At 46.2% G+C, this 144,179-nt stretch overlaps 1 protein-coding gene and 1 pseudogene across 2 annotated transcripts; both read left to right on the top strand.

Moving 5' to 3' along the window:
• Positions 1-33,910: 33,910 nt before the first annotated feature.
• LOC147700408 (general transcription factor II-I repeat domain-containing protein 2A-like) lies at positions 33,911-93,296 on the top strand. Of its 2 annotated transcripts, none has more exons than XM_086935818.1 (5): positions 33,911-34,156; positions 62,991-63,101; positions 68,430-68,540; positions 75,710-75,817; positions 90,779-93,296. In XM_086935818.1, exons 2-5 carry the CDS (start codon positions 63,011-63,013, stop codon positions 92,662-92,664), a joined length of 2,196 nt encoding a protein of 731 aa, XP_086791944.1. In that variant the 5' UTR covers positions 33,911-34,156; positions 62,991-63,010; the 3' UTR covers positions 92,665-93,296. The 2 variants fall into 2 exon arrangements, with proteins under 2 accessions (XP_086791944.1, XP_086791945.1); XM_086935819.1 differs by lacking the exon at positions 33,911-34,156 and adding an exon at positions 50,430-50,522.
• A 15,155-nt stretch (positions 93,297-108,451) lies between these two features.
• LOC147700407 (uncharacterized) lies at positions 108,452-120,834 on the top strand (annotated as a pseudogene).
• Positions 120,835-144,179: the final 23,345 nt, after the last annotated feature.

Genomic DNA, 144,179 nt, shown 5'->3' with positions numbered 1-144,179 from the left:
TGAACTACAGTCCTCCTGCAGTCCATTGGGAGACAGTAGAGGAATTTCCTCAAGGCTCGCAGTTTCCAGAAGCATGAGGAGGAGACCTGACACTTCTGGGTGTTATAAGAAAGAGCATTATCGAATTTGAATCCCAGGTTTCTAGCCGAATCCACTGGAACCGGAGGGGGATACATCTCTGATGGCACACAAAGCTTAGAGCAGGGGTACTCATAGTACGGCCACCGGGCCGCTGGCGGCCCGGCAAGCCTTCCCTGGCGGCCCGTGGACCTTGCAGATATCGTACCAGAGTTTGTTTGGTTTTTTTAAAGTGTGTCTGCAACCAGAGCGCCACTCGGCAACTCTGCTGCTCGGTGGGGGCCGGGGGATTCCCGCCATAGTCCTAGTGGGGCTGCAGGGGCGCTGAGAGGTGATCAAAGCCTCATTAACATGCCAATGGTCTATTAAAGATCTGTCAAGAGCTCGGGTGCAGCTGTGTGTGTGTGGGCCTGCGCTTGGAAGCTGTCACAGCCTGGGCACACACAGCGAGGGTGAGGAGACAGAGGGAGGGGGAGGGAGGGTGGGAGAGAAAGAGAGGCAGACAGAGGGTGGGAGAGCGAGTGGGAGGGAAAGGGAGGGAGAAGGACTTACTCTCTTGTAGGATTCATTGACTCTGAATAATGTGCGTTTTATCTAAAGCGCTCTGTGACCCTACATTAGAATGGGCATCGCAATAATAACAATTCATTGCGAGAGGGTGGCTATAAAGAAATGAGGGGAAGCACTGAAAGGAAATAGTGAAGGCATCCTTAGAGAAGGCGGGAAGGGGGGCAACAAAGGCTCTCGCACTGGGAGGCTACTAACGCTAAAGCCGACCCTGCCCAATGCTATTTCAGCATTTTTAGTAATGTGGTGCCACTGTCCCACCTGGGACAGAGTAAGGCCCGTGACCAATGTTTGACCTCTGTGTCCCTGGGGGAATCTGCGGTGTGATGGATGGCTGTCTATGGGGACAGCTCGCCCTTTGCGTTTGGTGTAATTACAATTCATTCCTTTTAATTCTCGGGGAGAGCTGTTCGCAGAGATGAAGCTCTGAACCTTACTCCTGAAAAATAAGAGCAGTTGTTGAAACATCTGTTGGAGCGAGAGAGTACTGTTGTTGCCCTTGGGTATTTTTGCATCATACTCAACCACCAGTTCGTTAACTAGTGCTTGCCTAATCTGATGCTTAAGGATGTTTTAGCATTTAAATTCAGCTTACAAGCAAAGTAACCTTTTTGACTAGCGTTCAGCTACGTCTATAACCCACAAAATTGGGGTTTAGGTACGCAAATAGATTTTCTCTCATACACATTGAAGTACCTCAGCCTGCCAGCCGTAACGCAACACCACTCACCATTGGCTGAAGTTGTGCACCCTCTGTGCACTGGTTAATGTAGACCCACTGCAGTACCCTAAAAGAAGTGAGTGTATTCCTGCAAAAGGTCAGTGGTTCTACTTGGTGCTATCTTTGTGTCAGGGCCCACTTTCCGATCCCATCAGGCAGCATTTTCACGAGCACATTTAATGTTGAATAATAACTCACCAGCCGCATTTCAGAACCTGCACTTTATTTATGATGAGCAGATTTCAGGGGGGGGATGGGAGGGGGAGGGGTGGATTTTAATGCGCACGCTCATTTTGTACAACATTAGTATAACATGCAATCAATCAATCACGGCATTTGTAAAGTGCGCTACTCACCCGGGAGGGTCTCAAGGCGCTGGGGGAGAGGGGTATGTTACTGCTTGAACAGCCAGGTCTTGAGCAGCTTCCTGAAGGTGAGGTGGTCTTGGGTTCGCCGAAGGTGGGTGGGGAGGGAGTTCCAAGTCTTGGCTGCCAGGTAGGAGAAGGATCTTCCTCCGGCGGTGGCTCTGCGGATGCGTGGTACGGTGGCGAGGGCGTGGCTGGTCGATCGTAGTTGGCGGGTGGGCGTGTAGAAGGTCATGCGGTCATTGAGGTACTTGGGGCCCAGGTTGTGGAGAGCCTTGTGTGCGTGGGTGAGGAGTCTGAACGTGATTCTCTTGCTGACGGGGAGCCAGTGCAGGTCTCTCAGGTGTCCGGTGATGTGGCTTTGTCGGGGGATGTCCAGGATGAGTCGTGCGGAGGCGTTCTGAATGCATTGGAGTATTTTTTTAAGTTTGGCTGTGGTTCCGGCGTAGAGGGTGTTCCCGTAGTCCAGTCGGCTGGTGACGAGTGCCTGGGTCACGGTCTTCCTGGTTTCTGTGGGGATCCATCTGAAGATCTTGCGGAGCATGCGCAGGGTGTTGAAGCATGATGAGGAAACGGCGTTGACTTGTCTAGTCATCGAGAGGGAGGAGTCCAGGATGAAGCCCAGGTTGCGTGCGTGGTCCGTTGGCTTGGGAGCGGTGCCCAGGGCAGGGGGCCACCAGAAGTCGTCCCAGGCGGAGGGTGATGATCCCAGGATGAGGACTTCCATCTTGTCTGAGTTCAGTTTCAGGCGGCTGTTCTTCATCCAGTCGGCGACGTCTTTCAGCCCTCCGTGTAGGCTGGCTCTGGCGGTGGCGGGGTCATTGGGGAGGGAGAGGATCAGTTGGGTGTCGTCGGCGTAGGAGATGATGTTGAGGTTGTGTTGGCGTGCGATGGCTGCAAGGGGGCTCAAGTAGACGTTGAAGAGGGTTGGGCTGAGTGAAGATCCCTGTAGTACGCCGCAGATGACTTCGGTGGCCTCGGATCTGAACGGGGGAGGCGGACTCTCTGGGTTCTTCCGGCGAGGAACGAGATGATCCACTCCACTGCTTTATCTTGGATTCCGATGTTGCTGAGGTGCTGCACTAGGGTGCGGTGGCAGACAGTGTCGAACGCCGCGGAGAGGTCCAGGAAGATGAGGGCCGCTGTTTCCCCGTTGTCGATCAGGGCTCTGATGTCGTCGGTGGCTGCAATCAGGGCGGTCTCTGTGCTGTGGTTGGCCCGAAACCCGGACTGTGAGGGGTCGAGGGATCCGTTCGTCTCGAGGAAGGCGTCTGTTGACGGTCTTCTCGATGACTTTGGCAGGAAAAGGAAGGAGCGAGATGGGACGGTAGTTCTTGCGGTCGGTGGGGTCCGCCGTTAGTTTAGTTAGGTGGCGGTGTGGAAGGAGGTGTTGATGATGTCTCGGAGATGGGGTGCGATGATGGCATCGGCTTTGTTGAAGACGTGGTGTGGGCAGGGGTCGGTTGGTGATCCGGAGTGGATGGCGTTCATCGTGCGGGTGGTGTCTTCGGTGCTGATCGGGGTCCAGTTGCAGAGGGTGGTGGTGGCGGACATTGGTTCGGTGGTAGGGTGCGTGGTCCGTGCGTCAAAGCTGTTGTGTATGTCGGCGATCTTGCGGTGGAAGAACGAGGCAAGTGAGTTGCAGAGGTCTTGGGAGGGAGGGATGTCGTTGTTTCCGGCGCTGGGGTTGGATAACTCTTTGACGATGCTGAAGAGTTCCTTGCTGTCGTGGGCGTTGTTGTCCAGTCGTTCTTTGAGTGCCGTCTTCTTGGTGGCGCGGATCACCTGATGGTGTTTGCGGGTGGCGCGCTTGAGGGCGGTTCTGTTGTCTGTGGTCTGGTCGAGCCGCCAGGCTTTCTCGAGGGTGCAGCAGTTCTTCTTGGAGTCCTTGAGTTCGTCGGTGAACCAGGGGGTTTTCTTGCTGCCGGGTTGCTGGGAGGGTTCTTTAGTGGTGCGAGGTCATCGGCGCAGGCGGTCAGCCACTTGGTGAGGTTGCTGGCTGCTTCGTTGGGGTCCTTTGTGCTGGTGGGAGTGTTCTCGCTGAGGGAGGCGGTGAGCTGCTCGGCGGTGATCTTGCTCCAGCTCTGGCGGGGAACCTGTTGGGGATGGTGGTGGTGGGTCGTAGTTTTTCTGAAGCTGAAGTGGACGCAGCTGTGGTCGGTCCAGTGGAGTCCGGTGGAGTGGCTGAAGGAGATGTGCTTGCTGGATGAGAAGACGGGGTCAAGCGTGTGGCCGGCGTAGTTGGTGGAGGTGTTCACCAGTTGCTTGAGACCGAGGTTGGCGAGGTTGTCCAGCAGGGTGGTGGTGTTTCTGTCATTGTTGTTCTCCAGGTGGAAGTTGAGGTCCCCTAGGAGGATGTAGTCGACGAAGGGAAGGGCGTGCGGGCTGATGAAGTCTGCGATGTCTTTGCTGAATTGTGTGCGTGGTCCCGGGGGTCTGTAGATGAGGGTGCCTCGGAGGGTGGTCTTGGGGTCGGTGTGCATCTGAAAATGGAGGTGTTCGGCGGCGGTGAAGGTTTCGTCGGAGTTGGTCGAGATGCGGATGGTGTTCTTGTGTACGATGACGAAGCCTACACCAGTCTGGTTGACGCGGTCCCTCCGGGTGATCTTGTATCCGTCTGGGATGGATATGGCGATGTCGGGTGCTGAGGAGGCGTTCATCCAGGTTTCAGTGAGGAAGGCGACGTCTGGTGCTGTCGCGTCGAGCAGGTTCCAGAGTTCCATGGCGTGCCTGTGGACGGAGCGGGTGTTGAGCAGGATGCACTTGAGGTGGTTGTTGCTGGTGTCTGGCTTGGCGGGGGCGGTGCAGGTCCCGAGGCAGGTGAATTGGCAGGCTTGGCAGGCGAAGGGTCGGGGTGGCTCGGTAGCAGGCGGGGTTCCGGCCAGCGTTGAGTGCGTTGAGGGTGGTGGGGTCGTAAGTCCGTTGTGTGGGCTGGCGTTCTCGGGGGCCCGGGGTCCTGGCACTGGGTGCGGTCCAGGCGCGGACGGGCGCAGACGGGCTTGCCTTTGGCGCACCTTCGGCCCATAATTGGCGCGCCCGCTGCGTGTCAACGCTGCGCGTACGTATGCACTCTACCATAAATGGAGAGTGGGGGGAGGGGTGAGGGAGGCACAGCTGGGAGGCGGGAGCAGGGTGGTGGGAGGAGGGGCAGCGGTGCGGTGATGCTGGAGGGAGCGTGGGTGGGGCCGCGGGGGAGCAGGGAGCGGGGTGGGGCAGGGGACAAGCGGTGACAACGGGGCACAATTAAGCGACGACGGCGAGGGGTACAGTAACAAACACAAAATCAAGTACAATACAATATTCAACAAGGCACAAGGCGGAACGAGTGAAAAGCAAAAGCGGCAGAAAGGGCGGCGATACCAGTTTACCCAGCATGAGCAGGCACAGAGGGCAGGCAGGGTCAAGGGGCCAACCAGCAGGGGCAGAGCTCAGAAGGCAGCAGGAGGAGGCCGGGCACACTCGGGGCAGGCCACGCGGCGGGAGGAGCGACCGGGTCTGACCAGGTCAGATCAGGTCACAGCTCCTCGCCCGTGAGCCGCGCCTTATGAACCCTAGTGGGAGGGAGGAGCAGCTGGGAGGCGGGAGCGGGGTGGCGGGAGGGGGGCAGCGGTGCGGTGATGCTGGAGGGAGCGTGGGTGGGGCCGCAGGAAGCAGGGGAAGGGAGCGGGGTGGGGCAGGGGACAAGCGTTGACAACGGGGCACAATTAAGCAATGACGGCGAGAGGTACAGTAACAAACACAAAATCAAGTACAATACAATATTCAACAAGGCACAAGGACGGCGGAAAGAGTGAAAAGCAAAAGCGGCAGAAAGGGCGGCGATACCAGTTTACCCAGCACGAGCAGGCACAGAGGGCAGGTAGGGTCAGGGGGCCAACCAGCAGGGGCAGAGCTCAGAAGGCAGCAGGAGGAGGCCGGGCCCACTCGGGCGGGCCACGCGGCGGGAGGAGCGCCGGGTCTGACCAGGTCAGATCAGGTCACCACATTAAAGGGCGTTGATAATATAGGAGAGACTGGAATCCCTTTATTAAAGCGTGTCTCTGATTTCCATATGGTAGGCGACTTGTGACATCTCTAGTCGCCTGTGAAAAAGAACTGACATAGCTGATCAACTGTAATGCCTTATTACAGCTGAGCTCTGACATCATCTTGCCTGCTGCCAGAGCCAGTGGCAAAGGTGAAAGGGATGACATGGAGCATCATTAAATCTGAAATTTAAACATGCAAAAACGAAACCACGCATTTTCTGAATGAACGATGATCTGTAGAACGGAGACATTTATGGCAACATATATATATTTTTTTCTGTCCATGCATATTGTAGTGTCTTCCAGTCAAAGGAAATAATAAATCAGGAACAAATATACTTGAAGAGAATGCTTTAATTAAAACCTCTTAAGTGTACATTGCCTCTGACACCATAGATCTCGCAAATTATTTGTTTTCAAAGTCCTATTTATTGACAATGACTGCTTAAATACTTTTAGCACATTATTTTACGAATCGTTCAAAGAGGTACACATTGGGTGTAAACAAATCGTTTGTGATTATCTCCTTATATCATAAAGCACATTCAACATATATTACAACAAATAACTTGCTGACATCAAAGTAAATCAACGTGAGACAAATAAACAATACACAGTGATGAAATTAATAAGTTCGTATATCAACATTATCTTTACAAATTGATATATCAGGGTCCTACTAGGAATCTAGGAAAGATTTTATGAGTATCCTAGGGGTATGGTATCAGTTTTTCCCTCAAAGGAGTAATTAATTGTCCAGTATCTGGCCAGGGAAAGTCACTTGTTTCAAAAAGAGTTTTATGCCTTAGTGTGAGATACGTCTCTCACTGTATGTCCTATTATTTAACTGGATCATAGGGCATGCATTTCTCCTGGCTCGGAGGTTGAGCCTACGCGTTTCGACCTTTATAATCTTGACAGGAGAAGTTGTTTGGACAGGTCTTCATCAGGGCTCGCTGTAGGTGCTGTAGGACATCATGTTACACCTGGGGAAGGGTTGTAAGGGGCATGTTTTAGTACTTAGATCTGGAATATAGGACCATGAGCAGTGCTTTTTTTGGTATTTTCAGGTGCTGGTTAGTACATATTAAGATCACGTACCCAATTTCAGTGGAGGCGATTCTGCATGTCGTGTTTACATGTTAGTCGCAGAAGGCGGTGTGGTGATGGATCCCACGGTGGCGTTGTACCACCCTATATACCAAAGAGACAGACCGGAACACCTTCCTACACTTCTCCAGCTTCCACCAACGCAATCTCCGTGAAAATCTACCACTAAGTCAATTTATGAGATTGCGTAGGAATTGTACAAAGAAAACTGACTACTTTTACCATGCCCAGGAGCTGATCCAGAAGTTGAGCGAGAGAGGATATCCTAAGAAGTTACTGAAGAGAACCATGAAGAGAACTTGGTACATCCCTAGAGACACCCTCTTGACTCCCAAAGAAAAGAACAAGGAAGACACCCCAATTGTATGCGTGACAACCTTTTCTGGAGCAACCACAGAAATCAAGAAAATAGTCTCCAAAAATTGGAACACAGTACGGAGCCTGAAACCCTTTGATGCCCCACCTATCTTCGCGCTGAAAAAGAATGAGAGTGTTAGAAATAAACTGGTCCGAGCAGATACATCACTGCCAAGGCAAGAAAGTTCCATTCAGTCACTTCTGAACCTTCCACCTGTCAGAGGACACCACAAATGTGGAAACTGCATTTCCTGCGACAGCATTATAGAAGGATCAATATTCTCATATGGCCAGAAACAAATCAAACACGACGTGTTCACAAACTGTAACACTTGTAACGTTATCTATTGCGTCATATGCCCCTGTGGACTTGCGTACGTTGGCAAAACGAGCCAACCCATAAAAACAAGAATATCCCAACACCGCCCCAGGATTCGATGTAAGAAAGAAAATGCACCTTTGGTCCCCCACTGTATTGAAAAAAACCATGGACCTGACGACTTCAAATGGACAGTGTTAAAACATGTTAAAGGTAAAAATGTGGCCAACAACTTGTCAAAGCAAGAAGCGAAAACCATCATGTATCTTGACACTGTAAATCATGGACTAAATGAATTAGCGGAAATATCCAGCTTCACGTGTTAACCATAACACAAAGCCTCAAAAATCCAGTGCAATAACCTGAGTCTTCATTTATGTCGATCGTAAAAAGCGTCCCGATCTCATAGCAACGAGATCACTCGCCCATGACGCGAAGACATTGACCAATCAGGAGCGCTCATGCACACAAGCCGGCGAGTCCACCAATGAGAACGCGTCTATCTCTCAAACCCCCGGTGAAAGATTCCACGCCGGACGCGCGCTGTTTAAACCTAACACAGCGAGAGCAGGCAGAGCAGTGACACGCTTTGCGAGGAGACGCTGAAGTCAAAGAAGGGCATTCACCCTCGGGCCTCAACCCCGCGGATAGACTGCTCCGCGAGAGGACGCCGTGCCGATCCTAAAGAAGAAGGAAAAGCGGACACCCCCAGGTACGCGATGCCCATGGCGGGCCCCAGCCTCACTAAGTATCTTTGAGAATCAGACTCATTAACTAAGTGAAACCTCTCCACGCATTTAAAGACATTAAAAACAGGCACTTTCGCTTTTCCCCACGAACTATGCATTAGGCTCCCCAATGCAACATGACATATGTCTACAGGACGCCATTGACACACCATGATATTGAATTCCTTTCCTCCCTTTTTTCGCAGTACATTCTGACTGCGGGTCCACAGTTCCACAACGCCACCGTGGGATCCATCACCACACCGCCTTCTGCGACTAACATGTAAACACGACATGCAGAATCGCCTCCACTGAAATTGGGTACGTGATCTTAATATGTACTAACCAGCACCTGAAAATACCAAAAAAAGCACTGCTCATGGTCCTATATTCCAGATCTAAGTACTAAAACATGCCCCTTACAACCCTTCCCCAGGTGTAACATGATGTCCTACAGCACCTACAGCGAGCCCTGATGAAGACCTGTCCAAACAACTTCTCCTGTCAAGATTATAAAGGTCGAAACACGTAGGCTCAACCTCCGAGCCAGGAGAAATGCATGCCCTATGATCCAGTTAAATAATAGGACATACAGTGAGAGACGTATCTCACACTAAGGCATAAAACTCTTTTTGAAACAAGTGACTTTCCCTGGCCAGATACAGGACAATTAATTACTCCTTTGAGGGAAAAACTGATACCATACCCCTAGGATACTCATAAAATATTTCCTAGATTCCTAGTAGGACCCTGATATATCAATTTGTAAAGATAATGTTGATATACGAACTTATTAATTTCATCACTGTGTATTGTTTATTTGTCTCACGTTGATTTACTTTGATGTCAGCAAGTTATTTGTTGTAATATATGTTGAATGTGCTTTATGATATAAGGAGATAATCACAAACGATTTGTTTACACCCAATGTGTACCTCTTTGAACGATTCGTAAAATAATGTGCTAAAAGTATTTAAGCAGTCATTGTCAATAAATAGGACTTTGAAAACAAATAATTTGCGAGATCTATGGTGTCAGAGGCAATGTACACTTAATAGTATTTACCTTGATTCCAGCCTCTGATCACCTTAACAGAATCAATCCCCTGTGATTTTTGCTTAATTAAAACCTCAGCCACAGGATCAATCATCAACTGACAGGAAGAACCTTCATATATTCCAGAATCTCACATGAGACTAGAATACATGGAGAAGGAAGTTCCAACAAATTAAAGGTACATAACAGGTAGAGATAGCATCATCACACATCTCCCTTCTTAAGGAAAAGCATTAAGCAATGAATTTTTAACAAACGAAAATGTAGAGAAAAGAACAATTAATGAATAATTTCACAAATAAACAGAAGATCAAGAAAAGACTTATAGAGAATAATCCCTCAAATAAATAGGAGGCCTACGTACTCTTTGACTCCTAAGGGAAGAAGAAGATAAATTAGTACAATTGAAAGTTGGATGATGTAACCCTACTCTTCCCCCGAAACATCTTGAGAAGGAAATCTTGACTTAACTACAACTACTCTACTCTTATTCCATATTCTTCCATCCTCTGTTTTAATTGCATTCTTAAAAACTTTCACCACTGCTCTCACATTGGTATACTTTGACCAGGTTCTGCAACCAACAGGAGCTTTTATCCGAACAAAATCACCCACAAAAGAAAACGGCCACGTCCGCCTCTGGCGACATATCAGACAATTAAGCCATACTGACCAAAGTAAAGAAAACGGCGTGGCAGCCACGGAATGGGTCAAGCACGCAAAACAACTGTACACAACAGAGCAGGTAATGAGGGTCACGCAAGAACAACTAAATCCATCAGATAATGAAGAAGTGGTTGAGAGCTTGCTCATAAATTCAAGAGAGATAATTAAGTTGATCAAGAAAATGAGGACAGATAGCGCACCGGGCCCCAACGGTATCCCGGCGGCGGTGTTCAAAGAGGCCCACAGATTCTGGGCAGAACAGCTAACCCCACTTTTCAAGCATGCCTTTGAAACGGCCTCCATTCCATCATCGTGGAAAGGCTCAGTACTCTGCCCCATATATAAAAAGGGAGATCGCACAAAACCAGAAAACTACCGGCTCGTGGCCTTGCTAGATATCGAAGCAAAGGCATTCGCTAGAGTGCTGCTGAAGGAATTAGAAAGCTGGGCGGAGGAGCACAACATCTTGCCTTTCTTTCAAACTGGATTCAGACCACAATGTTCCACAGTAGACAACATCATAGCTCTGGGATACCTGTCCAAACGTGCGACTCAGCCCGCTCAACCTCCCTTGTTTTGCTGCTTTGTGGACTATAGCGCAGCATTTGACCGCGTAGACCGTGGCATACTATGGAGTAAACTCACCAACTGGGGCATTCCCGAAAAGTTGCTTAAGGCAATAAGGTCTCTACACGAAGGGACCTAGGTAAGGATTAAGACCAGCCAATCATCAATGACCAATAAGTTCCCAACAAATAACGGCCTTAAACAGGGGTGTGTTCTTGCACCACTTTTGTTTAACATCTATACATCCGATTTAGGCCAAGCACTGGAGGGGGCAAACCTAGCCGTTCCAAAGCTGGGGAACAAGCGGCTCCAAATACTTCAATATGCCGACGACCTTGTAATTTTGGACCACACCAGGATAGGCCTACAGAAAGCCCTAGATGCGCTAAACAGGTTTAATCAAAAGAACAACTTACTGGTCAACCAGGAGAAGACTAAGATTCTCATCATTGGGAAGTATCATCGAAAGCACATAGCCCAATGGCGCCTGGGTGATCAGCACATTAGAACTTGCAAAAACTATAATTACCTGGGCCTCAGGCTAACGGAGGGGGCTAAGACAACAGCTCATCTGAAGCACTTAAGAAACAAAGGGGCAGGAATCATCTGCAGTCTGGGAAACCTCAATCGAAAATTACATTGTCCATCCACGGACCCAATCTTGAAAGTTCTAAAAGCAAAAATATTGCCCTCAGTTAATTATGGCCATTTAATTTTCCCAGGAGCCCTTACCAACTTCTATATGAGTTTTCAAATTGCTGCATACAAGAAAGTGCTGGGCATCCCACGACAGGCAAGGAGAGCTAGAGTAAGGCTGGAGCTGGGACTTTCTCGACCCGACATCTCTTGCCTGGGAGACACAATAAAATATTACATTAGCACCCTGCGAGCACCAGCAATGGCTTTGAAAGCGCAAATTAAAACAATCTTCAAAGAAAGCGGATCGCCATGGCAAGCGCAACTGGCAGTAGCCAATCAACTGCTGGAAATAGAGGTGCAAAACCTGGCCAACACAAATATCTCAACTGCAGTATGGAAAAGAGCAGTAAACCGACAGGTAAAGCAAATATAATTTGCAAGAGACATCGCTAGTCTGCATCATCACCCAAATCTCTCCGCACTGGATGCCTCTTATAAAGTGGGTAAAGCACAGCCCTACTTTGAACAAGCTCTTTCCGTTCAAACTCGAAAAAAGATCACTCACATGAGGCTCCTGGTACTACCTATAGTGGAGTTCAACCCAAGCTGGGCCCGACCGGATAAATCAGTAGCATGCAGACTCTGTGACTATCACCAGGAATCCTGGTATCACTTGCTGTGTTGCTGCCCAAAGTTAGCCAGAGAGAGACAACGTTTGGTCATTCCAATTTGCAGAGCTCAGGGCCGCAATCAATGCTGCGAAATTTCGGACTTGTGTTTTACGTCTACAGCAAGTCAAACAGTAGCACGGCTGGGGAAATTTACAGACCTAAGTCGTGCGGGACTGTCCGCAAACGCCGAGCTGCAAAAAGGAAACTGTAGGTCGGGGCGGAGGAGAGAGGTGGACACACCCCCAATTTAAAAACATTTAAACGCACACTGTTTTTAAACTGCATAGTCAGAATATGACATTTTATGAAGGTTTTACGTTTAATTGACTGGAGGAAAAAGCCCAGGGAATACAACTTATGTTTCTTTTTTAGATAACTATTTTTACTCAGTTAGTATATTGTAATGAATTTAAATAATTGAACAATAAAAGCTTTTTCACTTTCACCCACAAAAATCTTCTGAGCAACCACACACTTTCTTTTATCAAAATACTGCTTTCTTTCATCTAGTTTTCTTTCTTCCTTCCAACGCCACTCACCAATTCCATTATCAACCAAACCTTTGTTGAGATCCATCCACCCAGGACACAACCATGTGTTGGGAGCCCTCCCTTTAAACAATTCAAAAGGTGATCTCCCAGTTGTTGAATGAGGTGCAAAACGGTAGGCATTAATTCTTTCTTGAAGAATAGTTTTCCAATTTAATCCTGATGATCTAGCTAGCTGTATAGCCTCTTTCAAAGTTTTATTGACTCTTTCAACTGCACCATTCGTTTCGGGATGATATAATGAACATTTCTTATGTACTATTCCACACTTATTCATATACTCCTCAAATTGCCTTGAACAAAATTGAGGCCCATTATCTGAAAGAAGACTACAGGAAAACTCTCCTTCTTAAAAATGGCATCTAGAAATTTGATTACTTCCTCCGAAGTAATCTCCCTAACAGCACAAACCTCAATCCACCTAGAATATAAATCCATTAACACCAAAAGATAAGGCGTATCACTTACACCTGATAAGGGACCAACTATGTCTATAGCCAACTCATCTCAAGGATGTTTTGGTAGTAATCTCTTCACCATGGGCATCTGTTTCGTCTTCAATATTTTATCACTAGCAAAACACTCAGGACAATCTCTCACCAGTCTCTCAATCTCTAGATCCATCCCTGGCCACCAAAACTGCATACGTAAAATCTCTTTAGTTTTGACAATACCAAGATGTCCTGAATGTGCATGAGATAATAACTTCTTTCTAATACCCAAAGTTGGAACTAGCTTTGTACCACGAGTTAAAAATCCAGAACTCATTGAAAGCTCATCTGAAACTAACGCCCAAGGTTTGTCTAAGCGAGAGTTACTACTTAGAGAAAGCATAACTTTTTTAATTTCATCATCTTTTTCCAACTCTCCCTCTGTTATCTCACAAACACTTAAGGAATCATCAGACACACCAAAATCATCTTCCTCATCAAAATGTTCCTTATCCACCATTCTCGACAAACAATCAGCTGACTTGTTTGAAATGCCCGGAATATAATCAACAACAAAGTCAAACTCTTGTAAGGAAACAATCCATCTCCTGATTCTCGAGGAAATAGCATCTAAGCCTTTTTTATCAAAAATTTCTTTCAAAGGTTTATGATCTGAATAGATAACTACCTTCGTGCCCCAAATTACATTCTTCAACTTCCTCAATGCCCAATATATAGCAAGAGATTCCTTTTCTATTACAGAATAATTGAATTCAGAACCTCTTAAACACCTTGAATAACAACAAACTAAAAAATATTTTCCATTCCTCCTCTGAACCAGAACAGCACCAAGTCCTCTTTCACTCGCATCTGTAAATAAAATTGTAGGTAAACCTGGCACAAATGCTTGTAGAGAGGGTGCTTTATTCAACTCACTCTTAATACCATCAAATTCCTTTTTACACTCATCTGTCCATTTATACTCAACACTTCTTGACGTCAACCTTCTCAAAGATTGGGTTTTATCTGCAAAATTTCAAATAAATTTGCCATAAAACTCGCCCATACCAAGAAAGGAAATTAATTCCTCCTTGTTCTCTGGTTCCTTTACCTTGTTAATGGTGTCTACAAGCTCCTTTTTCGGAAAAATTCCTTGACCAGTTATTCTATGACCCAAGTAATTTACTTCTTTTACTCCAAACTTACACTTACTTTTGTTAAGTGTCATGCCTGCATCTTCCGAACGTTTCAAAACTGCACACACACAAATATAATGTTCTTGAACACTGTTCCCATAAATCAATAAATCATCCTGATAACATCTCACTCCAGATAATCCTTTCAGAATTTTTGCCATTATCCACTGAAATACAGAAGCTGCAGACACAAGACCAAAAGGCATTCTCTTATATCTATATGTACCCATGGGAGTGATAAATGCTGTTAGGTCCTGAGAGGATTCATCTAACACCACTTGATGGTACGCTGAAGCAAGATCTAAAGTGGTGAAAAATCTAGCTCCCTCCAACGTACTCACCATTTCATCAATATTTGGTAGAGGAAACTTGTCAACTACTACCTCTTTGTTTAATGATCTGAGATCAATACAAAGCCTAATCTCACCAGTTGGTTTCTCAACAACCACTACAGGAGCCAACCATTCAGTAGCCTCTACCTGCTCAATCACACCATTTTTCAATAACTTGTCTATTTCTTCTTTCACTTTTTCTTGCTCCATTAAAGGTATCCTTCTTACTTTCGCTACAACCGGTACAGCATTCTCCTTTAATCTAATATGATGTTTATAACCTTTCAAGCAACCCAAACCTTCCTTGAACACATTTGGAAATTTACTTGCTAGATCTCCACCCAAGTCTATTTCATTCTCTTTCATTCCATTCATATTCACTTCTTGAATTTGAACTTGAGGATTGGCATTTGGATTTAAAGTCACACCAAGTTGACCCTGATGTACCCAACCTAATAAAGTATCACCCTTCTTAGCAACATAGATCTTTCCTACAATTATTCTATTCCAAGTTCTATCTCAGCCATAAAACAACCAAGCATCTTAATTGGTTTATCACCATATCCAAGTGGTCTTAAGTCAGATCTCATCAGTTTTACTTTCCCAACAAAGTGTGTATTAAACAACTCTTCATCAATCAATGTAATGCGAGAACATGAATCAAATTTAAAATTAATCATCACATTTTCCACTTTTACCAAATGTGTAGGATGATCAGCCACTTCACATTTTATTTCAAACGTAATGGTTCTAACTTGTGGCTGTGACTGACTCCATCTTTTTTTAGTCATGTCAGGCTTAAATACTTTTGTTCTACAAAATTTGGCATAGTGACCCTTCTTCCCACACGAGTTACATAGAATTCTCAAAGCTGGGCACATTGGTGAATTCGCTAAATGACCTATCTGTCCACATCTAAAACAGGCAAATTTGTTATTTACACTTGTAAATAAGTTCTGACTTGTAAAATTTGTCCCTGTATTTTCCTTATCAAAATTACTTTGTGTATCAATTTTTCCATTTTTCTTCACTTGACAAACAACTTCTTCAATCTTTGTTTCTTCCTTTTTTCATTAAGAGATCCTTTTTTTTCCTTTCTTCAACTCTCCAACACACTTTGTCATATGTTCTACTTGTTTTGCTATCCCCAAAACCTCCTCAAGAGGTGGTTCATCTTTTAACCACAGTTCTTTCCTGATCTCACCATGTGCACACCTAAGTACAAATTGATCTCTTATTCGTTCATCTAGAGTCAGACCAAAATTGCATGAAGATGCCAATTTCCTCAATGAAGAAACATATTCTTCCACTGTCTCATCCTTTTTCTGTTCTCTTAGTCCAAAATGATTACGTTCCATAATGGTACTGACTCTTGGGAGATAATGTTTGTCAAGTTGTGCAATAGCAATTTTATTCTCATTCAAATTACGTTGTTCTCCAGCAGATAAATCCGGAAGATGTTCTAAGACGTCTTGGCCTTCTCCCCCTAAGCAATGAAGAAGAAGAGCAAGCTTCCTTTCTGCACTTAGATTAGTTCTACATACCCTTGCATAGTTTGCAAATATTTTTTTCCATTTCTTCCATTTTATATTTGGTTCTCCTGGGGTATTTAAAAAGAAAGCGGGTTGTGTAACATTCTGCATTTTATTTCCCTTTGTTTATATTCTCTTAAAATTGAACTAGTTTTAAGATTCCTTCCTTGTCCTTTTAAGTATAAATATATTTCTTTATGATGTCACTTCTTTTTTTATTTATTTATTCTGACCTCATAATCTTCCTCTTTGTAGTCTGGTAAACTTGCCTACTTGCTTAAAAATTATAGAGTTCAATATTCTGCTTTGTACTGAAATAATGAACCAGGGCAGTGCTTTATGATGAAATAATAGGCTTTAAGTGCAGCGTTTTTATTCTATTTCAGAACGCAGCATTTGTATTTTTATTCTGAAACAGAACGAAGTATTATTTCAAGCATTCTTCATCACGTTCAGCGTTTTTATTCTATTTCAGAGCGTAGCGAAGTATTATTCCAAGCGTTCTTCATCGCATACAGATGTCAGATGTTCACGTGTCAGTTCACGCGTCTGCTTTCTTTCAACAGTGCGCGAAGAACTCAGCGCGATCTCAGCGCGAGTCAGCTGTCAGTTGTTTACATTTGTTTTCTCTTCTCGAGACAAGGCACGAGAGTCAGACAGCGCGCGAGCCAAACAGTGCGAGAGTCAAACGTTAATTAAACTTGCTCTAATTATTAATAATTTTAGTCATCTCCGCCCACCAAACTCCTCACCGCATGTTTCTCTTTTTTAAAACACTGCCGCTGGGAAGATTTCACTTCCTTTCATTAGAATTCAGCCGCTGGAGGAGCAGGAGAGTCGTTCTTCTCTTCTTTTTCTTTCCTGTGTTGAGGTATAGTTCAGAGTTCACCCGATCGTCGCCAAACAATGTAGTGTCTTCCAGTCAAAGGAAATAATAAATCAGGAACAAATATACTTGATGAGAAGGCTTTAATTAAAACCTCAGCCACAGGATCAATCATCAACTGACAAGAAGAACCTTCATAAATTCCAGAATCTCACATGAGACTAGAATACATGGAGAAGGAAGTTCTAACAAATTAAAGGTACATAACCGGTAGAGATAGCATCATCACACATATTGCTTCTGCATTCTGCACTACAACATTTTTAAAAAATCATGTATTAAACTGATTCCAATATCTTTTTGCAAAAAAGTCTAACTGCCCTTTGGTGTGTTTAATTTTGTGGTACAGGTCCGACTTTTATTCATCAGGTCAGCAAACATACTATCGATTTCATATGAAAGTGCAACAACCTAAGGAATTTGAGCAGTGTGTGGGAAGGGTGATGGAGTCACCATGTATTATAAGAAATAAAGTACCCTGTGATTTGCATTAAAAGGATATTGCAAGGCACCCCAGAGTACCAAAACCATATGAAGGGAGGGAGAGGGAGGAAGGGAAAGGGAGGCAGACGGCGGGAGGGAGACAAAGGTAGGGAGAGCAAGAAGGAGGGAGGGAAAGGCAGGGATAGGGAGGGAGAGCACGGGTGAGAGGGAAAGGGAGAGCAAGGGTGAGAGGGAAAGGGAGGGAGACCGAGGGAGAGAAAGGCAGGGAGACAGAGGGAGGGGGAGAGGGAGACAGAGGGAGAGGGAGGGAGGGAGAGGGAGGGGGGAGAGAGGCAGGGAGAGGGAGAGAGGAAGGCAGAAAGAGGGAGGCAAAGAAAGGGAGACCTCAGAGAGAGGGAGACCTCGGAGAGAGGGAGACCTCCGAGTGAGGGAGAGGGAAGGAGAGAGAGAGAGACAGAGGGAATGAGGGGGAGGGAAGGAGAGAGAGAGAGACAGAGTGAGGGAGAGAGAAATAGAGTGAGGGAGATAGAAATAGAGGGAGGGAGAGGGAAATAGAGTGAGGGAGAGGGAAACAGAGTGAGGGAGGGAGACAGAGAGAGTGAGACAGTCAGAGTGAGACAGAGGAAGAGAGGGAGAGAGACAGTCAGAGTGAGTGAGACAGAGGGAGAGATGGAGAGTGGGAGTGAGAGGAAGTGAGAGGGAGTAAGAGAGTCAGAGTGAGTGAGACAGAGGAAGACAGAGACAGAGAGGGAGAGAGGGAGGGAGAGAGAGAGAGAAGAGAGAGAGGGAGAGGGAGAAAGAGAGGGAGGGAGACAGAGAGGGAGGGAGACAGAGAGAGAGATGTGTGTATGCCGGGTCTGGTGGCTCAGTGGATGAAGGCGTCCGCTGCAGGGTTCTGTGATCAACCTCATGGTCGCAGTTTTTTTTGTTGCTCTAGCCCCGCCCCCTTCCCCACTGACCCCGCCCCCACCGGTGCGGCCCTTGGACACAAACCACACTGTAAATTTGGCCCCAGAGAGAAAGTTTGTGGGTACCCATGGCTTAGAGGGTGGCGGGACCGGTTGGTTGAAAAAAAGCACCTCAGTTTTCTCTGAATTCAACTTTAGACAGTTTTGAGACATCCAGGCAGAGATGTTACTCAGGCATCGTCTTAAATTGATAAAAGCCCTGAGCAGTGTGGACAGACTATCGCCAACTCGGGGAGCCCTGATCCTGACACATAATGATTTGATTTGATTTGTAAATTTATAGAGCGCAACGATTGCCCATGGGCGTCTTGGCGCTAAGATAAATCCTTTCCAGCTCTATGGCAGTGTCTGATGTTTATTCATAAAAAAGCCATGTTTTTACTTCTTTTCTAAAGGTTTCTAGACATGGACAGGTTTTTATGTTCAAAGGTAGTTGGTTCCAAGTACGTGCTGCATGTATCAGGAAACTTCTCCCTCCCCAGTTAGCTCTTTTAAATCTGGGAACAGCAATTAGTTTCATCTGTCCCGATCTCAAAGGTCTCATGGATTCATACTGTTTCAAGTGGTCCCTTAGAAATTGTGAACCTTTTCCCTGAAGTGCCTTGTAGGTTAGACAGAGTGATTTACATTTCACCCTCTTTTCAATTGGCAGCCAATGTAGATTTTTCAGTCTATGTCTAATTGGCTCAAACCTGGGTACGTCTAAAACCAGTCTAGCTGCTGTATTTTGTAGGCGTTGTAGTTTGTCTATGATCTTTTTCCTGGCTACGGCATATAGACCATTTCCATAGTCCAGTCTTGCTAGTGCTAATGCTGTAACTACCGTTTTACGAGAATCTTGTGGTAGATATGGAAATAGTTTTTTTAATCATTTTTAAGATGTACCAGAGTGATGATGACAGTTTGTTGGCTTGAGCTTCAAATTATAAATTCATATCAATGGTGAAACCCAGATTCTTCACTTTTTCTGATGACCCAGGGCATCTGCCCATGTCCTTGGGCCACCAGGCGGGAGACCAGATGTTTGTGTCACCCCCTATTATCATCACTTCACTCTTGTCTCCATTGAGCTTCAGGCAATTCCTTTCCATCCATCGGCTGACCTGTATCATACAATGTTGGAATTTTTCTGCTGTTTCGTCTATATCTTTGTTGATGGTCACTACAATCTGAGTGTCATCAGCATATGATATTGGGGTAAAACCACAGTTTCTTATTATCTCTGCAAGTGGGGCAACATAAAGGTTAAAAAGGGTGGGACTTAATGATGATCCCTGCAGATCTCCGCATGGTAGAGAAAAGGCTTTAGATTTTGATCCTTCTACTTCTACTGTAAAAGTTCTGTTGGCAAGATAGGATTCGAAGAGAGTACACGTTGAGTCATGTATTTCTGCTGTTTTTAATCGTTGTAAAAGAATTTCATGACTGACCGTGTCTAAGGCCGCCGATAAGTCAAGTAATATCAAGGCGGCCTTCGCTCCATTGTCCATCACTTTTCGGACTTCTTCTACTGCTGTAATTAGAGCAGTTTCCGTTCCGTGTGCTTCCCGGAAGCCAAACTGAGAGTCATCCAGCCAGTTGCCGTCAATCAGGTAGCGGGATAGTTGTTTATTCGGGAGTTTTTCCAATATTTTGGCAGCAAAAGGAATTCTGGCTATGGGTCTATAACTGCTTTTTTCGACTCTATCCAGATTGTGCTTTTTTAGTAGTTGTCTAATGGAAATCTTTTTCCAGTCATCCGGAAAGGTGTTGGTATTAATTATTTGGCCAAATAATTTTGCTAATACAATGCTCATTTGTTCTGAACAAATGTGCATTATATTGGGCAGACATGGGTCTGTTGGACTTCCTGAATTAATGTTAATCTTGAGGATAGCCAGGCGGTGGGAGGAGTCGGTAGGGTTGTAGAGCCCCCTATAAGTCAAACACGTATCTTCCCTGGACCCGCACACCCTACTATACCAACAACAGAGCTAGCGGTGGCCCGTCCCACAATGATTGGGTCTTGGAATGTGGCTGGGTTGGGGACAAAGCTACAAAATCTCGAATGCGGGGTTGGTGGATACTTTTGACCTTTGTCTCTTCCAAGAGACTTGGCTTTTGTCTCCTCCTGCTAGGGTAGGCTTTGCATCATATCACGAAGTGGCATCCCAGGGGCCAAGGGGAAGACGCTCGGGAGGGCTGTGCACGTGGGTGGTGGTGCACATGGGGTGCACAGTTAAGGTAGTAGACACCAAATGCCTAATCATCTTGTGCATCACACTTTCATTTGGTGAGGGGTTGGTTTTGGCGGTGCTAAATATTTATCTGCGCCCTGCCCCAATCCAGAAGGCCTCATCTACCCTGGAGGCCCTGGAGGTGCTATTATCTTCCTTCCCCCCCTCTCATCACATTATTATTGGGGCAGATTTTAACTGTCATTTTAAGCCATTAACTGGGATCCCTCCTTTTACTTCTGAAGAGGATGAGGCTTGCTCCATCCCCGAGTGCACTATGTACGCTGCAAAGCACCTGACGCCGCTGGCTCTCGCCATCAATAAGCTGGTCGTTACTTTCTCCCTAAGGGCCTGCAATGCTAGACTTTCCCCTGATGTACCAGGTGCTTGTACTTTTAACAGGCCAGGGAAAAGCACTACCATTGATTATATCCTAGTAGACGTGGGCTTTTCGGCACGTCTCAAAGAATTTACTATTGTACCTAGGGTCGATAGCGACCACAACCTACTTTCACTCGAACTAGTGAACCCCTTGGGGAATCACTTGCGGTCAGAAGATGCTGGGACCTCACCTGCTCCTAACCTCACCCAGGCCTCGGGAGGCAGGCGAGTCAGGTGGGAGAAGGTTGCCCAAGCCCCGGATAGGGTAGCCGAGATCTATAATCACGTAGCAGGGGCACTAGAGGCGGTTAGCAAGCTTGGGGGATGTGACTATGAGCCCTCTTACTTCTTGGCTCTGCAGGCCGCCCATACCTCCCTATTTAACCTATTGGCTGACTTTTTTGTAGCATCCCATAGTGGCAGGGGGAAGGCAGCTAAGCACTCCCACTGGTTTATTCAAAGTTGTAGGGAGGCCAAATCCACCTTGATTAAGGAGGTGAAGCATGGCACCCCGATGTCCGTTAGAAACGCTCGGCTCGCCTATAAAAGACTAACCTGTGCGGCCAAGGCTGAATGGGAAGCCGACAATTGGGAGAAAATTAGAGAAGCCCTTGAGGCCCGCGACTTCAGGCTATTTTGGAACCTTGTCCGTGGTGGCTTGGCCTCAGGTGCGTCTGCCATCGCCCCTAATCTTAGCGAGGAGGTGTGGCTTGCCCACTTCAAGCCCCTCTACGCACTAAACTCTCTGAAGGCTCTGGCGCCTCCATGTGTGGCCGTAATTTCTGATCCAGCCTTCGTGTTGGGTAGGGCCCTCGATGGCTATCCCTTCACGACCTTGGAAATCAAGACAGCAATTAGGAGTCTGATACCGGGAAAGGTTCCGGAGCTGGATAGAATCCCTGCAGACCTGTATCGGACCGAGGATGGGGTATGGGCACCATACATCTGCACTTTTTTTAATGCCATCTTGCAGGGTATGACTATTCCGCCGACCTGGCTCGGCGCCGAAATCATCCCCATATTCAAGAAAGCTTCTCCCCTGGACCCGGCCAACTATCGACCGATAATCCTGATTGACGTCCTCCAGAAGCTTTTTTCCAGAGTCCTCCTGACCAGGTTGCAGAGTTGGATGGACGATAACAACGTCCTGTCCTCTCTGCAGGCCGGATTCAGAGTGGGGGTGTCGACGATAGACAGCTTTTTAGACTCCAGCTGGTCCATTGGAAGTCTGTTACTCTGGGGGGCGGCAGTCTGTACTTGATATTTGTGGACCTTCGGTCGGCTTTCGACCTAGTTCAGAGGGACAAGCTCTGGGTCATCCTAACCGAGATGGGCGCTCCGGCTTACCTGTGCGAGCTTTTTAAGCGGCTGCATATGGACATGTACGCAAGGGTGAGCTTTGGGAAGGGGGGGGCACCGACTTCCCCTTTCCCAGTGGAAAGGGGAGTCGGGCAAGGATGTGTACTAGCGCCCACGCTCTTCTCCTTATTCCTCAACGGCCTCATTGCCCATTTACTGGGAGGGAACAATCTGGACTCCCCTACACTAGCTGGTAGGAAAATCCCAGTGTTAATGTTCGCTGACGATACCCTCCTACTGTCCAAAACACTGGGGGGTATCCAGCGCACATTGGAAGCATTCTCCAGCTTCTGTAAATTGAGGAACTTGGAAATCAATTTCGCCAAAACAAAATACATAGTGTATAATTCGATCCATCTGAATTGTCCCCACCCACATCTGGATGGAACGGCTCTTGATAGAGTCTCAACCTTTGATTATCTAGGGGTCACCCTTAATGATAAAAATGAACTGGGGTTCGCAGATTGCTAAAGCCAACCTTAAACTCGCCCAGTCATCAGGCGGGATCTTAAAGGTCCATAGTGAATCTTCCCTCAAACTCACTGGTCCCCCTGTAGAAATCTATAAGGCACAGGCAAGAGGTGGCGCACTCTATGGTGCAGAACCCTGGGGGCATGTAAGTGTGGCCCCTCTTTCCCTTACTGAGAACAGTTTTATAAGACGCCTTTTGTGTCTTCCCAAGAGCACTCCCCTCGTCCCCTTGAGGTTGGACTTAGGTCTGGTGCCAATATACGAGGTCGTTTCAAATCGCCCCCTGCTATATTGGAGACGCCTATGGGCTACCCCGGAACTTGAGAGCTATAGGGACGACTTGCGGGACTTGCTAGCCAGAGGGGGTGTGGGTAGGATCCCATGGCTGAAGTACATTTGAAGCCTCGTACAGAATCTGGGCAGGGGGGTCCTGTGGTCCTCCCCTGAGGAGGCTTGCGCCTCGCTCTCTAGAAAAGCTTTGATCATAGCGCTGAAATAGCATGGTAGGGCTCTCCTATCCTCAAACCCGTCCCTGGGCAGGCTCACCAATACCTTCCTAGAGATTAAGACCCTCCCTTCTTTTGAAAGATTCCTAGACCAAATTCAGCCACCTTTGGCTAAGAAACTTTACCTCCAATTTAGGCATGGCACACTTCCCTTAAGGGAAGCCACCGACAAGTGGTCAAAAACACCACTCCCTGCAAGTACTTGCCCAGGATGTGAGGCTAGCAGAGAGACAAATCTTCACGTTCTGCTCTTCTGCCCCTCTTACTCTAGGGCAAGAACCACATGGTTAGTCCAGTGTTGTCGGTCTAGAGGCATAAGGGACTACAGAGAGGCCTTTAGACTCTTCAAATCAGACACTTCGTTTATGTTTGTTCTTGTCACTTCAAAATGTCTTCTGTCGATGTGGTTCAGAAGGTGTGCAACCCTAAAGGGTTTTAAAAAGATATAACATGGGTGGCCCCCTTTTCACTTACTTTGCGTGGTGGGTCAGACTGTAATTTGTCTAAGAGTGAGAGACACCAATGCTTGTTTATAAACTCAAGTACGCTGCTTTTTGAGGTCTTTTATGAACTTTTTTTATAATTATTAACTTATTTGTATATAGTATTGTTGTATATGATGTGATATTCATGTCTTTTGTATGGTTTTTAACCGATAATAAAAGCTTTTGACTGACTGACTGACTGACAATTGACAAAAGCAACCTAGGATTGTTCTTTGGAAGAGAACATCAGCTGGGTGTCATCAGCGTAGGAGATTACTTTCACCCTGAGATTCTCAGCCAATGGAGTGAGGTATACATTGAAGAGTAGAGGACTCAGAGCCGATCCCTGAGGAACCCTGCATACAAGAGGCTTCTGGGAAGAGACAAAGGGGTGCAAAAAAACGTGTTGTGAGCAATTCTCCAGGAAAGACTGGAGCCAGGACAGAATGGCACCCAGCTCTCCCAGATGTTTAAGTCTTTCCAGGAGAATCGGATGGGCCACAGTATCAAACGCTGCGGATAGGTCAAGCAGCACTAGCATTGCTGGGTTGCCCTGGTCTATAGTTTCGTGGACGCTCTCCGCAACTTCCAGGAGTGCGGTCTCCGTGCTATATCCTGCTCTAAAACTCGATTGGGAGTCATGGAATCAATTGTTTGATTCTAGGAATTCACAGAGATGACTCTGAACTACCTGCTCAAGAATTTTAGCCGGTGCAGGCAGAAGAGAGATGGGTCTAAAGTTTTTATGTTCTGCAGGGTCAGCATCCGGCTTCTTGAGGATTGGCAGTAGGAATGCTAGTTTCCATGCCGCTGGGTAGATACATGAACTCAAAGACGAGTTCCAAATCTGGTTCAGGGGGGCATTAAGATAAGGGGCCAGTATTTTAAAGAACTGAGACCGGGAATACAGATTTACATTTATACAGTTCCTTGAGGGACACGTCAAGAGGAAGTGAGCAGAATTCGGACCAAGTCTCAAGACAATCAGGAATTGGATTTTGCTCAAGCAAAGACATGTTGGACGGGAAAGGGGAGTAGATTAATTGGATCTTATCCTGAAAGAAGTCAGACAGGCCAGAACAAAGGGTAGGGGAGGAAATCACTGTACTATCAAAAGCGGCTGGTTTGGTAAAACATTGAACAATTTTGAATTGTGCTTTAGCTTTAGTTTTGTTAGAAAAGTATTACGCTTACGCTTGTCTATGGAACTTTTTTAGACCTTTTCTGTAAGAGCTCTGGGCCATGTGGTCGTATGAGTGTTTCCAAGAGTGCTCCAGTGTTTTACATAGACTTTTCTCGGGAAACATCCTTTACGACGCAACGTTTACCACGCAGTGCCTTTACAATGCAGGTTTTTCAACGCAAGTCATTACAACGAATTGCACTGGGGGGTGCTGTAGGATAGGTAATAGTTTAATTTACTATCCAACACATACCCTACTATCCACGGGGACTGGAGTTGGAATAGTAAATTAAACTATTCACTATCCAGCACCCCCCAACGCAAGTCCTTTACGACGCAACGTTTACCACGCAGTGCCTTTACAATGCAGGTTTTTCAACGCAAGTCATTACAACGAATTGCACTGGGGGGTGCTGTAGGATAGGTAATAGTTTAATTTACTATCCAACACATACCCTACTATCCACGGGGACTGGAGTTGGAATAGTAAATTAAACTATTCACTATCCAGCACCCCCCAACGCAAGTCGTTGTAACGACTTGCGTTGAAAAACCTGCGTTGTAAAGGCATGTTTGGTAAAAGCATGCGTTGTAACAACGTACATCCGCTTTTCTCTGCCCGTAGATTCATAGAGAACCATGGGGCTGACGTTTTTTCCTGGAGGATGTCACTGATCTAGTGATGGGTTGTCCTATGCATCAAGATCTGTTATTCTTTGGCAAAAAAGGAACCTCCAGTAGGAGTGCGCACCTACTCTACCAGGGCAACGGCAGCAACTACTGCTTTGGGATGTGAAGTTCCGCTGGTCGAACTTGCCAGGCAGCCATGTGGGCATCCCTGCACGCGTTCACAAAACATTACTGCCTGGACAGCCATGTCCGGAGACACAGCTTCTTTGACCATTGTAGTCTCTAGGACTTCCTGTGTGAACTTAGTTTGCAGACCCACCGCCGGGGTTGGCATTGCTGGGGTATCTATTCTAAGGTAAGGAATCTATAACTAGTCTCTTTCAGATGAACAAGTTACTTTCCTTCAGTAACGATGTATCTGTAAGAGACATATGTAGTTATAGATTCCTTACCGCCTCGCCCATCCTCCCCGTTCTGCGAACTAACTTCTAGGGCTAGGGCCTCCCTTCCAGGGCCCTAGTTTGGTGCACCAGTGGTCAGTGCTTTGCATGGCTCTGCGCTTCTGACATGGAAAGTCGTGTCAGAACAGATATCAGCACGCAGAGGCAGCGTTTAAGTAGACACCGCAACGTCATCCTGGTGACCACAAATCCGGACGTGGAGTCGAACAATGCCACCTACCGACACGCAGTGGTACTGCTACGAGAAAATATCTGCAGATCCATTCGGACGCATGGGGCTAATTCTAAGGTAAGGAATCTATAACTACATATGTCTCTTACAGATACACTGTTACCAAAATGTACCCTCATGTAACTAAACTAGTGCTCATGTAAAGCGCTCTGATACCCGATGTCTCTGGTCTAGTTTGCGCTATATAAATCCAAAACAAATAAAAAAAAGGTAAGTAACTTGTTCTTATGGCACATGACTTGAAACTGCTTCTGCTATGAAGTGGAGGGCCAGAGGGCTGCAGTTGGAGTCAGTGCATCCCATAGCCTGCGTTTCATCAGGTATGCCAATTATTGCAAACACCATGTAAATTGCTTCTAATTAGGCAACCCAAACAAAAAAATCTGCCCTAGTGCCAGACTTCTATTTTGGGGTCCCGAAATGAAAAATAAATGTAGAGCAGGTGGAAAGGAACAGGAGATGAAAAAAACGCAAAATGCAATAGAGATGAACAGAAAAAAAAGAAATGCGGGTACTCTGAGTAGCAAAGGGAATGAAAAGAGCTTGGAGTGATATGGAAGTAAGAAAAGAATTCAAGGGATGGGTATAGCAATGCAGAACAGAAGATTGACTAAAGGAGGGAGGGATGGGACAGAGAAAAGAATGCATAGAAGACAGAGAGGTCTCCAGCAGAGTAATGGTGCAGTGAATTCATCATCCTGCTGCAGGTAGTAGCTCGTGACATCACCAAACCAGCTTGTCTACTTATGGCATAATCTTGTGGAAAGTGATGTTTATGCACTCCATCAGACACTAGCGATATTGATGCTTCCTTGCATTACAAAGTGTCTAAGCAATGTCTACTTAGCTGGTGGCTATGGCACACAAATGTTCCATGATTTCATGTACAAATATTCTCTGTGCTTTTATCCATAATTTATATAGCAAAGTAGCACCTTGTTGTGCTCAATAAAGAAGTGTTTGAAACATTTCTTTAAAATATTGCTGAAATTATTGCAAATAGTTACACCGACTGCAAATGCAGAGATTCCGCAAAGGAATGCACTAGGCGGCCATCTGAAAAAGAAGTCTGTTTCATGGAACCTGAAAACGAATTAAACAACAAAGTGTATCTTCTCCCACTTAGCAAATAGCTTGCATTACAAGAAAACACACATAATGTGCATATCAAGTGAAATGAATTGCTGAACCTTTGTATTTGTAGAAAAAGAAATGGAGGTCACTTTAACCACATCGCTGCGGCCGCTATTTCGCCGCAGCGCTAAGAGGGCGGGGCGGCCGCGCGGCGGCCGCATGCTGGTGACAGAACCGCTCCGTCACCAGCCGCGGTTGGGCTGTGTTTGTGACGGAGCGGTTCGGTCATGGCCCCGCCCGCTCAATAGAACGCGCCGCGCAGGCGCGGCGGCAGGGCCATGACGGAACCGCTCCGTTATCAGCACAGCCCAACCGCAGCTGATGACGGAGCGGTTCCGTCGTCAGCATTGAACGGGTTAAAAGAACGCTGGCAATGAGTGGGGGAGCATTTAAAAAAGTTAGCTAAAAAGTGCGGGCAATGTCCTAGTGTTTTTTTGTTATGGTGTTACGGCGGGCCAACATGGACAGTGGGAGGAGGGGGCAGTGCTTTAAATGTTCCGGTACTCACCGGCACTGTTCCCACCAACCTGCGCACGTGGGCGCGCGCGCACGATGGTCACCTGGAGCGCGCAGTGTTCTGGATTAAGCGCGCACACAGCTCACAGACATCCCTATGAGACAGGTCGCGCCGGCGCTTTTAAAACGCGAGCGGTGAGAAATCCAGGCGGGAGGCAGAGTGTTGCAGGCAAGTAAAGCCCATTGTGCTCAAAGTGCTTCAGTCCCTCTCCACACCCCCACCGTCCTGTGTGGACCCCCTGGGCTGAGACAGCTTCCCGGCACGCACACAGCCGCCCGAGTACTTCACAGGTCTTTGAAAGACCATTTGCACGTTAATGAGCTTTGTCTTTTTTTTTCACCCCTTCTTAACCCCTGCATCTCCACACTTACTGGCACAAAGGGAGAAAGCACGAACATGGAAGAGGCAGAGGGGGCATGAACATCATCGATTCCGCCTTGGTCCGGATTTAAAAAGGGGCATAAAATAAGAGTAGTTGCTGGCAATAAACAGTTCCAAATAATTATCTATGCTTCGGTTTTGTATTCCGACCTCCTCCAAGTTCAACGCAGGGCGCTCGTTTATTAAGTGTTCATTGTGCCATCAGACCCGGGAGATCAGAAGGTGTTTGTGAATTGTTTCAAGGAGTTGTCTGTGGCCGAAAAAAGCCATGTATTCATAAATCGCACTTAAATGGTCCTATTTTTCCATCAAAACGTCAATCGGCGCTGATGGCTCTGAGGATAATTGTCACAGAAGCGCAAGCCACGTTTTGTATGACCAGAGAAATGGAAATGAAACCCTCCACCGACACGCATGGAGAGGTGAATAATGGGGTGAAATCAACGAGGATGTGTGTGTTTAATAGATATGCACGGTTATAGAATACACTGCTCTGTTAAGTATCTTTCCAGTATTTAACCTTTTCATTTTTCTTGAATTTCAAAATATTTTTTTTATCTGTATTAAGGGTGTTCGATTTTTTTTAAAACTTTCGCTCGGACTTACCCTAGCCTAGCAGGACTGCCTAGGAAATGCTGTTTATTACTAAATCTGACACTTAAAGGACAATAACAATTACGTCACGCGCATAAAGGGAACGTCTTTTGCAGGCCAGCTACTAGAGGCCAGGCTCTGACGGTCCTGGACCGCAGCTCGCTCTGGTCTCCAGCTCCTCGAGGTTAACGGCAGCTCAGGCAGCAGGGGCTTTTGGAGACAGAGGGAAAGAGGGGGAGAGAGCTGAGAGGGAAAACAGATCAAAGTAGGAGGGAGTGTGTGTGTGGCTAGAGAAAGACATAAGCAATCAGAGGCAGAAGAGAGAGGGAAGATACAGAGAATGGATAGATGGAAAGATAGAGAGCAAAAGAAGGGAAGGAGCAGGGCTGGCTTGGACATTTTTGCCAACCTTTCTCTGAGTGAGCTTCCAGCTCTATGTGGATGTTCTGAAGTTTTGAAATCCATTAAGGATTTCTCAGAATCCCCAGAGCACACGAGGAGCGACTTCAGAAACCTTGTGTGGTTTGACCAAGGTAGAGTAGGAGTATCCCACCCCAAGTCCATCAATGGCTGCTCAGGCAGTGATGGGATGAACACCACTTCCATCTCTAACCCTGCCCCATCAGAGTCCACGCCTCATCTCTCGGGCCGGCAAATCGAATTGCAGCGTCCAACGGTGGCTTGCGGTATGAGTCTGCCTGCCTACAGCCAGCCTTGCACACCAAAGTTGCTGCCTGCAATGGAAAACCCAAAAGCGCAAGGCCAAAGTAGTTAGTTATGGGATCCCAGTCTACTGCCTCTGAAGATGTCCAGGGTTTCATCAGCAGGCAATTGACATGCATACTTGGATGGTGGAAAAACAAAAAGTTTATAATAAGTTGACAATAATTTGATAATCATGTGACGTATATGCATTCAGGTAGAGTCATGATGGGTCATTCACATATTGAAGGATAGCCACTGATGAATAGGACATCAGCACACTTTGCAGCAATGCTGAGTGCAGGCTCGAGGCAGAGACTCAAACTCTAAACGCTAGGCTATTTTCATGTTGTGCACAGTACAAGCTAATGCACAGACAGGTTGTAAATGCGCTCCACACCGGGATTGGATACAGTTAACACTTGTTTTTTTGTATCATTTATTTAGTCCAGGTAAACTTGCTGGCGAGTTTCACTCATAGTCATTGAAATGTCACTCATATTTACACTGAATTTATGAAAATGTCACACATAGCAATCTGAAACATTGGCAGCTATGGATTAAATTGCAAGGAGTATCTGGCAGTGAATTAAAGATGGCGATGTTAAATTGCACTGGCAGAGGACTTCAGAGCCAGAGCTCCGGGCACCGGCAGTCTTCTATTTACAAATTAAGCATGGACTTTCTATACTTCCTCAACAGGAAGTGATATCCAAGACAAACAGATTTGTCAGTTCTTTAACTTAACATATTTCTAGAAGTGCAGCAACCGTAGAGCACATTTCCCTTTGAACAGCATTCATCCTTGGACACATCTATACTCCAGATGAAACATTTATTTTCTGCCTCAGTAACAATGAGGCATACTACTAATGGGCACAGCATATTGAGCATCTTCATGAAAACCCATTGACATGCCCAACATAAATGAGCGCTCGAAGTTTAGCACTTTACTAAACCAGTTATCATTGTCTACAAGTAAGCACTTTACTAAACCAGTTATCATTGTCTACAAGTAAGCCTGGTTAATATGCAAATTACATTACTAGATCGGAAGATTTATTTTAGTATGTGGAGTTCCGTGTTGATTGCCGTACAAACAGTGCATACTTTAAATGGTCATAGTCAATTATCCCTCTGGGCGGGATCAATTAAGGCTCAGATTTGAAATTTTCAGAAACAAATGAGATTGATCATCTTCAGCTAATACTCACTGCCAGTGCTCATTGAGGCGCTGTGCCACTCCATTTGACAAGTAGTTGTGTGCTCTTGGTTCAGGTGTTTTTTAGGGGATTCCGGGTGTAGAGTATACAGTGTCTCATACTCTTTGTACAGTGATTCTGGGACATACTTTTCTGGGCACATAACATCTGGGACCTGAGGTTTGCTGGTCAAAATCTTCTGAGAACTGATGACTCATGGCAAACAACTAAAAAGTGCAGGAACTGAGACAGCACACGTGTGGATCATGGTTTCTGACACAGTGACAGTTTTCTTTTCCTGAAGTGCAATATGATGGGGTAAATCTCCCTGACATAACAGTGTATTTTTTTTTCCGCTCTCCGAAGACTGATATACGTTATACACAACTGTCTCCCACGTGTCATAATGGACCTTTATTAAGGTTTCAGGAGTCAAATGCTTCAGCATACTCATGCCCACACCTCAACCAATACTACAACTAATCACCCTTTACATGTTCAGCTGAAAATCTCTTAACCCCAACATTTTTAAAAAAGAATTGTGAGCAACTTGCCAAGATATTATATGATAACTGGCTAATCAGCTAGGCGCCCGTAGCAAATTCTCTCTAACTCTCCAATGACAGTAGACTTTTTTTGTACAAATTTTTAGTTCCGGTATTGATGCACCTTACAGGAAACAGTTTAATCTTAAAAGAAATAACATGCGGACAGCATTATTTGCTGAGATGAACAGGCGACCTGATTTCCTCTGATGTGTTTTAAGAAAAGAGTAATGCTGTGCGGATTTCGTAGGGTGTGAAAACACGGATCCAAGAATGTCTTTCAAGTTGATTTTACTTTTCATTGAGTGGAATCAAGGTGGCATACATAGTTGTTTTCCCATTCAACAGTGAGCTGGGGAGAGATATCATGATCTGAACTGTGGGACTGCTTTCAGTGCCTGACGAAGAAGGGTTCAGAAGAGGATAATTAACAACCTACACAAGAAAAGTACATTGATCCTATGCGAATGGAAACCTAAGTAGAGTAGATCCAGTGTGCACAGGGTGTGTCAAGGCAGATGTAAGCTCTGGAAAGATCAGTTCTGTCTGCTCGCACTCTTGACGTCTACATCTGTGGGAGATTGGTAAGATAAGTTAGCTACTCGCGTTCCTTTGAAATCAAGGGCTGCTTTGCCTAGTCGCTGCCAAACCCAAATAAAGTACAATTTCTTCAATCTACTAAGACCAGAAATGTCACCACTGAGCTGTTTGAATGGCTACTCACTTTCACTCATTCATTAAATGTTTTAGTTTTTTTTAGACAATGCATGTCTCTGCGAGGTTTTTCTTTACTATGATCCCCAAAATAACCCTTTCTAGACTCTCTCCTACTCTACCCCTCCTTGCATCATCTGACACCTCTTTTACTATATCGATCCCCTAAAGCAAACCTTTCTAAACTCTTCCCTCTGACTGCTCCCCGTCTAAACTCCTTTTTAATCATCCAAAAGCCTCCTCCTACTGCAAATAAATAAATAAATCTTTCACTCTTTATCCCTCCACTATCCTTTTCAATCAAAATTAACAGACTAACATGTTCACTTCACAACTTCCATATTCAACTATACTAATTCATCATTAATCCTTTATGGGTTCCGGAGTGGCGTGCTACTCGCCCGAAAAGCGCTTCAACACCCATCAGGGGTAACAAGTGCTATATGAATGCAAACCTTTCTTCCCCTTTTATCCCTCCGCTATATTTCTCACTCCAAATAACTGACTAATATCCACCACTGAAATTACTTCATATTTCACCATATTAATTTACCACTAATCCTTCATGGGCTTCATGAATAGCATGCGTCAACACCCCATCAGGGGTAACAAGCACTATATAAATTCAAACCTTTGTCCTCCTCTATCCTTCTGCTATCATTCCAAACCCAAATAACTGACTAACCTATCCACAACTTAAATTTTACTTGCATGTTTCACTATACTAATTCAACACTAATCCTCTATGGGTCCTGGAGTAGTGTGCTACTCGCCGTAAAAGCGCTTCAACACCTTGTCAGGGGTAGTAACCGCTATATAAATGCAATTACAATTCAATACAATAAGGAATCCTTTCTCTGTGAATACTTCAGTGCTCTCCCACTTCATGTACATCGGTGAGCAGGAATCTCTGCCAGCAACAAAACGGAATAATATTAGTCATGCTGTTTCATTCACAAAATGTCCTACCTGCGCCCTCTTTACAAAAATATAGCCTAACTAAAATGCCTTTCATCGTCATAGTCCCAAAGTGTACCCCCCTGTGTAACCAATTCATGTAATTGCGTGTATATCTAAATTGAAAACCTGTCTTAAGACATTTCATGTGTCGCTGCATGTGTGGAAATGCACTCTCTTTCTCTTTTCACTTTTTTAAGCAAAGATTTGGAGTGATATTTGACGCTGCAACCACATACGCCGTCTGGTTCCCGGCGCACATAGCCTTAGTTGCAGCGCACAGAGACCTTATACTGCCGCACTAAGAGGAAAAAAATTAGAGGGAACATTGCTCACCGGTACTGAGTACCGGCACTTCTGAATTTTTCCTCTTTGAGTACCAGAACTTCTCCTTGGCCAGGGAGTGTACCAGTAGTCTAGAGAGGGGGGGGGGGCAGTAGCCACGTCCAGGTCCATGTGTAATGTGATGCTCCAGTTCAGGTTTTTTTCCTTTGAATTCTGGGACTTGTAGTCCTGATGTAAGAAAATGGCTTCGCGTGGGTAGAACTACAGCGGTCGAGGTTCATCCACCAGGTGCGGGTCATTTAGCAGAAACCGAGGCAGCTTTACAATCAGGTTCCTTCACTAAAGATGGTGCACTTCTCGTTCTTTCATTCTGCGCATGCGCCCGGGAGTAGTGTCAGAACAGGTGCTCGATGCTTCACTGTGTGCATGCACCTGGGAGAACTCTCTGCACAGGTGCTTCAAGCTCCAATCTGAGCATGTGCCCGGGTGCAGTGTCTTGGTTCTGCGCACGCGGAAGCATGTTCCCGAGAGTAGTGTCTTGTGTCTGCGCGCGCGACAGCACAAGAGCCCTATACTTTCACTCTGAGCATGCGCCCGGGCGAAGTTTCTTAGGGCTGCGCACCTGATAGCGCACGCGCTCGTTGCTTCACTGTGAGCATGCGTCCGAGAGCAGTATTTTGTTTCTGAGAATGCGCTTCTGAATATCCAGTTCTTCGGCGCATGCGCAAAGAGAACGCTCCGTTTTAAGAAACCCAAGGCACCCTGTTACGCATGCGCAGCATCCCATGACGCGTTTCGGTGCCTGATTCTGCCTCTTTGACGCTGGAGGGGCTGGGGAGAGGACCGACCCCACTGCTGCGCTTCGTCTCTGTGGGGGAGCAACCGTAGAAGCAGACGAGCACCGGACAGCGTTTCCTCCGTCCTCGTCTAGTCTCAGGCCACAGACTCCGCATTTCACCTGGGAAGAAATGTGGCGCCAGTAACCAGGCAAGGTAGGATTTTATTTGTGAGGTTTGTGCACTTGTGGAAATACCGAAATGACACAAAATGTAGTCTCATGATGAGGGGCTCCAGATTTTAAAAACAAACCCCTCCCCGGCCGGCCCTGGGAGTGTTACGGCGGCTGAGACCGGGTGTGACCAGTGGAGAGGTGTGGCGCAGCGGCCAGGGCAGCTGGCTTCGGAGCCCAGGGTTCACGGTTCGACCCCCGGCCCTCTGGCCGGCATCCGAGCTCAGCACCATGTGACTCTAGGCAATAGCGCTTTGAGACCCGTATGGGTGAGTAGTTTGCGCCTCACAAATACGGATTTACGATGTACCCTTCGGAACCAATGAAGAGCCGCCACTGACCGAGGCAGGGCAAGTATTTAAAACATGAGCATGGAGTCAGGGCCGCTTGTATGACCTAAAGCTTAGAATAAGTATACTCGCACACTCGTTGTGGGACGTTAGTTTCAAATTTGGTAATTTAAATCTGTTGTTTCGGATTCTGCTGGTCCTGGCAGCAGATCAAAAGCCACCTCAACCCAGAGAGTTCACCTGATAGAAAGAAAAATATATGGTTGTAAATCTGGTGTATCCTGCTGAAATGGAGACCGAGCCTGGCACCTTCGGATAGTTCAAGGCTTCCTTGCCGCAGTCAAAGTCAAAAGAACTTAATTCGAATGTTCATAGTAACATCCATAAAAGCACATTTCAATAAAATTACAATTAATACATATAATTCTTTTATTACTAGAAATCACATAAAGTAAAAGTTTACAGGCAGACTACATAGTTAAAAAAGCTTTTAAGTAGTTAAACTTATTAAAAGAAAAACTCTCGACAAAAACACAATTATCCTTCCGTACTTTTTCTGAATTTGATCGCAAGTTTTAAAAAACTACATACAAACAAAGTGCAATCACTACTTAGTAGTTGGAGATAATAAAGTGCTGGTCGAATTTGTGCAAAGTTCAGCTGTTTGAGTATTGGTTTTAGGTATAATTTCCGTGGTACCAAATAAAAAGGGCAGATGAATAAAAAGTGTGCCAAATTTGGCGGAGACTTATCGTCGCAGCTGCAAGATGGCAACACTTGGCCTTGATGGGCCCCCCTCGGTACTGCCAGTAGAAGATGAAATAAGTCTAGGCGGAACCTCGAGAGCAAAAAGCAGTCATAGCCTGACAGGGGCCATGACAGGTACGGTTCCATGTGTACAGAGGTTTTTACAAGTACATGTTTCAGTACACTGTCTTTCTTCAATTCGGCCTTCTCCCTGGCTAAGTACCTGAAAGAAATAAATGACTTCTTCACAGAGGTAACATCAGATTTTCTAGTAAGTTCTGGGGTTACAAAAAGGTCAGGGCGCCCTTGTTCAGTTAAACATTTTCTAGCCAGGGGACTTTAGATCCATTTCCCCAGGTTATTGCTTCTTTTAAAATTTGTTGGGTAAGGGGTATTTCAGTATTTACCCAGCAGTTTAGCCAACAAAGTATAGGATTTACGGCTAAACTGTCGCTTAGGTATGGCATACCCAGTTCTTCATGAACAGAGAAGTTACCAGTGACCCTTGGTACCCTCAGAACACGTTTTAGGAAGTTATTTTCTGCAACTTCCAGACCTCTGGAAGAAGTAAACTCCCATAACTCACTGCCATAACACGCAATAGATATACTTTTTGCTTTGTAAAGTTGGAGCAGTGCGGCCACTGGGGTATTTCCCATTTTTCTTGCAAAGTCAAGTATGGCTGCATTAGCCCTTGTTACTTCTCCCATTTTCCTCTATACAGCGGGTCCCCAATTTAACTGATGGTCCAAGAGGACACCCAAATAGGAGAATGTCTTAGTCATTACAGAATGAGCTTCAGCGCCTCCTCCAGAATCTTTCAAATCACAAAAACCATTCTAGTGACTCCAATCCCTCCCCAAGAAGGCAGACCTCTTCAATCATAGAAATGGAAATTCCACCCCTTCCACATCCTCTAATCTGACACGCCTCAAAAAAATGTATGAAGCCGAAACAAGAAGGGAGGGATGGGAAACTTGACTGTGCTGAGGAAGACTTGGACTCAGGGTAATGAAGATTACTGAGAGTTACCTCAGCGTTACTTCCTGTTGCATCCTCCCCAGCAGGTAACAGATCAGGCCACACATGGAGCTCTCGTTTGCACGTTTTTATTCTTCAGCATGCAACTGTCAACTAATTATGTGATACTTGTAAGGAGTCTGCCAACGACCACTAGACCCTTCTTGCATATAAACACAAGACATAACATCTCCCACTTTGTTAAATAAAATGTACAAATAAATATACGCACATGTACAGTATTTCAATTCAGCAATGAGTTGTTGAGGTGCTCTCGCACCTTATTTATTTATTTATTTATAGTGTTTTGTATAGCGCGGACAAGACCCGTGGGTATCAGAGCGCTTAACATAGAATGTAGATTACAAATAGACATTATAGTAGCAAATATAACAACAAACATATACGAGGTAGAAGGCCATAGGCTATAAGGGTGATTAGATATATATATATTCTTAAGCCTGTGCAGTTAGCATTACGAGGTAAATAAGTATTAACTTGAGTCTTAGGCATAAAGCCAGGCTCAGTGAGGTAGGGTTATATAGCATTACCAGTTCAATCAAGTGTGCAATTAGCATTAAGAGTTGAATAAGGCTTAGCTTGTATCCAGTATCACAGATATAAGCCAAAATGAGGTAGATGTTATATAGTTTTGGTTATAGGATACAGTTATCAGATCACATCGATGTGAAGTAATAGTAAAGTCATTAGTCGGATATTGGTCTTCAGAAAATTCTTGACAAGGCGATCCGCCTTTTTGGCGTAGAAGTTCATATCAGTGTTCAATATGCTTCCCTATGTAAGGTATTTATTCATCATGTGGCTCTTCAGTTCCCGTTTGAAAGTTACTGTATTTTTAATCTTCCTGATGTTTGGTGGTAGTGAGTTCCAGGCTCTAGGGGCAGCTCCAGAAAACGCTCGGTCATAGGTCTTTTTCTTACGGAAAAAGGCAGGCCTCAGTAGTAACTCCTTAACGCTTCTAGTTGGTCTGTTACCTCCAGATAGCATAATTTTCTTGGCTAGGTATCTCGGCGTGTTGAAGTGAACCGCTTTGTGAGTTATACAAGCCATCTTCATTTGAATTCTGGCCTCGTAAGGTAGCCAGTTTAGTGCTTTCAGGTGAGGAGATATGTGATCGAATTTCTTCGAACCCTTGATGAGTCTTGCAGCTGCGTTGAGACAGGCTTTTAGTGGTGCAGTGGATGATTTTGGTAGGCCAGCTAACGTGGTGCAGCCGTATTCAATCCTCGAGATAACTAGGGATTGGGTAGCCAATTTTAGATCCGCCTCTGAGATAAATGGCTTCAGTTTTCTTAGGTAGCTCAAGTGGAAACGGGCGCTCTTGGCCATTGAGTTAATGTGGTCTTTCATGTCGAGGTTCTCATCTAACGTAATTCCTAGTGATTTAGCTGAATTTACTAGGGTCGGGGTGCAATTCAGCGCGGTCACCAGTTTAGTCCATTCCTTTACCTCGGGTAAGCTCTTTGTTGGTGAAATTAGTAAGAATTCTGTTTTATGGGCATTTAGTTTTAGATGATTAGAGGTTAACCATTGCTGAGCTCTCTTTAGTGTCTCGTTCATTAGGTCGATGTCAACAAGGGAGGCGATCTTTATGTATATTTGCGTGTCGTCTGCATACATGTGATAGGATATCTGTGATTTTCGAAGAATTTCCGTGAGAGGTTCCACGTACAGGTTGAATAGGTCAGGGGATAATGTTGAACCTTGTGGGACCCCAGTTGTGTTAGGGCGCGGGTCGGAGATTGCTTGGTTGACCAGGAATCGTTGAGTCCTATTCTGCAGGAAAGAATTGAACCATTTCAGCACATTTCCGGACAAACCCATCCTGTCATGTAGCCTGGTCATCAGCATTTCGTGATTTACTGTGTCAAATGCGGATGACAGGTCTAGGAGAATCAGTAGGCATGCTTGATTTTGGTCTAAGGCTTGTAAGGCGTCATCAACAATATGCAGGATCGCAGTTTCCGTACTATGCCCAGTTCTGAATCCAGATTGGCAATCATCTAATAATGAGAACTTCGCAATGTGTTGACTCAGTTGGCCCTGCACGCACTTCTCAATAAGTTTGGCCAGTAAAGGGATGTTGGTCACTGGTCTGTAGTTGTTCGGGTCTGTTGGATCCGCTGTCGGTTTTTTGATGATGGGCACAACCTGACCAGATTTTAGGCAGTCAGGGAGAATCCCTTGTGTTAGTGAGGCATTTATTATCTCCGTCCAGATCGGAACTAGGGTGTGGCTGATTTCTCTTAAGCACTTTGCCGGTAGAGGATCTTGGTAATGGTTGTTTGGTCTGAGCTCCGCTAGCGTTTTGGCGATCTTTTCCTGGTCGTATAATTCAAAAGTGTCCCACTTTGCTTTATTTTTTGTTTGACTACCCACTGTTGTCGCAGTGGCCTCATTATCAGGAGAAGGAAGGGTCCGGAGGTTGGCCGCTGCACTAGTGAGCTCAGTTTCCAGCAGTTTGGTTTTCTCCGTGAAAAATGTGGAGAATTCTTCGCAACCTATGGGAGTTCTTGCGTTCTCTTGAACCGTTTTGGTTAGTTTATTTGACTGTTGTTTTAGAATCTCAAAGAGTTTACGGGGTCTGTTTGTGGCATTGTCCAGTTCCGCTCTTATAAATTCTTTTTTGGAATTGATTATCTTTTTGTTGTATTGATTTCTGGTATTTCTGAGGGCTTTCAGCTCGGGAGAGGAGGGATGTTGCCTCCATTTCCTTTCGGCCATTCTCAGTTTGCGCCGATCTTCATTCAATGATTCACTAAACCAAGGATTTTTTGGCTTCTCTGAGACTTTTTTCATTTTTTGTGGCATGGTGTCATTGACGATGTTTCCTATTGATGTTATATAGTGATCCGTCAACTCATTAACATTCTGACTGTTAGGTGGTTTCAGGTCTTTCTCGCATCTTTCAACCAATCGTTCAATATTGGCCTCTTTTGTATCTCGGATCAGTTTTTTGATCTTGCGGGGTTGTATGGTCCTGCCCTTTTTCATTGTAGGTATCGTGAATGTTATGGCGTGATGATCCGACCAGTCACACGGGTCTATAGCAAGGATTGATGCCTCTTTATTTCTTGAAATAATCCAGTCTAATGTCGCTCCTTGTGAGTGAGTAGGTTGGGTGCAGGCTTGTGTAAGGTTTAGCTCAATCAGGAAGTCTTTAAGCGAGTTAACCAGTTTGTCATTGTCGTCGTCCCAGTGGAGGTTGAAGTCGCCTAGGAATATATTATTGGCATCCGAGTTAGTGTTGGCCGTTATGATCTCTATTAGTTGCTCTGTGAACTTTGCGTTCTCTCCCGGTGGGTGGTAGAACGCATGTATATTGCATCTTTGATTATTTGTTGCTCTTATATTAAGACCAAGGTATTCACAAGAGTCCAGGGGGTCCGATTGGAATTGACTGACTTCGATCTCAGATCGGTGAATGCAAGCTATACCTCCTCCCACTTTCCTTGGTCTGTCTAATCTAACGATGTTATATTGTGGTGGGACTAAGAGATCGATGTTAGGAGATGATGATTCACTGAGCCATGTTTCCGTGAAGATAGCCAAGTCGATTTCCTTGTTAATGATGAGAGCCGCTATGTCTGATGCATGTTTTGTTGCCGAACGACAGTTAAGTAATAGGCACTTTAGGGGTTTCAGTGAGTTAGAGAGGTTTCCATTGTCGGGATTGGATGCGTTTACCTGGATATGACGTAAGTTGTGGTGGATTGCTTTCCTGTCGTTCTTTCTGGACGTTCTATTAGAGTCAATAGATACTGTTTTGATATTCTCCTCTCTTCCCCGGGCCGGTTGTTCATACGATTGGAGTACGGCCAATGTTTCTTCCTTTGCCAAGGGATTGGTCCTGTTTGGTCTGTTGGACCTGAGTACAAGATTTTGGATGTGTGAAACTTTAGTGTGCGTACTTATCGTCGTCTCCCAAATTTTTCCAATTGTCTGTGAGGCTTTCATCGAGACTTGTGTCAGGTCGCTTACCAGTTTCTTGAGCTCTTTAACTTCTTTCTCCGTTCTGGATGCTTTCTTATGGGGTATAGACCTGACTGTCTGTGTTCTACATTTTGTATTTCTCCTTGATTGATCTGTTCTCATTGCCACCGATCTTTCTTTTTTATCCTTCCTTTTATTGTCATTCCTGACTCTATTAGAGGTGCCCCCCTTGTTCCCTATGTTGAGTGATGTTGGGAGTGTAAATGTGGGTAGGGATCCATGGGATTCAAGTCTCGCATTCACATGTGGTAAAGGAAGGTGGATACCCTCTTCCTTGTTCATTATATGGTTGTCTTCATAGGTGGATTCGCTAGGAGCTGAGGTACCCTCTTCAGGCGAAGTGGGATTTTGAGATAGTGGCATCGGCTCCTCCCTTGGGGCCCGGGTCTTCTCTTTATTTCCAAGGTTAGTAGACTTCGCTATCCTTTCTATCACATTCTCCGATATTTCCATTGCGAGTTCAGTTATCTCTCCGGAATTAGCGGTTTGATTATTCTGGCCGTCTGTTTGATTGGCGTCTCTAGTGGTCGGGCCATTGTTGACGGGGTTGCCCTCTAGTGGGGTCAAGTGTCGTTGGTAGCTTAGATCTTCGATGGATTCCTTTAAGGTTCTGAAGGTTATCTCAAATTCCTCGAGTTCTCTGTTAGCTGCTTGTATCAGCACTATTCCTGTTTTATACATGGTGATGCATAGTTCTGTATTACATCTTTTAGTTAGTGAAGTCGTTATTTTTGTGCCATGTGGTATGTTTTTTATATTTTTTGTGAACAGCATTTTTGTAATGGCATTACGCCATTTAGCTGTTTTGTCTGTGTAGAATATCAAGTCATTCATCAAGACGCCTTTAACTCTATCGAAATAAGGGTCAACGAACAAAGTGTCCGGATTTTTTCTCAGGGTATTATGTTTGAATTTTTTGGCGGCATTTTTAGATAGCGTAGAAGGATATTCTATGCTCTTTGCATTAGATCCAGTCGACCCTCGGTATCTTCTACTCATTTCCATTGTCTCTTTGTTATGAGTCGTTTCCCGTTAATATATTGTTGAAGATCTTGAGATCTGAGTAACTCCTGTGCTACTGTTTCACCGTGGTAGGTGTAGTTTATTTAGTAATGTGGTTTCTTCTTACTATACTTTGTAATCGTGGAAGATATAAAGGTTGAAGTGATTCCACGTCTAGTGTTTCGCAGTGATAGGTGTAGTTCCACTGCAGTGCGTATCCTCTAATTGATCTTGGATAATTATGTTATCCTATTCAAATAGACATTTGTAATTGCATTGCATCCACATTGATTAGTTACTTAGCTATCTCTAGTTGTGTAGAGGGTTGTCTGTGATGAGTTAAACAGTTCAAGATGTCAGCCGCCTATGTCCCTGATGATCTCCTGAAAAGACTTTCTCTCATTCCCCTTCAGAAATAGTTGTTTGGTCCCTTTTCAATGTCTCACTTTCCCATCCTGGACTTGTTAGTCCTTTTTCACTTTTACTCATCAGTTCAGAGTCCCTTTTCACTTTTACTCGTCAGTTCGGAGGGGGGGGTCTGGGGTGACTTCCTTCCTTTTCAGATGATGCTGATATGCAGAGCAGGCATTGATGAGTAGTGCCCATTAATATGCAGTGTTTGTTTACTATTGATCAATCGATTTTTATTTTAGTGGATTAACACTATGAGAGGTCTGTCACCTCACAAGAGCTTCATGAAGAACAGCTATGGTAGGAGCATTGAACATTTCTCTACATGTTACTGCATTCAGTAATCTGCTTCGTGTAAGAGATTTGTGTTCGTCAGTCCACTTTCGCTGTCTATGCCCCTGGGTTAGTGAGTGGCAGCATCTAGTGGCTAAGTGTGTCTGGCGCGGCCGCCATTTTAAAGTCAGGCGCGCCGTTTTCCATTCCCCTTTGGCTCTGCTGTCCCTCGTTTTCATCCTTTGCGCGCTGGTGTCCCTGCTGTCCCTCGTTTTCCTCCTTTGCACGCTGGTGGGGCTGCTTCAGGGGTGAGGATGGACGTACCTCTCCTGTTGGTCGCCGAGGTCCCTCAGCTCCGTCTTTCCACGACGTCCCGTTTTTGTCCACAGGCATCGGATTTCCCGCCGATATGTCCTCCGAGTCCCCAGGTCCGCTGGCTTATCACGTGTGGCAAATAAATGTAAGCTGTGGGTCTATCGCGATTCCTTCGCATCAGTTGTTAGTTGTCAGCATCATGAGGCATCATGAGGGATCCGCCATCCAAGAGGTCCGGAGAGCAGAGGCAGCCACCGACCAGGTACCGGATTCTCTTAAGCGTCTTGTCCTGTGTTCTTTACACTTTCTGTATGTGGTGCCGATCGCCTAGAATTGGTTCCGCTAGGTCCTGGGTCGCATTTTGGGGTTGTTCGGGGATTTAATCCAGTTTGGAGATCCCCTAGCCCCGGAGCTCCTCACTAGGGCTCCCTCTTAGCGGCCATTTTGGTGAACTGCACCTGCCTTCCAGATTTAGTTGTATGAGAACGAGGAGGGGTGTCTTCCTTCACCTGCTTCCTAGAGAAGAGTTGGATGCTTGACTTTGGCACTCAGATGGACTTGCCTCACAAGTGAGGTCAGGAGCTGACGAACATTGATGCAAAGGCCTAAAGTGTGATGAGTCTTTGGTTATGGGTGTTCCAGGTCGTTGGGCAGTTACCATATGTCCTATGCTGGCCAGGACTTTTAGCAGTTCAGCATCAAATGGAGTGTCTGCTTTTGCTTAACAAGAACTAGGTCTCCTTTCTCAAAAACAGTGCCTCAAGCGTGTCTACACATAGATGACAGGCTTTAAGCTCCCTTTCAACTCGTTTTTCAAGACTCACGAACCACACTTAATCCCTGAAGGTCCTTTTGGTTGCAGCAGTACCACGATGTCCTTCATATGCCAGTTCAGTAACTTGTTGCCTCAGGCTTTCACAGATAACTATTCTTTCTCCTCTTAGTATGACCATCACGGGTGACTAAAAGTTCTTCACAAACATTTTTGACTTTCTGATACTCAACATCATCTGTAGGAAGTAGAGTATGCTTCCTCTATGACTGTGTTGTAAAGATTTCCTTTAGCTGAAGCATGTCTTTGTCAGTATCAGTAACGGACGCAGTCTGTTCAATAGAAAGAGCTGCAGGCGCACTTTACTATGAAATTGATGTAGGCCTCAGCTGTTTTGCACATTGTGCTATGATGCTGTAGCGGCACTCGTGAAAAGTAGTCAGCATGGTTTTGATCTTTCTCCGGTTTGTGCACAATAGTCTAATCATACTGTGCAGACGCAACACCCACCTCTCAATGTGAGGGGGCATTTTGGCTTTCGGATTTCCAAAATGGTGAGCAGTGTGAGAAGGTGGCCTGATATGCAGTGCTCACTATTCTAGTGAACACTATGTATCAGTCCAGCAACCCTTATTGATGATTGGTTGTAAGTCAACCTTATAGACCAGCTATCCTAGTAGCGTGGATACGAGCAGTCTAAGGCTAAAGACTCGAGAGGGCGTGTTAAGCCAGCTGTTTACCACACATATACCCCTTGAACACCAAGTGAAAGGACACCACACAAGTGTTATGAAAATAAACAGTTATTTATTAAGAATCACAACAGCCCTGTACTCTTTATGAGGACAGGGTACTAAGCACAAACCAAAACTCTTACAAAAATACTTAAGTTAGCACAGTATATACAAATGCCCGAGGGGCACGGAAAACCATATACTTGAAAAGTGGAATGCGAAATTACTAGCAGGTAAGTACAGTACTAATAGCCTTTGGAATCGCTAGGACTTGACTATAGAATCGTTAGATTACTTCTAGGAGACCCAGGGGACTCGGGTGCAGTGTGTGCACTCTCACGCGAGATGCGGGACAAAGTCTATGGTAGCTAGGAATTGAAAAGTTAGTGTTCTCGGGCGAACCCGACCTGGTAGGAAGAAAACGAAAGTAGATTCTGACCCTTGGATAGTGAGGCTATGCTGGGGCACCGAAATGCCGAAGTTACCTAGCCCAGGGGCTGCAGCTGCATAGGACTCAAAAGACGTCGGGAATTCCGTTGACGGACCAGGAGCCTGGAAGAAAGAAGTTGCTGGCAGGCGACCAGTGAAGAAAGTTCGGTGGATCCAAGCCTGGCTCGATGGAAGATGACACCTGAAAGCAGAGGGGACCAAGTTCGAGACTACTAGCCAGTAGTCAGTGGGCACCAGGAGGGCACCGGATGGTAGCCACCTCGACTAGGTGCGTGGGTGACGCTGTGCTCGAAGATCTCACGGACCAGGAGGCGTTGTCGGCGACCAGGATGGAGGATCGAGCTGTCCCACGAAGATAGAAGCTGTCGGCGTCGCTGGACCCAGGATTGGGCAACAAAGCCTTGGCAAATTCAAGCCCACGCGGTGGACCTAAAATGGCGTCTGGAGTGGACCAGGAGGGTCCGGGGTGCCTCTCTTCAAGAAGGAAGCAAGGGCCAGTCTGGAGCAACCAGACCAGCAGCAGTGATGTCGTCGGGTGTCGTTCAGAAGGCCACAAGCCAGCCGGCTAGTAGCCAAACAACGCGGTGCACAGCAAACAGCAGAAGGGCCCCACGCAGATCGTGGAGATGCAGGGAGCTGCGCAGGGTTGGGGCTTCTCGGACCCCAAAGCACTCACCAGTGGAGGACACGGTGGGCTTGCAGTAAAGATGTCGTGCAGTCTTGGCGATCGTCGGTCCCTCGAGGTCTCGTCGCACTCACGGTTCTCAGCTTTGCTGTAGAGGTGAGTAGAGGTCAGAGGTGCCAGGGAAGCCGGGTCTCGTCGAGCTGGGTCGTCGGATTCGTGATGAAGGACTTGCAGCAGACCGCAGTGTTTCTTTAGGATGGTGCCTGCGGATACAGGGTGACTACTCCTTAGCCACAAGGGAGAATCTTGATGAAGAAATCTTGAAGTCCTTTTCGAAGAAAGTCGTGTCTTGATTCCAAAGATGATCTAATTTGAACAGGGGGCCCGCTCCTATCTTTATACTAAAAAAGGGGGCTGACCCGGTGACTAGGTCCTGCCTATGGGTGGGACCAGGAGGGGGGTGGTTACACCCCTCTCCCCTGCCGGACTTCCCCAGGCCAGGGGCTGGTGTGCCCCTGGAACTGGTTCTGACTGGCCTATGCGTAGTGAGCACCGGGGTGCCACTCAGCAGTCACCTTCCTGAAAAGCCCTACCTACCCAGGATACACAAAACCATGTATGGGATGGTGCTAGCACCGCCCCGGACAGGAAACCCTTTGTCCAGGCCTCCCTCGCTGGAAGGACTCCCAGCAGCAGGAGGTCAGACTCGTGTCTGTGGTGGCAGCATCCATTTTGTGGAGCTGAGGCTTCAGTTAACTTTAACCGGGGTTCACAGTTACATACATGTCGTGTCCCTCTAGAAGGGTGGAATGCTAACCCCATCGCCAGAATTGGCGAGGGGTTAGTATTCCAATTCGTATGACACCTTACTCGACATGTTTTGATAAAGCAATACCAAAGTTAGCATTTAACCGCGAGGATTATAATGCACTTAAGAGTATATGGTATGCGATATCATGGAACAGCTATTAGGACTTGGTTCCGCAAGCTGCAGACAGGCTCAGCTCATGCCAGAGCACCATCTCACACGATTCCAAGCACTCTGCCTTCAGGATTGTTAAGGCCTGCCATAGGAGTGACTGATAGGAATCTGTGTGTCCATTTTAGGGTTAGGTATAGGTATACTACACCTACAGCAAAGGGTGATTACACCACTTTGCCCCAGCTGTCATGCAGCCAGTTGTGTCAAATTTAGGAGGTCAGCCAGGGGTGGCATAATACATGCTGCAGCCCCTGGCAGCCCTGGGTACACCTATGCCCTGAGTTACAGGGTCTGATAAGGTGGCCCAGTACCAATTGGTAAATGCACCTAGGGTACATGTTGTAATTTAGAAAGAGAACAGCCAGGCTGTGGGTCTGATTGGCAGGCCCACAGCCAGAGAAAGTCGTAAACCAGTGAAACAAAAGCAAAAAATCTGGGTGATCATAGGATTGCAGACCCTACTCTCCTACAAGCAGCTCTTGATGATCTGTAACGAGGGTGAAATGCTTTCTGTACGGAAACACATGGAAGTGTTCACACGCCCACCATACAGCCATGCTTTCTTTTTCCTCTTGAGGATAAGCATGTGCAGTCTGAGATGGACTCCGGCTAGTATAGGCCACAATGTGTCTCCGAGCATCAGATTGTCCATTACTTTGGGCAAGGATCACTCCCAACTCCACCAGGCTTGCATCCACCACAATCTCTGGATGCAATTTCAGAACACAATAAGCCATTTCAGTTACTTTTTCAATTGCATGTTTTATTTTCTTGAAACTTCAGTCACATTCAGATGAACATTCAATCGGAACATCTTGTTTTGTTAGTCCTCTTAGAGGGGCACTTAGTGGCAAAGTCACAAATGTTCCTTGAGCAATAGCTACTCAAATTACTTTATTTTTTACTATACTAATTTTCAACACTAATCCTTTATGAGTTCCGGAGTGGCGTGCTACTCACCAGAAAAGCAACACCCATCAGGGATAACAAGTGCTACATGAATGCAAACCTTTCTTCCCCTTTTATCCCTCCGCTATCCTTCTCACTCCAAATAACTGACTAATATCCACCACTGAAATTACTTTCATATTTCACCATATTAATTCACCTCTAATCCTTTATTGGCTTCTTGAATGGTATGTTTCAACACCCCATCAAGGGTAACAAGCGCTATATAAATACAAACCTTTTTTTCCCTCCTCTATCCTTCTGCTATCATTCCAAATAACTGACTAACCTATCCACCATTTAAAATGTACTTGCATGTTTCACTATACTAATTCAGCACTAATCCTCCCGGAGTAGCGTGCTACCAGCTGAAAAAGCGCTCTGACGCCTCGTCAGGGGTAGTAAGCGCTATATAAATGCAATTACAATACAATACAATAGCTTGGCATGCCTAAGAAGGATCTTCTGGAGGGCACGTAGATGACAATTCTTGTAACTTTTCTGGGTCTAGAGGCATCCCTTTTTCAGAGAATATATGCCTAAACAATTTTTGTAAAATTCCACTTCTCAGCATTTAGTGCGAGACCTGCATTGGCAAGCAGACAGCATTCTTGTGAGAGTGCTTCTTCATGTTTCTTTTGTGTAGCCCAAAACATCATCACTGTAGTTAAAAGCATGTGTGACAGGCCGAATTACTCGACAAATGACATCTTGAAAACTTTCGGCAATTGACAACACACCAAAATGGTCTTTTATATCAGAACAAACCAATATGCGTTAAAGTAGCAATATACCTGCAGTTTTCTTCCATTTTAAGTTGATGGTAACCCTTGTTTAGGTCAAGGGGGGAAGAGACTTTGGCACCATTCAGCTGTGTAATTATGTTTGCAATGTGTGGACCTTGATGTCTTTCTCTATCGATTTCTTTGTTGGTGTGTTGCATACCAACACAAATACGCGCTGAAACTCCACTGTTCTTATTTTGGTACCACCACAATAGGTGAACCCCATGGTGTCGAACCAGCAGAGTGCCCAATGATATCCTGCTTTATTTCTAGTTCTTTTACAACAGCTTCCTTTTAGTGAAAAACACATTTCATGGTGTCGCTGTGCAACATGGCAAATTTCTTCATTAATGTGAAGCTCTACCTTCATTGTCTTAAGTTTCCCAAGTCTAGAAAACAATGTCTGGAATTGACTCACTACTTCAAAATTTTCATTCAAGTTGTAGGTAATAGAAACCAGTTCCATGTCAGCAGCAGTGTTGAAACTTAGTAAACATACCTCAACGAAGTACCTGGTAGTACATGAATCAGCACTTGCACTGCCATTTTCTTCTGCCAGTTGGTCACCACAGAGGATCCTTTACTCCGCAAGGGTGTAGAAGCTGCCCAGGTATACACAAGTCGCATTTCTTTGTACTTTAGAGCCGGCATGATGTTTATCGATGTACCGCTGTGTTTAATGGAAGCTGTAAGGTATCCATTCATCTTGAGCGTCATTTTAGGACAATGTCCAAACGAACTTTGTTGCTTTATGTGGCGATTCTTTTCTGACTTGTGCCTTTTATTGCAAGTGACCAATCTGTGACTTTTATCACCTTTGCACATCCATTTGACTCATCACCATTCGATGATGACATCAATGAACCGTTGAATGATGAATTTGATAACTATCAACCTCGTTCCATTTCCACTAGCCTTAGTAGATATTACTGTTTGTCCTTGTGTGAGTGGCTAGTGAGCTTCTGGAACTTTCTGGTTTCCATCTTCTTGTCTCATTGTGACACACTTAGTTTCTCTTTTGCTTTGCAAACCGTTATGATATGGTTTTCCTTCCTGCAGCTTTTGCATATTTGTTGGATAGCAAGCCATTTAACTTCATTTGGAAAGGAAAATCCACAGCGGAAACATAACTTATATTTCTTCGGAGTTTCTGCCTTGTGTTTCTGATTACTTTTTATGCTCAATGCTGATTCATTTTGGGTTGTTGCAATTTCCATATCAGTAGCTTGTTGATAGGCACATTCCTCCATTCTTGCAGCCATGAGCAGTTTCTCTAAACTGAACATTTCTCTCAGCATGCATCGTCGAGTGAGTTGGAGAGGCAACCATTGGTAACTCTAAGACGCGTGGCTTCTTCATCATTGAATTAATTGAACTTGCACTGCTTTATAAGCGTATCAAGTTATGTTATGTTATGTTATTATAAGCTTATAGAGCGCTATATCACCCAGGGGTATCTAAGCGCTGTCAGCGGATACACAACATCAGTGGGTACAAATGCCAAATTACAGAGGTCCCCACGCCTCCTCAAAGAGCACTGTCTTCAGCTTTTTCCTAAACAGCAGCAGGTTTGTTTCCTTCCTGAGTTCCGTAGGCAGGTGGTTCCATGCCAGGGGGACAGTGCTAGAGAAGGCTCTGCCGCCCTTGGATGTGAGGTTATACCGGGGACAAAGTAGGTTACATGCCTCAGCCGACCGGAGGGATCTGGTGGGTAGGTACCTAGAGAGCCGATCTTTGATGTATTTAGGGGCTGAGCCGTAGATTGCCATGTGCGCAATGCAGAGGCTTTTAAATTTAGTTCTTTGGGCAATGGGCAGCCAATGTAAACTGCATAGTAGGGGCGTAGCTCGAGTGTGCCTAGGTTTGTTAAAGATAAGCCTGGCTGCATCGTTCATTACGACCTGAAGTCAGGCCAGTAGGTTGTTTGGGAGGCCATAGTATAGGGAATTACCGTAGTCCAGCCGTGCCAAAATTAAGGCGGAGACCACCAGCCTCATTGTGGAGAAAGACCGCAATGAGGAGAGTTTCCGCAGCTGGCGAATCAGACTCACACAGATGCCCACCACAGATGATACCTGCTGAGTCATAGATAGACGGGCATCAATTTTGATGCCAAGACTTTTAACTGCTGGCGCTAGCTCTGGAAGTGGCCCTAATTCAGCCGGCCAGAACTGGTCGCACCAAGGATTAGCAGCTGTAGTGATTGCCAGGACCTCAGTTTTGTCCGGATTTATTTTTAAGGAGTTATTCGACATCCAGCTGATTGTGAATTTGAGTATGTTCTGCATTCTCAAATGAGCCTGAGCAGTATCGTCAATCTGAATCAGAATCTGTGTGTCGTCTGCGTAATTGTAGACTCTGCAGTCCATCCTGTTCAGTGACGCAATCAGTGGCTGAAGATAGATGTTAAAAAGCAGTGGTGACGGAGCCGAACCTTGGGGCACGCCGCAGGTCAGTTTAGCCGACTTGGACACAAGGTCGGCAAGCTGCACTCGCTGTGCCCGGTCTGCAAGGAAGGATGTCAACCAGGCAAGGGATGTGCCCTGAATCCCCAGTTCCTTTATCCGCGATAGAAGTTGGCAATGATTAACGGTATCACATGCCGCGGATAAGTCCAAGAGGATCAGGGCACAGGGTTTTTTGTTATCAGCCTTGAGTCTCAGGTCATCCAGCACGGACAGCATTACCAGTTCCGTGTTGTGGTGAGCTCTGAAACCCGCCTGGTTGGGCTCAAGGAGGTGGTTACTTTCCAGGAAGTGGGTGAGAGATTGTAGGACATGCTGTTCTAGAATTTTCGCGAGAAAGGGAAGCTGGGAAATTGGCCTAAAATTCTTTAGGTTTTTTGGGTCCGCACCAGGTTTCTCAACAAACTCATCCATCTTCTTAACAGGTTGCTGTCTTGCCTGGTTGAAAGTGTACCATTCTTAGTTGACATTCGGCATTGGATTGAACTTGGCCTCCAGCATCTTCTTGATTTGATGGTATGATATTTCACCAGCTTGTGATATGTTCTTTATCACCTCCTTTACTCTGTCACATGTAAAGTTTTTGTAAGTATTTGATTATCTTTTTGTCATCTGTTTCTACTATAGCCTCTATGTGGTTCTCAAATGTTTCAAACCAGTCAGTCCATCTGCTACTTATATTCTGCTTTTATTGAATGGAGGTGGTGGTTTCAGAAACACGACAAAATCCAACTTTGTGCTGTTTCCTACTGATGTTGAGAGTATGTGCTGTTCAGGCAGTCTTTGGTCTTCAGCATCACTTGTTTGGTAGTACCTCTGCAAGCATTAGCCTGCTCCCTGGTGCTTGGGTTGTCACAGCCGAGCTGAGGACGGCTGGTTCCCTCTTCCTTTTTCACAGTGAGTAATGATTTTGCTACTTGCATGTGTTCTTCACCGCTCCCGACTGTATGCATGTACCTGGCTGTTGCTGCCTTTAGCACTTCTTCGTACCTTGCTGTCCCTGTCTTTAGCGTTTCTGCTTTGTGTAGATGCGGGCTGTGTATTATGCTATGTTGCAGTATCTCTTCTTTTGGCCTTACCAGTAGATTTTTGGCAGGCTTACTGGCTGTGCTCCTCTGTCCGCCCTTCACCTTCTTCGAGGGCCTCTCAAAAGCTGGAGTTGCACCTTGACTCCGAATACCCCAACTGTAGACCCATTCTTGATGCGCACATGGCACGCGCAAGCAGTTTGCAGGACCACCTCAAACTCTCAGGGAGTGCAGTTTTCTATTGTTGGGGGGCACTTATCCCTTATCTTGCCACCAGTTGTAATGTCCTCCCTAGGCTGGGAGCATGTAACAGACCACCCCACACATGGACCTCTGGTTTGTACATCTTTATTCTTCATCATGCAGCCAATTACTAAATGCAGTGTGACAAACTTTATCAACCAAACTCTCCCACGCTTCTTCAATTATGGAATATGATAGTCTTCCCCTATCCTGATTGCGTTGGTTCCCAAACCCACTATCCCCCAGACCATCTTTGCATTTTTTGAACGGATTGCATCTAGCAGTTCAATCCATAGTTGTTCTTGGTCTTTTCTCTTAATATTGTAGATTTCTGTTTTCTGCCATTTTTTTACCTGTTTAATGGCTTGAGAGTTATCCAGGCCATTTTGTATACGTTTTTTAGTTGGCTTGACATTTATTTAAAAAATTTTACTTTGAGGATTTTTGTTCGGTGCGGCCTTAACTGATTTCTTGAGGTCTTCGAGATTGTGATGCTAGAAAGTCGCATATATCCCTTAGAAGAGTAGTACACTTCTGGATGTCCAGCGCCTCGGTGCTTATCACCGATTTAGCTTCTTTCACAGTGTCTGTACAGAAAGTTTACACCATATATCTTGTAGATGGTTGTACAAGGAACAGGACCATACAATCTTTTTCCTAGCTTTTTCTACTCCTTGTTTGCCCGCTAATTTTTTTTATCTCAGGTGAAATTTTCAATATTTTTGTTTGTTAGATGCTGTGGATTGTGGACGCTTTCAGGTCTGTGTATAATATACACGTTTTTTTATCTTCTGAAAATCTGCTAAATGCATTAATGTATAATCAATTGTTAAATTGAAATTCCCTCGTACTGAAGGTAGCTCGAGCTGGTTGGTCCTTTGCAAATCTCCGATTAAGGCGACATAGTCCCATTTCCAATAAGGTGGGACAAATTAACTTTGCTGATCGTTTCTTTTTGATTTTATTAAAAACTGCAACAGGAACTTTAAAAGTGTAATCAGCTGTGGGTTTGTCTATGGCATCCTCTTCTTGATGTAATAATGTGTTATTAAAGTCACCCGTCAATAGCACCATGAATTTTTATTTGAGTCCATCGTGGTTTACACCTGTTTCAACAGAGTATTTAGTTATTTCCTCTCTGTAATAAAGGTGGGGGGTAATATAGATGTTTATCATACATAACCGCACGTAAGTGTTGTATATCACTTGAGCAGCCATTAAGATACCTGAACTTGCTGTGACTTGGTAGCTATTTATACCCGCTTCTGCTTTTAATAGTATTTAGAGACCACCACTTGACCTCCTCTTTGAACCCTTTATAGCTGTAATGTCTAGATTGATATAGGTTTGCATCATGATCTCCAAAGTTTTCCCGACTTTCTCAGAAATGTAACAGTTATTGAACTTCTGCGTTCACATAGTCTGGAAAGCTAGCCCATCTCACGTTTTGGTGGTTCTCAGCTAGGGTAACTGTCAGGTTATTGATTTCACGTGAAGAGGCAACAAGTCCTTTAAGAGCTACCATGTGTGTCAAGGACATTTGTTTTTACCCCTCTTGAAGATTTGGAACATACTTTAGAAAATGTGAATATTTAATTGTTGCGACCACGTTCATAATTATCCCCCAATCCTCCATTATGGTGCCCTTGCTTAAAATCTTTAAGTATAACTCTTCCGTTCCCCAGCTTTTTCTTATATACTCATTTTTGGATTTACTGTCCCATTCGACCAGAACGCTTAAACAAAAAAAATCACCAGGGTTTATATCTCACCTGGCTACAGTGGTGCAACATTCTTAGTATGTGGTTTCTGTTTAAGATATCAAATTGCCCTTCAGATACATACATTGGATGAACATCAATTAAGAAGTGTGGTAATGCACCTGCCTCATGTGTTTTGTCTGAAGCCCCTGAGTCTCTTGATTGACCGGCGTGTTGACAGATGTGTTTCACTAAGGTGTAGCTAGGATTACGCCAAGTGACTGACGAAAAGTTTTAAATGTTGAATGTGTTTTCCTTTAGTGGGTGATCAGCTCCCTATCTTTCGATCCCTGGGGGGAATGTTAACATTTTACATTATCTGAAATACCGTTGGAGCTTTTCAAGAGAATAAGTCGATTCTCTTCTTCTCCTTGTGGGAGGTCGAATCTATTTTTATTTATTTTTATTTTTTTAAAGTCCTCATTTGCCTTGCCCCCCCCCCCCCTCCTCCAAGCCAAAGATAAGTGGCAATGAGATTACTAATGATGTACTCAGGATAGAGTTCAGAGTAGACATCACTTCCTCCCAGAACCGGCCGATGTCAGGGCACTCCATGAACCTATGAATGTCCGATGCTTCCAATAAAATGCATTTATTACATTTCTTGTCTGGGAGAAATTTGGAAAGTCTCAACGGTGTTATATATGCCCGATGGGCTGTGAAGAGGTGGTTGCGTCTTAACCATGATGGCTTCACAACTTTATAAAGGAGCGCAAAAGATCTTAACCATACCTCCTCACACTGAAAGCCAGTCACCTCTCCCCGCGGCTCATCTGGGAGGGTAAAATCCCCATCGATTTCCTCCTGCAGCTGCCAATACCAAAAGGCCACCTCCTTGCCTCCCCTAGGCCTTTCCACTAGCAACTGCTCCAGGTAGCTTGACTTCCCATAGTGTACGTCTTTACACCCCTGAGCCCTCCCCCAGCTTTCCAGCTGGATGAATTTAAATCTGGAAAGCGCTGGACCTATACGATCGTATAATTCAACCCAAGCTATTACTGATCCTTCCATCATTAGCTCTCCCCATCTAGTGATCCCGGCCTCCTCTAATGAAGAGGATAAGCTGTCCCTTAGGCACTCCGGTAGACCCGAAGAGTCCCATATGGGAGCGAAATTAGAATAGTTGGAAAGCCCCAGTCTTTTTCTAATGGCTAACCATACCTTAGCCCATGACTGTAAACATTTTTGCCTTATTTTCTTAAAGAATTTCTGGCTCCCAAACTTAAACAGAAATCCATCAGCAGGTAGATTTGCTCCGGTTAACATTAGCTGGTAGATTTGCTCTGGTTAACATGGCTTTATACATCACCCCCCCCAGGAAGATTAGATGGTGTTTTTAAAAGCATCCTAGAATAAGATAACTGAAAGGCCCATGCGTAGTATACTAAGTCCGGTAGGGCAAGACCTCCCTTTTCCCTCATCCTCCTCAACTTCTTCCATGCAATTCTAGTAGATTTGTAATTCCAGATAAAGGAATTAATCTCTCACTGACACTTATCAATCATCTTGACATCAAACCCCAAAGGAATGGCACCAAAAATGATTGTGAACTTAGGAAGAATACACATTTTTGTTAGGTTCACCCTACCCATTATAGAGTGTGGCAGGTGAGTCCAAGATTTCAGTAGGCCCTTACATTCCCTGGAGATTCGGGCTAAGTTCGCTTGTGCAATGGTACTGATGTCTTGGGTAATTCAGGTCCCGAGATAGCGCATAGATGTGGTGGTATTTATGCCTAACCGTAGATCTGGAATATTCCACACCATAACCTTGGTCTTGCTTGAGTTGATACTGTAGCCCGAGCCAATACCAAACTCTTCTGCCCTTTGGATCACAGCAGGGAAGGACAGTACCGGGTCCGAGGTAAAGATTAAAATATCGTCAGCATATAGTGCTGTCCGCCTTTTCCACTCCTTAAATTTGAACGATGGAATATTTTCGTCTGCTCGCAAAACCTGGGCAAACGGCTCAATATATAAATTGAAAAGGAGGGGAGCGAGCGGACAGCCCTGCCTCGTACCTCTAGTGATCTTAAAGGGTTCTGTCAAGACCCCATTAATCAGCAACCTAGCCGAAGGGGCCCCATAAAGCAAGGCAATGGTTCTGCAAAAGCCCTTCCGAAAGGTAAACTTTTTTAGTATGTCGTTCAGATAGGGCCAATTGACCCTATCAAAGGCCTTTGCCGCGTCAAGAGTGAGGGTAGCCAGTGGAAGGGAAAAAGCCGAGGCAATATCTATTGCCCCTACCAAGTCGTGTGTAAGGTCCGAGAGATGGCGCCATTTGATAAAACCTTTTTGGTCTTGGTGGACAATGGTGCCTATTACTCTTCCCAATCTTGGTGACATTATGGCGGCAAAGATCTTATAGTCGCTGTTCAGCAACGATATTGGCCTGTAGGACCCACAGTCCGAAACATCCTTCCCTGGTTTGGGGATCAGAACGATTTTGGCGGTAGCATCCCTTCTCTTAGGATGCCGTTAAAAAGGGTCGTCAATACTTGGACGATAGCATCCCCCAAAGCTCTATAGATCTCTCCAGGAAGACCGCCTGGGCCAGATCCTTTCCCTTTTTTTGTTTGCCATATTGCTTCCCTCACCTCTGCCTCCGTTATTACAGACTCTAAGCTCTTGCTCTGTGCTATTGAGAGGGTTGGAAGCATAATCCCTTCCAGCCACGTATCCCTTGCCGTCTGATCATTAGGTAGCTCTTCCCTATAGATTGCCTCAAAAAAGGCGATGCCAATCTCTAGATTAGATACTCTTGGCGCCGCCTACCTTGATTTCTCTTATGTATTTCAGGGCTTGGTCAGATTTTATTTTCCATGCCAATAACCTGCCCGCGGCCTCTCCAAACTCAAAATAGGAAATCTTACATGCTTTCCACCTTTTATTAACCCTCTCTTGTAAGATGTTTTCTAATTGGAGCTTTAGCTCAGCCAGTTTTACCTGCTCCTCTAAGGAACCTAGAGACTGCCCTAGGTTTAACTCAATGTCCTTCATTTCCTGTTCCAAACTGGCTATCATCTCCTTGTATTTTTTACTCCGATAGGAGGCCCTGCTAGTGATACACCCTCTTAAAAAGGCCTTGAAGGCCTCCCAGACCACCGCCAGGGTTGAGGATTCAAGATTTATTTAAAAAAATGCAGTTGTTTCTGCGACCAGAAAGTTGACTTCTTCCTCAAATAGGAGTGTCCGGTCAAATGACCAAGATGCGTGCTCCATCCTGCTGTCGGATCTAAGGGTAAAAACAAGAGCCGAATGGTCTGACAGATGAGATGGGAGATACTCTATCGCTGTCAAGGTGTCTTTCAAATTATAACTGAACAGAGCATAATCGATTCTAGATTTGTGCTTGAATCGACTATTCCGAAAGGAAACCCCCATTTTACTACCTGCTCTTTCCCTCCATAGATCGCCAGTTCAAGCTGGGTCATAATTGCTATAAGAGTTTGCCTGGACCATGGTGAACTGCAGGCCCTCGAATTTACTGATTTATCCAACTTAGGATTCAGCACGATGTTGAAATCGCCCATCCAGATCACCGGATCCTGAAAAAGTACCAGATGGTTCCTAATGGTTTCCATATGCGTTGGATCATCTGAATTAGGGCCATAATAGCCCACCAAGGTACAGCTCCGACCCGCCAACAAGACTCAGCATCAGCCATCTCCCTGTATGGTCTTCTGAGATCCAGAATTTGGGCTTTAGCAGCTTTTTTGAAGATAAATAGTACCCCCTGATATTAGTATTATGGTCGGTAGAGCAGAATTTATCGACCCATCTCTGTTTTTTAAGTATCTCTGCGGCCTCTGTTTTAAGAAGATGTGACTCCTGGATGGCAATGATTTGCGCGGGAGAGTCCCTCAAGTACTGCATAATGCGTTCCCGCCTACTTCTCACGCGCAGACCGTTGACATTCCAGGACATATAGTGAAGAACGGTCATGGTGCCACATCTATCCCCCGCTCCTCGACCTTTCCCAACAGCCCCTGAGGGAATCCTAACATTAAAAATTTAATATTCTGATGTTGAACAAGTGTCAGAAATAAGCATACTGTAGTATACCAAGAGGCAGACTTATGAGGATTTTTTGTTATTTTACCCCTCCCTCCCTTCTCCTCCACGGTTTCCCCATATTTAGGTTTAGGCCTAAGGTTTTGTCAGGGGCCGAGCGAGGAATGGAATGATAACCAAATCTAATGAATACGCAATTGACTAATACCAATTGTCCCAGAGCATATACATTGTATTTCACCAAAAGTACTGGATGGTTAGTCTTGCTGTAGTGCAGTAAGGTTGAAAAAGGAGCTGGCCAATGTAATGATAAATATACTGAAATAACAAAGGACAGGATATATTAATGTGGAAGTAAGAACGGAATTGTTAAAACCTCAAATCAGAAACACGTAAAATAAAATAACATCAGTACTGTAAAGGAAGAGAGAACTCATGGGGCAGAGGGCAATATTCTAACAGAGGAGGCTACCAGCAGTGTAGGCCTTCCTACTCCTCTTCAAACCAACAATACAGGCCACAATTTCAATAGAGGCAACAGACACAGACTTCATACAATAAGTCTTCCTTTCGTGGAAGGGCCGGACGACAGTAGGATCCGCCCGACGCCAATGACTTCTCTCTGCCGCCAATCTCCATTTCTTCTCCACCTTCCAAAGTAAGAGGAAAGATATCCTACTATCTACAGAATTGGAAACCAATAATAACAGATTGTTGTGTTCTCCAACTAGTACAGTTTGGACACTCTAGAATTTGTTCAAACTCCTCCACAGACACCCCCTCAATCTATGGCTCACAAGCATTCGCACCTCTTACTCCAGGAAATATCATCAATGATCCAGAAGGGAGCTATAGAACGGGTTCCTGTTCGTCAAAGAGGACAAGGTTTTTACTCCTGATTCTTCTTGGTACGCAAAAAGGAAAAGAAATGGAGGCCAATCCTAGATTTGAGAAGTCTAAACAAATTCTTAAAGAAACAATCGTTTCGCATGGTCACCATTCAAGAAGTCCTGCAACTTCTCAATGCGAATGGCTACATGGTATCCTTGGACCTCCAAGATACTGATTTTCCTATTCCTATCCACAGAAGACACAAAAGGTTTCTGAGGTTCTCTGTGGCCGGCAGACACTACCAGTTCCGGGTTCTGCCCTTTGGACTCAAGTCAGCCCAACGCATCTTCACAAAATGTCTTTCCCCAGCGGCTTATCTCGACGACTGGCTCGTCAAGGCACACTCTCTCGACAGCACGAGGAGGTCTTCCAGAGCCTGTCTACGGCTTTTCAAAAAGTTGGGTCTCACACTCAACCCAGACATATCGGTCCTACAGCCTTCTCAGCGGATAACATTTCTGGGAGCTGTCCTGGATACGGTCCTGAAAAAAGCTTACCCATCACAGGAACGACAACAGAAACTCCAGCAGTTAGCAGAGCGCATAAGAAAAAGAAACTCTTTCAATGCGCCTATCCAAATCCCTCCTCTGAATGATGTCAGCCTGCATTCTTCTAGTTCCCTACTGTCGCCTCCGTATGCGTCCTCTCCAGGAAGCTCTCTCCACTCAGTGGATTCAAATCGACGGATCCTTTAACGACATCATAAAGGTGACTCCTCAGATGGTTGCCTATCTAAACTGGTGGACTCATCCACAAAATCTCTCTCGAGCCTTACTTTCTCTTAACTCAAGCCTCTCCTCAAGAGATAACCACGGATGGGTCTCTAGAAAGTTGGGGAGCCTTCCTTCAAGAGCTTCAGATCAGCGGGAAGTGGTCATCTTTCGAACTGCACATAAACCTCCTTGAGCTGAGAGCAGTTTATCTAGCTCTCCTGGCTGTACTTCCCAGGATAAAAGGTTGACTAGCGCTTGTCAAACCAGACAACACTATGACCATGCACTACCTGAACTAACAGGGAGGAACTCGTTCGCTATCACTCTCAAGAATCTCAAAAAATGTGGAATTGGTTGCTTCAACACAAAATTTCCCTGAGAGCGGAGTATGTTCCAGGAAAAGACAATACATTGGCAGATTCGCTAAGCAGACTGCAGACAACCTGCCATGAGTGGGAGCTGAACCCAGATACTCTCATCAGCGTCTTCTCTCAATCGGGTGAACCACTGTTGGATCTGTTTCCCACCCAGCACATCGCCAAATGCCAACACTTCACAAGCTGGCATCCCCAACAGGGATCTCTGGGGAATGCATTTTCAATAGCATGGTTCGACGTCTTTGCCTATGCCTTTCCACCGATCCCCCTGATTCCCAGTGTCCTCGGGGCGAGGAAGGCAGAGCCCTGCACACTGATTCCAATAGCTCCAGCATGGCCTTGCCAACATTGGTTCACGGAACTCCATCTCTCCCTGCAACCTCCAATTCCGTTGAGACCGTTTCAATCTCTTCTCACAATGGATCAGGAACAAGTCCTACACCCGGATCCAGCATCTCACAAATTATCGGCCTGGCTCCTGAGTTCCAAGAATTTCAGGGCCAAAACATTCCTCCAGACTGTAGAGCAGTTCTATCTCGAGCTCGAACTGATAGTTCAGACAGGACTTGTTCCTTCAAATGAAAAAGGTTCTGTATCTAGTGCAGCTCTGCTAAGGTGCATCCCCTCACATCCTCTCCGGAAGAAATATTACCATACCTTCTCCATCTAGCAACTTCGGGCCTCCCTCAAGCCTCCATCAAAGTTCACCTGGCTGCAATATCCTGTTTCAGGAGTTGCAACAAACGACAAGGCTTTTTAAAGAGACCGACCATCTATGGCGCCTGCCATGTGTCACGTATTTTAGTCTTAAACAATCAATTCACGACGGTACCCCAGAAAGGAGGAATAGCCTGAAACCCCCCCAAGTGGACCTAGGCCCTTGGGTACAACACAACATGGGATCTGTGCACACGTCAGTTATCTCACTGTACAGTATTGACAGGTAAATCATGCACAATATAACAGTCAATAAAGTTGATATGGTCTTGATTGATGTAATCTTCAGTTCAGAGTTTATTTGCAACGCCCAACGTGTGCACAGATCCCATGTTGTGTTGTCCAGTTTCAGGAGATCTTCTACAGGACCTTCTCTTTGGTCAAATAGACTGATAAAACAATTTCTCGAAGGTCTATTTAAGACTTTCCCTCCCGTAAAGTCTCCACCTCCAACATGACAGCTCAACACCGTCCTTGCTCAGCTTATGAGACATCCTTTTGAGCCGATACACAGAGCAGACCTCAAGTTCCTCTCTTGAAAGACTGCACTTCTTCTCGCCCTTGCATCCGCAAGACGAGTCGGTGAGCTTCGCGCATTCACAATACAAGATCCATTTCTTCAATTCAAGAACGATAGGGTAATCCTTCGGACTAATCCGAAATTTATACCCAAAGTCCCGTTGGACTTCCACCTTAACAAACCTATCGTCTTAAAGTCCTTCTTTCCAAATCCTCAAACAGCAGCCGAAAGACCTCTACATTCATTGGATTTTAAACGCTGCCTTAAATTCTACCTTGACAGGACTAAAGCATTCCGCAAGTCCAACCAACTCTTTGTGGCTTACAGTTTACTTAGGAAAGGTTTTCCCCCTACTAAACAAAGTATTTCTAGATGGATTTCTGGTGCTATTGTCTTCTGTCACCAACAAGCTGGTCAATCTTTACAGTCACAAATTCAAGTCCATTCCACTAGGGCAGTTTCTACTTCTATGGCAATTTTTGCGGGTGTGCCTATCGTAGACATCTGCAGAGTGGCAACATGGAAGACGCCGCATACATTTACCTGGCATTATTGCTTGGATATGGAGCTAATGAAGGATGCTGCAGTGGGACCGGCCGTGTTGTGTCATCTATTTCGATAGAGTTGAGCCTTCCTTTTTAGACGCAAATTTCTCTGTTAGTTCTATAACTTTTGCCATACTTGCAACGTATTGCTTTCCATTTTAACATTGATATGTTTATTAACTGGTGTATTTATGCATTCTGTACAAAAAGAAATGTGCTCATCATTGCTTTCTATTATGATTCAGGCATGTGAATCTATGAAAGATACCCTAATACTGGATAAGAAATGCATTACTCACCTGTAACTGCAGTTATCCAGAATTGGTATCTTTCATAGATTCACATGCAACCCACCCGCCTCCCTTGGAAGGGCTCACCTAGTACTCAGTTGTACCTCTATATAGCGCTGTGCTTACGAAAATCAGAGGGACTAGAGCTCCTTTCAGGAAGGTTCCAGAGGGTAGTGACAGCTCATTGGTTGTACTAAAGGACCTAGATATGTTACTAATGTAGGCCTTAAGCCTATTACTCTCTATGTCTAATGGGACATTACTTTACTTATTTACCGGGGACTCCCATATTCTTCCCCGACAAGCTAGTTCTGCGTACTACTACACCCTTACTCCCAAAAGTTGGGTACACCGTTCCACATCTGTGAAACCGTCACTCTGCTGGTGTTCTATAAGTCAACTCCACCCTCTCAGGAGGAGGCTCGGCTCCATCGCTTGGACTTTAAGAGAGCGTTCAGCTTCTACGTCAATCGCACCAGAGACCACCAAGGAGGCTGATCAGTACTTTGGGCGTTCAATGGAGCGAAAAAGTCCAGGCGGTACCGAAGCATACCATCTCATGCTAGATTGTGCTCAGCATTAAGCATTAAGATCTGCTACACACTGGAAAAGAAGCAGCCTCCATGCCCATTCCACCAGGGCCAAAGCTGGCACCACTGCGTTAGCACGTGGAGTTCCCATCCTAAACATCTGCCAGGTACCTACTGGGCATCACTCCATACTTTCTCAAAGCACTATTGTCTGGACAGCCAAGTCTGCTAAGAAGGGCACTTTGCCCACTTGTTCTGCAGGATTTCATGATCGGAGTCCATCTACCGCCTTCCTGTGGTATCTATTCAAAAGGTGATGAATCTGCACCTAAAAGTCTTTTTCATAAGTGCGTTACTTTCTTTGGCAGTGCTCTTTCCTGTTGACTCTATCTAGCTGCAGATTCCTCGCCGACTCTCCCATCCTACCCGTTCTGTGGTTGGACTCTACCTTTAATAAGATCCCACGTTTAGGAATCTGCAAACTGTAGATCAAATTGCCTTCGCGGTTTCACATCTTGATGCGCAAACGGTCTCAAAAGTATCTGAAGTAAGTGCGTGGGAGTGTCTCACTTATAAGCCCAACATGTCACTGCGGGAGCTGCATGGCACGGCATAGCGCCACCCTCTGGCACAGAGCGGTACTACCAAAATGTTTTCAAGATCCAGTCTAATGCCTGGGGAATATTCAAAAGATGAGACCTAATAGAGCCTCAACCAGAAAGAATGTTACCGAAGGTAAGTAACTTGTTCATCACTTCCCACCAAGCTGCCATTGCCCTGCAGAGAAGGACACGCCACAACGATAGAGAATACTTTCATCTCCCACCAGTGTGCCCCCCCCCCCCCCCTCTCCAACTCCTATATCTGTCTCCTCTGTCCCTTACAATACCATGATTATTAAGAGGTTACTGCAGGAGCCCACAGGTAGTGGGGTCGGGGGGCACACTCTTGACTGAAGAATTACTCCTTCATATACTATTGAGAGGGCACTGGGCAACATGACATCGAGCTCAATCTACATACAGAGTAAGATGAGGAGTTCTAGGTAGTTCAGAAAATGTGAAAGTGAAACTTGAGAGATCAAATAGGACAGCATACAGAAGAGCTTCTTGTCGTCAATCTACCATCATGTTATTTCCTGAAATGCATGTTTGTTGATGCCTGAGTTAACCATGAATCTAATAAAATCTAAGCAGGAGATGACAGGTTTCCTGTAATCCTACCTCTGCTTCTCTGACTGATTGTAAAATAATTGGATTTAATGAGGACAGCCAGGATCAGGAGTTTAAGCGGACAATGGCACTACAGCTCATGTTACTGACTGTGAAATAAATCTTTGGTGTCCCCATTATTACAGAAGAAGAGTTCAACTTAGTGATGGTCTTGGACAGCATCAAGGAAGAGCGAGGGGCCTATTCCATGGCTGATCAACACTCTCAGGAAGTTAAAAATACCTTCTGCCCGGCAGGTAAGTTATCGTTCTACATAGATTTCATGAGTATGTAATCAGTCAGAGGAATGAATGACATTGAGCCTCAGTTTATAGCGACTTTGTTATTAGGTCTAATACCAAATCAATGCTATGTCCAATTTGGGAGAGAAACAATGTAAGCTCAAAAGCAAATATTATGACACGCCACGCTTTTGACCAACTTCACTTAAGGTTATAAAATTCTTGAACATCTTATACTATAGGGCCAGATGTAGTAATATCTAGTTGCAGACTGTTGTTCTCAGATCGTGATTGGTATCTTTGTGACCAGTAAAGATTTTTTTAATGCGACCTAAGTACTAATAGGTCCGTTCTTAAAAATCCAAATCGTAGTTAATCAGAATCGGGCAGGTGACAAAATGTGGCACACTTTACGATTGAACGCCATCACAGGGATGGTGGCCAGCAGGGGTCATCAGACACATGCGCTTTTTAGGTCGAGCCTAGGTAGTGCGCATGCTCTGCGAGGCATGGTGTATTTATTCTGTGGGGTTTGGCCACGCCCATCTCTTGTAATTGGTTCCTTGCTGTGCCCCTCGTAAAATCTTGCTTTTGTGTTTCCCCGTTGTTGTCTTTGCCCCGCCTTTTGGCTGTTCCGCCCTGGCGACTGACCCAGTTACATGGATCAGTTCACTTTTTGACTATTAATGCACGTTTGGCACACTACTTTTTATTTTCCCTCAGTTTGCGCACCGTCCCTAGACCACCTTGCACCTGTTATTGCCTTCCATGCTTGTGTCTGCACCCGTTGGCAGCCAGTGTGCATATGTGGGACTAACTAAGAAAAGAGTAACCTGCGCCACTTGTTTCTGTCTCTGAATTGCTCCCACCACGTTTGCGATCTTGTACACAATCATTGCCAGCATCCTCTACCACGGCGGTGGGCGGACGTTTTGAAAGGGGCCTCCATTATGGTAAGCGCTATGCTTTATTCGCTTGGAACATGCTGCGATCAGCACCTCTGTTCCACAGTTGTTACACTTTTCACGCACATTTGTCTTTGAAACCTTGTATGGTTATAGCAATGCTCACTAAACGCCGGCAGTCCCTCTCTTCCTGCGCCCTTTGGAATCTAATCCTTGGTCTTCATTTCTCTCACGCTGTCTGCCCTGTGTGTCGCATTAAGTACGAGCATCATAATAATAATAATAATAATAAAGCTACCTGGTTACACTACTTAGTGTGTCCACTACTTAGTGTGCTGCTCTTGACGCTGTCAGTAGTAATTGATTTGAGCAGGTTAATTTATGGCTCTATATTTGAAAGAGCCATGTCTTAAATTATTTCCAGAACCGGTTTTCGGATTATTCTATCTGGAGGTCCTGGGAAAGAGCGTTCCAGTGTTTAGTGGCTAGGTAGCGAAAGGATCGACCGCCCCCCATTCTCAATCTTTTAATTACTGGGATCTGAACCTATCCCGAACCCCGGGATCATAAGGCCCTATTAGGAGTGTAGGGGGACAGTAGGTTATGTAGGTACTTCTGACCCTTTCCCTGCGGGATACGTTGACTGATGCATAGAGCCTTCAAGAGAATTCTCTCCTTCACCGGGAGCCAGTGCAGAGTAGCTCTGGCTTTCTTGGAAGAGGCTCTCCTAGGGAGCATCAGGACTAGGCGGGCCGCCGCGTTCTGAATACATTGTTAACTCTGAAGGCTCTTGCCACTGGCTCCTATGTATAGCGCATTCCCAAAGTCCAAGCGGGAGGTTACCAGTGCATCAACGTAAGTTTTCCTGGCAGCTACGTGGGGCACATCAAAGGCCTTCCGAAGGCCTTTCATTATTCCGAAGCAGTTCCCTGCCACCGTCCTAGTGTGGTGGTCAAAAGAGAGCTTAGAGTCTAGCCACATCCCCAAGTTCTTCACCTGCTCACTAGGGGTGGGGGTGGTGCCCAAAGTCTGCGGCCATCACCTCGGTATATACTAATCATAGGAACCATTGAAGGTCTACAGTGGCGAGGGCACATAATGCCCCAAACTGACACCCCGCACACCCAGGCAGTAGTATGGTCCGTCTTGTACTCTGCTGGCTTGGGGCTGCAACACGCATCCTTTTCCCCAAACCAATTTCAGGGACTTTAATTGTAGTCCAATACCGCAATGGCTACTCTGCCCTGTTTAGCATTCCTGATGCTGTTTACTTCCCATGCCCTCCCTCATCTCCCTGTGTCCATCCCTCCTCCCCTCCACAGTCGTTGCTTGTTTTGGTTACTGCTAATTTTATCCAAAACCGCTTCTGTGCATGTCTCTGTTCCCTGGCTCTTGCCAGTCGGATACTATTCCTCCATGCAGGTAAACAGCATCTTGGCAGTCAGGAATGGAGAATAAGGAGTTGGAATCGTCACTTGTGAATTATAGAAACAAGGAAGGGCCATATGGGATGAGCAGGATAAAACGCGTCCTTGTCCGATGCCTGTCCAAAGCCCTTTTAGTTATGCCACTCATTCAATTTGTTAAAAGGACAGGTCTGCAAAAGTCGTCACAATAACTAGTGAGTGTTCCGCTGCGATTCTGAATGCGGGCCTCTGCGGTTTACAATTGTGAGCACATTCGTAAGGCCCTTAACAGTCGAACACGAAAAATGATTTAGAGGGCACACACAGATCTATGTATTCTTATTTTTTTTTGCTCAGCCTGTTGGGTTTGCCACATTTAATTTAGAAATTCATGAACATGTTTGCCTTCATTCGGATGAGATCAACTTTATGTAGAGATTATGTGCTGGGGTGAACGGTGGCGCTCCCTGAGATCCAGTGCTTGGCGGGTTTGTCCCTTTGACTGTTGCTTGTGGGCGCTTAGGAAAGTAGTGGAGGTCCCTGCAGAGGTCCTAAAGGAAATAAACATTTATTATACAATGCCACAGGGTATTTTTCAAGATTCTAGTATGCCAAATCTTCTTAGGCGGTTGGCAGCATTCTCTACTTGCCTTATAAGTAAGTATACTTACTTATAAGGCATACGCCCAGCAGCCATGTGGTTAACTCTTTGGAGAAAAAAAAATTCACTTAAAAAATATCTTCCATATCCGGAGTAAAAAATTAGCCTCTGGTTCAACATTTTTTGCTTTTTCTGCTCTCCGCTCCCGGTTCTGCACCATCCCGTGACTTTTTCTCCCAGCACTGCACTACCACCTTCTTTTCTTGCTGCCCACTCCAAACCTTCCCACTGCACTCGGAACTCTTTCCCCATCACACTCCTACTTAATTTTAGCTGCAGCGCTAACCAGCCATTAAGCAGACACTTCCTGGACAAACCTGTGCCATGTACTCCGACTGTGCCTTGCAGACCCAGCTCCGATACTATTCGAGCCACCAGCCTCGCGCACCTGCTTCCTTCCTCCATCTGGAATATTTCTTTTACTCTCTCTTTAACTTCCTGTGACCAGTTTCCTGTAACTCTTGCTCTCTCACTCTTTCTCTACTTTTTGTCACGCTCTGATACTACTTACCTAACACTTTTTTATTTTATTTATTATAACTGTTCAACATGCTGCACAGCAGCCACAGTGCTCTACAACATAACTTCTAATTATTAGCAAAGCCAGCAGCTCTGGCTAAACAACTTATAAAAAACAAAGGCGAGACGTATTGGCTATGCCAATGCTTGTTCAAATAAGTTACAGATCGTCATGTAGTTGTGGTAACCTTTCAGTGGTTTACAGCCACTACTCAGGTCCTAACCCATTGATAAATTTGGGAGGCATGCCTTTAACAGGTCCCTACCAATGTACATTTCGGCAGGTAGGAACAAACACACCACATCAATAGCCCATGAAAGGAGCACCATTTCCCCACACACGCTCAAGTTTGTAAGGACACACACAAGCAACATAAATCTTTATTCCTGTTGCACCCACCGGTCTAACTCCAACACAATTGCAAAATTGCGGGGGGCGTCGTATTGATTACATGTGCAGGCAATATCTCTCTTGGTCACCAAGCAAGCTACCCCAATAAAAAAGCCTGCGTTCCCCCAGCTCCTCAGCAGAGCAGTACGTGGACACCAGTCCAGAGGGTTCTCCAGAACCACTGAGACTCTCCAACTCCCCACTTCCCAGAAGGGGTAGAGTGCCGGGCAGACCCATGCCATATGAAAGAAATCTGCCGTCGGTAGGGCACATTGTATACAAGAGCCTGATGCGCTGGGTGAAATTCGGTGTAGGCTCTGTGGGGAGAGGAAAGTCACATGAAAATAGTTTAGTTGGATCATGCGCATACGGGAAGAGATTGCCAGTTTGTGGGGTCTGAGACCGACCTCCCTCCAGTCATCTTCATCAAGCTCCTCTACCCAATGTTCCTCATTTTGTCTGAGCATATCCAAGCAATCTGGGGCATGAATGACCAATGAGAGATAAATCAGGGCGATGGCACCTTTCCCCAAGGGACCCCGGAAGATTTTGGCTTCAAGTGGACTATATTTAGGGAGCGAGCCATTTGGGAGATGTGATTGTAGGGCATGTTGTAGCTGGACGAAGCGAAAAAGTTGTGAATTAGCGGATTCCTTATCATTTTAAACCCATTTTAAGAGTCAATGAAAAGTCACCAACTACCAAAATGAGTTTACATTGTTAAAAGAACAGTTGCAAACTCCAGTTCAGAATGTATGCAACCGAAAAACTGCTTTGTACTCTGTCCCTTTGTACTATAATATAGTATAATAATGCTCCTGCTGTATAGGGATAGAGTTCAGAGACAGATGGCCCCATGCTACCCCTGCTGTGCTGAGATTGCCTTTACAGGGGACGTTATGGTGCCTCTAAAGAAACTGACACTCCTTACGGTAGATCTTAAAATGCAGGCCGATAACTTCTTAAAAAGCACCAAGAAGGGTGCCAAGCACCAGCTTTTAATATTCTAAAGTGATGTGAAGTAATGGCAGACTAGCTTGAGATGTGGTAAAGGCACTGAAACAGCGCTGCTAGATGTGCCTGTAGAAATACTAGATATTACGGACAAGGAGTCTGTAATATCTTTACTACTTGAAAGGAATTAATGTAATGAAGAGTGCAAGGAGGCAACAGGAGTCCAGGGGCCCATTTCCTCCTGCAGTGACTGGCTGAAATTAATGTAGTGCTTCCAGTAAGGTTTAAAGAGGGCCAGAGCCTGTTCCAGCTCATGAAATGAATACATGTAACAAGTAGAGCATGGAGGTAGTGACCGAGGCATTCAGGGCCCTGTCTCCTGCTTCAGGGACTGACTGTGAAATAAAAGCTTGTAATGATGCCAGTGAGTGGTTGACGAGGACTGGGAGACACTCCAGCTTTGGTGACTCGCTTTAAAATAATTCTTTGGTTTCCCCATTATTACAGAAGAAGAGTTCAACATCGTGATGGTCTCGGACAGCATCAAAGAAGAGAGAGAGGCCTATCCCATGGCTGAACAGTGCTCTGAGGAAGGGAAAAATGCCTTCTGCCCGACAGGTGAGTTTTCATATGACTATGTAATCAGTCACAGTAACGAGGAGAGCAAGGATACAACAGAGGTGACCAGTGCCCCATCCCTGCTCAAGTGACTGACTGAAATGAATGGAATAAAGGGAGCAAGGAGGTGACCGAGGTGTCCATCTCTTGCTGCTATAACTGACTTGAATGAGTGTAATACGCTCTGTGAGATATGAAGAGGGCCAGGACTCGCTCCAGCTCATGTGACTGACTGTGAGATGAATGGAATAAAGGGAGCAAGGAGGTGACCGAGGTGTCCATCTCTTGCTGCTATAACTGACTTGAATGAGTGTAATGACCCCTGTGAGATATGAAGAGGGCCAGGACTCGCTCCAGCTCATGTGACTGACTGTGAGATGAATGGAATAAAGGGAGCAAGGAGGTGACCGAGGTGTCCATCTCTTGCTGCTATAACTGACTTGAATGAGTGTAACACGCTCTGTGAGATATGAAGAGGGCCAGGACTCGCTCCAGCTCATGTGACTGACTGAAATGAATGGAATAAAGGGAGCAAGGAGGTGACCGAGGTGTCCATCTCTTGCTGCTATAACTGACTTGAATGAGTGTAATGACCCCTGTGAGATATGAAGAGGGCCAGGACCCGCTCCAGCTCATGTGACTGACTGTGAGATGAATGGAATAAAGGGAGCAAGGAGGTGACCGAGGTGTCCATCTCTTGCTGCTATAACTGACTTGAATGAGTGTAATACGCTCTGTGAGATATGAAGAGGGCCAGGACTCGCTCCAGCTCATGTGACTGACTGTTAGATGAATGGAATAAAGGGAGCAAGGAGGTGACCGAGGTGTCCATCTCTTGCTGCTATAACTGACTTGAATGAGTGTAATGCGCTCTGTGAGATATGAAGAGGGCCAGGACTCGCTCCAGCTCATGTGACTGACTGTGAGATGAATGGAATAAAGGGAGCAAGGAGGTGACCGAGGTGTCCATCTCTTGCTGCTATAACTGACTTGAATGAGTGTAATGACCCCTGTGAGATATGAAGAGGGCCAGGACTCGCTCCAGCTCATGTGACTGACTGTGAAATGAATGGAATAAAGGGAGCAAGGAGGTGACCGAGGTGTCCATCTCTTGCTGCTATAACTGACTTGAATGAGTGTAATGACCCCTGTGAGATATGAAGAGGGCCAGGACCCGCTCCAGCTCATGTGACTGACTGTGAGATGAATGGAATAAAGGGAGCAAGGAGGTGACCGAGGTGTCCATCTCTTGCTGCTATAACTGACTTGAATGAGTGTAATGACCCCTGTGAGATATGAAGAGGGCCAGGACTCGCTCCAGCTCATGTGACTGACTGTGAGATGAATGGAATAAAGGGAGCAAGGAGGTGACCGAGGTGTCCATCTCTTGCTGCTATAACTGACTTTAATGAGTGTAATGACCCCTGTGAGATATGAAGAGGGCCAGGACTCGCTCCAGCTCATGTGACTGACTGTGAGATGAATGGAATAAAGGGAGCAAGGAGGTGACCGAGGTGTCCATCTCTTGCTGCTATAACTGACTTGAATGAGTGTAATACGCTCTGTGAGATATGAAGAGGGCCAGGACCCGCTCCAGTTCATGTGACTGACTGTGAGATGAATGGAATAAAGGGAGCAAGGAGGTGACCGAGGTGTCCATCTCTTGCTGCTATAACTGACTTGAATGAGTGTAATGACCCCTGTGAGATATGAAGAGGGCCAGGACTCGCTCCAGCTCATGTGACTGACTGAAATGAATGGAATAAAGGGAGCAAGGAGGTGACTGAGGTGTCCATCTCTTGCTGCTATAACTGACTTGAATGAGTGTAATGACCCCTGTGAGATATGAAGAGGGCCAGGACTCGCTCCAGCTCATGTGACTGACTGTGAGATGAATGGAATAAAGGGAGCAAGGAGGTGACCGAGGTGTCCATCTCTTGCTGCTATAACTGACTTGAATGAGTGTAATGCGCTCTGTGAGATATGAAGAGGGCCAGGACCCGCTCCAGCTCATGTGACTGACTGTGAGATGAATGGAATAAAGGGAGCAAGGAGGTGACCGAGGTGTCCATCTCTTGCTGCTATAACTGACTTGAATGAGTGTAATGACCCCTGTGAGATATGAAGAGGGCCAGGACTCGCTCCAGCTCATGTGACTGACTGTGAGATGAATGGAATAAAGGGAGCAAGGAGGTGACCGAGGTGTCCATCTCTTGCTGCTATAACTGACTTGAATGAGTGTAATGACCCCTGTGAGATATGAAGAGGGCCAGGACTCGCTCCAGCTCATGTGACTGACTGTGAGATGAATGGAATAAAGGGAGCAAGGAGGTGACCGAGGTGTCCATCTCTTGCTGCTATAACTGACTTGAATGAGTGTAATGACCCCTGTGAGATATGAAGAGGGCCAGGACTCGCTCCAGCTCATGTGACTGACTGTGAGATGAATGGAATAAAGGGAGCAAGGAGGTGACCGAGGTGTCCATCTCTTGCTGCTATAACTGACTTGAATGAGTGTAATACGCTCTGTGAGATATGAAGAGGGCCAGGACTCGCTCCAGCTCATGTGACTGACTGTGAGATGAATGGAATAAAGGGAGCAAGGAGGTGACCGAGGTGTCCATCTCTTGCTGCTATAACTGACTTGAATGAGTGTAATGACCCCTGTGAGATATGAAGAGGGCCAGGACTCGCTCCAGCTCATGTGACTGACTGTGAGATGAATGGAATAAAGGGAGCAAGGAGGTGACCGAGGTGTCCATCTCTTGCTGCTATAACTGACTTGAATGAGTGTAATACGCTCTGTGAGATATGAAGAGGGCCAGGACCCGCTCCAGTTCATGTGACTGACTGTGAGATGAATGGAATAAAGGGAGCAAGGAGGTGACCGAGGTGTCCATCTCTTGCTGCTATAACTGACTTGAATGAGTGTAATGACCCCTGTGAGATATGAAGAGGGCCAGGAATTGCTCCAGCTCATGTGACTGACTGTGAGATGAATGGAATAAAGGGAGCAAGGAGGTGACCGAGGTGTCCATCTCTTGCTGCTATAACTGACTTGAATGAGTGTAATACGCTCTGTGAGATATGAAGAGGGCCAGGACTCGCTCCAGCTCATGTGACTGACTGTGAGATGAATGGAATAAAGGGAGCAAGGAGGTGACCGAGGTGTCCATCTCTTGCTGCTATAACTGACTTGAATGAGTGTAATGCGCTCTGTGAGATATGAAGAGGGCCAGGACCCGCTCCAGCTCATGTGACTGACTGTGAGATGAATGGAATAAAGGGAGCAAGGAGGTGTCCGAGGTGTCCATCTCTTGCTGCTATAACTGACTTGAATGAGTGTAATGCGCCCTGTGAGATATGAAGAGGGCCAGGACTCGCTCCAGCTCATGTGACTGACTGTGAGATGAATGGATATAAAGGGAGCAAGGAGGTGACCGAGGTGTCCATCTCTTGCTGCTATAACTGACTTAATGAGTGTAATACGCTCTGTGAGATATGAAGAGGGCCAGGACTCGCTCCAGCTCATGTGACTGACTGTGAGATGAATGGAGTAAAGGGAGCAAGGAGGTGACCGAGGTGTCCATCTCTTGCTGCTATAACTGACTTAATGAGTGTAATACGCTCTGTGAGATATGAAGAGGGCCAGGACTCGCTCCAGCTCATGTGACTGACTGTGAGATGAATGGAATAAAGGGAGCAAGGAGGTGACCGAGGTGTCCATCTCTTGCTGCTATAACTGACTTGAATGAGTGTAATGACCCCTGTGAGATATGAAGAGGGCCAGGACCCGCTCCAGCTCATGTGACTGACTATGAGATGAATGGAATAAAGGGAGCAAGGAGGTGACCGAGGTGTCCATCTCTTGCTGCTATAACTGACTTGAATGAGTGTAATACGCTCTGTGAGATATGAAGAGGGCCAGGACTCGCTCCAGCTCATGTGACTGACTGTGAGATGAATGGAATAAAGGGAGCAAGGAGGTGACCGAGGTGTCCATCTCTTGCTGCTATAACTGACTTGAATGAGTGTAATGACCCCTGTGAGATATGAAGAGGGCCAGGACTCGCTCCACCAGCTCATGTGACTGACTGTGAGATGAATGGAATAAAGGGAGCAAGGAGGTGACCGAGGTGTCCATCTCTTGCTGCTATAACTGACTTGAATGAGTGTAATGACCCCTGTGAGATATGAAGAGGGCCAGGACTCGCTCCACCAGCTCATGTGACTGACTGTGAGATGAATGGAATAAAGGGAGCAAGGAGGTGACCGAGGTGTCCATCTCTTGCTGCTATAACTGACTTGAATGAGTGTAATGAGCCCTGTGAGATATGAAGAGGGCCAGGACTCGCTCCAGCTCATGTGACTGACTGTGAGATGAATGGAATAAAGGGAGCAAGGAGGTGACCGAGGGGTCCATCTCTTGCTGCTATAACTGACTTGAATGAGTGTAATGCGCCCTGTGAGATATGAAGAGGGCCAGGACCCGCTCCAGCTCATGTGACTGACTGTGAGATGAATGGATATAAAGGGAGCAAGGAGGTGACCGAGGTGTCCATCTCTTGCTGCTATAACTGACTTGAATGAGTGTAATGCGCCCTGTGAGATATGAAGAGGGCCAGGACCCGCTCCAGCTCATGTGACTGACTGTGAGATGAATGGAATAAAGGGAGCAAGGAGGTGACCGAGGTGTCCATCTCTTGCTGCTATAACTGACTTGAATGAGTGTAATACGCCCTGTGAGATATGAAGAGGGCCAGGACTCGCTCCAGCTCATGTGACTGACTGTGAGATGAATGTAATAAAGGGAGCAAGGAGGTGACTGAGGTGTCCATCTCTTGCTGCTATAACTGACTTGAATGAGTGTAACACGCCCTGTGAGATATGAAGAGGGCCAGGACTCGCTCCAGCTCATGTGACTGACTGTGAGATGAATGGAATAAAGGGAGCAAGGAGGTGACCGAGGTGTCCATCTCTTGCTGCTATAACTGACTTGAATGAGTGTAATGACCCCTGTGAGATATGAAGAGGGCCAGGACTCGCTCCAGCTCATGTGACTGACTGTGAGATGAATGGAATAAAGGGAGCAAGGAGGTGACCGAGGTGTCCATCTCTTGCTGCTATAACTGACTTGAATGAGTGTAATGCGCCCTGTGAGATATGAAGAGGGCCATGACCTGCTCCAGCTCATGTGACTGACTGTGAGATGAATGGAATAAAGGGAGCAAGGAGGTGACCGAGGTGTCCATCTCTTGCTGCTATAACTGACTTGAATGAGTGTAACACGCTCTGTGAGATATGAAGAGGGCCAGGACTCGCTCCAGATCATGTGACTGACTGAAATGAATGGAATAAAGGGAGCAAGGAGGTGACCGAGGTGTCCATCTCTTGCTGCTATAACTGACTTGAATGAGTGTAATGACCCCTGTGAGATATGAAGAGGGCCAGGACTCGCTCCAGCTCATGTGACTGACTGTGAGATGAATGGAATAAAGGGAGCAAGGAGGTGACCGAGGTGTCCATCTCTTGCTGCTATAACTGACTTGAATGAGTGTAATACGCTCTGTGAGATATGAAGAGGGCCAGGACCCGCTCCAGCTCATGTGACTGACTGTGAGATGAATGGAATAAAGGGAGCAAGGAGGTGACCGAGGTGTCCATCTCTTGCTGCTATAACTGACTTGAATGAGTGTAATGCGCCCTGTGAGATATGAAGAGGGCCAGGACTCGCTCCAGCTCATGTGACTGACTGTGAGATGAATGGAATAAAGGGAGCAAGGAGGTGACCGAAATGTCCATCTCTTGCTGCTATAACTGACTTGAATGAGTGTAATGCGCCCTGTGAGATATGAAGAGGGCCAGGACTCGCTCCAGCTCATGTGACTGACTGTGAGATGAATGGAATAAAGGGAGCAAGGAGGTGACCGAGGTGTCCATCTCTTGCTGCTATAACTGACTTGAATGAGTGTAATGCGCCCTGTGAGATATGAAGAGGGCCAGGACTCGCTCCAGCTCATGTGACTGACTGTGAGATGAATGGAATAAAGGGAGCAAGGAGGTGACCGAGGTGTCCATCTCTTGCTGCTATAACTGACTTTAATGAGTGTAACACGCTCTGTGAGATATGAAGAGGGCCAGGACTCGCTCCAGCTCATGTGACTGACTGTGAGATGAATGTAATAAAGGGAGCAAGGAGGTGACCGAGGTGTCCATCTCTTGCTGCTATAACTGATTTGAATGAGTGTAACACGCTCTGTGAGATATGAAGAGGGCCAGGACTCTCTCCAGCTCATGTGACTGACTGTGAGATGAATGGAATAAAGGGAGCAAGGAGGTGACCGAGGTGTCATCTCTTGCTGCTATAACTGACTTGAATGAGTGTAATACGCTCTGTGAGATATGAAGAGGGCCAGGACTCGCTCCAGCTCATGTGACTGACTGTGAGATGAATGGAATAAAGGGAGCAAGGAGGTGACCGAGGTGTCCATCTCTTGCTGCTATAACTGACTTGAATGAGTGTAATACACTCTGTGAGATATGAAGAGGGCCAGGACCCGCTCCAGCTCATGTGACTGACTGTGAGATGAATGGAATAAAGGGAGTAAGGAGGTGACCGAGGTGTCCATCTCTTGCTGCTATAACTGACTTGAATGAGTGTAATACGCTCTGTGAGATATGAAGAGGGCCAGGACTCGCTCCAGCTCATGTGACTGACTGTGAGATGAATGGAATAAAGGGAGCAAGGAGGTGACCGAGGTGTCCATCTCTTGCTGCTATAACTGACTTGAATGAGTGTAATACGCTCTGTGAGATATGAAGAGGGCCAGGACTCGCTCTAGCTCATGTGACTGACTGTGAGATGAATGGAATAAAGGGAGCAAGGAGGTGACAGAGGTGTCCATCTCTTGCTGCTATAACTGACTTGAATGAGTGTAATGAGCCCTGTGAGATATGAAGAGGGCCAGGACCCGCTCCAGCTCATGTGACTGACTGTGAGATGAATGGATATAATCAGGACAGCAAGGAGGCCCTCCCTCCTGCAGCTAGTGATTGACTGGGAACTGGATGGATGTATTAAGGCAAGTAGGTTGTTGAAGAGGACCACAATACACTCCAGCTGATGTTACTAACTATGAAATAATGCTTTGTTTTCCCCCATTTTACAGAAGAGTTCAACATAGTGATGGTCTCGGACAGCATCAAAGAAGAGCGAGGGGTCTATTCCATTGCTGATCAGTGCTCTGAGGAAGTTAAAAATGCCTTCTGCCCGGCAGGTAAGTTATCTTTCTACATAGAATCACATGAGTATGTAATCAGCCACAGGAATGAATGACATTAAGCCTCTGTTCAAACTTGGTTGCGCGCCTGGATGATACATCTCTCCAGCTACACCTTCTCACTACTGAACTACATGACCTGAAAGACCTCTCAAAAGATTTTTTTCCCCACGATTAGCTCCCTCCTCACTTCAGCGAACCTGTACAGAGCCTCCCCTAGCGCGAGTGAACATATGGGCCAGTTTTTAGCCCCCGCCGTCTCGCAAACCATTCCTTTAGCTAACACGCCCTCCCTTCCCAGAAGATTTGAGATCTATCTGGCGTTCTATGAAGTCAATGATCTTCACAACTCTTACTCTACTAGTTCCAACTCGATCCCACAGAGACAAATTCAAACCATCCATTCCAACCCGTACAGAGAAACTCCTCACAATCTTAGTCATTAATAAAGACAACCTCACAAGAGTGAACGTCATCCAGACTCCCTCCCACACTTATCCACCACAACTTAAAAGTGTACTACTCAATTGCAGGTCAGCCAGCAAACACGCCACCGACATCTTCGACCTCATCCAACACATGGAATTAGACATTATTATCCTCACGGAAACGTGGCTAAATCCCGCCTCCTCTCCCATCTTAGACCTCCTAGTACTTCCTACTCATGACTTAATTTGGCTGGACAGAGTCCTGAAGCTGGGGGGGGGGGTTGGCATAGCCTGTATTCATGGGAACACACTTTCGATTTCTCACTTGAAGTCCCCTTTGTCCTCCTCCTGTGAATACCTTTGTCTCAGTATCTCAAGTAATAACCTGCCGATTTGCAAACTTCACACTTTTTATCACCCCCAGGGAGACAATCTCCCCTTTATCGATCAACTATTCGAAGTCATCACTGGCATTGTCGACTCAGCTGTGTCCCAAATCTCCCTTGGTGACTTCAACCTTCATTGGCCTAATCCTAATGACCAGGCGGTATCCTGCCTTAAAGCGTATCTGAATGATCATGAGCTGATCCAGTACTGTGCCCAATCAAGTCACATAAAGGAGTAACGCTAGACCTCATTATCTTGAAAGGGCAGACCATCACATTGGATACCATTACCCCTTGCGATTGGTCCGGCTCAGCCAACAAAATCAAAGATCTGGAAAAGGGACCTCGGATCAATAAACGCAACTGAACTAGCAGCCCACTGCAAATCTGCCCTCTCCACCCAAGCTGACTTGGTTGATGTTCAATTACTCACTGACTCCTACAATTCGACTGTCTTCAACATCATGGATGACATTGCACCATTACAACAAAAAAACGCTTCAACAAAAATATCCAAACCATGGTACAATGACCATTTAAACACGGAACGCCGCATCCATAGGTCTGCTGCACACTCCTGGAAATCCAAACCCTCCTTGGAACATCCCAAGAAGTTAGGGAAGTTTGGAGCTTCTACAACAAACAAGGCAGACTACTTCAGACACCAACTCAATCAAGCTGCAAACCACCCCAACAGACTTTTTGAAATGGTCAAAAAGCAATCAGTGGCAGGCCCAAACCACTCTGATTTCGGAGTTATCCTACATTCATGCGATTATCTTGCTGCTTTCTTCAATGAGAAATCAAGACGCATCCGCATTGAACCCGCCTCTAAGAAGGCTCCACTGCGATTCCTTGACCTCTTAGATAAGCGCAAACCTATCAGTCTGATCACCAAAAACAATGCGTCATGGGGCTCCTTTTCCCCATTCAGTGAAAAAGAAATCAACAAGATTCTTCAGAACATCAATCCATCTAACCACTTCATTGACCCGTTGCCCCCCGGCCATTTACAAAGAAATGAAGAATGTACTTATCCCCACCTGGACAAGGATTGTAAACTCCTCTTTAGCACAAGGCACGATCCCAGACTGTCTTAAAGCAGTTCAGGTGTCACCTATACTGAAAAAAAGCAAACGCAGATAAAACCGATCTCAATAATTTCTGCCGGATATCTCCAACATTCCTACACTAGCCAAGCTACTGGAGAAATGCGTACAATCCTAACTTTGTGCTCAAATAGAGAATTTCACACTACTAGACCAAGATCAATCCGGCTTCTGGAGGGGGCACAGTACCGATACGTCTCTCACGCATATTATGGATGACATTTTAAAAATGCTTGACCAAAATGATTCATGCCTCCTAATCCTCCTTGACCTCTCCTCCGCATTTGACACGGTTAATCACAACAACCTCCTATCCATTCTGAAGAACAGGATGGATTTCTCTGGTCTGGTGTTAAAATGGTTCACCACCTTCCTCCACCACAGATCACAAAGAGGCAAGGCAAACCACTCCCTCTCCAGTACTCATGGATGTCCCCCAAGGGTCCACTCTATCTCCAATCCTCTTCAACCTTTTCTTGGAACCTTTAGCTAAATCACTAAATTCTACGAACATTCTCTACCATATGTACGCGGACAGCACACAACTTAATTTGAAAATCTCTTCCCCGGATAACATCATCTCACTAAAGACTACCCTTCAGGCCACACAAAATTGGTTAACTGAGAACCATTTACTACTCAACACTTCCACAACTGAATTCCTTCTCATTTCTCCCCCAAACCACATCCCCAAACTAGACCTTTGGCTGAATCACCTCATGGCCTTCAACTGTACCCCCCTCATCGTTGTCTCGGCCAAATCTCTCGGAGTCACTCTGGACAAGCACCTAAATATGAAAAACCATATCCGCAATGTGTTTAAGGGATCTAACCATCCGAGAAGGACCCTGAGAAGCATCAAACCATTCCTGCCACAAAAGGATTTCAAGCAGGTGGTCCAAGCACTGGTCTTGTCGAGACTAGACTAGACTACGGCAGTGCTACACTCTGTGGCCTTCCCAAATACACCCTGGCTCCACTAAGGGCATCACTGAACACTGCGGCCAGACTGGTCACAGGTACCAAACGAAATGAGCACATATCCCCAGTCCTAAAATCTCTCAAATGGTTACCCTACAAAGCTCGAATTCAGTTAAAGATTGCCGTTCTGATGCACAAAGCTTTGCATTTCAAAACTCCCAGGTACCTAGTGCAAAAGCTTGAATTATCTTGTGGTGGTAGAGCCTCAAGAAGTCCAGACACTTTCCTCCTGAAACCCCTCATCCTGAGCCAAAAGAGAACTTGTCACCGAGCCTTCTCTGGTGCGGCCCCAAGGAAATGGAGCTCTCATCCACTGGAAGTACGCAGAATCTCCTCAACGACTGCTTTCAAACTGGAAGCCAAAAGATTCCTAATGGACAAATTCCTACCCAAATTTGGGTTAGGTCGATTGGCTCGAAATCATTGTTCCTATAACCACTGTTCCATCATGTGATGCTGCTCTTCTGTACCATATTGTGTGTCCCCTTCGTAGCCCACTATATACCTGTTTTTGTGTCACTCTTCTTTGTGTCATTTGTCTGTGAATCAAGCGATTATTCATGTTGTGTATTTTTACTTGATGTAGATATTGGGTTTTTGACCTTCCTTCCACCCTTTTGTAAAGCGCTCTGATAACTTTTGGGTTCTTGTTCGCGATATATAAAACTTTATAAATAAATAAATAGCGACTTTCCTATTTGGATTAATACCAAACTAATGCTATGTCCAATTTGGGAGAGAAACAATATAAGCATAAAAGCAAATATTATGACAGCCCTCTCGTTTGACCAACTTTACTGAAGCCTGTAAAAATCTTATGATGAAATCTTAAAAAGCTTATGGTATTATAGTTTGATAGTTTAGTGTGATAGTACTGTTGCTGTGTAGGGGTAGTGTTCAGAGAGACCGCATCATGGTGCCCTGCTGTGCTGGGATTGGCTTTACAGAGACAGTTATGGTGCTCCTGAAGACGCCCACCCACATTATGGGGGATCTAAAGTAGAGGCCAAAAACTAACCCCCTGTTCCTTCTTAAAGCATCAACTAGTCAGTCCCTCTCTGGCTTCTAACATTCCGGGGTGATGACAGACTAGCTCCTGATGTAGTAGAAGCCCTGTCACAGCCCTGCTAGATGTGCTGGTTTTGCAGTGTGAATCTTTTCATCATCTTTTGGTTTGGTTCGAAATGGTCTTTTTCTGTTCTCATCTTTTTTGTTTGTTTTTTGTTGTGGGCATCATCTTCGATCACCATTTGGTGGTGTGTCCTCTATAACATGAGACGTGCACCCCGGAGGTTTCTGTGCATGTTTGCCATCTTCTGATTCTTTTTTCTGCCGTTGGATGCAAGACAGAGGAGCTTAGAAAGAAGCACACAGAGGTGGGCACGCCTCATATCTTTTTAGGTTTCGCCTGTTGAAAGCTGCGCAAGCAGCCTTTCGCGCAGGCGAAATCTAATGGCTTACACTGTGTGGCTTTGTTCCGCCCTCTCTTTCCATTGGCTAGCTACATAAATGGAGGCTAGCCATTGGAAGAGAGATCTGCTCAGCATTCTGCGAGCAGATTCGTGGGCGTTCCGGCGATTTTTAGGCTTTTCGCTACGTCATGCGGCTGTGGGCGTGTTTATTTATTAATATTTTTTAAAGCTTTGTTTTCGCCATTTCGGAAGTGTCCTTTGCAGGGGTGGGTGGTGCGATGTCCCGCTGTCTGTTCCCGCCCCCTCCCGCTGTCCGTGAGCCCGTTCCCGCCCCCCCCCCCTCCCGCTGTCCGTGTACCAGTCCCCCCTCCCGCTGTCCGTGTGCCCGTCCACCCTCCCGCTGTCCGTGAGCCCGTTCCCGCCCCTCCCTCTCGCCACAATTCTGACCGGTATCTGTAACATCTAGCCCATGGTTTTCTAGTTCCGGCTCTGCAGGCAGGGGCTAGCGGGTGTCTAACACCTCCCCGGACCCTCCATGCGCTCTTAACTAAGCAGTCAGTTAAAACAGACAGGTACCCTGTTACTCCTGCTGGGGCTGGTGAACAGCGATGGTTTCTGGCCCCGTGTAGCTCACAATCTGCCATGAATTTGGCATCGCAGCGCCTGTATTACAGAGAGGAATAATGCGGGTTTGCTTATAACCAGATATGGGGATACTGCCTGGCATGGATCCGGCTGTGGTGTGCGCCGGGGTGGGGGGGGCCCGTTCGTGTCAAGAGACAGAAGAGGGCCTTTTGTGCCAGGGCAGGGGTGGGGGGCGGACACGGTGCCAGGCGAGGGAGCTGGCGCGTGCTGGGCGCCTCAGCAGGCTATTCTGGTTGTACTTTGCGGCGCCAGCAGCAGGATGAATTGTGCTCTGTGTCAGGTGCGAGGTAGTCTGTTTTGTGTCAGTGCTTTGTATAATTGTTTCGCCCTGTGCCAACAATATGCGACTGTTGGTTCGGCATCATGCCAGGCGGGTGAATAGAGCTCTGTGCCAGGCTGTGGGCGGGTTAGTGTTGACACCAGGCCGCTGCCTCTGCTCAAAGCTGTCTCTTCCCTGTGACGTGTCTTATCTCTTGCTGAGAGTGATCCCGCCGTGATGGCTCGTGTGTCCCTGTGATGCACGCTCTTCACTGGAGATGGACGGAACTGTTTGAACTTTGCCCAGGCGTGGCCCTGGATGCTGGCAGTCAGAGGGGCGGCACGGGTGACCTGCGGGGGAGGGACTTGGGTCGGTGGTTACTGTTTGCTCTAAAGCCCGGGCAGTAGCCTTGATCCTGCCCTCCCCGTCCCGCCGCTCCCCGGGGTGGTTGGCGTTGCATTCTATCTGTTTGCTTTCCCTGCTGCCGGTTTGCTCAGTGTTGACTCAGTGGGCCCTAATCAGCAGGGAGTTGGCATCCTCCCCTGTCCAGGGGGGCTTCTGTATGTGCTGCTCTTACTGTCTCCACCTCTCGTTATCTCTGGGTTATTGTTTGGTGGTGAAAGCTGTTGCCCCTGCTGCAGCGGAACAAACTTTGGGAGAGTGTTGACCTCTGCCCCCGCACCTATGGCACGTACAGGCACCCAATGACGCGCTTCCGCTCGTACCGCAGGAAGAGTTGGTTGCCGAGCAAATGAAATGTGTCCTTTTGGTAAACAACCACACATAATGTTAATGTGGAGCTCTTCCGGAGTCCAAGCCTCGTATTTCTCCTGGCGCTTAAATTATGCTTGCTATTGCCAGTCGGCGTTACTCATGTTATCGCCCCTTGGACGATGAAAGGCTGAGTTACACTCAAGGGGTTCGGACTCTTGCAGCATGCAGCTCACCGGCTGCTGTTCATCACTGGCATGTTTCTTGAGATGTTAAGTTGACTTATTTCGACAGCTAGAAAGACGTCCTTGTGAATTGGGGGTGCGAGCTGGGCACTGCCGCGGAAGCTGCAGGCAGATGCCAGTCAAGTGCTGGCATTGCCACCCCTGCGCCCAGGGGGCCTGGGACCAAGGGCAGCCCTCGTGCACGGCTGTGCTTGCTTCCCTGCCCCCTCGCTGTGCTTGCTTCCCTGCCCCCTCGCTGTGCTTGCTTCCCTGCCCCCTCGCTGTGCTTGCTTCCCTGCCCCCTCGCTGTGCTTGCTTCCCTGCCGCCTTCGCTCCCTCGCTAAGCTTGCTCTCCTTAGTCTGTGTGTGGCTCTGGGTGTGTGTCTGTGGCTCTGGGTGGGTGGGTGTGGCTCTGGGTGGGTGCGCCTCTGGGTGTGTGTGTGTGGCTCTGGGTGTGTGTGTGTGGCTCTCTGTGTGTGTGGGTCTGTGTGTTTTTGTGTGGCATTTGCCAGAGATTAAACTATTGGCATTGTAAATGACCATGCCATTTATTTATCTGTTTTCAAAACCAACACATAAATACAAATGTTGTCATTTACAATGCTAATAGCTCAAACTTTTCAAAAGGCGAAACCATTGCATTGTAAATGCTTGTTTAATTTTCCAGCTGGTTTTACTTCCCAAAGTAGGGGTGTAAACCAGGAGCTGCCATCTGCTGCAAGCAGCAGAGGCTGGGGGGCACGTAACAAAGGCAGCAGGCCTTTCAAGCTTCCCTTTTCAAGCACTGGCCCATCCCGGGGTTAGGAGGCATGACACCTCTGCCTTGGATGTCCATTATTTCTGGTTAAAGAGTCAGGGGCTCTCTACCAGGGGTCCAGAAAAATGTCTGGCGGTGGCTGGCTGCCTACAGCTGGTCAGAGACCACACTAGATTTGACGGGGATTCAGGCGGCACCTCTGAGGTGCCATTTGGTACGTAACATAATAAATCCCACACTGTCATCATTGAAAGGAGTAGTACCAAACATTCCAATATTCAGTAAAGCCGTCAAATTGTCAAGTTCCCAGTCTATGTTCATGCAGATATGCCCTCACCTGTAGTATAGTGCACCCGGCCTTAGTGCTGTGACCCCTACTAGAGGGGTATAGGAAGCTGACTTTCCATTGCAGTAACCACCCCTCTTTTTTGGCAGACACTGAGACACTTTAACTTGATGTGCCCGGGTTCCTGCCAATAAGATTCCCAGGGCCTGTGTTCTTTCCCAAAACTGTACCCTTGTACTTCAATTGTGCATCTCTCTGGCCACATGTAAGTCCCATGTAAAAGGTACCATGGGTGCCAAGGGCACTGTGACCAGGGAAGGCCTCTAAGGGCTGCAGCACACTGTGCCACCCTTCGATGTCCTGTACCTCAAGACCTGCACACACAGCCATTGCAGGGTGCGTGTTCTGGTCCAGGAAAAAGTGAATAGTCCACATGGCACACATCCCTGTGTGCCATGCCTAACTGCCACTGCTCTGGCATTGGTAAGCCACCCCTCTACCTGGGGGCACTATACCAGTGGTGAGGGTACAGGGACAGAGCCCTGTACCCCTACAGTGTCTATGTCCATTCTAAGACATTGTAAGTGCAGTAAAGCCATAAAGAGTATATGGTCTGGGGGTTTTTCATTACCAACTCCATAGCACGATAATGGCTTTACTGAATTCTGGGACGTTTGGTAGCAAACGTCTCCGCATAATGAACCCAAACTGATGCCAGTGTGGGATTGATAATACAATGCACTCAGAGGGCATCTTAGAGATGCCCCCTGACAAACGACTAGCCTCTGGTGGGTTCCCTGACTGGTACAAACCAGCCTGCCACCACAAGACATGTTTCTGGACCCCTGGGGTGTGAGCCTTCACTCCCTGAGCACAGAAACAAAGCCTTTCCTGGGCAGAGGTGGTCACACCGCCCCAAAGCCAGGGAGAGCCTTCTGTGGCAGGGGAGCTTCAAAGGCCTTGCTGCCTTTGTAACACATACCTTAGCCTCTCCTGCTATCAGGAACAGGCCCCCTGCCGGTCTCCCCGCCTTTCGGTGGGAAGACAGGCGGGAAAAAGTTGCACTGCCTAGAAGGTGTGCCAACCTCCACCAAACCCACCCCTCAGGTGGGGGATCCGAGGTAAAGCCCACTCTTCAGGTCCCACCATCTTGCAGATGGCAGGCACTCTCCAATCGGGATTAGGGATTGTGCCCACTCTGGTCTCAATGATCGGATGGAATTTCAATGTTATTTATAGAGTAGCAACTTTGACCTGTATTGTGTTATCACGTATTTTGCCATTGACCCCGTAATTTCATTTCGTTCTAATATTGTGTTAAGTCACATTTTCATTTTATATCCTCTTCACTATTTTTTCACTTTGTTCACTTTGCACACACCGTTCGGTCAGTTAGTTCTTGTTAGTCACTTTCCGTTACCAGTCCAACATGGCCGCCACGTCTGTAGTCCTTCTTTCATACTTATCACATCATTTAATTCACTTCCGAGTACACGGAACGTTTGGTTCACATCCCATGGCGAAGGGCGCATTCAGCAGGACGCGTGTTCTTGCTTAACTCTACCCGTAAGTTTATTCACACTACGCTATGCACTTGACTTGGTGTTTGATTTACGATATAATCTGGGGATATAACGGATCTTGGTCATCAGCGTATGGAGCATGTATAACCATTTGAGATGCTATTCTCGTTTAGCGTTTGGCTCACCCAGCATTGTTTATTAATTTACATTCACTCACCGCATGGCTTCGTTTCTTCACTTAACCACCGCTTTTCTTCGGGCGAACACGTTTTTCGGGTGCCTTTGAATTTTTTCGTTCATGCACATCTTATTTAGAAGAAACGCTTAAAATTAAGGCATTATATGTGTGTATTTATTTTTACTCGGTGGATCATACTTAGATTATTTCATTATTATGTTTTAGGATTCCCCTGACGAAGGACCTAGTGTCCGAAATGCATTGGGATATGACGTCAATATACACACTATGAATTTGGATTTATATGTGAAATGGAATTTCATGAGTTTTGAAGAGAGATTCATGTGAATTAAACATGAAGAACATGAATACAAATTTGGTTTAATTTTTTGATGACATTCAGAAGAAATTGTTAAAGAAACTTGTTTGTTTCACTAAAGGTTGTGCTCAGAGAGCTGGCACCTACTCTAGGTGTCACTAACCACTCATTGTGCCCACTCCCCCATGTGAGGTAACCACACCAAGGATGTAGTCACCAAGGGTCCGGAGCCCATTTGCTACTGACCTCAAGACTCCTAAAACGCCCCCTAAATACAGTAATTAGGGGCAGCCCTGAACAAAGAAGACCGATTCCTGCAACCTACGAAGAAGAAGGAAAGAAGACGCCCATCAGAGGAGACTGCAGAGAAGAACTGCCTTGGCCCCAGCCCTACTGCCCCGTCTGCAGTTTCCTGAGATCCTGCGCCAAAAGTCGTCTTGTCCTGCAGCCAGCGATCTCCAGAACCCTGGGAGGACTGACTGCCTTCAACAAAGATCGGATCTCCTGTGAACAGCAGCACTGTTCAAAAGAAACTCTCAAGACAGACTAAGCCTGCTGAGGACAAAGAAACCTGACGCCTGGTACCACCACCCCACCTAACGCCTACGGCTCAAATCCGGGAGGCCCACAAGTCCCAGCGAGGTCCCCAGAGTCCGAGTCCACATTAGGTTGACCACTCCAGGACTCCCCCGACGTCGCCTGGAGCCTCTGCATGGAGACACCCTAAACCCCTCACCCCCACCGCAAGTGGCCCGGTAAGGTGAAATCCGACCTCAAAAGACACCCCTGCATCCATGCCGTCCTGGAGAAGAGAACCCAGGGGCACCTACTTCCTGAGCCCTCTAACTTAGCCTGCCCAGGTGTTGGTTCCTCTTGGAAGACTTCCTGGACCGAGCCTGCAGCAAAAAAACGTAACCAGCAACCCCCATTGAAAACAACAGCGCACCCGATGCCAAAACACCACCATGCACCCAGCCGCCACTGCAGGTGCACCTTGTGTGCTAACTCGGATCCCCCTTTGCCCTGAGCCTAACACCAGGAGCTTTCCTCTGATAACATTGTGGCCTGCTCGTGAGCAGCCACCAACCGGAGGCTCCCAATCCCCTGTTGGATAACATTGAGCCTGAGCTCTCTGTACCCGGCCGCCCTAGTGCCGCTAAGGGTGTTCGAAGAGTGCTTCCTCGACCCTGGGGGAACCCTGGCTCTAACTCCAGAATACCAACTTCAAAACCTGAGTACTTACCTTAAAACCAAAAACACTGTTTTCCCCCATAGGACTGCATTGACTGCTTTTCTGTGAAAAATCTTTTGTGTGGAGTTGGTTTGTATGAAAACTTGAAAAACTGCAAATGTACCAATTACTTACCTTTTGTCTAGGAAATGTCTCAGTGTGATATCTAGGTATATCACACTGATTAGCAAAAGTAACTTAAAAAGTAATCCAAGAAGTAACGTGTATTGTAATCTACAAAGTAACTGAAAAGTCATTTTGATTATTCACTTACCTGCATTTGAACCTGCATTCAACTGTAATAAATTTCCTAAGTATTGCAAAGTATTTTTCCAATTACCTGCACCAGGTATGGCTTGGTTCTAGAAATAAAATAACTAAATAATATTTTTATACAAACGAATTGTTCCGAATTTCAGTATTTGAGTGTGTGACATCATTTCTTGCCTGAGTGTGTACAATAAATGCCTAACACTACCCTCTGATAAAGCCTTACTGCTCTCCCACAAATAGAGAGAAGGGTGCTATCTACTTTTACCTCTGCCTACCTTTGGGGTCCCACTGACTCTGTGCACACTATACCTTACTTTGGTATGTTATATACAGAGCCAGCTTCCTACAAGGGGTGACTAACCTATGCTATCAGGCAGTGCTAGCTGGCATCGCACACAGGCAGGGTGCCATTTTCTTCCCCATAGGGGTATGAAGGTTGCAAGGGCAGTTGCATTGTCCCAGAGATGGGGTCCCAAAGGACCCTCTTCGGCTACCAACCCCTAGGTACCCAGGGTACAATTTACTAAGGACTTACAGGAGGCAGAAGTACAAATTGGGTGATTGTTTAGGGAAGTAGTTCTGGCACAGGGAACCTGGTTGGCAGGGTCCATGTGCGCTAGATTTGACAGCACATCAAAACCAGGCAAAAAATATGGGGGTGGGGGCAAACCATGCAAATGGCCCTTTTCCTATCTGGCCCCTGTATATTGGAATAAGCTCTCACGCTATATTAGGACCTGTACGAACCATTTTTGCTTCAGGAAACTGCTGAAGAAAGCTTTGTTCGGAGCTGGTCGCGCCGAGGTACCCCTCTGGGTGATTTGAGTGGGTTATAAATGGATTTAACATTAACAAAAGAGGCACTTTCTCACAGGGGGCAATTGCACGATGGATAGTGCAAACAATTCAGACATACTTAAGAACAGGAGTGAATCTAAAGGAGGGAAATCATAGGCACAGTCTGTAGAAAGACTGGAACAAAACTTCTTCTCAGACAAATGTCTCTATCAGCGACATCTGTGTAGCAGGTACCTGGTCATCCATAGACACCATCACAGAGTATTACTTAGTGAACATCCAACTGAGCAAATAAGCTCAGGTGAGGCAAAAAGTGCTAAAACACCTGCTCTCAAGAAACAATTATGTTGTACACAGAGACCAATATTGCTACAATCCGTGCTTATCAGTAGGAGTCGTTTTGCAGCTTGAAGAATTTTCTGGATTCACTTGTGACCCTCCCACCACCACAGAAATAAGAGACATGCGAACAGTGGGGGAAGGAAAACATTGATAAGAAAGTTTAAAGAATTGCAAGTTCCCAGAAAAAAGAATCTGAAGATGGTGACCTTACACAGGAATGTCTGAGTCCCTCGTCTGATTTAAAAATGGAACAAACATATCACCAAATAGTAGTCGACGATGACACCCTAAAAAAAAAGAGAGAAAGGATTAAGACCATTTCGGAACTAACCACACTAAACACAGAATAAATGTGCAGCATGTGAATCCAGAAAATTCTTCAAGCTGCAAGCTACTCCTTCAGGTGAGTAACCAACTAGACATTGCGGACAAAGAGGCCCGACCTTTATTATGTGAAAGGAAGAGGTGCAATGAGGAGAGAAAGAAGGCAACAGGTGTCTCAGGCCCAATTTCCTACTCTTGTGACTGACTGAAATGAATGAATGAATGACTGACTGAATATTTATAAAGCGCACTAATGCCGAGGCGTCTTGGCGCTGGGTGTGAGAAACCAGGCAAACGCTGAACGGATCTAAAGCTCGGCGTAGAGACCTGTTTTTAAATTTTTCTGAACAGAGTCCTGCTGGACTGTAGTTGAATCTGTATGGGGAGGGAGTGCCATAATTTGGCCGCTTGGTATAAAAGACCCTTTCCTCCCCATCTGACTCTTCTTATCTTTGGGGTACGTACCAGTCCAGCGTTAGTGGACCTGAGACCGCGTAATGGCACATACCGGGTAAATAGGAGTTGTATATCCGCTGCTCCTCCTACATACAATGCTTTATGCACTAGACAGAGGGCCTTAAAATCCACTCGCCGCCGGACTGGAAGCCAGTGGAGCTGCCTCATACTAGCGGACGTGGGATTTTGTTTGGGTATATCGAGTAGTACCAAGCGGCCGCATTCTGAAGTGCCTGGAGTTTGGAAGTCTGCCCTGTACCAGCTCCCTAGTAAAGAGCGTTACTCCTAATTCCACCAAAAACAAGATGTTGGAACCCTTCTTTCATGGAGCACATCAGGCAGCCCACCTTAGGATTGTGCCTGATCATGTTTTTGCTCATGGTTTGTACCATGACATGCAGTCTGCAAAGGCAGGCTGCATGCAATTTGTATGGGGGTCCCTTTAGGTAGAATAATGCATGCTACAGTCCTTAGAGGCCCTCTTTGGTACCTATGCCGTAGATACCAGGGGTACTACTTACTAGGGAGTTACAAGTGTGTGCCAATTAGACCATTTTACATTGTTTTAGGGCAAGAGCACTGGCAGGGACCGAGTGCACATAAGTCAAAAAACATAAGCACCAGTGTCATGACCATGACAAAAAGGGGCATTTTCCTGCAATAGTAATTTTTAAACATGGACTCCCTCAATCTCTGATGACCAGAAAGGAAACTCACATATCATGTTCATCATATATGTGGCTTAGGTTGTTATTACTACACACAGAGATTTATAGTCGCACAGAGAGATTTTGTACAGTGCACACTCTGAACTAATGCATTCCAATGTGCTGTCATGTGTGATAATGAAGAAGGGGAAGGCATTGTGTTGCAGCATTTATAGCACTTACTAACCCAATGTGAATCCCTGAAGCACTTACCTACATAGTCCGCAATCTGTGCCATGTAGGGTGTGTAGCGGGAAGTGTGTTCTTTGGTTTATGATCCTTTGTGGTAAGTGTTTCCATCTCATGCCTAATGAGCGCTAAGGTGCGGTTATCATGTTATGGGACGTAGCGCGTAGCAATGTGGTGAATAAGGTGTGAGACCTATATGCAGTTTATGATTTTCAGTTTTCTGACAGCTTATAAGAGCTCTAATAGGTCCCATAGGTATTTCTGGTGATTGTACTATACTGCTAGCAGCCATAGCTAGTTACTAGCGAGGTCAGGATTACACAGTTTGTTGAAGAGGAAAGCCGGGATTGATCCCAGGTTTTCTGGTTTCATGTTGTACAGTTCACTCACTGGGCATCTCTTTCCCCCTAGAGATGGCCTGGCCACCTTTAGTGCTTCCCAGGGTGAGTTGTGACCTGTGGCTTACTGATGAAGCTGAGACCCAAGCAGAGCACCGGGGTAGTTCAGAGCAGCAGTACTCATCGACCTTGCTCTTCGCAACAGGGCCGCTCAAAGAATAACTGGTCATCCTGATACACATTTTCAGTCCTAAGTATAATGGCATAATCGGATAACATTCCCTGCCTGAGTCATCTGTGTTCAATATGGAATATGCATGTGTCACACCTCACCCAGTGAATCACTGTTTGGTTTAAAACTCAGTTGGTTTTAGGTCCAGGACACCTTCTTGTAATTGTGGCTTTAATGTTACGTAGTAAAAAAAGCAAATGCACTTATTTTAATGTTTTTCCTGTAATTGTACTTTTCTTGTGTACATGTGAACTTATTGACTCAAAATAGCAGTTGAAAGCAAGTATTTTAGTGGGTGACCCCAAGGGAATGGAGAATTAATTTTCTTTAGAAGGGTGATATTGGTTTGGAACATGGGTGATCCCAGTTGCCATTAGTCAGTGTTATTTCTGCAGCTGTCATGGAATATCATTATCTGGAGTAGTTTTGAAAGCTTGTCCTAATTTTTAAAAAAAGTCCAATGTCGGCTACAAATGTAGAAGTACCCGATAGAAAAGATTTGCTAAACTTTCCCCTTTATGCATTGAGTTCTTTGTGTGGTGCAGATTGTAGTCCTCTTCCTATTTGCAGAAGTAGGCTAAACTCCACATTACCAATAGTTTTCGGCTCTCCTTAGGTTCTGCTGAATCAAATCTCAGGTAATTTTGAAAAGCAGTCTTCTGGTGTTAATAATGAAACACGGCTAATGTGGGTTAGTTGTCTCACTTTCCAACGGTGCTGTTTAATTTACTAGCATGGATGCTAATCACAAATGGCCTGAAATACAACATTCATTAAAGGTATCTACATGTACTCTTGTCTGTTATAGATTGGATGTTGACTTAATCAATATTTCTATTCTTGCTTACAGCCTTAACAACTGCAAACATGGATGAAGAGCCAGAAGAGCCATGTCCCGCCAAACGGCCTAAGAGGAAGAAATACTACTTCCATCAAGAGTGGGAGAACGAATTTTTATTTACACAATTTAAAGACAACTGCCTATGCTTAATCTGTGGAGCAAAACTTGCAGTGGGAAAAAAGGGCAATGTTAAGAGACATTTTTCAACAGTACATGTGCATTTTGAGAGTAAGTTTCCTAAAGGAAGCGGTCTGAGGACACAAAAGGTAAATGAACTGAAATCTGCATTGCAAACTCGGCACTCTTGTGTTACAACAACGAAAGCCACTGCGGCAACGGAAGCATCTTTCAAAGTTACTCATCACTTAATCAAGCAAAAAACAACATTTTTGGATGGAGCCATTGTGAAAGAAGCAATGCTTCTAATGGCAGAGTCCTTATTCAAAGACTTCAAAAATAGCGCTGAAATTATGTCTGCCATTTCAGATGTGCAGTTAGGGTCGGACACTTTGGCAACAAGGGTTTCTGCGTTATCGGCCAACATGATAGAGCAGTTAGAGCAGGATTTAAAGAAATGCAAATATTTTTCTATTCAGTGTGATGAATCCGTTGATGCAAGTGATACTGCCCAGCTGGCAATGTTTGTTAGAATGGTTTTTGAAGATTTCACTAATAAAGAGGAATTTTTAACCTTAATGCCTCTGAAAACCACAACCAGAGGAGCCGACATCCACAATGAGATGAAGAATTATCTTGTGAAACAAAATGTCCCATTGAAAAAGTTAGTGGCAGTAACAACTGATGGCACGCCCGCAATGAGAGGGCGTCATTCTGATTTTATTGCCAACTGTAAAGAAGATCCAGATTTCCCTCCATTATTGAACTACCATTGCATTATACATCAACAGGCAATATGTGCCAAGGTAATGGGGTTTGATCATGTGATGACTCCTGTTGGTAAAATTATTAATTCCATTCGTGCTAAGGCCAAGCAGCATCGAACATTCAAATTATTCCTTGAAGAGCTATCGTCTGAGTATGGTGACCTTTTACTGCATACCCCGATCCGATCGCTTGGCAGGGCAAAAATACTGCGTAGATTCCTTTCGCTATTGCCAGAAGTCAAAGCTTTCATGGAGTCTAGAAATGAAGATATCACACAGTTGTCAAACACGGAGTGGTTGCTCGATTTGGCATTTTTGACAGATGTGACAGAAAAATTAAATATCTTGAACTGCGAATTGCAAAGAAAAAACAAGACAATCACTGGCATGATTAGTTCTGTGAAAACATTCAAATCAAAACTTAACCTTTTCATACAGCATGTACAGAAAAGAAAGATGCAGCACTTTCCCTCTGTGCTCCAAATCCTTTCAGAAAACAAAGCTGAGCCTGCACTCCTAGACATAGAAAAATACAGTAGTCTCCTAAAGAGGCTTAATCAAGATTTCAGTGAAAGATTTAGTGATTTTGATCAACTGGAGCCCTGTGTTATGTTTACTTCAAACCCCTTCATGGAAGTGGACGTTAGTGACATTTCTGAGAAAATGAGTGTACTTCTTTCCCTTGACTCTTCCACCATGGAAATGGAGATTGTCACACTTCAAAATGACATTGAATTGAAAGCGAGGCAATCTGACGTTAATTTCTGGAGTCTTGTGGATGCTGAAAAGTATAAGAACATCCGCACAGCTGCAATGAAACTTCTTTCCCTGTTTGGCTCCACTTATCTTTGTGAATCTGCGTTCTCGGTTATGAACTTTGTCAAATCTAAGTTTCTAACATGTCTGACTGAAGAACATTTTTTGAATGACTGCGTTAGAGTTGCCCTCTCAGGCTATACTCCAGATTACAGGAGATTGGTGGACCCCAGACATTGTCAAGTTTCTCACTAAAATGGTTTGCATGTAGTTGCATTGAATGCATATTCAGTAACAGTTACCGGTGAAATCCCAAATCCAAGTTTCTGTTTTGTTACCTAAACCAAGAAAAAGTTGCTTCAGAAAATCTTCAGCATCTTTTTATTAGTTTAAGAACAACAAAGGAATCTATACTGCAGGCTGCTTTACGAACGCCAAGAAAGGTAGCTGGAGAGAAGAATCTTCAGCACCTTTCCAAATGTTTATTAACTGCACAAGACGAGAACAAAGCAATGTTTACTGCAGGCCTGGTTAATTGACATCAAGAAAATAAGACACTATAGAAAAGATTCTTCAGCATCTGTCAGACTTTTTTTAGTTGTTAAACAAGAACAAAGAAATGTGTACTGCAGACCTGGGTTTCAGACACCAAGAAAAAAGTTGCTGCAGAGAAGAATCTCGAACATCTCACTAAGTTTTTTTTAATAGTTGAACAAGAACAAAATGTGTACTGCAGGCTGCTTTACTAGCACCAAGAAAAGGTAGCTGGAGAGAAGAATCTTTCGCACCTTTCAAAATTTTTATTAGCTGCACAAGATGAGAACAAAGCAGGGTTTACTGCAGGTCTGGTTTATTGACATCAATAAAAAAAAGATATCTATACAAAAGAATCTTCAGCGTTTTACATATTTTTCAGTGGTTGAACAAAGTAAAGGCCTGAGCTTCAAACATAAAGAAAAGAGTAGTTGGAGAGAACACTCTTCAGCATCTTTCCAATTTGTCATTAGCTACGCAAGATAAGAACAAAGCAGGGTTTACTGGAGGCTTGACTTATTGACATCAAGAAAAAAGAGAGATGTAGAGAAGATTCTTCAGCGTCTCTCAAACTATTTTGTATTATTTTAACACAAGCAAATATGTACTGCAGGCCTGAGTTTCAGGCCCCAAGAAAAAAGTCGCTGCAGCGAAGAATCTTCAGCATCTTACAAAGTTGTTTATTAGTTGAACAAAAACAAAGGAATGTGCACTGCAGGCCTGGGCGTCGTATGCCTAGAAGAAAGTAGTTGGAGAAAAGAATATTCAGCATCTTTCCAATTTTGTATCAGCTTCACAAGATGAGAACAAAGCAGGGTTTACTTCAGACCTGGTTTATTGACATCAGCATATTACAAAGTTTCTTTTAGTTGAACAAGAGCAAAGCAGTTTGTACTGCAGGCCTAATTTACGGACACCTCAAAAAATGGAGCAATGCGTATATAGAATTGCCTACATGACTGGTGCCGTACAAATCTTAAAATCAAAACTTAACCTTTCAGTTCAAAAGCTTTTATTCGATTTGTAAAACAAACCATACAAGCAGAACAAGTACATGTATTACATTCATTCCTAAAATTTCATCAAAATGCTAGATCTAAACACTATTTAAAAAACCAAAATAAACCTAGTATGTGATATTCTAAAAACAGGGTTTGACCAATAAAAATTAGGATTTGGATGATACACGGTCTGTTTCCTAATACACACTATACTTAACCTTTCAAAGAATGCAGAGCAGAGGAAACATTCAGTACTTTCCCAAATCTCTGCATAAAACAAAGCTGAAGTTCAGTTGATCTGGAACTGGACATTGAAAAACACACGTCTGCAATAGAAGATTAATACCTCGTTGACTCCATCTGTCTGACTGCCACGCACTGTGAATACTATAATGATTTCTTCTGAATTGCCCTCCCATGCTTCCAGATTACACCGTATTAGGGGACCTCATTTAGTTCCACACTGGAGGCAAGATTGATTTTCTTGTATGTTTGTTAATTGAGCTGCATTACAATGATTATTTCAGTGACAGCTATTAATTGAAAGGTCTTGAAGCGTGGCGACAACACAAATCCAAAGTCATTCCTGTCAGTCTTTCTAGCGAACTGTATATTGTTTAAACCATAGTATGGGCTGGGAGGAAATTAGGCCTAAAGTCAATGAAATTTGGCGTTTGGGGGGTGTCTCTCGTAAAAATGTGCGAGTTGCTTGGCCTATAGTAGCTTACAACGATTTTCACTGATCAGAAGTTGAACTCACTACAGAAAAGGTTTGAGACCCCTGTTCTACGCTGTTACACTGTATGCACCTCAACTCTATGCCACTCCAATCAATTTCACCCCAATCTACACCACTCCACTGGATGCTATTCCACTATACGCCATTATACTGTATGCCACTCCACTCTACAGTATGCCACTCCACTCTACAAGACTCCACTGTTAGTTACTCCATTCCAGTGTATGGCACTTCACGCTATGCCACTATATTCCACTCCAATCTACACCCCTCCAATATATGCCACTCCACTGTACAATACTCAACTATACACTATTACACTCTGTGCCACTCCGCTCTATGCCACAACACTTTATGCTATTACACTGTACATAACTCCACGCTGGTCCACTCTATGGTTTTACACTGTATGTAACTCTACTCTAAGCCTCTTCAGTATACTCCACTCCACAGTTTGCCACTCCGCTATACACCACTCCACTCTATGCCACTCCACTGTATAGAACTTCACTGGATGCTACTCCACTTTACGCCGCTCCACTGCCACTCCACTGCACGCCACTCAACTCTATTCCACTTTATGCCACTCCACTGTATGCTACTCCACTCTACGCCACTCAGGTGTACTGTCTTCCACTCTATATACCTCCACTCTCCAAATCTCTAGTATACTCCAAGCCACTCTACTAGACTTTACTCCACCCTATCCCTGTACACTCCACTGTCCACATTTGCACTCCACTCCACTCCACACAGTTTCTAACACTGTACGACACAACACTCCACTCTGCTGTATGAGACGCACCTACAATTTATTACAGTTTCCTCGATTCTAGGCTATGCCGCTTCAGTGTATACCTCCCCACTAATCCACTGTACCCTTCACCACTCTAGGCCACAACACTGTACACCACTCCACTCTACGCTATTCCACTGTATGTCACTCCACTCTTCTACATTCCACTGTACAGTATTCCACTGTATGCTAATCCATGGTAATCCACTCTGCCCCACTGCAGTGTACGCCATTCCACTCTACTTCATTATTATGACACTCTCCTCCACTCTACATAACTCCACTCTATAAAAGTCATGGCACTCTGCAACATTCTACCCCACTCTATCCCTGTTCACTCCATTGTCTCTATACTCCACTCTATGTCCATACACTCCAGTGTACAACGCTCTATTCCACTATTCAACACTTTTCTATACGACACAGCACTCCACTCTACTGTTCGAGACACTGCTCCAGTTTATAACTGTTTACTATCTCCCCTATGCCAGTACACTCAGTCCTCACAGTGAAAATCTACTAATATGGAGTTTCACTTGCCGCAACCTTAATTTAGGATCCCCAATGTAGTACACAGAGCTATCAAATCAGTTGTTACCTTAAACCCGACTTATTGCTGAATTCAGATTTAAATAACTTTGAATAGTAAGGCAACTTTATACGGTAACCATTTACTTGCTCCGAAAGTTCTGGAAGCCTTACTGAATACAAAATAGAAGTTGTCCCTGAGACAAGTTGTTTCTCTCCTGCTAGGTGGTGTGAAGTGCTCCCAGAAAGGGGAGCAAATGGACTTGCTGGGGGAATGAGGTGTGACCTCCTCCTGCCAGGATAGCCCAAGGGCAGTGGCCACATAAGGCTCCGCTTTAAAGAGCCTACTACCTCAGTGAAGCGAATGGTGATAGCACATTTACCTGTCCGTTCCTTTTTGCAGGCAAATAGGATGCCATGCCCTCCCAAGAGGCAAAACCCGTTGCACAACCGGTTTTCTAGGATAAGTTGCGCAATATGCTGGGCCTACCCTAGGCATGTGTCTAGAGCTCCTCACACGACAAGAAGACATGAGCCATCTTGCTCTGGCAGAGAGGGGTACTCTTCCCCAGAAAGTGATCTAAAGTGGGAAGAGTTGTTCCATTGGAACTTTTGCCCCATTGGCTAGTGAGTCCTCCTCTCCCACAAACAAAGTTGGCACAAAAGTGGCAGCTCTGGTTCTTCCAATCACTACTAGACTGGAAATGAGGAAGAAGGACTGCCATGGTGCTCCCTCAACCAAAGAAAGGCTGCACCAAAGGCTGGACTGCATCTGCTGTACCTGCGGGGCTCGCAAAGAGGACTGTGCCTGCTGTGCCCACTCATGGAAAAGAGCTCCACCTGTGCCAGGACTGAAGAAGTGACTCCAAAGACTAGTTGACAAGCCTCTGGTTAAGCTCCAGGACCACCAAAAGCTAAGGAAACCTGCACTCCAACTCATCCTGACTTTTCGGGTTGGTCTTCCAACCAGCCTTGACACATTCAAACAGTTTGAGCAACACACTGTCAGTTATAAGGGCCTCAATCCACCTTTCTCTAGTAATGTTCCCTCCTTCAATGGAACAAACCATGTCCTCATCCTGCTCATAATCATCAGAAAAAGCTTGCTCCTCACCATCAACCAAGCGTGACAAGACATCAGCGACTTTGTTTTCCACTCCAGGCAAGCCCTTGATTTCAAAATCCTTATCCTGCAGTGCCACAACCCATTTGGTGATCCTACTTGACACCGCATCTATACCCCTTTTTTTTTTACTTTGAATACACTGCCCCACAAAAGGTTCTTACGTTTTTTATGGACCAATATACGGCGCGGGCTTCTCTTTCTACGATAGAATATCTCAACTCAAACCCCCGCAGACTCCTTGACAGAAACAAAATTAGGTCATCATGTCTCTGGTTTTTTGTAGCAAAACCTCACCAAGACCCTTCATGCTGGCATCAGTTACCAGAAATGTTTTCTTTTTTGGATCAAATCCGCTTAATTTGGGTGCAGTGTTCAACCTCTCCTTAAGATTGCAAAACTCATTCTCACAAGCCTGTTCGCATACAAACTCACACCCTTTACGCAGCAATGACCTCATCTTAACTGACAGCGAGGCAAAACCGTGAACAAGCTTGCAGTAATACTCCGCCATCCCTAAAAAAACTATCTATTCTTCCTTATTAGTAGGAGAATGCAGTTTACGAATAGTATCAACAAGATCTACCTTGGGCATTACACCACCTGCAGAAGTGGAGTGACCCAGCTAATCAATTGATTCCTTCCTGAATTTGCATTTCTCAATTTTGTCAGTTAAATTATGATCATTGAGACTACTCAAACCTTCCAAGACCCAAGACTGCACAGGGGGCTGCACACAGGTCCACCATGGTTTGAGTTGGTGTGAGGGCTTGTGGTAAAGATTATCTCCCTAATCGTAAGTGCTTTTTGTGTATACTGGAAGAAATGACAGGTCTGTATAACCAAGAGCTCTTGTGCAGGAGTAAAGATGAAAATCTATTATCACAGAACAGATCTTTATATGCCTGATATATCCAACTGCATGTCTAATGATCCACCGATGTCCAAGCTCAACTATGTCAGTAGCCTATATCTTGGTGCACCTGCACCCAAAAGAGCATATAACTCCAGTGCTGCAGTCGCTGTACTGGCCCCCCTATAGCTAGAAGAGAACTGTTCAAACCTGTGCATAGCCCACACAGCCTCCCAAAGGAGGACTGCGATACCTTCAAGTTAAATTCAAGAAATACAAACCAAACAAAACTCTGCACTGACTTATCATCATATCACTTTACCATTAGAATTCTTTTGGAGGCACTGCCTTCTTAGTACCACCAAGCTCTGGAACTCTCAACCGGCCAGTATTAGAAGCAGCCAGGAGCATATCATGTTCTGAAGACAGTTGAAACCATGTCTGTTTCCTAGATAATTGCTCACCCACATCCCAGCAACCGACCCAGGAAAAGGTCCAACAATTCTTCGCTTACAACCCATGAATTGTAAACAACTCAACCAGCAGATTGCTTCCAATATGCGAGTAAGCTTAGAAGGCGCAGACGTATGGTTAACCTTTACATTATATAGTTATGTACTTCCATAAATAACACTTATGACCCACAGTAATGCTAAAACCATAATTATGTGTAGCAGTCAGAAACAAATTGTAACTTAAACCTCTTAAATTCACATATGATATATCCATCATGTGAACAGGCATGGAATAACTGAAGAGATCGGTCACACACTGCTGGATAATTTTGGAGGACTTTCATACCGTCTGCCAGTTGTCCCAAATTTCTATAAAATATGACCACTTATTTACATCTCACAAAGAAACTGAGATATGGGATGATAATAAAAATTCCCATCCCACAGGTCGCTCCAGTTATCTCCCCTCCACCGTCCCAGCTAAGGACCACAACAGCTCAGATTAGACATCCCAGGACAGAAACCAGGAAAGCAAACCATACAATTGAAATAGCATAAAGGGGCCTGCAGAGCTGCTAAACGCTACCATCATAATGAAAATCTTAAAACTGCGTCTGTCTCCCACAGTTCATCATCCACCACATTGCTACTCGCTGTGTCCCATGACACAATAACCACATTTTGGTGGTCATCACACATGACCTGGAAATACACCCTCGGATCAAAGTAAAAACAACATCCTGTCAAACACACGCACTACACAGTGTGGCATACTACCCATGTAGGCATGAGCTTCAGCGCCCCACATAGGGGTAGTAAACACTTCATAAATACTGCAATACTGTACAATACCCTGATATTGGGAAGGAATATCTACTCCGTATCCGCATATCTGGTGCAAAGCATGATGTTTTTAATCACTTTGTCTGTTACCACACAAACCTGCCTTATGACAAATGGGAGAGGAAAGGAAATCCCTCTGCCCTCATCAATAAATTGTCTAATGCATGCTCCCCATGTGTTCTGTGCAGCAGCCTTTTTTCCCAGTTGTCCTCCGCCAGCCACTGCTCAGCATGCTGTCACTGGGCTGCCATGCAGTATAGTTCCATGTCGGGTATCTCCAGCCCTCTTTTTGCTCATTCTTTCTTCAAAGCGGTTAGCTTAATTCTACTTCATTTCCGTGTCCAAAAATGAGCTCGACCAATAGCGAACCCCTTCCAGCAAGCACCTTTTGTGGCATCTCAATCATTGTGCCCTGAAATACATTGAGGCAGAGCGCCAGAAAAAAACATTTTAGTTAGCGCCAACTTGCCTCTAGCTGACTGCTGTAGTGTAGTCCAAAATTGTATAGCGGTCCAGAGCTCTGACACCACCCGTCCCATGTTCAGCTCATAGTTCTCAGTCTTATGTGAAACCCATATCCCCAAGTATCCTCTGCACCAGTACAAACCACTGCCATCAGCAGCCCATATAGGAATGAAGCACCAAGAAGAAAACATGGCCCCCATTGCAAAGATGTAGGTAGAAGACAGTGACAGAAAGAAATCAGTCCGTTTTTAGGTCTCGTGCCTAGCGTTGCAGTGCGTAGCATTGCTCGCGCAGTGCGAGACCTCTTGTACGGGCTTTAGAAAGCTAACTACACGCTCGTGCGTGTGGTTCTGCTTTCGCAGGCTTTTGAAAAAAAAAATACAGCACGCAATTGGGCAAAGGCAGGCGCATGTCCTGCCTTTGCTCCTCTCATTCCCAGTGGTGTCTAGCACACGCAGCAGCACGCGTTCGCCTCGCTGCCGCGCTCCCTTGCCCCCCTCCTTGCGCGCGCACCACTGGTTTATTGCAAGTTATGAGATAACCCTAGCTACAGGTGGCTGAAATGCACTTATCATTAAAATCTCTCTTAGAATTTCCACACCCCCTCTGTGAAATACATTTTGCATTTCATGTTCTGTAAATTACTTTGATTGCAAATGATTTGTTCTGGTGAAACTACAAAATGAAAATGCAGACACACGCTAAGGTTTTATTAGACAGTGCTTGTTTTCATATACTTTTATCCCACAGTTCACTTTAGAGTATGCCTAATAATCCGCGAGAAAACTTCTTTTCTCACAAGAGGAGAAATCTGTAGTCTAGCCGATGCCGACTTGCATCCTGGAGACCCGAGTTAAAATCTCTCCACCACTTTACTGTAAATCCTGTGCTTCTGGTCAAATCATTGAATGTCCCGGTATCTACAATGACAAACACGCAAGAAATAGAATACAGCTATAAGTATGTGGCATGCAATGTCAGTAGGAAATGTAAGTATGAACTCCTGGTGCCTACAATTACACACATACAAGAAATATAAAACCAATATAAATATGGGACCTATAATGTGATTATCAACGTAAACATCCAAACCACCGATTGACGTTCAGCACTCTTTGATGTTCAGCTGGGTTTTCTCGACCTAAATACCAATGCACACACACACACTGTGTGTCTAAGTTGTGATGTCATCAAACATAAAGCCCTCCCCCAGTTGGGTTTAGTTACCATTTTGCACCATAAATTGATTCGCCAAGAGGACTTTCTAAAACATATTAAAACAATATTACCATAGTACAAAATGAACCTTTAATTTACCAAACATGAATATTTATTTCAGAAGAGCATTGGGGGCCTTTGTTGTTATGCGCCTTTATAGAAATCCGTTTATAATTTAAATTGCTTTTACATACTACCGTGAAGGCGAGGATTAGCAGAGTTAGAATGATTCGAAGACCGCTTCAAATGAATTAATACCAAATAATTAAGCAAAAGTACATTAACATTGTTTAAAATGGAAATCTCCTAAAATATTTAGTGGATTTGTGATATTGTGCATCTTAATACCCTCATTACACCGGCATTGTTGGAGTCGCCGCTTTTATAGACTCGTCTGCCTGCTTGCATTCCGTTATAATTTTTTATAGCCAGCCCTGGTGCAATCGGTAATTAAAATTAAATTCACCTACAGGTGCGGGTAATTGCTAATCAGTTAGATGCAAATTGTCCTGCATCACATTGGAATTGTGATTCAGGTATTGATTGCTGGCCCTCTTCCTCCTCCCCTTCCTAAGCGCCTTGAAACCCTCTGGGTATGTAGTGCGCTATACAAATTTTATGACTTGACTTGACTTGACTCTTCTGAAGGGTTACAAATGCTTCTTGGGTTCCTGAACCCCAGTGCTGCATGACTCAGCAGCGAGGCACAGTCGCGAGTGTACGACAGTGGCCATGCGCACTTGCTCTTGGTTCCTTGCGTCTTCACCATCGCGTATAGTCAGTCATGGCACATTTGGTACAGTAGATCAGAGATAGCCTGGCACGTCCGCGACGGAAGCACGTGCATTTTAATTGGTACATTTGCATGCTAACAGGTGTTTTCCTGCAGATGGCTGTGCAGCTGACGTGTGCCTGGGGTTGCCAATACTTGAACTGTGTAATCACGGGAACTGTGTAATCACGGATGTGACAGCCATTAAGCACCCCGTTTAAACAGGAACGCATATTTCTTGCCTGCGTTTTCTACTGAACATATATATGCAGATGAAAATGTATTTTGTTATGAAACAGAACCAACATTAGACAATGTGTCTGCATGAATGGCATGCAACTCATACAATTCTTTTGAGTGGGAGGAAACAGTCAAGTGTGGAAAATAGTCGAACCATACGGAAATGGTCCATCTTGCAATAATTAGCCAACAGATTCGTTGCTCTTATACGATGTGAAGCACACAGCCCAGGGCAACAGCACTGATCAAATGCCAACAAAGAAACTGGTGGAGACTAGAGTAACAAGCATTGGCATAGCCAATAGGTCTCACCTTTAGGATCTTATACATGTTTGGCCAGACCTATTTGCTTTGTCAGTGTCTTTTAGTGATGTTGTAGAGCAGTGTGGCTGCTGTGCAGCATGTTGAAAAGTTATAATATAAAAGTATTTAGTTGTTACCTTGTATATAACCAAGAAGACATGTACAACTGAACGACCCTATTAAACAAGCATTTGCAATGCAATAGGTCTCGCATTTGATAGAGTTGGAGCTATTGGCATTGTAAATGACAATACCTTTTATTCATTTGTTTTGAAAACCTGCAAGCGGTGCACTTTGTACGTATAGTCCTTGCTTATGAGAAGCAAGGCTCAGTAAAAGAGAATGTCAGCTTTGCTTCTCATGAGCAAGAGCTATAAGTACAAAGTGCTTGTTTATGCACAGCTTGCAGGTTTTTAAACACATAAATATAGGGCATTGTCATTTACAATGCCAATAGCTCAAACTTTCGCAAATGCGAGACCTATTGCATTGCAAATGCTTGTTTTCTCTGAGATCAGTCGGGTGTCGAATATCGAAGTATTTCACATAATGCAAGTCTATAACCCAGGCCATTGGGATCTAGACATTGTTTCATACAATGCTGAGTCCCGTCTCCATGTCAATCTCTAACAATTTAAATTGTGGCTATACTAACCAGAGGAGCCATAGAGGCAGTTCCTCTCAATTCGAAAAATGAGGATTTCTATTCCCTACATTTGGCAAAGACCAGGCTTTCGCATACTATTGTGAACGTACACTCAGCAATACCACGTTTTAGGAGATCTGCATGTAAGCCATCCTTTTAGTCTAACAGAATTGTAAAGGAGTTTCTTAGAGGCATTTTTAGAGTTTATCCCCTGACAAAGCATCCTTCCTATCCCTGGCAACTAAATACTGTATTTTCGTAATTGATGAAAAGCCATTTCAAACTCATTCACAAAGCTGAACTAAAATTTCTATCATGGAAACTAGCATTACTATTAGCTTTGACATCTGCAAGGTGAGTAAGTGAACTTCAATCTTTCACCTTCAAAGAACCATATTTGCAGTCATGGATGATCAAGTCATTTTAAGAACCTCCCCCTTGATTCATTCTCAGAATTCCTCCAGAGTTTAATTTGAATGATTCAAAGAATACAGCTGAAAATACATGATGTACTCTTGATTGAAATAGTTGCTTTAAATTCTGCAAGATAGAACAAGTAAGTTCAGACAGACTGATCAGTTGCTTGTGGCACATGGAATCCCTTGTCAGGGGTTCTCATAGTATGCTGGTTATCTGAAGCTATAATACTCTGCCATCAGAAGGCAAGAAGGCCTTTTCAGGAAAAAATAAAAGTGCATTCCACAACGTGTGTCCACTTTGACAACTTTGTTTCTTTAGAACACTAAACAAAATCCTTGCTAGGCTTCAACGGAATTGTGGCTGATGTGTAGTGCTGGCCTACCTGGATGTGATGGGATCTTTCATCCAACAAGCAGAAGAACCTGGACTGGACTCTAAGAGGCACTTTGAGAATAAAGCTTTTGATTTGGAAAAGTAATCTCTGAGCCAGTATCAACAGTGAATTAGAAAGAGGGGAGTACAAAATCTCTCTTCTCCATTATAGCTTATTTATTTACAGCCGTAAACATTGAATAGATCAGGCCATACCCAAGATCTCAGCCATATCAATATTCATGAATCTACTCTTCGTTTCTGGCATTACACCACTGTTGGGAAGCTTTATTTGGTTTCCAGCTGGCTCAGATAATTTTTGTGTCATAGGATTATGAATAGCATAATTTTACTAATCCCAATCCTGTTCTTGTAAATAGGCCTAAATAAGGTTCTACAGATTCATACCATTGAGCCAAAAGAATGTATATGCTCATTGGCACAACATCAAAAGTTCTGTGATATTGAAAAAATAGTAAATACTCTGAAAACTGACAGTGGGTGGATGATTTGTTCTAAGTAGTTAACAGAACACCATTTTACTGTGTGTGTGTGTGTATGTATATATATATATATATATATATATATATTCGAACACGTTTTCACTCCGTTTAGGCTGAAAGACAGGCCAGCACACAGGTCTCCGATTCCAGAATGTTTTTATTGCATACCCCTCACCCCTAACAGATGCGTTTCGCTCGGAACGAGCTTCGTCAGTGTCAGTTTGCGTGATTTTACTGGCGCCATTTTAAAGACAACTTCACATTATAATGCAACAACATAGAAGAAGGTATAATACCTTAGTGCTACCCTTGTGGCGGCCATCTTATAGTGTATTTATTCAAACATATTAGTGTCTTTCTTACTGGGGTTTGTTAAATAAAGTGCTCTAGTGCATACCCTTCTTAAAAAACATATGACAGCAAACTGATCATACATTGCAGTTACTGTTCACTTTGAACATTACTAAAGTGCATAGTTAATATTTCATATATTTATCATTTATAATGCCCGGAATGGGCATTATTAAAGTTAAATAACCGTTTTGTAGCCCTGGATGGGCATAAATTACTGCAAGTTATACTGTAATACCAAATTGTCGCTTCTGCGGAGTTCATTATTGAGTTTTGTTAGTTTTTGTTATTTCCGATGATTTAACAGTTCTTACAGTTCCTTGTTCATTTGTCTGTATCCAATCAAGTTGCGTAGAGTGTCAAATGGTTCAGGCATTATAGATCAACCCACATCTCCTCATCGTTGTTGAGCCCCCACGGTGCCATGGTCTTAAGATCGATTATGTACTTTGATTCCAGAGTACGAAGTGCTTTGGTTCTATCACCCCCTCTTTCTGATCGTTCCACTTGGTCAATGCAGTAGAATTTCAACAGATCTCTGTTGCTCTGGTGTGTTTCTGCAAAGTGGCGTGCCACCGGATAGGACCTATCGTTCTTTGTTATGGCACGCATGTGCTCCAAAATTCTTAGTTTCGTGGGGTTGATAGTGCTTCCTATGTATCGTTTCCCACAGGGACATTCCAAGCAGTAAATAGTGTACTCTGAATTGCAGTTTAGCAATTTTTTAATTTCCCTGTTCGGTGTATTTTCATTTGTTCTTCCTGGGTAGCTAGATACTTTTTTACTACCTTTACAGGCCTTGCACCGTAGACATGGAAAGAAGCCTTTTGATTTGGATATTTTCATCGGTTGTTTTTTTAGGGAGAAGTGGCTATGGACAAGGTGATCTGCCAAAGATTGACTCCGTCGATATGTAATTAACGGTTTTTCAGGAAGGATTCGTTTGAGTACTTGATCAGTTGTCAGGATGTGACAGTTTTTTTTAAATATTTGCACAATTTTTCCTGCTTTAGTGTTATAGTTTGTGATCATTCTAGTAGGCTCCTCTGATTTTTGTATAGGCTTAACTACTCGGAGATCCCTCCTGTTTATTTTTGAGGATTTTTCATCAGCTTGTTTTAGAGTGTATTTGCTGTAGCCTCTGACTTGGAATCTTTTGATGGCCTCCTCTTTTGCTAATGTGAATTCCGCTGTTTCTGTGCAGTTGCGCTTTAGGCGTAAGAATTCACCATAGGGAACGTTGTGTATTAAGCTTTTTGGATGGTGGCTTGCTGCATGAAGAACAGCGTTCCCGGACGTGGGTTTTCTATATAGTTTCGTTTGGATCTTTTCGTTTTCTATATAGACTTCCAAGTCTAGGTAGCACACTTTGCTGTTGCTGATAGTACTCGTGAATCTTAGATTCCAAATGTTGTCATTCAATGAAAAGATATAGTCCTCAGCCGAGGCTCTATCCCCGCGCCAGATGATAAAAAGGTCATCAATGTACCTTGTCCATAAAAGAATTTTGTCAGTCCACTGGTCGTTTATCTCACCCCATGCCTCGTGCCTCTCCCACCAACCCACGAATAAATTTGCGTAGCTGGGGGAGAAGCACGAGCCCATTGAAGTGCCCCTGGTTTGTTAATAAATTTCCCCAGAGAAAATGAAGATATTATGGTACAAGCAAAATCTTATCATATCTAACAGCATCACATTATGTTGTTTAAATTTCTCAGGTTTTCTGTCCAGAAACCATTTTACTGCTGTTAGACCATTTTCATGGGCGATGCATGTATAGAGATTGACAACATCTAGGGTGATTAGGAGCATGTTTGGTTCCCAGGTGATGTTGTCAACTTGTCTCAGGAAGTCTTGTGTATCCCTCACATAAGAGGGTAAGTCTTTCACAATTGGAGCTAGAAAAATGTCTATAAATCGCAATGTATTTTCTAGCAGGCTCCCGATAGACGATACTATCGGGCGTCCCGGTGGTCTTCTTGGATTCTTATGGACTTTGGGCAGATGGTAGAACGTTGGTAGTGTCGGTGCCACACATTGTAGGTAAAGGAATTCATCAGAGTTAAGCATCCCGTCTTCTTTCCATTCTTCAAGCATCCTCTGGAAATCCATTGTGCTTTGTACATATTCTTGTCTCTTTATGATGGTATAGCAATCCGGGTCTCTTAGTTGTCTTAGAGCTTCTTGCTCATAATGTTCCTTTGAAAAGATCACAATATTTCCCCCCTTATCAGAAGGTTTAATTTCTATTGAGATGTCGTTTTTTAGGGATTTTATTGCTTCCCATTCTTTCCTCGAAATGTTTGAGTTTCTCATGTCCATTTTCTCTTTTGTTAATTTCTCCAGATCCATTTGGATGGCACCACTAAAGACGTCAATGGCGTCATGAGGAGCAGTTGGTAATTTTCGTGCTTTGTTTTTCACATTGCTTGGGTCGCGTATTTGTGTTTGTGCAGTATTTTCTGTTTGTGACCCAGGAATATGCTCCTCCAAATTCTCATGTGACAACATACTAGCGTTGGGGGGTGTATTAAGAAATTCATCTATTGTTTCTGAATTGACTTCAGTGACATTGTCTTCTTTAGGTCTTTGGTTTTGAGATTGTAAGGCAAAGATTTTTTGGAATTTCAATTTTCGTATATATTTAAAAAGGTCAATTCTGATATCTACTAGATCAAGGTCAGCTGATGGACAAAAGCTTAGTCCTTTTTTAAGGATGTTGATTTCATCCTTCGTTGGTATTCGGTCAGAGAGGTTTATGATGTTATTGTCCTCTATGTTGTTTACTATTTTTTTGTGTCTCGATGCATTTCTCGTTACCATTGGGGAAGCGGCTGCTACATTTCCCCCTCTTGCCCCTCCTCGTTTTCCTCTTCGGTTTTGTTGGGGGGGTGATTGCGTTGCTGTGGCCGTTGTCTCGTCTCCTTGATGACCTGATACTCGTCGAAAAAAGGAGAAACTTCCTTTCCTTGATCCTTGTTTGCCCGTGCTCCGGTTGTTTCTTCATCTGATACTTCCGATTCTGAAGTTTCTGCATTGCTTGGTGCAGCAGTTCCTTGTGCAAGACGCTTTCTTGTCGCGTCAAATTTGCGAGCAAAGGTTAGAATTCTCCCCGTCATGTAGTCCTGCTCGTCACGTTGGAATTTAGTTTGCTTCCTTTTTCTGATTCCCAATTCATTGTCCTTCACTCTTTTAGTCATCAATTTCCTCATATCTTCGCTTGTCTTCGTGTCTTTTTCTTTTTTGATTAATTCTTCCAGTTCGTTTATTTCCTTGAGGCAATCGTCGCGGTCAATCCACGCATACTTAATTAGCATGCGTACCATTCCTTTTGCTGATTCTGCCATGTATTGCGCCCATTCCTTTAGTAGGGCAGGATTAGGGTTTTCATAGGAGGGGACGGTGAAGATGCGGAGTACTCTCGGGACCCGATCGCAATCTACGTATCGTTGGAGGGAAGTCGCCTCCCACCATTTCCTCACTTCTCTTTCCAGCAGTTTTTCCAGCCTTTGGTACAGTATTTTCAGGTTGCTAGGTGGTGTAATTGACGTTGCTGCGCTGTCAGTATTGGCCAAGGTTTACGTGGCTGATTTAAACATTAAGTTTGCTGCTGTCTCCCTTTCCTCTCTGAGCTCCACAGCACTCGACATCGTTATGAATCTAATTGTTCAAAGTTATTAGTATATTTTAACATGGGGCGGTGAGTTTTCACACTTGCGGGGTATGCAAAGCTTTTACGGGACCAATTACGGGACAGAGGCTAAACCAATTGCATTTGCTTTTCACTTCGCCGCTTCACTCACCAAACTTTCTTCCGGGTATCTCCTGAGGCGCCAGCCGACGCTGCCAGTGTTGCCGTTCAGAGAGCGTTAGTGGGGCGATGAAATGGATCCTTGCTTCGTCGGAGTACAGTACTGGTCCTCCGTATACAGGTTCGTGGTTTATTCCGCCTCGGGGCTAACAGCCATATTAGTTTCTAGGACAGTTTCGTTTCACCGCAGTCGCTCCTCCTTTTCCCGGGTGCCTCAGCCAGCGGTGGTGAACCGCTACACACTTGAACACGTTTTCACTCCGGTTTAGGCTAAAAGACAGGCCAGCAAACAGGTCTCCGATTCCAGAATGTTTTTATTGCATACCCCTCACCCCTAACAGACGCGTTTCGCTCGGAACGAGCTTCGTCAGTGTAAAAAAAAATGAATATATATTACCTACTGGCGGATGCCTGTAGGTAGTTATAATTAAACAACAGGGGGTGGTGATGGACAGAGTTTCTGAATTAAGCAGAATACTCTCACCCAGTCAAGAGATCAGGGCTTAATCTGGCTATATGCAAATTAGTCTGTCTCTGGCCCAGTGCATCATGGGAACAGGGCAAACCAAACTACCAAGCCAATTTTTTCACTGGGAAGGAAACAAGCTACCGGGGACCGGTTTCTGGCATTTCAGCCGTCTTCGGCCCGGCTTGCTTGAATCCTGATGGTGCAATGAGCAAGGGACTCACATCTGAGTATACCCTTCCACGCTTATGGTGGACAAAATAATTAAACAACAGGGGGTGGTGATGGACAGAGTTTCTGAATTAAGCAGAATACTCTCACCCCGGTAGCTTGTCTCCTTTCTGGTGAAGAATTGGCTTGGTAGTTTAGTCTGCCCTGTTCCCATGATGCACTGGGCCAGGGACAGACTGATTTGCATATAGCCAGGTTCTGAGCTGGGATGGGGCAGTGAGATAAATAACGGTGATGGATCAAGCCCTGATCTTTGGACTGGGTAAGAGTGGTCTGCTTAATTCAGACACTCTGTTCATCACCACCCCCTTTTCTGAATCGTTTTTGGCCACTATAGGTGTGGCAGGGTATACTCAGACATGAGTCCCTTTCTCACTGCTCCATCAGGATTCAAGCAAGCCGGGCCGAAGACGGCTGAAATGCCAGAAACCGGTCCCCGGTAGCTTATCTCCTTTCTGGTGAAGAATTGGCTTGGTAGTTTAGTCTGCCCTGTTCCCATGATGCACTGGGCCAGGGACAGACTGATTTGCATATAGCCAGGTTCTGAGCTGGGATGGGGCAGTGAGATAAATAACGGTGATGGATCAAGCCCTGATCTTTGGACTGGGTAAGAGTGGTCTGCTCAATTCAGACACTCTGTTCATCACCACCCCCTTTTCTGAATCGTTTTTGGCCACTATAGGTGTGGCAGGGTATACTCAGACATGAGTCCCTTTCTCACTGCTCCATCAGGATTCAAGCAAGCCGGGCCGAAGACGGCTGAAATGCCAGAAACCGGTCCCCGGTAGCTTGTCTCCTTTCTGGTGAAGAATTGGCTTGGTAGTTTAGTCCGCCCTGTTCCCATGATGCACTGGGCCAGGTACAGACTGATTTGCATATAGCCAGGTTCTGAGCTGGGATGGGGCAGTGAGATAAATAACGGTGATGGATCAAGCCCTGATCTTTGGACTGGGTAAGAGTGGTCTGCTCAATTCAGACACTCTGTTCATCACCACCCCCTTTTCTGAATCGTTTTTGGCCACTATAGGTGTGGCAGGGTATACTCAGACATGAGTCCCTTTCTCACTGCTCCATCAGGATTCAAGCAAGCTGGGCCGAAGACGGCTGAAATGCCAGAAACCGGTCCCCGGTAGCTTGTCTCCTTTCTGGTGAAGAATTGGCTTGGTAGTTTAGTCTGCCCTGTTCCCATGATGCACTGGGCCAGGGACAGACTGATTTGCATATAGCCAGGTTCTGAGCTGGGATGGGGCAGTGAGATAAATAACGGTGATGGATCAAGCCCTGATCTTTGGACTGGGTAAGAGTGGTCTGCTCAATTCAGACACTCTGTTCATCACCACCCCCTTTTCTGAGTAGGTAGTTATAGTTAGGATTTTTTTCAATGTTAAATCTCAACATTCTATTTGGAATAACTTTGGCGCCGGTTGAGGAATCTGCCTGAAAATTTCCTCAAAATGGCCTCGCGGCGCCCCGGTCCTTCCCTGAAAGTTTGGGGGGGGATTTGTCAAGCGGGGGCTGAGATAAAAGGAGGGTCCCAAAACGTGTTTTCCCCATGTTAATTTCCATAGGGCGGTCGACCTCACTTTTAGCCCGAACGGCTGAATGGATTTCCACCAAACTTGGCAAAATTGTAGGGACTGGTAGCCCGATGTGCCTTTGCTATGTCTCAAGATATGTGCTTCAGTGGATTTTGAGTAATTTAGGTTAAAAAAAATATATATATCTATAGCAGCGCCCCGGTACGCGCACCGGGGAGCGCTCCGGGCGCGCCACGCGACTTGCGCACGGAAAGGTGATTGGCTCTCTGGTGTCTGTAAACATTCGAAACAGTCCGGAGCGGCCGCCATCTTGTGTCTCGGTAGGATCGAGACATAAGAGGTGGTCAAAACAAAGGGGGAAATGACCATAAGGGGGCAGGGTAGACCCCCCCCCCCCCGACCCACTAGGTTTGATGTGGGGGCTATAAAAGGGTCCCGCTGGGCAAAAAAAAAATTTGATTTGCGCGGGGCGAGCGCCCGTTACGCGCACCGGGGAGCGAAGCATGGGGAAAATCCAGGGCCTTATTTATGATGGCCTTGCGACAGTTTTGCGCCGCCTGTGCGCCACTTTTTGTGACGCACCAGCGCTGTAAAAAATGCGCCTCGTTGCGCCATATTTAAAAAGTGACGCATCTAGGTAGATGCGTCACTTTTTAAACCCCTGCGCCACATTATACCTGCGTCAGGTATAATGAATGCAGAGGGGGCGTTCCCCCGCAAAAAGCCTTGTAATAGTGACGCAGTGAAATCTATGAGATTTCACTGCGTCACTTTTATGACGCTGTTGCGTCAAAATCCTGCGCCTGCCTTACAGCAGGCGTAAGACTGACGCAAGCCCTTTCACATGGGGCTTGCCCCATGTGAAAGGACGCATTACTGGAGTTGCGTCACTTTTGTGACACACTCCAGCAATGTGTCACTTTTGCGCTTACAGATACGTCAGAAATACTGATGTATCTAACTCCTTGCGACATGATGCGTCATACATTAAATATGACGCATCAGGAATGTTGTAAGGAGTGCGCAGTGAAAAGTGACGCATCGCTGTTTTCACGCAGCGATGCGTCACTTTTCATAAATGAGGCCCCCAGTTTATTCACTGTGTCACCTCTACGACCCTTTCTTGCGTCAATACGTCCCTTTTGCATACATTACACCTGACGTAGGAATAATGTGGCGCAGGGGCTTACAAAGTGACGCAACTACCTAGATGCGTCACTTTGTAAATATGACTGAATAAGGTGCATTTTTTACAGCACTGGTGCGTCACAAAAAGTGATGCTCCGGTGGCGTTAAAGTGACGCATGGCCTCATAAATGAGGCCTTCAGTCTTCGACTCATGTGTCATATTAAATTTATGACATATTATGTTGGAAGTTCTTACAGATATGTCAGTATTTCAGACGTATCTGTAAGCGCAAAAGTGATGCATTGCTGGAGTGTGTCACAAAAAGGAAGCAACTCCAGCAATGCATCCTTTCACATGGGGCCAAGCCCCATGTGAAAGGGCCTGCGGGCCTGCACGCCTGCTGTGAAACAGGCGTAATATTTGAAAGCAACAGCGTCATAAAAATGATGCAGTGATATCTCATAGATTTCACTGCGTCACCTCTACGACCCTTTCTTGCGTCAATACGTCCCTTTTGCATACATTACACCTGACGTAGGAATAATGTGGCGCAGGGGCTTACAAAGTGACGCATCTACGTAGATGCGTCACTTTGTAAATATGACTGAATAAGGTGCATTTTTTACAGCACTGGTGTGTCACAAAAAGTGACGCTCCGGTGGCGTAAAAGTGACGCATGGCCTCATAAATGAGGCCTTCAGTCTTCAACTCCAGCAATGCATCTTTTCTTACCCTTCCACACCCCCGTTCCCTTTCAACATTTTCTTTGAATATCCACATTCCCCATATTCACTCTCCTTCTCCTTACTTTCCTTCCCAACACTCACCTTCTTTCAGTCCCCCTACTTCACTTCCTTTCTCCTCTCATACCTTTCTGTTCTTTCTTACTCATTTTCCTTTCCATTATCAATGCACTCCACTTCACTTACTCTTTTTCATTTTTTTAAGAATATAGCTCTTTGATGAGAATTGGAGGTAGTTCTGAAAAGAACTTTTTTTTTCTTCTTTTTTTAAGAACAGAAACAAAAACAGGGAATAGAAACTGCTCAACAGGAGCAAAAAAAAAAAAACAAATTAGGGCTGGGAACGGCGGTGATGGTTCTCCAATGCTCGAACCATGAGCAGGACACTTTGCTCCCCATAGGTAAGGAGTTGGTCACAGTATCTGCATTTAACAACACCTTTGTTGAATGCAGGTTGTATATTAGGAACCAGCTCCTGCGATCGCCCCCTTCCAGAAGTAGTTGCTCCTCCGGTGGATGTAGAGGCCCCATCACTGGGAACCTCTTGTGCCAGAGCCCTGACACTTTCCCGGGCAAAATTCTGGGGGTGCCTCCTCTCCACATGCCGTATCATTGTGAAGTTCCCAAATGAATATTTTTTTTGGGGTCACCCCGTGACAGGACATGTTTGCAGATCCTGCACTCCACTTTTGGAGCATTCACCTTTTTCTGGTTAGGTGGTAATGAAAAAAATTTCCAAATTAAATGTTCCTTCACCTTTGGCTGAGGAGGCTCTTCATTGATGAATTCAGGCTCCTCTTCACTGCTGGATGGTCTGGCAGCCATGATTAACCCAGAAAGATGCAAGAGCAAAAAGCCAGGTCTTTCAGTCACAAAAGTGAAAGAAGAAGTGAAGGAAATGGGTGGGGATTTCATTCTTTGTAAAAAAAACTGTTAGCAACCAATGAAAAGTGTTATTTTAAGGTGATATGACTTGACGCGCTGACGCTGCGCGCACCGGAGCGCTTCCGGGTGCGCACACGCGGCGCAAACGTAAGCGCTTCCGGGGCGCATACGCGGCACGAACGTAGACGCTTCAGGGGCGCATACGCGGCGCGAACGTAGGCGCTTTCGGGGGGGCTTACGCGGCGCGCCAAAGTGACGTTTTGATCGTTTCACGGAAATGCAAAATCATTATCATTTCCTTATTTTAAAAAAACTGCTTTTATATGTATGGTACTAAATGTCTTGCGTTATTATTTACTTTTCATTCATATTTTTTTTATGAACGAAAGTAGCGCTCTGGGTGCGCTTTCCAGAGAGCTTACCGGAGCGCGCACCCAGAGCGCCCCAGCAAAAAATGATTAAAAAAAAATAAGTAAATAAATAATACTTACTCAAAACAGCAAATTTATAAAAAAACAATCGTAGGTTAGAACCTCGATATAGAAAGGAATTAGCTTTTAAAAAAAACTGAAATTCACTGAAAAACCATAGGTTTCACACCAGTTATAGTTAGCTGAAAATGTTACTGACATAAAACCAATGAAATTCCACGTTATAGTTAGTTGGACTCACAATAACTTGCGTGTGTAATGCACTGCTGATGACATCACATATTACATCACTCATGACATGGTCAGTGACATCACTGATGATGCAAGGATATACCAACTAGATGGGAATGACGTAGTGGAAGGGGCAGGGAATGTACCATGGACGAGATGGCAGAAAAGGAGATACAACAGTAGTCCTAATTATTTGCGCATACATAATTGCATATTTTTCCATAGTATAAATTCTCTGTAGGCAAGTTCAAGTTCGTGCATTTGTAAAGCGCACTACTCACCCAGAGGGTCTCAAGGCGCTAGGGGAAGGGCTATATTATTTGTCGAATAGCCAGGTTTTCAGTTCTTTTCTGAAGGAGATGTGGTTCTGAGTAAGGCGAAGGTGGGTGGGGAGTGAGTTCCAGGTCTTGGCAGCCAGGAAGGAGAAGGATCTGCCACCCATGGTGGATTTCCGGATGCGCGGGACTGCAGCGAGGGCTTGATTGAACGATCTTAATTGGCGGGTGGGTTTGTAGAAGGACAGTCGAGTGTTGAGGCATTCGGGTCATAGATTGTAGAGGGACTTGTGGGTGAGAAGGCGGAAAGTAATTCTTTTGTTGACGGGAAGCCAGTGGAAGTCTTTTAGATGTCCGGTGATGTGATCTTGGCGCGGGATGTCTAATATGAGTCTCGCTGATGCGTTTTGGATGCGCTGGAGTTTATTCTGTAATTTTGTTGTGATTCCGGCGTAGAGTATGTTACCATAATCCAGCCGACTCGTGACCAGTGCGTGGGTGATAGTTTTTCTTGTATCGAGGGGGATCCAGCGGAAGATCTTTTTGAGAATGCGAGGTATGTTGAAGCAGGAGGACGAGACGGCGTTGACTTGTCTGGACATCGAAAGAGAGGAGTCTAGGATGAAGCCAAGGTTACGTGCATGGTCTGTGGGTGCTGTGCCCAGAGCGGAAGGCCACCAAGAGTTGTCGAAGGCTGAGGTGGAAGATCCTAGGATGAGCACTTCCGTTTTGTCTGAGTTGAGTTTTAGGCGGCTCTGTTTCATCCATTCAGCAACTTCTTTCATGCCTTCATGAAGATTGGTTTTGGCGGTGTTGGGGTCTTTGGTGAGGGAGAGGATTAGCTGGGTGTCGTCGGCGTAAGAGATGATGTTGAGGTTGTGTTGACGCGCGATGGAGGCGAGAGGACTCATGTATACGTTGAAGAGGGTGGGACTGAGTGAGGATCCTTGAGGTACGCCGCAGATGACTTCGGTGGCCTCTGAGTAGAATGGGGGGAGTCGGACTCTTTGAGTTCTCCCGGCGAGGAATGAGATGATCCAGTCCAATGCTTTTCCTTGTATGCCGATGTTGCTAAGGCGTTGTATAAGGGTGCTGTGGCAGACTGTGTCGAAGGCGGCGGAGAGGTCGAGTAGAATAAGGCCCACTGTTTCTCCGTTGTCCCTGAGTGTTCGGATGCCGTCGGTCGCTGCAATGAGTGCGGTTTCGGTGCTGTGTTTGGCTCGAAACCCAGATTGAGATGGATCAAGGGAGTTGTTGGATTCAAGGAAGGTGGCGAGCTGGCTGTTGACGGCTTTCTCGATGACTTTGGCAGGGAAGGGGAGGAGGGATATGGGTCGGTAGTTTTTCAGTTCTGAGGGGTCTGCTGTGGGTTTCTTGAGGAGGGCGCTGAGTTCGCTGTGTTTCCAGCTTTCTGGAAAGGTGGCAGAGTTGAACGAGCAGTTGATGATATCGCGGAGTTGGGGTGCGATGATGGAGTCAGCTTTGTTGAAGATGTGGTGGGGACAGGGGTCAGAAGGCGAGCCAGAGTGGATTTGTGTTCATGAGGCGAATGGTGTCTTCAGTGGAGATTGGGTTCCAGGCGCTGAGCTTGTTAGTTGGAGGAGTAGGATCTGAAAGGGGTGGGGCGGGTTGATCGCTGGGAGAGTTCTCGAAGCTGTTGTGGATGTCGGCAATTTTGTTGTAGAAGAAGGAGGATAGTGCATCGCAGAGGTCTTGGGAGGGAGTGATGTCGTTGGATGCTGCGGTGGGGTTGGTGAATTCTTTGACGATATTGAAGAGTTCCTTGCTGTTGTGAGTGTTGTTGTCGAGATGCTCCTTGAGTGCTGATTTCTTGGCGGATCAAATCATTTGGTGATGTTTGCGGGTGGCTGTCTTGAGGGAGGCCAAGTTGTCTGAGGTAGGGTTTTTTCTCCAATTCTTTTCCATGGTGCGGCATAGCTTCTTGGATTTTTTAAGTTCATCATTGAACCAGGGAGCCTTTTTGCTGGCTGATTTAATCTGGTGCTTTTTCAGGGGTGCTAATTCGTCTGCACTGAGGGTGATCCATTGCCTGAGGTTGGTGGCCGCTTGGTCTGGGTCCATTGAGAGGGGGGAGGGTTTTGTTTGAGTGATGTGAGGAGTTGGTCGGTGGTGATTTTGTTCCAGTTTCTCAGAGGAATAGGTTGTGGGCGGTTGTGAATCAGGGTGGTTTTGTAGCTGAAGTAAACACAGCTGTGATCCGTCCAATGGAGAGCTGTAGTGCGGTCGAAGGAGATGTGCTTGCTGGAGGTGAAGATAGGGTCGAGCGTGTGTCCGGCTGAGTGAGTGGGGGTGTCAACAAGTTGTTTGAGTCCGAGATTGGCCAGGTTGTCCAGAAGGGTGGTGGTGTTGCTGTCGTGTTTGTTTTCAAGGTGGTAGTTGAGGTCTCCTAGAAGAATGTAGTTCTCGGAGGCGAGGGCGTGTGGGCTGATGAGGTCCGTGATGTCATAGCTGAATTGAGTGCGGGTGCCTGGAGGCCTATAATTGAGGGTGCCTCTAAGTGTGGTCCTGGGGTCGGTGTGGATCTGAAAGTGGAGATGTTCGGCGGTTGCAAGATTTTCGTCGGAGCTGGTTGTGATTTTGATGGTGTTTCTGTGGACGATGGCGAGGCCTCCTCCTGTTTGATTGGTGCGGTCTTTGATTGGTGTGGTCTTTTCGGATAATCTTGTAAGCATCCGGTATGGCAATGGCGATGTCGGGAGCGGATGATGTGTTCATCCATGTTTCTGTAAGAAAGGCGATGTCCGGTGAAGCAGTGTCGAGTAGGTCCCAGAGCTCAATTGCGTGTCTGTGGACCGAGCGGGTGTTGAGTAGGATGCACTTCAGGTGGTTAGAGTCGGAGCTTTGTTTGGAGGAAGTGGATTTGGTGAGGGTCCTGATGCAGTTGAACTTGCAGGAGAGGCAGGCGAATGGGCCGTGGGTACTTCCTGGGGTGGCTTCGCAGCATTGTGGTGTGCGTCCGGGGTTGAGGGTGAGGAGAGTGGCGGCATCATATGTGACTCTAGAGGGTTGGGAGCGGCGGGGACCAAGGGGTCTGGCGCTGGGCGCGGTCCAGGCTCGGACGGGCGCAGACGGGCTAACCTTTGGCGCGCATGGGGCGCGACCGCTGCGCGTGAACTCTGCACGCAAATGCATCTGTCATAAGTGGATAGTAGAGGGGGAGGGGCGAGGGAGGAGCAGCTGGGAGGCGGGAGCGGGGCGGAGTTCAGGGCAGGGAGGCACAAACAACAATAAGATACAACATGGCAGTCAGCCAAAAAGCGCAATCGGGTTGGGGCACAATATGAGCTACAGAACGCGAATTGTATTCACAATCGGGCACAGAAAATTCCACACAGGCAGCACACTTAATTAGAATGTTGCAGCGCGCTTTGTCAGACTAGCGACGCGGTAGTATGCTAATGAGCGCTTGTTAACTCGGGAGGGCAGCGCAACAATGCAGTAATAAATTCGAGCGTTCTGACTCGAACTGGCGCTCACTGTCCCTCTTAGATTTACCTAATATATGTATAATGTATGCCTGTGAATGTTCAGTATAGAAGAATGAAAAGTGTGAATTGGCTGTGAAGACCAAATGCTGCTCCTGATGGTACCTAAAATATCTATCCTACCTTTTCTGTGCCTGAAATAAAAAAGGGCAGGTGTCTAAACAAATTTGTGTAGAAGCTGCTTAGTAACATTGGAAACAAATCCAACTCTGTACTGCCCGAGCGGACCCAGGGATCGGTTCTTGGCTACCCAGCAAGTTGAAGTTAGGGGACATTTGAAGAGATGGAAACCAGTTACAGAGCTGAAGGTGGTCAATATAAAGTAAGATTAACTTTAGGATCTACTGTTTTCAGTGTTTACTTTTTGCGAATTCCAGTGATTTCTTTGGGGGTGGGGGGGTGAAGGGGATGTGGAGCTGTGTAAAGATGTACTTTAACCTACAAGATGCTCTTCATTCATCGCACTTGCTGATACAAGAGGGCCCGCTCTGCATGTTACGTACATATTGCTTATGACGATATTCAAACTGTATTGCCCCAACTGGGGTGTAGGACCATAGAAGCCACACGCCCCAACACTGTCAAAAATATCCAGACCTGCCTGGAGCTGTGGCAATGATTCTGCTATAGGACATTGCAGGTATCCTGTATATGACAGATTTGTTCTTTATGAAAAATAGCTCAGTGGATTAATGCTTTTGCTGCAGAGATACGTGTTTGATCTGTAGGGCACAAGTTGGAGTTCTGGTAAAATGGATTCAAAGCCACAACAATTGTGTGGGGGGAGGGGGAAGAGCCAGGGACCCCAAAGCTGGCAGGCATGGGATGATCAGGTGTGGCAAGGCAGGCACATTATTAGATGTGGCAGAATTTGTTGTGGCAGGCAGGGGCAGATGCATGAGTAGGTATGAGCGAGAAGTATCTGGAGAAGTGGGCCATTGTCTACCCCATTTCAGCCCCCGTTTTGGCATTGGGCCCTCCTCTTGGCAGGCTCCATTCCCAAGTTCCCTTTTCCTGCTATCTTTTCCCAGTAGTTAATACAAATGTTACATTTCCTCCTTCAGCAGCTGTTTCAGGTTCTCAGTAGCCAGATGGCTGAGAAGAGCTCTGACTTCCCCAACTAGTTAGCAGATATTCTCACATGCTGTTCTAAGACACCACCTTCTGCACCACTTCAAAGACCCTCCCTTCACCCTGTTCCGTACTGAGGATCCTGTCACAGCGATTATGTGTGAAAGCCATCTTGTTGATATTTAGTTAATTCCAGGCATCATGGAGTGGGAGTGGGTTGGAACTCTATGGCATAACATTGTAGTGAGTACTAAATAATTAAAATAAGTTCTGAGTAACCTATACTAACCTATCATATAAAGGCTGTGATGAATTCACAGTCCTCATTTCTAATGGTGATAATGTTTGCCTATCTGGAAAAATCTGTGCAATTGCATTGGAAACTAATTATGTCTATGAAGCTGTAACCTCTTGGAAGGCGGCAAGCACCTGAACCGCAGTCCTATGATGAAGAGGATAAACGGTCTGCTCTAATTTCCATCGGAATGGGGATGGTATCAAGGTCTGTGTAATTCTGTGGTCTTGGCCTCTGCGGATGGAAACTGAGTTTGGATGTCCAGCAGCTGGCCTTTCAAGAGTTCGCTGGACTGCTGTTTCAATTGTTCTCTCAGTACCGTTAGTAGCAGTGGCCTAGACATGACGACCTTTCGCTATCTCAATCACAGAAGGTAAATTGAAGTGAGAGCAGTGCACAAAGTGGAAGGAAAAAATCCTAAACAAGCAGGTGTGGCCTGGGTAAAAGTTAACACAAAGAGCACAGGGTGTATTGCCATGTGGAGGTGTTAGAAAGGGATGGGAGGGACCACCCTCTCCTTGAGATCTAAAGGGAAAATCTCCTCTGTGGTCAGCCTGACCAGTATGTCACTTCATTGTCTCCTTTAAAATCTCCTCTACTTTAACTCTTTCATTTGCTTCCTTTTACTGGAAGTCTTAATTTTTTTGTGAGAGAATGTTTGTTGAGCTGATAATGTTGGCTGCGGCGTCTGGGCAGGAAATATCCCCAGATGTCGAGTATATCTCTCGGAGTTTGGTGCATTTCACTTACTACTAGAAAACCTTACACTTACCATTGTGTGATGCATAGCACTTTTATATCAACACACTTTTCCTGTAGAAAAAACTATTAGCAGTTCAGATTCAAGATTCAAGAACTGCACATTTGTCTGTTAAAAAAATAATACTTTCCTTTTTTTGGAACACCAGCAGCTTCCTGAAATAATCCATCAGATGTACAGCACTAACACTTTGTGATTAATATTTTTTATCAACTTTTCTCATATACTTTTTCACTTTTCATTTTGCAGCACACCAATCAGAAACCGGAAGAATGAATGAGAAAGAGTTCCAAATATACTCACAAGAGAAATACCAAAGTCTTGAAACAAACGAGAGACTCTTTAAATGCGCACAGTCTAAGGAGAAATTCACCATGAAGAAACTTCGCAAGGCGCATCGAAGAACATGTGAAAAAAAGTGTTTTATTAAGATGGCAGATCGTAAAAATCATGAAAGACTACATACAGGAGTAAAGCCACGTCAGTGCACAGTGTGTTCGAAGAGCTTTACTCAAAGCTCCCATCTTAAATACCCCAAAGAATACACACAGGGAGAGGCACTATCACTGCACTGAGTGCGAGAAGAGCTTTACTGTTAAGTTACATCTTCAAATGCACCTAAGAACACACACAGGAAAGAGCCCTATAACTGCACAAATTGTAAGACCACCTTTACTCAAAAGGAATGTCTTCTAACACACCAGAGCAGACATATAGGAGTGAGACCTTTTCACTGCATGGACTATGAAAAAAGCTTTACATAGAAGATAAGTCTTATAAGGCATCAGAACATCCACACTGGGGTAATGTCCTTCCACCTGCACTTTGTGTGAAAAGAGCTTCGTTCAAAAGACAGGTCTTGTAAAGTCTCAGAGATTCCACACCCCTTAACACTAGCTGCGAAAAAAGCTTTATTCAAGTTACTTCTGCACAGGCATCGTAGAACCCCCGTAGGTGACTAGTCCACTTTTTGGAAAGAACCAGAATATACAAACAAGTGTGTGGCCCTTTCTCTGCACCAAATGTGAGATTCACTCGCAAGTCACACCTGACATGCAGTGAGTGTGATTGGTGCCTTATATTATAGACTGATCTCAACATGACTGGCATCTTCCAACAGGAATAAGCTCTTTCCGTTCACTACATGTCAGAGATGCCTCCGAGTGAATTCATTACATTAATTACATGTGAAAATCGACGCAGGGTGATAATGTTTTCTTACATCAAATGTAAACGTTTGAGATGTGGGACAGCGTTTCAGTTCATAAATAATTCTAGATTCATAACATTACTCAAATCAGCAGAAGTAATCTGTCAAACAGGAGTTTACACTGATATCTTTTGTACAAATGTCTCAGACTACCCAATAGTTTCTACCTTTTATTATGTCATCAATTCTTTTTCTGTTCAACTACATCTGTTCAATTTCGAAAATATGTCCAAAGTAGGAAAGGTGTCATAAACCCCAAACAGATCTATAAACAACATAAATTCATAAACAACTTTGAAAGACTTCTCACAAAAGCTCAGGCTCTGGAGTGACATGTAGAACTCCTTGTCCAATTATTTGTGGACCTATGCGCACTGCTGGATTCCAATCACATTTGCATTGGACTTCATTTTAGGACCTGGCAGTCAGTACTGTTGTTCACCCTTGTCATTAAAGAGCTATTGACCCTTTGTCATTCCGTCAGAAGGGCGGTGGATGGATCCAGTGTCCAAAATACATTTGTCATATGTTTGTCGTATTTGATGATGATCACAGAGTGGGATAATGTCATGGCTTTTCATCCAAGGTCTGAGAATTCTTTACTTAACCCAGCCCTCTTTCCATCTTTTCTCAGTGAGACTGGTCAAATATGTGAAAGGTAGGATGTGAAAACCATTGACCTTTTAATGAAAATCATTGTAATAAGTTCCTGGACCCATTCAATATTAAATTAAGCCTGATGCTTGTTTTCAGCGCAATAGGACTTGTTGTGTTGCTCCTAAATATCAAGCTGGCTATTTCCTATCGGTAGTCGGAGGTCTTGTTGAAAGCCTGCAGCTGGACCAGTAAATACAGTTGTATAGTTGAAAGCCTTCAGCTTCAACGGTAAACACAAAGTAGCATAGTTATTATATTGCTTTTCAGAATAGAAAATAATGACGGAACTTGTAGACTCTGACCTTCTAGACGCTGTTTGATCAGCTAATAGGCTGCCCGCTAGCACAGAGCATAAAATAAACATCTAATTATGTATGAATGTTCAAGTTTGAGGGCTGGTACACAGGAGTCTAACTGGAGGATTATACCTGGATGACGCCAAGACTTCTTAAGCTAGGCGAGTCGGTGAAATCTGTGTGTTTAAGTTGTAATGTTTCCTAGGTAGAAAACAAGGAAACTGAACTGTTAACACTCATAACAGAAGGTTCAGTGCCAGAGAAAGCCAGTGTTTCACTTTGCTCTCCATTTCTCTGTTTAAATGCACTTCAGATAAAAGCAGAAACTATTCAGGTTAAGCCCTTCCCGGTTCCATTAACCTCGCGGAGGGTGCCTTAGCGCACTTTTCTACAGCAGAGCCATCTAGTAAATCCCACCTGCTACTGCTGCCCAGCACACACAGGCAGCGACCGAGCTCCCAACGCGGCCTCAGTGGAGCGGGGAGAGAATTGATCCACAACATGGCCTGACTGTAATATGCTTGATACATGCATGTTGCACATATTAGATAAATGCAAAAACAACAGTTGATGGACAGAATGCAGAACAATGTCATACATTCACCCCAGTACTGGGCCTAAATCCATCGTTTTATTGCACTCCACACCACCCCAGTTCAGACATGGCCATATGCAAATCCGAATGACCCTGTGCCTCATTGGAACAGCCCAGCCCGAATTGCCAAGCCATGTCTTTCCTGGACCGGAATCAAGCATCCTAAGACCGGTTTCTGGCACAGGGTCAGACTGATTTGCATATGGCCATGTCTGACTGGGGTGGCAGAGTGGGCTAAGTTGCCAAGTGTCTGCTCCATGTTGGGAGAGGCCTGAAATACTAGCATTACCACCCAGGCCCCACAAATGATCATGGGGTCCAGGAAGTGAGGAGCTATAAGTAAACTACGTTCTGCGGTCTAGTGTTTGTGAAAACTCAGTAGTCTTGTACTTGAAGCTAAGGGGATATAGGAGAAACAAAAGAAGGGAACTTTGGAAAGGGATCTTGGATCGTACAGAGATGTCTGTTCCCTTTCATTCGTCTGCCGGTGCTTTGCTGTCTCTAAGCCAGGGGTTGCAAGGCCAGTGCCGGAGGTAGCAAAGAACAAGCCAGATGCATTTAGCAAACCAGGATTACTTCTTTGCACAGCACACGTGGCACCAGCCGTCACTCAAATGAGGAAAGAAGGTATCTACTACGGGCCACAGTACAGGTCACTGAGAATAGAGGACAACTTCAGTGTGTAATCCAGGCCTCGCTTGTCTCCTCTAAACATCAGAGGACGTCTTCAGTGTGTGACCCAGGGTTCGCCTGTCTCCTCTAAACAGCAGAGCCAGCTGCAAACTTCATTCATTTTGCACAGCTGAGTGTGATAGCCCTGCCAAGTGCCATTGTTTGCATGGTCATTTTCAGTCCTTGCTGAAATACATGGTTAATATTGTTATGCACTAGTCTGACCCAGGATGCACTGCACTTGGTACAATATGTATGTGTTTCCAGATCTTGGCATTCTGTGCTTATTTTTCTTGAACAGTCTGGATGGGGTACGGGCAAGAAGTATGTCTGGTCAGCACTTTAGTCCTCAGCAATCTGGCTTGGCTCTGATTTGGATCCATGTTAAGGTTAACTCTTGCACCGGAAGTAGAGTTAATACTAATGTGTCAGATGCACGGGCCTGTGACGACACTGCAGAGGGGAACAAATGTATTTGTTTTTCATTGTTCCTTTTTGGCTGCTTTCTATAGCACAGACAAAGTCTGGGGTTGTTAGTTCGCTTTACAATAATGAGAATAGAGTTACAGGAGAGAAATGCTAAAGTAGGCAAACAGTTATAAAAGGCTTTGGAGATAAACACACTACTATTTCCTGATGACCATGAGGATGAAATAAGGAGGAGAAAATATACACTTGAAAGAGAAGAAATCATGTAAATGGAAGGTAAAAAAACCGATACGTTCCAGTGTGAGACTCAAAACAAGTAACGATGGCAATTGAGAAGAGATGAAGCACCGTTGAGTGAAGTAAGGATACAAAATATTTCGAAAGGGCAGGTTATGGTCAGAGGAGGCAGGGTCTGGAGGGGTGAAAAATGAATGAATTTAAATTTTTCACTGCATGCACGATAGCACTCTATACCTAGGACTCTATCCACACACCTACATGCACCCAACGGCAGTTCTCTAAAAGATCTCCGCTAAAGTGACCCTTCAGGGGACCCATAGGGCATTGCACCGCTGGTCCGACGAGGAGCAACTGCCCAATGATGAAGCATGACATCCTTCGAGGTGTGTGAGGGCAACAAGAGGCGAGAATTGTCTTTTCTCAACATCTCCCCTCACTCATTTCACTGAGTCCGTGACCTAGCATTTTCCTTGTTCCACTCCCTCTGCCTCCTCTCCTCTTTGGAGTGAGTGTATGACTTCTTGCATCACTCACTCAGTGCCCCCCTTTTGTTGACTTCATGGTTAGTTTGGCGCACGGGCACTGGACCATTTACTAGCTCCTGGTCCCCAACCCCCCCTCCTTTTTTGACTGCGTGAATTTGAATTTATACAATTTTAGACTGCAACAGATACTCGGGTAGAAGCTTCTAGTGTTGAAACCTTGACCAAAACCAAACATCAAAACCAGAAAGAGGTAATGATTGTAAAAATAGAATTCTACTATAAACCTTGTTTGGAAAAAGAGGGTTTTAAGATTTATCAGAAAGAGAAGGCAATCGGATGTGGTGCGAAGGTAGGGAGGCAAGCAGTACCATAATTTAGCCACAACCACTGCAGCAGAGCACTCTGCCACGCCTAACACAGCAAAATCTGAACAGTTCTATAGTAAAGGAATTAGCCGAATTCAAGGACTTGGATGAGCATAGAAAGAGAAGAAATTCTGAAGACTGTATGGACCTGATTTGAATACAGCTCTATGATTGTGTGATAGAATTTTAAACTGAATCTTGTTGACTACCTGTAGCCAGTGCAGGTCTATCCATCTTTTACATATCGAGTAGTACCTTAGGAAAAGAAGTAGTAACCTCATCTGGTTACTGACCATGGCCCTCAAAAGACCTTTCATCGACGTTCCCAGCGAACTCTGGCTTCTAACTGTAATGCTGCTACTTTTAGCAGAGCTCAGATTTGGGATACATTGGGGTCGCCGCCCTGCACCTTGAATCAGTATTTGGCTAAGGGATGTGGTTTACAGTCAAGAACAACTTACTGCATATTGGGGGCTGATGCTGCAGTACTCCATCCCAATAGATATTTGCCCCCCCCTTTTCCATCTACCTCTCTTCACACACAGAAGCTGCCAGGGCCGTAGAAGCTCCAAACCCCCAACCGTGAAGAGAATACAGAGGCACTGACCATTGACACTTAGATGTCTGCTCTCTAAACTAGTCATCCCTAGCTGACCAATGTCTTGCTTTTCGCAGAGGTGCATGATTACCTAAAGCTAGTGATTTATTGTAAATGCATATCAGTCTATTGTGCAACCGCTGTGCTACAATCTATTACTGATGATTACCCTGCTGCATTGTTCTCTTCTCTTATTCTTTCCAGGACCTGCTGCTAATGTTTTTTCTCTGCTTGTTCTATCTGTAATATTACGTTACTGTTCAGTTCAGTTTGGAACATGCAACTCATTACAAAATCCCAATAAACCAAAAAATAAAGGTACTAAACTCATCGCAGAATTCTGTATTCGCTGGCATATGTCGATAAGTGTTTAAGTAGCCCTGAGTATAGAGAACTCGCATTACCTAACCTAGAGGTGATTAATGCATACATTACCATTTTCCTAGCTCAAAAAGGGAGGAATGTTAGATTAACCAAGTGTTTTTGACATACCAAAACAAGTCAATGTTACTGCCTGGATTTGATGTTTAAATAACAGTTGGACATCAAACTTGACCCCATTGCGAACAGTTCCTCAGGGGAGGGGAGTGAGCCAAGTTCTTGTGGCCACCAGTTATTATGATGGTAAGGGCCCAAGATAACACGTCCCGTTGTATTTCAGTTCCATTTAAAACGGTTCTCATCATACAAGAGACTACTGATAAGAGGTATTGCGTAAACATTTTTTTTGTGTAACCTTCATCATTGCTCCGAGATAAAATCAGTTGGGTATAGTCGGCATAGGACAGCACTAAGATGGTGGACGAGTGAGTTTTGCCTCGCTCTCGTCTGCTTGCCCGCTGGCTACAAGTAGACATAGCGATTCCCGACCTGCTGTTCTAGCCCTTGAGTGCTTGGGGAAGACATTGGAGAAGCCCTCTGTTGGGAGCAGCCCAGATAAGCAGCGGAGAGGACAGCAGCGGGTCAGCCGAGCCACGGAACAAACAAGATGGCGGCTATGCTTCTTGGGCGGACTGCTGAGATCACGGTGATAAAAAGCAGTCACCAAAGAGCCAACCCAGGGAAGTCTCTACCAGAGCCCTCTCTCAATGAACGTGTGCTTGCAGAACCCACAACAGTGGACTGTCAACAGTGAGCGCAGCACAGCACAGCGATCCCTGGTGCAGCCCAGTTGGGATTTCAGCTTGTGCACAGGCTGTGTTTCTGGAGGCCGGGGGTCTGGATGCTGCCGTCCACTCTGGAGTGTATGGGGTAACTTCCTGTCCCTTTGCCAACAGCTGAGGTTAACTACAGTCTTTCCAGTTCTCATGTTTGGGACCCATCGCTGCGGTTAAAATGACTATTCTACCTAATTCCAAGCACTTCCCTTACCCTTGCAAAGAAACACACTGAAAACTTTGTGAAGAGAGATTGATAATTTAGTATAGGGGGAATAAGGCCATGCATGGTGCAGCCTCTAACATTGAAACCCATGCTCTTCAAATTTAGCAAAAAGTTTATGTCGTGTTGGTACATGGTTTTAAATAAATGTTCACTAGATCTTATACTAATGAATTATTGAAGAACTGTCTGTAATCCTGAAATATTGATGTATGATTTAATAACTCAATTGGAAACCATGGTATAGACAGACACCTGGAAAGTCATCCTAGATTATATCAATCACAAGTTAGATTATCACGCTAAAGAAATCCAAGCTAGAAAACGTCGCAAATTTAAATGTGACACCAATGATTACAAGTTTGATGCGGTTTATACATGGGCTGAAAAATATGTGCAAAGGAGGGTAATTACCTAACCCGATTCGGCCTCATCAGAGGAGAGTTCTATCATACAAATTAGACTGTGGAGAAAACATCCACTTCTAGAGATCCCACACAGCCCAGGGTGTCTTTTTATTGAACAGCCAGGCGGCCAATCCACCTCCAGACCACACTCCAAAATCCATAACATCAATGCACGACCCGTAGAGGACAGGGTAAAGCAAATCGAAACCGAGAAACACACCATCAGGAGCCAGTCGAAAACCTAGTCGTAAACATATCATTCACTCAATTAAATTCACAGGAATTAACTGTGCTCAACAAAGGGACTTCATTTGTAGCGCACACCACACAAACTCATTGGAAAGTGAGATTGTGTTATTCAGATTCATGCGCAAACTTCGATATTTTTTTCAGAATCTACCAACAACAACTTCGGACATACCGGATGCATTTGAAATTCTTCTCAAGAAAGATCTGCAGAATATTAGCTTCTCTTTGTCACAAAGGAAAAACTTAACACAACAAGAAAGAAAAGTCTTAACTAAACTCAGTAAGCGCCCAGATTTAACTTTCCAGCCTGCGGATAAAGGGGGAGCACTTGTGATCATGGATCGCATATACTTAAAAAAAAAGTCAACACACGTGATGGATCAGGATACGTATCTGCGACTTGACAATGGTACCACCACAGATTTTGTGAAGACACTCTCCACCACATTGAACTTGGCTCTAGAACAGGGTCGGATCACCGAACGGACTCTGTGTCTTTGCAGGTGGAACATCCCAAAATAAAAATCTTGAAGCTGCGCCCTTCAGACTGATTGTGGCAAGATGTGGTTTGATACACTAACCCATCGGCAAATATTTGGATTATTTTTTTACAACTCATGGTACAATCCTGAAGGTCCTACATGCAATATACCACTGATTTTTTTTTAAAACAAATTACATCTGGTACAACTCTGACATAACAACCCATTGGTTGTGCACCATTGATGTTACAGCTCTCTATACCTCTATCCCACACCAAAAAGGACTAGAGGCTGTAGAATGGATGTTTCTCCAACATACCTATAGTAGAGCCAATAAAGGTTTCCTCATGGAACTCTAACATTTCAGTTTGTTCCACAGCTATTTCACTTGGAAGGATGACTTTTTTCTTCAATGCACAGGGGCTTCCATGGACTTTTCTGGAGCCCCCTCGAATGATAATATCTCTATGGCTTTGTTTGAACAATGACATATTTTTTAAAACACCTCTTGGTCTGATCACCTGATGTTGTACCACCGATATATTGATGACATTTTTCTGATTTGGAGAGGCAACAAGAATATCACTGCGTTGAACACATACAATTCACGCATCCAATTTACACATTGCATCAGCAACTCCGAAATTGATTTTTTTAGACATCCATATAGAGTTAAAGACCATTGGGCTATCCACCAATGTTTTTCAAAAACCAACGTACAGAAATAACACATTACTTTTCAACAGTTTTCACCCTCTGCCCCTAAACTGCATCTACCTGTATTTCAATTTATGCAAATTAAGCACTTCACATCGGATCAGCAAACCTATTTGACCACCATAGAAACATTTCATACTAAATAAACTCAATGTGGTTATCCTGAACATGTACTCGATGCAGCTATACATCATGTGGATACCTTCAAACGAGAAACATTGCTTCAACCTGGTACAAAGGTTTCCAGAAATCGTTAAGTGTTGGAACTGAAATTTTCCACGATATCTATGAGATCAAGCATCTTGTAAATAGACATTGGGAGCTGTTGCAAACTGAATCCGATTTCAGAAATGTGTTTTTGGAGAAACCCTTGTGTGCTGTCTCATAATCTTAAAGAGCTGCTTTCAACTCTCAACCGCTCTGTTCAAGAATGTAAAAGCATGCATAAATGCTATAACTGAACCCATTGCGGGACTGTCATTATAGGCAAGACTCTGTCTCATACTTGCACAGGCAAACCCACAAAACTGTGACACGCATCAGATTGTAACTCTGAGAAACTAATTTACTGCATCAAATGCTCTTGTGGTCTGGTTTACGTAAGGGGAAACAGAGAGAAAGATCAAAATCAGAATAACAGAACACAAAAGCATGATTCGGACCCCGAACCATAATTCGCATTTGGTAGTCCACTGGTAAGAACATAAGCATAACATTTCACAATTACAATTTACAGTTTTAGAAAGCGTCAATTTTACCATGAACACCAACGTAGCTACCACCTTAGTGCAAAGGGAAACATTTTGGATGAGGTATCTGTGTAGCTTAGTACCGAATGGGCTGAATGACAAAATATTGAAATGCTATTTTTTTAAATAATAGCATGACAAGACCTTGTTATATTTATTTCTGTTTCGGTAGTGTAGTGAAGACAGGGCTCTGCTTGCACACATTGCTATGCTAGTATAAGCGGTGTTAGAAGTTTAAAAACCATTTTGCCACTTTGCAGCTTTTGCACACAACCCTACATGTAACTGTTGTTGTAAGTTGGACTGCTTGATTTTCTTCGCATGAGAACGGTTTGTTTTTCACATCTCTAGATTTACACTGCGACCTTAATCTCTACACTGTGTGCAGAAGTCTTCAAGGTCATACTAACAATGTATGCTGTGATTCAGGTTGATCGGCCCACGCTCTAGACACAACATGCACACAGTTGCACTCAACTGAAATCCTAGTACCTTTAATATTGCATTGCATGCATGATTCGGGCACTTGAAGAGTTAGCCGGTTAATGATGCACAGAGCAGAGGTGTTCATTGTTATTAGGTAGATGTCATTTTGTGTAATCACTGATGATTTTGAGCCTACTTTTTCTTCATTGGCATTCGTTTATATGTACTTAAAATTTATGTATACGATCATCCACTTGCATCACTAAGCTTAAGACTCAATTTTAAGCTTGGTATGAACAAGAAAAAACATTGCTTCAAGGTTGCGTGGTCTGTTTTTCATGTTTATTGCCTTCGCGGTACGTCGGTGTAAGGGGGTCGCTAATTGGGAGAGATATCAAGATATACTAGGACCAAAGAGATGGTGCATTAAAAGAAAATTCTTCTTTATTGCCTCTTCATTTAGTGGTCAGTACTCGGAGGAGGGGAAAAAACCTGTGTAGGGCTTTGAGAGTGGCAAAACAAACCCCCATAAGTTTTTTAATATGGTCTTCAAACTTAAGGTCTTTCCCAAACCAAACTCCAAGGTTTTTTGCTGGGCCTCCGATCGATATATCTGTAAGAAACATTAGTTAGTATTAGATTCCTTACCTTAGAATATCCCCAGGCGCCAGTCTGGATCCGGAAACTTTTGCGTAGCAGTACCCCTGCGCGTCGGTAGGCGTCGTCTGCAGGCGTCCCCTGCGGCTCCGCGTCTGTCGTTGGCGTTGTGCGCCGTGATGACGTCGCTGGAGTATATAGACGCCGCCTCCGCGCGCTGACGTCAGTTCTTTTTTCCGCGCCAGTTAGCGCAGATCCGAAGAGCAGTACTCCGGTCTTTGACCAAGTTTTTTGATCTTTTTTGATCTCTGAATCTTCTACGGTGCCGGTAGGATGCCCGGTTTTAATAACTGTGACGACTGTGACCGGACGATGTCAGTCACGGATCATCACCGACTCTGCCTCCGGTGCCTGGGCCCCGACCACGACGTGGACGCCTCCGTCGACTGCCGGGCCTTGACTAATAAAGCTAGGCGGGAGCGGTCCCGCAAGCTGCTCGAGCTCCGGGTGTCGGCCCCGCGTCGAGAGCGGTCCCGGTCCGGGCGGAGGTCGAGGGAGCAATCGAGGGAGCGGTCGCAGAGCCGTCACGGGCGCTCCGGGAGTCGTCACCATTCTTCTGGTTCCTCAGGTAGGAAGCACAAAAAGTCGGGGCGTCGTCATCGTACCCCCGACTCCCCCCGACGCTCGCACGAGGCGGCCGGGGGTTCGGGTGGCCCCACCCCCGCGGCTCCGCGTGAGTCGCTGACGCGGCCTGCTCCATACCCTGCGGTCCCTGGGCAAGGCGCGTCCCCTGAGGAGATAGAGGCGTTCCTCGTGGCCATGAGGGCTCTTTCTCCTCCGGCGGGTTCCGCGGCGCCTTCGGGCCCTGTGAACCCATCTGGGGGCCCTAGCGGCTCGGGTGACCCTGCCTCGACGCCGTCGGGTGCTCCGGCGCCGCCGACAGCTCCGATCCCGGCGCCGCAGGGGCCCTCGGGGTCGACGCCGGCTGGTCAACCGGCCTCTCCGGCGCCGATTCCATCGGGGCAACCCCTGGCGCCGCCCCCGCGTGGCGCCGGCTCCGGCTGCAGAGTCGGACCGGCGTCGATCGACGCTGGGCTCGACGCCGATGGGGCCTGTGAACCCCGAGGAGCCGGTCTACATTGTTGACTCCGAGTATGGTGAGGATGTAGAATACGGAGAGGGGTGGGAGGGGTCCGAGGACCCTCTGACACGCGAGTGTCAGTATGACATGGACTGGACAGGTGACTTGGGTGACGCCAGTGGTCTGGATGATTCCCCCAACCCTGGCTTTGTCTCGCCTCCTACCGTGGCTACGGAGGAGGGGGCTGCCTATTCAGTGGTGTTGATGAGGGCTGCCAAGGCCTTACACCTTGAGCTCCCCGTCGCGGCCGTGAGGACTAACATCCTCACGAGGTCCTCAAACCGCAGTCATGCCCACAGGAGCCACAGCTGCTGTTTAACGAGGCCTTAACGGACGTTCTTTTGGGCACGTGGTCCAGGCCCGCTTCAGGTTCGCCTGTTGATAGGAACGTGGCCAGACGCCACCGTCCGTGTGCGGAGGACCCCAAGTTTCTGTCCACCCACCCCACCCCTGAGAGTCTGGTGATCCAGGCCTCCACCTCCCAGACCGCATTCCCGTCGGCCCCGCCCGACAGGGAATCATAGAGGTACGACCAGTATGGCAAAAAGGTCTTTTCGTCCCTGAGTCTGGGACTGCGGTCTTGCAACACCGTGTGCCTCTTGGGCCATTACACCCACTCTCTGTGGGACACGGTCGCGGACCTGCTGCCTGAATGCCCCCCGGAGGTAAGGGCTAAGCTCGGCAAGGCTATGATTGAAGGCCGAGACGCAGCAAGATATTCCATCAGGTGTGGTCTTGATACGACCGACTCGCTGGGCAGAGCGATGTCCACGACGGTGGCGATTCGTCGCCACGCCTGGCTGAGATCCGCCAACTTCTCGGCTGATGTCCAGAATGCATTGATGGACATGCCGTTTGATGGCAGTCGCCTGTTTGGTGACAAAGCGGACCACGCGCTGGAGCGCTTCAAGGACTCCAGGGTCACGGCCAAGTCCTTAGGTCTCTCGACCCAGCGCCAGCAAACGGGTTCGTTTCGCTCCTTTCGTGGCCAAGGAAGGGGCAGTCCCACACGTGCTGCCAGCCACGCGCCGCAACAGAATTATCAACGTGGTGGCGGTCGGGGACAGCGGCGAGGTCAGGCCACACCTCCCGCCGCAGCATCTGCCACTAAATCCTCCTAGTCCGAGGTTTCAGGCCCATGTGACACCGGTGGGAGGCAGGGTTCGCCATCACCTCTCCCACTGGCGCACAATAACATCGGACAGGTGGGTGCTGCAGCTCGTCCGAAGGGGCTACTCCCTCCCCTTCGAGACAACTCCTCCAGCCATGCCACCGCAGAACCACCGTGTGTCGGGGGACCACTTGGCACTTCTGAAGGAGGAAGTTACGGCCCTCTTGGCCAAGGGGGCCATCGAGCGCGTTCCTGGGCCAGAAGTAGGACGTGGTTGCTATTCCCACTACTTTCTGGTACCCAAGAAGGACAAAGGGGGCCTACGTCCTATCTTGGATCTAAGGAACGTCAACGGCTTCCTCCGGAAGGAGAAGTTCAAGATGTTGACTTTGGCTCAGGTCTTGGCTGCTCTAGACCTGCAAGACTGGATGGTAGCGTTGGACTTGCAGGGTGCGTATTTTCACATCCCCGTCCTGCCGGCCCACCGGCGTTACCTGCGGTTCACAGTAGGCCTCGAGCATTTTCAGTTTATCGTGCTCCCCTTCGGCCTTACAAGCGCCCCACGGGTGTTCACCAAGGTGATGGCGGTGGTCGCAGCTCATCTGCGCAGATTGGGGATTTCAGTCTTCCCCTATCTAGACGACTGGTTGTTGAAGGCGGGCTCGCCCCAGACAGTCGTCAGCCACCTTCAGATGACGGCAGACCTCCTGCACGTGCTGGGGTTCTCCATCAATGTGCCGAAATCACACCTGTGTCCCTCTCAAAAGCTCCTTTTCATCGGAGCGGTTCTCGACTCGGCGCAGTTTCGGGTCTATCCTCCGGAACGGCGAGTCCAGGATATACAGGCTTTGATTCCCATCTTTCAGCCGTTATCCCGGGTTTCGGTCAGGTTGACGCTGCGGCTGCTGGGGCTGATGGCTTCCTGCATCCTTCTGGTGCATCACGCCCGGTGGCGGATGCGGGCTCTGCAGTGGGACCTGAAGTTTCAGTGGGCCCAGCATCAGGGCAACCTGTCCGACCATGTCTTGATCTCAGAGGGCACTGTGAGAAGTTGGCCTGATATATAATGTTCACTATTCTAGTGAGCACTTTGTATCAGTCCAAACAACCCTTATTGATGATTGGTTGTAAGTCAACCTTGTAGACCAGCTATCCTATTAGCGTGAATACGAGCAGTCTTCGGGCTAAACTCTAGAGGGCGTGTTAAGCGAGCTGTTATACCATCACATATACCCCTTGAACACTTAGTGAAAGGACACCACACAAGTTGTTATGAAAATAAACAGTGTATTTATTTAGATCACAACAGCCCTGTACTCTTTATGAGGACAGGGTACTAAGCACACAACAAAACTCTTACGAAAATACTTTAAGTTGCACAATTTACACAAATGCCCGAGGGGCACGAAAAACCATATACTCTGAAAGTGGAATGCGAAATTACTAGCAGGTAAGTACTGGACTAATAGACTTTGGAATCGCTAGGACTACGTTACTGAACCTTCAGATTACTAGTAGGAGGCCTAGGGGACTTGGGAGTGTGCACTCTCACGCGGGATGCGGGACAAAGTCTATGGGAGCTAGTAAAGCAAAGTTAGTGTTCTCGGGCGAACCCGACTAGGTAGGTTGAAAACGAAAGTGGATCTGGACCCTTGGATAGTGAGGCTATGCTGGGGCACCGAAATGCCGAAGTTACCTAGCCCAGGGGCTGCAGCTGCATAGGTCTGAAAAGACATCGGGAATCCTCGTTGACGAACCAGGAGCCTGAAGAAAGAAGTTGCTGGCAGGCGACCAGTGAAGATTGTTCGAGTGATCCAAGCCTGGATCGAAGATGGATGACACCTGAAAGCAGAGGGGACCAAGTTCTTGATCACTAGCCAGTGATTGTGTTGGCACCAGGATGGCACCGGGCGAAGTCACCTCGACAAGGTGAGTGGGCGACGCTGGGCTCTGCAGTCTCACGAACCAGGAGGCGTTGTCGGCGACCAGGATGGAGGTGCGAGCTGTCCCACGATGGTTGATGCTGTCGACGTCGCTGGACCCAGGATTGGGGCAACAAGTCTTGGCAAATTCAAGCCCACGCGGTGGACCTAAAATGGCGTCTGGAGTGGTCCAGGAGGGTCCGGGGTGCTCCTCTTTTGGAAGGGAGCAAGGGCCAGTCTGGAGCAACCAGACCAGCAGAGTTGTCGTCGTTGATCGTCGTCGAGAAGGCCACAAGCCAGCGGGCTAGTAGCCAGACAACGCGGTGAGCAGCCAAAAAGCAGAAGGGCCCCACGCAGATCGTGGAGATGCTGGGGGGCTGGACTTCGGTGCTGGAGCTGCTCAGGGTCGGGGCTTCTCGGACCCCAAAGCACTCACCAGAGGATCCCTCGGCGGTCGTGCTGGATAGAAGTCGTGCAGTTCTTTTTTTTTTTTTTTTAAATTTTTAAAACCTTTATTATAAAAGAGCACACAGCTATTCAGCCTAACATCCCGGAGGCAAGGCAGCATAGAATCAGGAGGAGAAAAGTGCTAGGTGATTCACATCAGGACATTGCAGGTTGATTTTTGTTTTTTAAGAAAGAGAACGAAACCAAGAAAAGAAACGCCAAAAGGCGCGTGAGAGTGGCAATGGAGCAACAGAGACGTCAAGGAGTCGGCAAAAGGCAGAGGAGGACAGGTAGAGAATCAATATAAAGGATGAATGATAGGATGGGGAGGGGGGGAGGAAAAAGCAGGAGAAATACAAACAGCATAAAACAGTTGGTGTCACAGGTTACGGTGATAAGTGTTCGTCTAGAGGTACAGGTTCCGGTGGCAGGCACACATCGCCCCTGTACGCATTCCATGCCCACCACACTTTATTCCATGTCTGAGGCCTCCCCCTGGCTACATAGACCGTCTTTTCTCGGAACATGCACCAAGTCGTGCAGTTCTGATGATGGCCGGTCCCTCGAGGTCTCGTCGCACCTACGGTTCTCAGCTTAGCTGTAGAGGTAGGTAGAGGTCAGACTTGCTGGTCGGTCGGATTCCTGAGGAAGGACGTGCAGCAAACCGCAGAGTTCTTAGATGGTGCCTGCGGATGCAGGGTGACTACTCCTTAGCCACAAGGGAGAAATCTTGAGAAGAAGTCGAGAGTTCCTTTCGTAGAAAGTAGTTTCTTGATTCAAAGATGATCTCATTTGGAAGGGTCCCGCTCCTGCCTTTATCCTAAAGAAAGGGGTGGGTACGCGACTAGGTCCTGCCCTAGGGGTGGGACCAGGAAGGGGGGTGGTTACACCCCTCTCCCATGCCGGACTTTCCCCAGGCCAGGGGCTGGTGTGCCCCTGGAACTGGTTCTAGCCGGCAGATGCGTAGTGAGCACCGGGGTGCCACTTGCAGTCACCTTCCTGTAAAGCCCTGCCTACCTAGGATACACAAAACCCTGTCTGGGATGGTGCTAGCACCGCCCCTGACAGGAAACCCTTTGTCCAAGCTCCCCTCGCTGGAAGGACTCCCAGCTGCAGGGGGTCAGACTCGTGTCTGTGGTGGCAGCATCCATTTTGTGATGCTGAGGCTCGAGTTAACTTTAACCGGGGTTCACAGTTACATACATGTCGTGTCCCTCTAGAAGGGTGGAATGCTAACCCCGTCGCCAGAATTGGCGAGGGGTTAGTATTCCAATTCGTATGACACCTTACTCGACATGTTTTGATAAAGCAATACCAAAGATAGCATTTAACCGCGAGGATTATAATGCACTTAAGAGTATATGGTATGCGATATCATGGAACAGCTATTAGGACTTGGTTCCGCAAGCTGCAAACGGGCTCAGCTCATGCCAGAGCACCATCTCACACGATTCAATGCACTCTGCCTTCAGGATTGTCAAGGCCTGCCATAGGAGTGACTGATAGGAATCTGTGTGTCCATTTTTAGGGTTAGATATAGGTATACTATATCTAAAGCAAAGGGTGATTACACCACCTTGCTCCAGCTGTCGTGCAGCCAGTTGTGTCAGATTTAGATGGCCATCCAGGGGTGGCATAATACATGCTTCAGCCCCTGGTAGGCCCTGGGTACACCTATGCCCTGAGTTACAGGGTCTGATAAGGTGGCCCAGTACCAATTGGAAATGTACCTAAGGTACATGGAATCCATTTTAGAGAGAGAGTAGTAGGCCTGGGGTCCTGATTGGCAGGGTCCCAGGCCAACTAAGTCGGAAAACCAGCAAAACACCAGGCAAAAAAGTTGGGGGCAACCATAGTCAGGTATCCACCTTCCTACAGGCACTGCAAGACAACTGCAGTGGTGGCTTACGGACCGCGATTGAGTCAGAGGCAGATCCCTCTCCCTTCCCCAACATGAGCACGTTGATGTGACAGACGCGTCCCTCCAGGGCTGGGGAGGCCACCTGGGAGAGGCAGAGATCAGAGGCATCTGGTCTCCGTCGGAGTCCCGGCTCCATATAAACCTGCTGGAGCTGCGGGCGATTCGTTAGGCACTGAAAGCGTTCCTCCCCTTTGTCAACGGGAGTGTAGTGCAGGTGTTCACGGACAACACCACCGCCATGTGGTACTGCAACAAACAGGGCGGGGTGGGGTCGTGGACCCTTTGCCAGGAGGCTCTGCGCCTCTGGCAATGGCTGGAACGTCAGGGCGTGACTCTGACGGTTCAACACCTGGCAGGTTCTCTGAACGCCAGGGCAGACGAACTCAGCCGTCGGTGCTCGATGGATCACGAATGGCGTCTGAACTCTGACGTGGCGCAAGGCCTTTTTCGGCAATGGGGAGAGCCTTGGTTAGATCTATTCGCCACAGAAGAGAACGCGCAATGTCATCAGTTCTGCGCATTGGAGTTTCCAAGACGGCACTCGCACGGCGACGCCTTTCGGCGCGAGTGGAGTTGCGGTCTGTTATACGCCTTTCCGCCTATACCACTTCTGCCCAGAGTGCTGAAGAAGATCAGGCGCGACCGGGCCCAAGTCATCCTTGTGGCTCCGGACTGGGCTCGAAGGTACAGGTATCCCGAGCTACTCAGCATGTCAGTCGGTCCCCTTCTGGAGGACCTTCTGTCGCAGCAACAGGGGACGGTCCTCCACCCGAACCTGTCCAGCCTCCACCTCCCATGCGTGGAGATTGAGCGGCGGCAGTTGAGGCCATTTGACTTGCCTCCTGAAGTTTGTGATGTGATTCTGGCAGCCAGGCGTTCCTCCACGAAATCGGTATACGCCTGTCGGTGGAACAAGTTTGTGGCATGGTGCACAGCAAAGGCTGTGGATCCTCTCTCTGCCCCTCTTTCTAAGGTTCTTCTCTTCCTTCTTTCTCTTGCCCAGCAGGGCTCTGCTCTGGGCACTATCAAGGGCTACCTTTCTGCCCTTTCGGCCTTTCTGAGGCTGCCTGATCAACCTTCTTTGTTCAAGTCCCCCATTGTAACGAGATTCTTGAAGGGCATCACACACATGTATCCACCTGTTCCGTTTGTGATGCCTCAGTGGGACTTGAACCTGGTTCTAACCTTCTTGATGTGTGCTCCCTTTGAGCCAATTCATTCCTGTCCTCTCCGTCTCCTGACTTTAAAGACGGCCTTCCTGGTTGCCATCACCTCTGCCAGGAGAGTGAGTGAGCTCCAGGCTCTTTCTGTCAAACCTCCTTTCTTGTCCATTCATCCAGACAAGGTGGTTCTGAGGACTAGACCTTCTTTCCTGTCCAAAGTAGTTTCTGCTTTTCACATCGGGCAGTCCATCACCCTCCCCTCCTTCTTCCCGCCTCCGCATCCTTCAAAGGATGAAGAGCGGCTCCATCGTCTGGACCCAAAACGTGCGCTTTCATTCTATATGGATCGCACACGCCAGTTCCGGGTGGATGACCAACTGTTTGTTGGCTACGTGGGTGCGAAGAAGGGATGGGCGGTACATAAACGGACCATCTCTCGGTGGGTCGTTCTGTGCATCAAAGCGTGCTACTCTTTGGCTCGGAAGGAGCCTCCTGTTGGGCTGAGGGCCCATTCCACTCGGGCCACGGCGGCTACCACTGCCTTGGGCCGAGGAGTCCCTTTGCAGGACATTTGCCAGGCAGCTACGTGGGCCTCGCTGCACACTTTTGCGAGGTACTACTGCCTGGATAGTCAAGTCCGGAGGGATGGCTTCTTTGGCCGTTCTGTCCTCCAGGACTTTCTGGTGTAGGAATGTTTTGGTTCGCAGACCCACCACCGGGGTTGGTATTGCTGGGGTATCTATTCTAAGGTAAGGAATCTAATACTAACGTGTTTCTTTCAGATGAACAAGTTACTTACCTTCGGTAACGATATATCTGTAAGAAACATTAGTTAGTATTAGATTCCTTACCGACCCACCCATCCTCCCCGTTCAGCGAACTGATACCTAGGGTTAAGGACATCCCTTTCAGGGCCCTAGTTTCAAATGGCACCAGTGTTGGTTCTCACATGGCTCTGCGTGTTCTGGCGCGGAAAAGCTGTGTGCAAAGAACTGACGTCAGCGCGCGGAGGCGGCGTCTATATACTCCAGCGACGTCATCACGGCGCACGACGCCAACGATGGACGCGGAGCCGCAGGGGACGCCTGCAGACGACGCCTACCGACGCGCAGGGGTACTGCTACGCAAAAGGTTCCGGATCCAGACTGACGCCTGGGGATATTCTAAGGTAAGGAATCTAATACTAACTAATGTTTCTTACAGATATATCGTTACCGAAGGTAAGTAACTTGTTCCTTAGGTAGGGAGGCATCCAGACCTGTTGCGTCCTATTGTCCAAAAAGGACGTCAGCCACTCGAGTGCAGGGCCAGTGATTCCAACGGCCGCTAGTCTAGTGAGGAGTAAAGTATGGGGCACCGTGTCGAAGGCGGCAGAGAGGTCCAATAAAATCAGAACTGCTCTGCCACCTCCATCAAGGCACTCCCGGATAGCCTCCGACATTTCGACTAGCGCCGTTTCGGTGCTGGAGGCAGCCCGAAACTCCGACTGAGCTGGATGCAGTGCCTGAGAAGATTCAATAAAATTATCCAGCTGTTTAAAAGCGATCTTCTCACAGACCTTTGCTAAGTCAGGCAGTAATGAAATGGGCCGATAATTAGAAGGCACAGCCGGATCCAGCCCAGTCTTTTTTAGAAGCGGCAGCAATTTGGCTGACTTCCAACAGAGCGGGACAGTTGCAGAGGAAAAAGAAAGATTAACAATCTGAGTGACCTCCTTGCCTACTGTTTCAGCTACCTCCCCGAGGACCCTGACTTCAAGGCCGCAAGGACTGTGGTAATGTCAGACTCAGTCGAAGGAGAACAAATAGCAAACTGCTCACCTGGCTTCGGCATAGTGGAGGGGAGGAATGCAGGGGGGGGGGACAAAAAGCCGTCACAAACGACGCGCAAGTCATCTTGGATTTTAGCAATTTTGTCTATAAAGAAGGAAGAGAGCTCTTCGCACCACTGCTCGGATAGGGGCAACAAAGGTTGCGCGGCACATTGTGATAAGAAGCTTTTAACAATAGAAAATATTTCCTTGCTAATATTATTTGCTTTTTCGATTCGCCCTGCATAATAGCTGCTCTTGGCAGTTCTGATGGCAGCATAATAAGTTTTTTTGCGCCGCACGCAGGTCACTCTTAGCCTCGGGCTGATAGGCTTGTCTCCACACCCATTCGAGTTTCTTGCATCCCAGTTTCAATTCCCGTAGGGTGTGGGAAAACCATGGTTTGGAGGGGGTAGACCGCATCCTACGAATACATCCTTTATGAACGGATGCAGCAGACCCATGTTCCACCCAGGCATTAAAGGTACTAACTGCCACATCCACCTCCTAGATCAGTATTGGGCGGGTTTGAGACAAAGATTCAGTCAGAGTGGCTAAATTGATCCTCTGTGAATGGGCAAGTGGGGGGCCACTCTCCGTTGCGGCATCCAGAGACCAGGAGAACCTTATCAGCTTATGATCAGACCATGTCACGCTCTCAGGGCATGCCATGACAATATCGAAATTAGAGCAGACTAGGTCTAAGAGGTGGCCCCCAGCATGGGTTGAAGAGACAACTCATTATTTGAGGTGGGCCATAGAGAGGGCTTCACCTAGGCGGATGGCCTCGGTGGAGTCTAAGACATCAACATGGATGTTAAAATCCCCGAGAAGGAGATACCTAGAATATCTCAAAGCACGCGGAGTTATAACAACTTCTTCTACAGCCCCACAAAGTTCCCAACATATCCCGGAGGTCGGTACACCAGTGTACCTCCTACGGTAAAGTGTGAGTTAAGCATAAGCGCGAAATGGAGCACATCCGCATCCCCCAGCTCATCCTGGGGCTCGCAGGAGAAGACCCACTGGTCCCTATAGATCGCGGCAACACCGCCCCCTCTACCAAGAGGGCGGTCCGCCCTCGTGATTTTAAAGCCTCGGGGAATGGCTAACTCCACCACTGGGGCACACAAGGCATTTAACCAGGTTTCAGTAATAAAAAAGAGGTTGAACTGCTTCCCCGCCAAAAGTTCAAAGATATCGGCCGCATGCTTGACCAGCGACCTGGCGTTAATTAACCCCGCTCTGATCAGCAAGGGGTCGATGTTTGATCGAACCTGGCAGCTTAGTGTGGGATGGAAACGGAAGTTGCAAACAGTGCACTCCCGGGATGAACAATCAGCCACCTCCCAGGGATTATCTCTCCCACAGTTCATGACATTGAAGGCAGTGAGATCTTCATGTGAATACCGTAGACTGGTGGGCTGTAGCTTCCTATGGGAACAGGCAGGGGGGGTCTGGCACTGAGCACGTCCGGAGCACAGACGGGCCCTCCTTTGGCGCTCCTTCGGCGGCCCGCTGCGCGTCCTAAAGTGCATCACTATTTATGCCCCAAGCCCCTTCCTTAGCTGGACCGCTAACTCGGGTCCCGCAGGGGACCGTGCCTCACACAAGGTTGCGCCCGACCTAGCCCTCCACAACAATCGGCACCAAGAAGCCGTGGTGGAACGGGGCACAGGGAGACCGGGTGCAGTACTCAGGGGAGTTTTAAAAAGGTACAGTTAATAAAATTGGCACACAACATAATTATTAAATCAACTGTTTGTTTTAAAAAGATAGCAGCACAATACAACGGGGTACAAGTTGAAGCAGAGGAGAGTCCCTCGCAATCTGCTCGCCTTTAAAAACGAAGTAGCAAGGTGCTGCCACCACCTTGAGCAATCGCCCAGGCCCCCGGACACGGGATCTATTTATGCCCCAAGCCCCTCCCTTAGCTGGACCGCTAACTCGGGTCCCGCAGGGGACCGAGCCTCACACAAGATGGCGCCCGACCTAGCCCTCCACAACAATCAGCACCAAGAAGCCGCTGTGGAACGGGGCACAGGGAGACCGGGTGCAGTATTCAGGGGAGTTTTAAAAAGGTACAGTTAATAAAATTGGCACACAACACAATTATTAAATCAATTGTTTGTTTTAAAAAGATAGCACCGCAATATAATGGGGTACAAGTTGAAGCAGAGGAGAGCCCCTCACAATCTGCTCGCCTTTAAAAACGAAGTAGCAAGGTGCTGCCACCACCTTGAGCAATCGGCCAGGCCCCCGGACATGGGATCTATTTATGCCCCAAGCTCCTCCCTTAGCTGGACCGCTAACTCGGGTCCCGCAGGGGACCGGGCCTCACACAAGATAGCGCCCGACCTAGCCCTCCACAACAATCGGCACCAAGAAGCCGCGGTGGAACGGGGCACAGGGAGACCGGGTGCAGTACTCAGGGGAGTTTTAAAAAGGTACAGTTAATAAAATTGGCTCACAACACAATTATTAAATCAACTGTTTGTTTTAAAAAGATAGCAGCACAATACAACGGGGTACAAGTTGAAGCAGAGGAGAGTCCCTCGCAATCTGCTCGCCTTTAAAAACGAAGTAGCAAGGTGCTGCCACCACCTTGAGCAATCGCCCAACATCTGGTAGGTCCACTGATACTTGCGAGTCCGGCAACTCATAAATATGTCCGTCGTCACTGGGCATTTTGTGCGGGCTGGCTTCCGGGGCAGGGTCCGCGTTGAGAGAACCGCTGATTTCCGCTACCATCCGGAGGGCCTCCTGTTGTTCACTGTGAGCTAGTTCGGCTGGGAGGGCCCACCTCCGTCTCCGTGCGTGCCCGTCCTATCGGCGAGGATCTTCGCCTGCGACGGTGCTGGGGCCCCCGAGTGCGCTGCAGGGCCAACGTCGATGGCATCGCCTGGGGTTCCGCCTCAGGGGTGTTGAAAAAGTGAGTCTTGTCCTGAGCCACCGCAAGTAGGCGGTCCGGGAAGAGAAGAGAGTATTTCAGAGCTAATTGGCGGGGCCGCTGTTTCACTGCCAGGAAAGAGTGTCGCTGGTGTTGCACCTGGATTGTGTAGTCAGGGAACAGCATGATCTTGGCGTTTTCGACCCTGATGTCCGGTAGTTTCCTAGATTCTCGTAGGATGGCGTAGCGGTCGCGATAGTTCAGGATGCGGATGAGCATGGGCCTCGGGTTAGAGCCCGCTGGGGGGCGGAGGGGTGGGTCGGCACTCGGTGGGCCCGTTTCACCACAAAGTGTTGGGAGAGGGTGCCCTCAGGCAGTAGGTCCCTGAGCCAGCGCTCCATGTGTGTCTCAGGCTCCCTACCTTCCAATCGTTCCGGCAGTCCTATAATGCGAACGTTATTTCTCCTCGCCCTTCCTTCCGCATCCTCTGCATGGTCCTCCAGGAATTCCACTCAGTTGAGGAGGTCTTGCACATGCTTGTCCGTCTGCGTGACCTTGGGCGCAATGTCAGTCATGGTGGCCTCCAGGGTGTAGGTGCGCTCCGATAGTTTCCTGTGGTCAGCCTGCAGGTGCGTGAGGTCTATGGCAACACTATCGATCTTCGTTTCCAGGGAGGTGCGGGTCAGCTGCATTGATTCCTCCAGTCGCTCCATCGCCGCCAGCATCGTGTCCAATTTGGAGGCGGTCAGGTCTTGTTCGGCCGATTTCGTCATCTTCCCCTTCACCTGTGTGCCGCCAGAACCGGCTCTTGTTTTGGGTCCCCCAGACATGGGCGGCAATGGCGTGGTCCGATGTGTGCGTGCGTCTAGGGAGTTCCCTCGAGTCCCAGGTGAAGGTGTGGTCCACCTCGGTGTCAGAGGTGCCGAGCCCCGCAGGGGGCGCAAGGCAATGTCGCTGTCAGGCTGTATGGATGGCCTAGCTGTGCGCCGGGTCAAATGGCAGCAACGGAGCGGGAGCAGGGTGGGATAAAAGATGCCTCCTCCTCACACAACCGGCACTCACCGATGTGCCCGGGTGGCCGGCGGCCTTCCACGATGGAAGCTCGAGGTGGGAGTCACGTGCATCCAGCTACTGTTAGCAGAACCCCCAGCACGACTGGTCGAATGAATGTCTCAAATCACTCCGGTCTGCAGTCTGTGCTCAATGGCAATCGATGTGTGCCTCCCCGGCACCCTGTGCGGTCCCCTCAGTCCACTCCGGGGGGGTGGTTTCCCCAG

The sequence above is a fragment of the Lissotriton vulgaris genome, chromosome 8 (assembly GCF_964263255.1).
Source record: "Lissotriton vulgaris chromosome 8, aLisVul1.2, whole genome shotgun sequence".
NCBI lineage: Eukaryota > Metazoa > Chordata > Amphibia > Caudata > Salamandridae > Lissotriton > Lissotriton vulgaris.
The sequence above is the reverse complement of the archived record's forward strand: the minus strand, read 5'-3'. Positions and strand labels throughout refer to the sequence as shown.

Excerpts from the sequence above, each read along its gene's own strand:
- LOC147700408 (XM_086935818.1), top strand. The coding sequence starts at position 63,011 with ATGGTCTTGGACAGCATCAAGGAAGAGCGAGGGGCCTATTCCATGGCT. Across the intron at positions 63,102-68,429 it reads AAATACCTTCTGCCCGGCAG|AAGAAGAGTTCAACATCGTG; the intron begins GTAAGTTATCGT and ends CCATTATTACAG. Across the intron at positions 68,541-75,709 it reads AAATGCCTTCTGCCCGACAG|AAGAGTTCAACATAGTGATG; the intron begins GTGAGTTTTCAT and ends CCCATTTTACAG.